This window comes from Natrix helvetica (genome assembly GCF_964273705.1).
Source record: "Natrix helvetica genome assembly, chromosome: 5".
NCBI classification, from domain to species: Eukaryota; Metazoa; Chordata; class Lepidosauria; order Squamata; family Natricidae; genus Natrix; species Natrix helvetica.
The window spans coordinates 65,569,843-65,701,263 of NC_138551.1; the positions used below are offsets into that span (position 1 = coordinate 65,569,843).

At 39.4% G+C, this 131,421-nt stretch overlaps 1 protein-coding gene across 1 annotated transcript; it reads right to left on the minus strand.

Annotated features, from left to right (window-relative positions):
* Nucleotides 1-9,336: 9,336 nt before the first annotated feature.
* On the minus strand, nt 9,337-91,441 carry CHST15 (carbohydrate sulfotransferase 15). The gene is made up of 8 exons (XM_081956181.1): nt 90,010-91,441; nt 32,437-33,464; nt 30,139-30,478; nt 18,393-18,539; nt 14,624-14,780; nt 11,389-11,545; nt 10,587-10,734; nt 9,337-9,994 (listed from the first exon to the last, which is right to left on the minus strand). The coding sequence occupies exons 2-8, from the start codon at nt 32,974-32,976 to the stop codon at nt 9,804-9,806; spliced, it is 1,680 nt and encodes a 559-aa protein (XP_081812307.1). The 5' UTR covers nt 32,977-33,464; nt 90,010-91,441; the 3' UTR covers nt 9,337-9,803.
* Nucleotides 91,442-131,421: the final 39,980 nt, after the last annotated feature.

Consider the following 131,421-nt stretch of genomic DNA (forward strand, 5'->3'; position numbering starts at 1 on the left):
ACTAGATTGCAATGCCCTGGAAGTTCTCACCATCTCCTTAGCCTTGAGAATAACAGGGAGAAAATTCTTAAGGACATAGGGACAAGATAACCTTTGGATTAAATAAGTCCATCACTATCCATAAAGGCTTTGTGGAAATCAAATGATCTTTAAGTCATTTTCTTTATTTTTTTCTCATTTTTTTTATTCACAAAGTTAAAATACAAACCCCCAAAGAGAGAAAAAAAATACAAGAACAAATTAAGCTGAATAAAGAAGACATAAAAGTGTGCATTAAAAACTTTTGTCTCTTGGAAGATTGTCATTTCCTCCCCCAGATAAATACTGATAAATGCAGTATATTTCAAGAATAATAGTTTTCTCCCCTTGCAAAACAGGCTGAGTTCATGAACTTTCACAACTCTGTTTACCCAAACAATTTGACATGGCATCTATCTACAATTTATATAAAAAATTGTTAACGGGTAAAGCCAGAGGCAAAGGTAAACTTCAAAGCCCTGTTAACAATCTATCATTGCATTTAGCTCATAGAAAGTCCATAGTAGCTTTTGATCTACTATAAATCAACTCCATCGGTATCTCTGATCTGGATCAAATATCTTGATAGCTTCCTTAAAAAGTTTTTACTGAGATCTTTACCAACAATTACCTCTTATTCCTCAAAGTCATAAATCTCTGTTATAAATATCTCTACAGCATTGCTTGCTCAATGAATCTTCCTACAAGTCAAATGCAGTTTATCTTTTTCTGATGTGGTTCTAATTATTTTCTAATCTCCATCTTCTTAAGAAAGTCCAGTTCATCACTCATTGGTTCTGTCATCTCTAAGATTTTTGAATTCAGGTTCTTTTCAGCCTTTTCCAATGAGTCTGAATTTCTCGACCCAGGCTCTGCCAGTAACAAATTAGGTTGCAATCCATCCAACTGTAAGGACTGGTTTAGCCACTGTTACTTGTATCTGAATGCCATCTTTGGGCTGAATTAAAATAGTTGTCAATTTGTCAAACTTTTTATTTAGATTTTCAATTTGAACTTGAAAATTTAAAAGTTTAAAACAATTGTTTTTCCCAAAGGGCTTTAATATTAAGTTGATCTGGTTCTTGCCTTTCTTTTGTACCTCTTTTTATGGACATTATAAAGAATATACGATGTATAATGTTTGAAATCCTTAAGTTATTGTTGTTTACATTTTAATATAGTCCAAAACTCTCTTGTAGCTAAACTACAATACATACAGTTCCTCTCAAGGACAGGAAAAGTATAGGAATCATAACAGAATGACTGCAGAAAAAATTGAGATAGTATTTCCCACAATAAAAAGTGAAAAGGGGGAAGTATTCACCAGAGGTTAAAATAACTAAGACCAGAGCTTTTAAAGCTAATAGAATACAGAATCTCTGTAGTAAAAAGTGAATGTAAATGTACATCAAATCAGATAACTTTCACTACCCAGTCCTTTCGTCATTGACTTCCATATGGGAAAAGCTAACATGATTCACAAGTCCAAAATAAAGCAGTAAAAATAGGCAAAATATTTGTATTAATATCCAACAAGGGGTTAGAATAAATCTGCATTCAACCAGCCGATTAAGAGTTAAAGATGAAAGTCAAAAGGAAAATGTAAACTTCACACTATGCATTTACAACCAAGTGCACTTTAAAAAAAACAGTTGAAAAGAAAAGATGGAGATTTAATGGAGAATTGCAATCATTGAGATTCTTCTTCCCAATAAGGTATAGAAAAATTCATCCCTTCCAGAACACCGTTCTTCTATGGAACATGGGCTTTATCATTATTTTTGAGAATAAAATAAGCAGAATGAAGTCATTTATTTAAGTAAAATGCATAAGTTTTTTTTTAAAAAAGCAAATAAAGCAGGGGTGTCAAACTCAAAATGCAGGCCGGATGCGTTTTGTGCTGACCATGCCCATGCCCAGTTTAGCGAAGGGGGGGAGTCACGATACATCATGTAACGACATCATGACGACACAAGTTTGACTCCCAATGTAGAGGATTCTGCTGTGTGTGTGAATTTGCACGCATGCATACATACTGTGTATTTACATGTTCTCAGTTGCCTTGCTGTTGACATAATGGAATTTGTGAATATTTGGCAGTATGAATTGTTGCAAGAAGACTTGGTATAACTGGGCATCCTTTTTTACTTTGATACATTCTCCATTGCACTGAGAACTAAATATGTTTTCTGCAAAAAAAAAAAAAAAACACCACTCAAGAGCTCTTTGCTGTGCGTCATTTAAATGTACTAAAATGCTACATTGTCACCTCCTCATTCAATTAGTAATCAGAGCAATTTTTTAATGAAATAACGTCCCCAAAGAAAATCCCGTTTATTCCAAGCTACAACCAGTAACGTCTCTCTTTGAGGCCTCCTGTGTTTTGTAGCCCAGAAATCATTGAGCAAGTGACATGTGATAAAATTGGTTCAGTTAGAACAGTATGCTTAAGCTGCATCATCATGTGTAATTGGATTTGCTTTTATCAGTCTAAAAATAATGCCCATGTACTCATATTGGAAACAATATGCCTAGCAACCTATATTGCTATATGGAAAGCAGAACAACTACTCTCAAATTGACTAAAGGGGGGGGATCATTTTTCATTACAGGTAGTCCTCAAGTTACGAATGTTTGTTTAGTGACCATTCAAAGTTACAATGGCACTGAAAAAATGACAAATGACCATTTTTCACCCTTATGACTGTTGCAGTATCCCCATGGTCATGTGATCAAAATTCAGATGCTTGGAAACTGACTTGCATTTGTGACAGTTGCAGAGTCCCGGGGTCATGTGATCACCATTTGTAACCTTCTGACAAGCAAAGTCAATGGGACAGCCATATTCACTTAATGATCATGTTATCAACAACTTCAGTGGTTCTCTTAACAACTGTGGCAAGTAAAGTCATAAAATGGAGCAAAGCTCACTTAACAACAGTCTCACTAGCAACATAAATTTTGGGCTCAATTGTGATCATAAGTCAAGGACTACCTGTACTGAAATCAGAAATCAGGCTTTGTTTCAGTCTTTTGATTCCAGCATAGCAACAACTCAAACAAAGAACGTAACGAGAACTCAGAACTACACACCTGATATAGTTAAAATTGTAGAGGATAGATAATTCTTATCAGCAAAACAAAAGGATAAAAGCATATATAAGAGACAGAAATACTGTTTGCTCTCACATGCTGCACCAGAAAAACAAATAGATAGTAAGAAATTTAATACCAGTAGAACAGAAAGAGACAATAATGAAGTGGATGTACGTATGCTACTATTATGGTATGCCACCTTCAGGAGATTCTAATAACAGGTCTCCAGCTCATCATCGTGAGTCTACCTTTTCTTTATAATCTGTTCACTGAAATGGCAGTAAGATATTTCCCCCTGTAACTGCAGCCTTGATCAGGGTATTTGTAGCAGGCAATTAGTAGCAGAGCACAGAGTCTTCTTCAAATCAAAGTTCAAGCTAACATGAAAATACAGAGCCTAACTATAAATCAAATTGACCATTGGCTTACCTGAAGAATTGTTTTCTGTGCGCTGAGAGGAGAGTCCAAGCATGGGTTAAATACAGCCAATCTGCCCAGGACTGAATTGAAACTTTAACCACGCTTCTGGTGCTGATCAGTCTCCAGTTGTTGTTTACAATGAAGGCATGGAACTGTTGCACATTGAGAAGTTGACCAACAAAAGTCCATAAAAAATATCCAAAAAATTCCAAAGGGTCCACAAGGGACAGCGGAGATAGACCCCAGGGTCGGGTTGGACTTTCCTCTCAGCGCACAGAAAATGACCCTTCAGGCAAGCCAATGATCATTTTCCTGTGCGCTGCTCAGAGAGTCCAAGCTAAATGTCACTAGGATGGGAAGCTGACGAATCCAGGGTCTCTCATCTGTTATGAAGAACTTGCCTCCCAAAAGCCTCTTCTGCAGAAGCAAATTTGTCCAATTTATAGTTCCGACCAAATGGAGACAAGGAAGTCCAAGTTACCGCCTTACAGATCTCCTCAATCGGAGCCTGGGTAGTCCAAGGTGCAGTGGTGGCGGCGCTTCACGTAGACTGTGCGGTGAATTGAACATCTGAATGCTGCCGTGCGTTTCATGTATCTATGCAGAGCACTGTGAACATCGAGCATGTGCCATCGCCTATCTCTAGGATGTTTGGGATGTGGGCAAGGAAGGATGACCTCCTTGGCCCAATGAAACCAGGAGTTGATCTGGGGAATGAATGCAGGGTCCAGTCGGAGGACCACTCTGTCCGGGTGAATCAAGCACAAGTCCTCACATACCGACAGGGCTGCCAACTCCAAGATTCTTCACACTGACGTGATGGCAATCAAGAAAGCGGTCTTAAATGTCAGATGTTTCAGGCTGGTGGAGCACAGTGGCTCAAAAGGCGGTCCTACTAGGGCCCGTAACACGACCTCAAGATCCCATGATGGAAACCTATGGACGACTGGGTCTCAAATTGGTCACACCCCTCAGGAAACTACAGATGATGGGGTGGCGCCAGAGGGAAGAATAACTGTCCAGTGCCAAGATTGTGGACAAGGCAGCCACTTGATGCCTGAGTGTGTTCGGCGCCAGGTACTGGCCAAGACCGTCCTGCAAGAAGTCTAGAATCTGTAAAACAGTAGCTGCTGTCTCCTTCATCCCTCGCGGTGAGCACCTTGTCGAAGGCCCTCCAGGTGGCATCATATATCCTGGTGGTGGATGGTCTCCTGGATGCCTGGATGGTCTGAATGACCTTGGCAGTGAGACTGGCCCTATTCAGGAGGTCCCTCTCAAGTGCCAGATGGCCAGCTGTAGCCACTGGGGCTCCAGGTGTTGTAGAGCCCCCTGGCTGAGAGAGACCTCGTTCTGGGGAATCCACCAAGGCGGGGTAACAGAGAGACTCACCAGGTTGGCGAACCAGGTCCGTCTGGGCCAGAAGGAAGCCACGAGCAGGACCTCCGCTTCCTCTGACAGGATCTTCTGTATCACCCTGGAGAGAAGAGGTAACAGAGGAAAAGCATACAGAAGGCTGGGATGCCATGGGCAGTGGAGGGTGTTTATCCCCTCCGCCTGTGGGGTGTCGAACCTGGCGAAGAACCTGGGAAGATGTGTGTTCTCCGGGGTGGCGAACAGATCAGCTATTGGCTGGCCGAACCTCTGAGACAGTTGCTGGAACAGGTCGGGTGCAGGCGCCACTCTGAGTGATCGGCCCTGGCCCTGCTCAACCAATCCACCTTGATGTTGTTTACCCTGGAGATGTGTTCTGCCTGGATCGAGGAGAAGTGACACTCCGCCCAACATCCCAGCGACTCGGCTTCTGCCATCAGAGACCTGGAGCGGATGCCGCCTTGGCAATTTATGTGTACCTTCGTCGCCACATTGTCCGTGAGAATCATCATGTGGTATCCTTGTATGCTGCTCTGGAAGTGAAGGAGGGCGAGTCTAGCCAGTTGATGCTGTGTGTCAACTCGGTCGCCGACCACCTGCCCTGAGTGATTTGGTCTTGGAGGTGCGCCCCCCAGCTGAAGAGGCTGGCGTCCCTTGTGATTATCAGATGGACCAGCTCCTTGAAGACGGTGCCTTTTGCCAGGGCGGGAGACAGCCACCACTGGAGGATCGATGCACCTGAGGAGTAACTGAAATTGGCGCTGGTGAATTGCTTTGGTTGGTCCGTTGATGTGGCAGGAGAAGTCACTGCAGCCGTTGAGAGTGAAGCCTCGCCCAAGGTACAATGGATAGGCAGGATATCTGGGACAACTGTACAACTGAGGCGTGTCGTGAATGCGCACCTGTTGCACCAGGGTCCTGATGCTCGCCCTCCTTTCTGGGGACAGGGAGACTTGACATGCCACGGTGTCTATGATGGCTCCGAGATGCTGAAGCCTTGTGATTGGCATGAGATGACTTTTTTTCAGGTTGATGAGGAACCTGTGAGTCTGGAGGGTACGCATTGTGAGCTGTAAATTCTGCATTGGCGGGACGACTGTATGAGAAAGTCATCCAGGTAGCAATGGAGCCGCGCTAGACGAGATCTGAGGGAGGCTGCTACCACTGCGATGATCTTTGTAAATGTCCTGGGGGCTGATGACAGGCCGAAAGGCAAGGCACAATACTGATAGTGGTGGCCTGCGTAAAAAAAACCTTAGAAATCTTCAGTGAGCTCTGCAAATTGGGACATGGAGGTTTGCCTCTTTGAGGTCTATGGTGGTCAGATCTCCCTGCCTGATGCATCCCAGAATTGACTGGAGGGACTGCATCTTGAATCTCTTGTATGCTAGGTGGTAATTTAGCTTTTTGAGATCTAGGATTCCCCTCCAACCCCCCAAGTTTTTTGGAACAAGGAACAGTATGGAATAGAATCCTGTACCTGATCTGTACCTGATCTGACGGAATCGGTTCTATGGCCCTGATCTCCCTGAGATGGAGGATCTCCTGTTCCATGAGACCCTTCTTGACAAGGCAAGATGGGGTTGGACAACGAATGAAATGACGAGGGGGTGAAATGAACTCGAGTTAAACCTATGCGGATTGTTTGCAGGACCCACTGGTCCTACATGATCCTCTCCCATTGGGCGTAGAACAGCTGAAGATTCCCTCCAATGGGAGCCATCCTCTGATGGTCACTTATAATGTCTGAAGGGTCTGGATCCAGATCCCCCACGAAAGGGACATTTGGAAAAGTTCTGTTGGAAGCCTCTGTTGTGAGAGAACTGATGGGCCTGGGACTTGTCCGTGTTTTGGGGATAGGAACGCTGGAAGAAACCAGAGGTGGAGGGCTGGTCTGCGGCCCAAAAGTGCTCCTTCCTATAAAACCCAGAACCTTTGCACTCAAGACTTCTTGGAAACTGAAGGCATGACTTTCTTTTGTCCTTGTTTTTAATGAGAACTGGGTCTAAGGTCTCCCCAAAGAGCTTGTCCCCTTTAAAAGGGGTGGAAGCGAGCTTCCATTTGGACCTCATGTCCACATTCCAGTGTCTGAGTCATAAAAGGCGACGTGTGGTGACATTGGAAGTTAAGGCCCTAGATGCATTCAAAGTGGTGTCTGCCATATATTCTATTGCTGCAATGATCTTGTTGACATCCTGTCTCAATCTATTATCCCCAGCTGGAAGCGACAACTGCGTCAATCAGAGGAGAGAGACTCTAGAAAGAAAAGACGCAGAGGCGGACATTTTAATCACCCAGGCGGCTGCCAGATGCGTTTTGTGGCAGGCCTTCTGTGCTCTCTTGTCCTCCACCTTGAGGTCCTCCAGGAGGTCAGGCGGGAGCACCGAGGAAGGTGAGTGGCCACGGGCGCGGCCACAGGTGGTAACTGCAATAAATTCACTAGACTAGCATCCACTGTATACAACCTCTTGTCGCCCACTGGGGGTGGCAAGGGTGCCTGGTTGCACCCATTGCTTCTGCACTACGTTGAGGAAAAGTTTGGCAACTGGGACAATTTCCTGCGCCAGGACCGGTTCCTCGAACAGGTCCTCGCTGAAATCCGAGGGATACGGGGCAGCCTGGTCAGGGGTTGCTGCACCCAGGTGGGTACAGGCTTTAGCCTTATTCAAAATAGTATTGAAAGTGGTGTGTTTAAACAAACCGGTAAATGCTGGTTTATCGGGAATCGCCCGCTCATCCCCTGAGAACTCTTGCTCCCTCTCTATTCTAGTAATTTTATGGTCCACATTGTCCTTTAGGTCTATGCTCTTTTTCAGATATTTGTTTTTCCCTCTTACATTTTCTCAAACTGGGCAATCTGTCAAGATTTTCATGTCTCATTTAAGTAACTGTACAGCAAGGCCCAGATCAGCTGCTTTCAGCTGATTTCTCTATGTCCTGAATCAAACAAGGAACTCCCATGAGATTCACCACAAACTGTCTGTATTGTTACATATATATTTGAACTGCTGCACTTGAAAGTGGAAAAGATAACTAAAAAGGGTCAGAAATAGGGGAGTAGAACAAAGGATACCAGAAGGAAAGAAAATCATGTTTATCTGAGTAAAATATACCTTGAGGAAGATATTTTTTGTACTATTCTCCCTTGCTTTAGTAGTTGTGTGAAGATCAAGTAATAGTAAAATATACTAGATGCTTTGTATGAACTGAATAAATAAATAACTGCCACACAGACAGTGTTGTCTTAGACCCCAAGCAAGCTGTGACTCCATTTTCAATCCTGATTTTTCTTTTAAAGTTTCTCCTTTGGTTCAACTTTGGTTCCATTCTGTTCAGGTTTTGGAGAATAACTCTGCTATTGGATAAAATGATGGACAGGCCTAATATCTTTTCTTCTATTTATATTCTACTGGAATAAGAAAAGGTAATAAAACACATTAAAAATACTGTGATTCTTCACAACATAAAGAAAAATATTGTGGGCCTCTTCCACGTTCTATCTAATGGTAGATGATACCCTAATATCAATATAAAGACATACTGAAGAGCTACCTTTCTAAATTGCCAGACTCAGTTATTTTTTCCTTCTTTCTCTATTTTCATTATTATTATTGTGCTTTGCTGTTGCAGGGAAAACAGGTTTTCAAATAATGAAACGGATCAAAGGTAAATCAGGCAAAGCTCTTCTTGGCCCGAAAACAAAAGTAATTTAGTCAATATTTCTTAATCAGTAAATTTTGGCTTGCTACATTTAATTCTGTTTGTATTTTTAATTATTTTAGCTATTTCCTCAGAGACAAAATTGAAGACTTTTCAAAGTAAACTCCCACTCGTTTCCGTAGGCTTTGGATTTGTACCACGTTGAATAGACTGAAATTACACTTAAGTAAAGCAACTGGAAGACATCATTTCATCACCCCACACACACAAACACTCACATATTTTTATTCTATTTTACTGTAAATTAATCTGGAACGTTCTAGCTTTAATGTAGTGATTTTGTACAAACTTGCATCAAAACTATTGGATTTGATTGAAAGTGGATATTCTTCAGAAAATGATTTACTGGAATGCTGCTAATAGTAATATCATTATGCCTGGAGTCCAGTTAAATAAAACATTCCATGAAACAAGTTGCTTCATCATTATACTTCAAGTTAACTACTTCCGGTAAATTTCATGGGCTTATTGTGGGTGCCCAGTCTGTCTACTGAGTAATACTGTATTTACTTGGAGGGGAAACAATGTATTCTTAATATTTTACCAATGAAATGAGATGGTTGTCCTAGATCCCTTGGGGACATTGTAATGAAGCATATTTAATTGTTACTGTATTTGTTGTCTAATATTCTTTGGGAAGGAGTTCTTTAATTTTGGAGTCATTCTCATTTATATAGTGTGTCAAAGTAAAAATCAAATCACTTTAAAATTAATTAACTTTTAATGGTTAAAAAGCCATCTTAAACAGGTTTCAAATATTGCAAGATATACTTAAAAGTGTGAACGAATGTGCATTTTAGGTATCTAGTGCTAATTTCTGTAATATAATACAGTTATTTTAAAACCAGAGGACTTAAGATTGCTTCAACCAAACTTATCTGTGTACGCTTCTTTTGTTGAGAAAAAATGGCAAAAATCATTATATTCCTGTTTGGAAATCCAGTTCATATTCCTTAATACTGAGTTCCATGCTGACTCAAGTTCTGGGGATTATACCATAACACACTTGAAGGGCTCCAGTGTGGAAAAGAATATTGTATAATAGCAAGTGAGAGAAACATGAAAATGCAGATTTACTGACTTCACAATGGTAATTATTTACATTTGAAAAACAAAAGTTTTTTAAAATATATCTTTTTCCCTCCAAGCACTGCAGTGGTGGCTCTGAAATGGTCGAATCAGGACTTTTTCCATAAAAAAGCTTCATCAGAAAGAACTTCAGCAAGTTTTTTGTTGAAAGGCTGATAGAAATCACGCAGAATTTCTTTTGTGACAGGCAACATAGGACCTAGATTCCGATCTTCAGGTCTTCTAGTGTTTGATGCAGGACTTTTAGTAATTAGAGCTTCTTGTTTTTCGCTTAGAGCACCTACGATAAAATATATATAATCATGTCTAATTTTCCTTATTTATGTTCTTAAGCATTTTCCAAGTTATACAACATTCAATAAACAGGTAAGTCAATTTTTTATGAGAAATACTCATATTGCTCCCATCCACAAAGGGTTGATTCACAGAAGTCCATTTCTATTTAGACATTGCTGCTGTTTTATATGTAGTTCTCTTAAATCTACCTACAAATTCTTCTTTCAAAGAAAATACATATGAAAGTTATTGGAAGTGGTTTATATTGAAATAAAAATTAGTGTACATATAAAATTCAAGGAAATTTAAAGACTAAATTAAAGTAAAGCTGATAATGCTGCTCAGTTCAAAATAACAGTCAGAATGCATGAATTGAATAGAGTAGTAGATAGCAAATGAACTAATTAAATATTATATTTAAAGCTTTGAACTGTAGAAATAGGACAGTTTCCAATACCTTCCCAAAATGAATATATTTGGTGCTAACTCTATCTACTGCTGTGCTGAAGACAGATAGCACAGAGGAAAGGAAGCCTTAGAAAATACAAGACAATCATAATAAATCAATGATGGATATGCTTAATTAAAATTCGTACCTAAATCAAGAAACTGGAACACTATGTGCATAGTTAATTTTACATTGGATGCATGATCCTCCAACCGGAGCACTAATATTTGATCTTTATTGAAAACCGCCAGCCAGTCAAGGAGGAAAACAACATACAGACCAACCTGAAGTCTTACCTGAGAGAGAGAGGGAGGGAAAGAGCTGTAGTAAGTTATTCCAGGTACAATTATATTCACATAGTAGGAAGATTCTGAGTGGGAGATGCAAGGGGAAATGAAATGGTTGATTAGGAAGTGATTAGCAGAGGATAAACTGGCAGGTGGATGTGGAAAAGGGTCAGGTTGGAGAATGGGAATAAACAACAGAAAATGAATTCATGTTATATAATTTTCCCCAAAAAATTGTTTAATTAATTGAGCTATACAAAAACAAGGTTAAAATTATTTACAGCAAACTGACATAGAACAGATGAATTTATTTCTATCTTAGATGAGCTCCCAAGAATCTTCCCTCTTACTCTAATTAGTGACATTTTTTTTAATGTCCAATTTCTTGAGGGGACTTAAAACAGGAAAAGAAATGTATAGCACTCAAATTAAATCAACATTTCAGTCTTGCAAAATGTGTATCCTTAGAAACCACTCTCAACAACCAGATGTTGGAGAAAAGATCTCTAGCGTAGCTGCCCGTGTGCAGTTATTTTTATTTAAGAACAATCATATGCAATTTCAGTTACTGGGTTTTATAAAGTACTTGGTTCTTGTATATTCTGAAACTGGTAATACTTGGCTTCAGAGTAGTATATAAAATCTGAAATGAAATATACATACTGGCATGGCATTATTAAGAGTGTTGTTGTACACACAGGCTCTCAAAGACAAATCTGTCAAGCAATTCTCAAAGAGTTGTAATGAGTCAGCCACTTTTTCATGAAAGTCTTCTACAGATTTATTAGCACTTGCAAAGTAGAGATAATCAGAATATAATCTATGAATAGAAAAAATACATAAACAATTGAACTGCAATTATAAACCATGCCATCTAGTTAATAGAAATAATAAATCAACAGCTGGTGTCCAGGAAAGAAACAAATGATATTATTTATATCATAAATTTTGTTTTTCGCAGTAGAACTTTGTTTGGCTCAGATATGTTAAGGAAAGAGCTTCTTTCTGATTTACTTGCGGTTTGAAAGTATCAGGTAATCCTCATTCTAGACAAAACTAACACAAACTGTCAAGCTACTGCAATTCTCCCAACAATAATGGAATTTATTTTCCAAACATCAAATCAAATCCTTATTACCATAATAGTCATTCCAAATATATTCCTACTCCACTTTTTTATGGCAGATGAATAAAATAGTCAAATTAATCATTATATTGCTGCTGTGTAATAATTTCAGTTGTTCTACTTAATCTTTTACTTTATCATTCTTTTCTAAAGATCTACATTCATGGTCCCCAACCTTTGCAGCTTGGCAGCCTGGTTGTGGGGGGAGATACAGCTCAACTTGCACAAGCAGCAGGCGGTACACACCTGCGCGAGTGCCTGGTAGCCAGCTACTTATGCAAGTTGAGTTGCACATACTCCAGCCACGCACTTGAGTGGCCCAATTCCAAACAGGACACGGCCTGATAGTAGACCGCAGCCCAAGGGGCTGGGGACCCCTGATCTACATAATACTGCAAGTGCCCAGTTCTTGATTCTACATTGTTTTGTCTAGAATAAAACTGTACAAGTTTTCTTGGAGTTCCGCCTTGTGCACCAAATAAATTAGCTTAGTGATGATTCATTTAATATTACCTTCATTTATAACTTTCTTTGACTCTCCATAGCTAGATAATTTTGGAAAGAATTTAAAATGCTGTTTCCTTCAGTGACTGAATAGACATGTTCCTATTATATACTTCACTGAGTCATAAAGGAGTTATTTTGCCATATAAACAGGCAAACTAGAAACCTAAACCAGATGAAAGTACTTTTAGTCTGAAACTGCCATAGGTTGAAGTAACTCCAATTATAGAATCTGTCCATTTTAAAAGAGAGATTAAAATCTAGAGCAAACCCATTTAACAGCACACCATCTTTGACTACTTTAATTTTCAAACATATCCCTGGGCCCACAGGACGGTGTGAGGAAGTGAATAATCTAATTCTGCCTGAAATTGCACAAATTCCAATCTTTTCACCTTATTTTCAAATTAGTTTTAATTCATTCAGTTGTCCTAGATCAGATGCTACTTTAAAAACTTATATCAATTAGTATGGGTAAGAATGACTCGTGTGAACATCCTATATTAGATTGCCATAACATTTCTTTTCCGTATACAAAATGTTGGATGCAAACTATTCCACTAAGAGATATATGGGCAGACTATTTGTCTACCCAGGAATCACTAAAATAACATTTGCACAAATGTTATTATTTAAAATAATTAATTTTAAAGCAATGACTATAAACTTTAAAAATGCAATCATTGCATGTTGGAATTTTATTTGTGACAGCTTTCATTAAATGAAGTTTAATATTCTGCATTACTAGTTATATCTAATAGTATTTTTTTCCATATGTTGTAGCAGAGAAGTAAGCAGTACAGGAGTTGAACAAGTTGCTTATTTATTCATGTGCTCCCATATGACAATTTAGAATATCTGGAAGTTTGCACATTATGATTTACAACTGGAACGACAGCTTGTAGCCAGAATGATGGTAAATGAAGAATTATATCAAATATGCCACTTCCAACTTTAAAAGAGATCTAGAAAAAGTAATACAGATGCTTAACACAAGTAACATTATTACAAAGCAATAGCTAATACCATCTTCTTTGTTCAAGTGCAGGGCTGTTTTTAGAGAAGAGTTTGAAAGTCAGATGGCTGCTACAAATACAGCATGAAGTTCGACCACATTTTTTACATGCATTGCACATGTAATGCACGCAAATGGGCAAAATATCAATAGTATCATTGCAGCTGTTACCATATATGTTTATATGTACAAAGCATGAATATTGTGTCATATTAGATGGGATGGAAAACTTCACATATACAGTGAAGGTCAAAATGCTAATGATAAAGCACAATCTCTGTAACTAAATCAATATAACAAGACAAATAATGCATAGGCCTGCTAGACTAATTCCCCATCACCACACACAAACGAACATAGATATTCACTCTCTCATATACAGAGAATATCTGAGAATACTTAAATCATAATATTTCTCTTACCAAATCAGGAGATGTGACATTTATTCAAAAATTGCATCTCTATGACTATGCTAAATTGAAACTTTCTAATCTTAAATAATTATCAACATTAATTACAATGATATGTAAAAATAGAAAACTGTTGTGGCCCAGCAGGAGCCGTTGGAGCTGCCACCAGACTCTGACAGCGAGGGTCCCTATGAGTCGGCTCTGGAGGATGTGGAGGACCCTGGACAGGGTTCTGACTCCGAGCAGAGATCAGAGAGGCTGGTGGGCCACCAGGAGGCGCCTGAGGCATGGAGCAGTGGTGAAAGCCAAAGAGAGTGTGCTCCTGATGTCATGCCTTGGAGCAGTGGGGAGGAGACAAGGGAGTGGTTTCTGGATGCCAGGCAATGGAGAACTGATAGACGGAGAGAACAGCTACGCATTTACAAGAGATAATTGGATGCGGGTGCTTGAAATCAGGCTGCTCTCAAGGCTATTTAAGGAAGTGACTTTCCGACAGTTGTTTTGCAGGAATCAACTGATCATTAGAGTTGGAGACGCTCTCAGATCTGTGTAGTACCTTGGCAGGCTGGATTTCTGCCAAGGTGGAATCTGGACCTCGGCAGGCTGGATTGCTGCCCAAAGTCTTATCTGGATCTTGGCAGACTCGATTGCTGCCAAAGTGTTCGCTGTACCTGGATTGCTGCCAATTTGCTATCTGGACCTCAGCAGGCTGGATTGCTGCCAAGGTTGAAACTGTATGTAATAAAACATCTTGCAGAGACTTTGTTTTGGAGTGACTTGGTATACGAGGGGGGGGGGTCAGAACAGAAAACATTAGCAATATTGGAAATATTGGATGCTCACCTTTCAACAGGATCTCTAAGCATAACAATAAGCTTTGCATTTGGCTGGAAGGCATGAATAAAATCTGGTATTAAGAAAGGAGGTTCCCCCTCTGTACTATTGTCATAAAAGAAAATCCAAGCATTGTTGTCCCACATTGTTGAAGCACTCGCCTCTCCTAGAAATGACAAAATCTATAGATGGTTATCCTTAATTTTAGAGACAAAGCAGAATTTGCTATAAATCATACTTTCCAAATCTGTCATTATCCATGCGTTTGTTGTACATCGATTTCTATCACAGAAACTGAATAGACTTAACTGGTACTAAAATTCAACATGTAGAAAGCAACAGGTTTAGCAAAAAAATGTATGAAAGCTATGAGCAGAAATGTATTTAAAAATATACACAAGATAACATAAATACTTTGTTATCTATGATGTACATTGATGTGAATGAGCCATATATTCCATTTCCTTTTACATAGAAAACATTCTGAAATATTAAGTCTACTTTCTTTTGATATTGTTACATTTATATTTTATAAGTCCCAATGTTTGAATATATTTCAAATATGTTTACACTTTAAAGAACATTTATACAAATAATGAAACTCAATGTATAAAGTGATGTATGGATGCAGAAAAAGGATGATCTGCAAATGCAGAAAGGTTTCAAAAAGTATATTTGTAAACTAGATTTAGTAGTTTTCACATCCTTCTCTCAAGTTTTTAATTTCTATGGATTACTGTTTGTTATTTTCTACATTCTATAACACTGCTCATCCTGAAAAACAATAGTATAATTATTGATATCTATTACTTATATGATTCCTGTAAATTCCAATGAACTCTACTTGCTACGTGCTCAAATTCTTAGTACATACACAATCCCAAAAATATTATTCTGGAACATGTCAGTTTCTCAGACATATTGATGAGGAGTTTTGCTAACTAAGGCTGCATTAATGAATGAAATAAAATTTACCAATCTATTATACATGTCCAATCTTTTTTATTGAATTTGCACTACTATAATATAGATTATAGCAGGTCCGCTATGAGACATATACGTTAGCACATGTGTATTCACTTATTGTGTCCCTTTTATTGCCATAATTGCTGAGATGTAGATTTCTATTGTATATTTTGTCATAATTTATATTTGGCAATCAGCTCTTCAAAACTTATTAACTTAGCAATGGCATTCAAAAGTACATTTCCTACAAGTTTTAGAATACTACTAATTATGAATTTGAATTAATATTGATGAAAAGGAATTCATATTCAACATAATATAAATTAATTGCTGCTGCACTGATCCATCAAGTCACAATTGCACAGTAAAAAATGATACACATTTTTCATAGACGCTAAAAGTATATAACATATGATTAAACTTTTCCCTTTTATTACAGAATAGTTCTAGGCTGTCCATATAAATCCATTATAAACATTCTGGTGAATTCATTGCTATAATGATCTTAAATTAACAAATCCTGTCTAGAATGCTTAGAACTTTGTGTGTTATGTAGCACTGAGGCAATAACCATCATTTTATCTGGCAGTATAATGATAACTCAGTAATCATTTGATTCAGAGGCCATTTTTGAATGGAAAATTACACTGACTGTTAAAGCTAGAGGAATGTTTACAGCTTTAATTATATAAAGTTTAATAACATTGTTCCCTAAGTGACCTTCTGATTTTCATATCCTATGGATATATTATGAAATAAATTACCTTTAACAAGTTAATAAAAAGTTTAATATAGTATGCATGTTGATGAAGAGCTGAAGTAAACAATTTTTAGAAAAGCTCATTTCTATAAAACTGCAGCAGAGGCACAACTGTTTCATAATAATGTTCATAATTAATATGAATCAATATATTCATGTAAGAGATATCTCTAATGCTAATACAGATTGTTTTGCCAGTCCTTGTCCTTCAGATGCAAACCCTAGAAAGAGCATTTAACTTTTGTTTATAAAAGCAAGATTCCAGATCAATGAAGCTAGGTTTAAGAGCTTTTGTGAGGAAGTCAAGACATATTAGATCAGGGTTCCCCAACCTTGGTAATATGTGGATTTCAATTCCCAGAATTTCCCAGCCAACATAGCTAAAATGAAGTCCATGTGTCTTAAAGTTGTCAATGTTGGGAAACCTGTATTAGATCATGTTAAATGCTGTTTTGCATTTGTCTATTTCAGAGTGTCAACTAAACAGCTGTTGTCCTGCACAAATGCTATTTCATTCAAAGATTTATATCTATATGTATTTAATCTATCTATAAATGTAACAAAAAATATATAGAAATACAGGCCTTTGTCTCCAATACCACAGGAAGAAGACGTTCATTAAAGAATGGTTTCCTCCTTCAATGCATTTCTAATTTCCAAATTAGAAAGAGTTCTAATTGCTACTTGTTATTTGTACATAGAGCCTGGTTAAACTTCATTTTTGTCATGCTGACTCCACAGTTGCAACTAATTAGAGCCAGTCTCAAAACAACAATGCTGAAACAGAGGTAAATCCTTTTATATAGATTTAGGTGACTCAATTAAGATAACCAGGAGACAATTTCCTTAGCATTCTGTGCCAGAATATTAGAATAAGGCATAGACTGAAAAAAGCCCATGTAGAATCTACTGGGAAGTGAAGACACACAAACATAAAACCTTATGCAAACTACTTCTAATTATACATGATTTTTATTATCATGTTTATTGATACCTATCTTATGGTGTTATTTGAATATTTTTAAATAGACTACATTTCACCGAGTTTTATCATTGCAAGGACAATCAAGGCAGCAATCGTAACATAATTAGTGAGAATGGTCAATTGAAAGGGAATACATTTACTTCATATATATATATATATATATATATATATATATATATATATATATATATATATATGTGTGTGTGTGTGTGTGTGTGTGTGTGTGTGTGTGTGTGTGTGTGTGTGTGTGTATTTGTGCTGATAAATAGATAAAGGGAGACTTATTTATCACCACAAATACAACACAAATATAAAAAGGCAACATTAAAAATAAAAATATGGTTTTCTGCCTGGATGGTCTTCTCTGATGAGCCGAATGACAGAAAGAGGGAGTAGTGAGCTCCCTCCCATATTTGGGCATACCAGAGGTTGTAACACAAATACATATACATATACATATACATGTGTGTGTGTGTGTGTATACCTGCATACATAGATACATACACACACACACATACACACACACCTAGGTTCAAATACCATTAAGGGTATGGCTAGCTGATGAGAGCTAAATACCTTGAAATAGATCTATACTAGCCTCCCTTTATTTATTTATCACCACAAATACAACACACACACACACACATGCTATATATTTATCAATAATTATTTAAAATAAATGTTGCAAATATTTAATCAGTATCAGTAAAGAATTTAAAGATTTGTAATGGATGAAATATTTTATCTTTTCACTGGCGTTTAAAACTACTTCTTGGTTGTTGTAAAAAAAAACTTTATTCCTTTCTCTGCTAACAGAACTTGTTGAAATAAAATGCATCACATTTTGTTATCTAGTATGTATTTCAGATATATATTGCTAAAATATATTTTAAAAGTCTGACTTCCCATTTTAACACCAGAAACCATAAATCATAGTGATACCAGGACCGGGAATACAATTTCTATAAATCAGCCTTTTTCAAAGTTAAATTCTTCAAATGTGAGATTCTAAAACATCTAGACGACACCAGATTAAGAAAAGTCATCCTAAGTAACAGTTTCTGTACCAATAATAATGTTGCTCCTCTTTTCATGGCTGTTCTCAGAATCTCTCTGCAGCACATTTTGAATCTGATGGGCAGCCAAATCAAACAGATCTAGGTAGTCATTCACAGGATAGCGATCATGAAATCCATCTCTCAAACGAATTATCCCTAAAAATAAAAGGCACACGGAAGTAATTTTTAGAAAATCAGCAATTATATAATACAGACATTTTGGAATAAGAAAAGACATTGTTCAAAGAATGCAATTACTTTTCATTAATAGAAAGACTGCATTAAAATACAATCCCAATTTCTTTGTAGAACAGTGGGGACTGTTTCCAAATAATTTTAAAAATTGGCACCTGAAATTGCCTGTTGTCCTCTCCTCCTTTCCCACCCATTTTTGGTATTTCATATTTTTAATCTGGCATGTTACCCTGAGAGTAACAATAAGACACTATAAAAGCTTTTTTTGGTTACTGAACTGGATAAACATTTTCAATGAATAATATACTATAAGATGCACCGGAGTATAAAAAACACCTTGGTTTTTGGGGAGGAAAATTAAAAAAAAAATTCTGCCTCTGCCTACCAGTATCCATGGTATTCATCTGGCTAGCGTCCTGTAAGTGAGAGAGTTGAGGTCTGTTTGGAAACAAACAGTATTTGCTGTGTGAGCAACAAGGAAGGAGACAGAAAGGAGACAGGGCGTGGCTTGTTCTGTACTAAAGCTGCATGCTGTGCTGATAGCTGAAACTAAAAGTGAAAGTAAAACTTCTCTGCTGAACAACCATGTACTGTAGGAAAACGTGCTTTTGGTGTTATAATATAACACTTACTGTGTTATATTATATATAAAGAGAAGTTATTGTATCCTGCTGAATCACTTACTTGTGTGTGCTTGCTGAATGTGATTGCTGCTGCAAACTCTGACATGTCCTTGCAGTAAATAGCAAAGCAGGTCAGCTTCAGCACATTATTGCAGCCTGATTCAGCATGAACAGTTGATTGGCGGGTGGATCGGCCTTCCAGAATACCCCCGTCAGCTGTTTCAGGCTGCAGGGATTACCACAGACCATCGTCTCCTCTGTGCCTCACGTTTTTGGCTACATTCGGAGTATAAGATGCACCCAAATTTTCACCCTCTTTTAGGGGAGGGAAGTGCGTCTTATACTCCGAAAAATGCAGTACATCATTTCTGAAATGCACATAGTACAAATGTTGTAAATGACCGTTGTCTTACCTGAACGGTCGTTCTCATGGCGCTGCGGAGAGTACAAGGATTGGGTTAACACAGCCTGTTTGCCCATGGACTGAGTAGATTTTTTCCCCTCTGGCCACGCCTCCTTTGCCTCTTCTGGCTCAGTTTTAAAAACGAGGTCTTGTCCGACGAAGACGTTCTCAGCTCACACCTGTGCAAAGATACAATCTCGGTGCTAAACAATCACCCTGGGTGGGTCTTGTACTCTCCGCAGCGCCATGAGAACGACCGTTCAGGTAAGACAACGGTCATTCTCCATAGCGCTGCTTGGAGAGTACAAGGATTGGGACATGCCCAAGCTATTGTGTCCCAGGGCGGGAAGAAGTGACCTTGTCCGGAGCCTCAATAACCTTCTGTAAAACTCTACGGCCAAAGGAGGCTTCGGCAGAGGCAAAGGAATCGATCTTGTAGTTTCTAATGAAAGCCGTGGGAGACGCCCACGTGGCTGCTCTGCAAATGTCCAGAATAGATGCTTGAGTCGCCCAGGCCGCGGTCGTGGCTGCACTTCTGGTGGAATGTGCCGTTACACGAGGTGGAACCGGCTTGCCCTGAAGGTCATATGTCATCTTAATGCAAGCTCGCAGCCACCGACCTATGGTTGAAGACGACACCTTGCGACCCAGGGAACCTGGTTGAAAAGACACAAAGAAGGCCTCGGAGTGCCTGATATCCTTAGTTCGTTTCAGGTAAATACTGACTGCCCTTCGCACGTCTAATTTGTGCCACCTGCGCTCCTTGGCGTGTTGAGGGCTGGGACAGAAGTTCGGGAGGATGACCTCCTGAGACCTGTGAAAATGAGAATTCACCTTCGGCATGAAGGCGGGGTCTAACCGTAGGATGACCCTGTCTGGGTGGATGATGCACAGCTCTTCCTTGGCCGAGAAGGCCGCAATCTCAGATACCCTTCTGGCTGAAGTAATGGCTATGAGGAAGGCAGTCTTAAGAGTCAGATGTCGAAGAGATACCTTCCTCAAAGGTTCGAAGGGAGCCGCTGTCAATGCCTGCAGGACAAAGGGTAGGTTCCAGGTCGGGTACCTGTGCACCACCTGGGGTCGGATGTTGTAGGCCCCCTTCAAGAAGCTCTTGACCTGAGGATGGAGACTCAGGGATTGAGGTTGGTGTCTGGCTAAGATGGTGGATAATGCGGCAACCTGGCGCCTGAGAGTGGCTGGTGCCAGTCCTTTGTCCAAGCCCTCTTGTAGGAAGTCCAATAACTGAGGGATGGACGCTTCCACACTGTCAATGTCCCGTTTGCTGCACCAGGAAGAAAAGGCAGCCCAAGTCGCGTCATAAATGCGAGTAGTGGCCGGACGTCTGGAAGCTTGGATGGTTTTAATGACGTTGTCTGAGAGGCTCTGGTCCTTCAGGAGCTGCCTCTCAAGTGCCAGACGGCTAACTGCAACCATTGGGGCTCTGGATGGTTGATGGCCCCTTGACGCAAGGATACCTGGTCTGGAGGAATTCTCCACGGTTGCTCCACAGACAGATCGACCAGGTCCGCGAACCAGGATCTCCTGGGCCAATGTGGAGCCACCAGAATGAGCTCCGCCCCCTCCTTCAGCAGCTTGTAGATCACCTGCGGGATCAGAGGGAGGGGCGGAAACGCGTATAGAAGCCCTGGAGGCCAGTTGGACCTCAGGGCATCCGTCCCCTCCGCTTGTGCTGACTTGTAGCGGGAGAAGAACCGCTGGAGCTGTGTGTTTGCCGCCGAGGCAAACAGGTCGACCTGTGGGAGACCAAACCTCCTTACCACCTGTGCGAACAGGTCCGGATGAAGTTGCCACTCCGAGTTGTCGATGGTCTGACGGCTCAACCAATCCGCACTCACATTGCTGGTTCCGGAAATGTGATCCGCCCTCAGCGACGCTAAGTGGATCTCTGCCCATCGTCCTATGGCCTCCGCCTCTGACATGAGTCTTTTGGAGCGGGTCCCTCCTTGTCGGTTCACGTGAGCCTTTGTGGCCACATTGTCGGTCAGCAGCAGAACGTGGTGCCCCCTCAGCTGTTCTGCAAATCTCCTCAGCGCAAGCCGGGCTGCCCTGAGTTCTAGCCAATTGATGCTCCGGGCTGCCTCCGCGCTGGACCACCTGCCTTGCGCCAGCTGGCCTTGGCAATGCGCCCCCCAACCGTAGAGACTGGCGTCGGTCGTTACCACGATCCTGTCGGGTTCTCTGAATAGGCAACCCTTCTCCACTGCTCGAGACTGCCACCAACTCAGAGACCGAGTCACTCTTGGTGGGATGCGAACTTGCTTGGTGGAGTTGCTGATCTTTGCTCTTTGCATTGGAAGTAAGAACCATTGCAGTTCCCTTGCATGAAGACGTGCCCAGGGAACTATGTTGAGACAAGAAATCATGATCCCTAACAGTTGGGATAGCTGCACTACCTGCCAGGACCTGTTCCTGCGACACAACCGGATTCTGTTCCTGATGTTGCGGATTCTTTCCGGAGACAGGGACACCTGGCAAGACACCGAGTCTATTATGGCGCCCAGATGTTGTATGCGTGTGGCAGGAGTCAGGTTGCTCTTTTCCATGTTTACGGAAAACCCGTGGTCCTGTAAGGTGTGAACTGTGACGTTTACATCTCTCACCGCTTGCTGCTGAGTTCTTGAATGGATGATGATGTCGTCCAGATAGCACTCCAGGCGGACTGGAAGCTTGCGCAGGTGGGCCGCCACAGCTGCAAGAAGCTTTGTGAACGTTCTGGGTGCAGAAGAAAGTCCGAACGGAAGCGCCCTGTATTGGAAGTGCTTTCCGTTGTAACACAAGCGCAGGAACTTCCTGTGTGCAGGATGGATGGGCACATGTAGGTACGCCTCCTTGAGATCGATGGAGGTGAGCAGATCCCCTTGTCGCATGCAGCTTAGGATCGACTGGAGAGACTGCATTTTGAAGCGCTTGTAGGCCAGATGCCTGTTCAGGCGCTTCAGATCTAAAATGGCCCTCCACCCCCCTGAATTCTTGGGGACCAGGAAGAGAATGGAATAGAACCCCCTCCCTTCCTGTTCTGGAGGAACTGCCTCTATTGCGTTGATCTGCAGAAGATGATCTATCTCTGCCTGCATGAGAGCCCTCTTTACCGGGTTCTTGGATAGTGGGCAGCGAACAAAGGTCCGCGGAGGAGAGGATAGAAACTCCAGGGTTAGACCCCTCCTGATGGTATTTAATACCCACTTGTCCGAGGTTGTTTCCTCCCAACGGTCTGCATAGAATTGCAGGCGGCCCCCGATGGGAGGAGACCCCAGACGGTCACTTCCCACGTCTAAACTGACGGTTGTGGGCTCCCCCACGAAAGGGCTTCCGAAAGGACCCCTGATTGGATTGTCTGCCCCTGGAAGAAAAGTTGTTTCGTTCCTGGGACCTGTCAGAGGACTGGTTAAACTGTCTTTGGGAGGAATAAGAAGAGGAAGAGGCCTGGCCACCTTCCTGTGCCCGAAAGGCCTGTTTCCTGAACGAGCCCTGACCTTTCCTGTCATGCTTCCTGAAGGTGGAAGGAAGAACCTTCCTCTTATCCTTTGTCTCAATTAGGAATTTCTCTAGGGAATCCCCAAAGAGGTTCTCTCCCTTGAAAGGAGCTGAAGCCAGCTTCCACTTAGCCTTCATGTCCGCCTGCCAGTGCCGAAGCCAAAGCAGGCGGCGAGAAGTGATGTTGGACGCTAGTGCCCTGGAGGCGAATTTCGCTGCGTGCAGGGACGCATCAGAGGCGTATTCCACAGCCGTAATGATCTTGTTAAGATCATGTCGCCAACGAGATGCTTCAGATGGGGGCTGAGATCTGAGTTGGCGCAGCCATAATAAGGATGCCCTCGTAAAGAACGAGGCCGAAGTGGAGGTCTTGATCGCCCAGGCAGCCGCCTGGTGCGTTTTGAGACAAGCCTTTTCTGCCCTCTTATCCTCTGCCTTTAACCCTTCTAATAACTCGGCCGGGAGATTAGAATTAGAGGTCAGAGAGACCACAGGGGCATCCACTTCTGGAGGCTTCAAAACATCCTCCAGTCTAGGTTCTAAAGGGTACAGAGATTTGTCTGCGCCACTGGGATTGGCCAGGGTACCAGGCTGAGCCCATTGGCGCTGAATAACCTCCATGAACATGTCAGGGACTGGTATCAGTTCTGGGTCAGGGGTTGTTTCGCTGAACAACCCTGCCATGAGGTCCTGGGAAGTAGAGGGGACTTCCTTGTCCTTAGGTTTGGCACCAAGCTCAGTAGAGGCTCTGGCCTTGTGTAAGATGGACTTGAATAGGGCTGGCTTAAAGAGACCAGTGAAAGAGGGCTTGTCTGGAGGCATGTCCTCATCCTCCGAGAGGGCAAAGTCCTCAGCAGCCTCCTCCTCCCACGTAGACACCTCTGTGGTGATAGAAGTGCCCGGGGAATCGAGTACTCTGGTCCTCTTTTCCCCCAGGGGGCGAGTAGGCCTAGAGGCCTTGCCACCCCTGCCTTCCTGTAGCCTCATGGCTTCTACCACACCCTGGGAAATAGCCTGCGTGATGAGATCCCTCATCTCTGCTGACATAGCTGGGCCCTTGTCCTCTACAGGTCTGGCTTGGGCATAGGCCTGTCCCCTGGCACCCCTAGGAGGATCTCTCTGATCCTCTGCATGAAAACAATATTGAAAGGAGGGGAGATCCTCCCTGACTGAAGAGCTAGGAGAACCTGGGTAACCCAGAGAGGCTGCAGGGGATCCTGACATGGAATCCCTATCACAGAAGGATGGGGATCTATCCCCCATCTCCTCCCCCTGCTCTATCTCCCTCTGGATGGGTGGGGAAGGAACTGGCCCAGCCTCACTTGGTAAGGGTGCAGAGGGAACCTGGGGCCTAACAGACTTATCCTTCAGGGAGTCCTGCCCCTTGTCCCCTTGAATTTTGGGGGCCTTACTCCCAGCTGCAGAGTGGGAAGCTTTCCCCCCAGCGCCCTTGTTTCCCTTTCTCCCCTGGCCTGAGGGATCTGGCCTACTGCGCTTTGCAGATGGCCCTGCCAGCTCCTCCCTTCGCTCCAAACCTTCATCAGCCATCCTTGGTTGATCTTGAGTCGAAGAGGTCGCTGCTGAGGGAAGGGCAGTGGACGCTGGCCCGACGGCTCCAGAAGCGTCTGCAGACTCAGATGGGAGGCTGGATCAGGCACCAGGACACTCCTTGCCGCTTCCCCTTGGGTGGCTGGGGAACTTCAGGCTTGCTGGAGACCCAGACAAGCCCTCGCAATCCTCTGCGGCTGTCTGTAGAGGCGGAGAGGCTCTGCTGCTTGCTGCTGCTTTCCGGAGGCAAAAAGGACTCAAAAAAATGGCCGCCGGTTCTTCTGCGCGCCAAAAGCCTCACTTAAGGGCCAGGCGCTTCTCATTGGCTGCAGCCGAAAAGCGCGCCAAAGCAGCGCTTTTCAAAATGGCCGCCGCTCTCCCGATCGGCAAAAGACGCCGTTTGGAGAAGCAAGGGCTTTTTTAAAAGCCTCTCCTCCAAAGCGACCAGGGAAGCACGGGGATTGCCGTCCTTCCCTGCGCTTGCCAGCAGACGCCGGACAAGCGGCCTCGCTTGTTCCCCCAGCTGCGACTAAGCAGCTGTGGAACCGATCGCTGCCTCAGCCTTAGTTAGGTAAATCCTCTTGATAAAAAATAGAAAAAAGGGAAAATAAAAAATCAAAATAATAAAACCTGGGGAAAAATCCTAATAACAGCTAAATATCACATAAAATTACTATTGGAGAACCCAGCCTATTTGCTCAATGCTGAGTGTTCCCCAAACTCGTCCTATCGGGCGGACTGAGTTTTTAAAACTGAGCCAGAAGAGGCAAAGGAGGCGTGGCCAGAGGGGAAAAAATCTACTCAGTCCATGGGCAAACAGGCTGTGTTAACCCAATCCTTGTACTCTCCAAGCAGCGCTATGGAGAATTTCATGTTTTTGAGAATTTAATTCACAGGAAACGTTTTATGGGTTAATAATTTAGTTATATATTTAATTAGAATCCTACCACTATGTTATAATTTTACTGAGATTTTATCAAAATATTTCTTATTAATAAGAATAGTGGAGAGTATATTACAAAAGCAAACCAATAAGCGCAAGGCACATTACAAAAAAGATTTTTGACAAAATACTGCATTACATTAATATAAAAAATGTCTTTTCTCAGAACAATAGTTTTATTAGACAAGATATGTAAGAAAGTCATGAACAACAACAAAAAGTAATTCCTAGCTGCAGAGGTCCAGATGAGTCACTATAAAATCAATGACTACAGAATTATAAATAGAAAACAAAGAAATGGAAGACTTCTGAGGAAAAAGCAAGGGAATGGATCCAAGACAAATTGTTTACAATGTCCAGAGAGCCCAGTGAATTTTGGCGAAAAGTGAATTATTTATCTGAAGTGGTCAGGCTTTAATCGTGTCCAGGTGCCATACTATACAGACATCTTAAATTCTCGGTGCCTGGAAATCAAATCTGAATAGCTCTGTAGACTATGGACTGTATTATGATAGCCCTCAACAAAATTAACAACAGTTTGAAGTCACAATGGCTTCAGACACAACTTATGTTTGCACATATGATGATTGCAGTATTGAGGCTTGAAGCTAATAGTCCCAAGCATTGAAGCTCGGTCTGGACAAAAAGTCTAATCTCAGAATCATCTTTGATCCCACTGGCTGGTGCCTCTGCTGCAGTGGCAGGTTTCTATTACTTTTACCACTAGTATGCTTGTGCATCTGCGCGGGCGATGCTTCTGCACAGAAGCGTCCGGGTAGGTGGAGCCTTCCACCATCACCACCACTTCCAGTTCTCCCAATTCAAGCTGAACCTGACGCAATCCACCTCTGCATGCTGCTGTTAGACATCCACACCTGCATAGCTGGAATTTTGCAGTCTTGGCCTCTCCCATGACTATTTAGATGAATTGACCTTGTAGAAGTCCAAATCAATAGTAGTAAAAGAAATAATTAGGGATAATGATTGCCAAATGATGTCATCAGTGCCCCTGAATTCTATTGCCAATTGTTAGACTCAGGTAACCCAGATAATTTAATTTTTAGTCTATAAGTGCCATCTCTTTGTCTATAGGAAATAAAGTCAATTATGCATTACCATGATTCTTATGGCAAAATCATAGGAATAAGTAATAAAAAGTCAGAGTGTGTTGTGGAATGTATTTACTTCTTCCCATATGCCATCAATAGGCAAATTCTAGATAATTATTTTGCAGCATCTACAAAGTTACCTATCTAGATACAGAAATTTGGAAATTTTTCAAATCCACATAAGAAATTAATGCAATCTAATCTTTTAACATGATTATAAAGAACATCTGATAATTCCCTTATGCCAATATATAGAGATGCAAATAAAGGTTCTGCATTTTTTAACCTGATATTATAAAACTTATTATACATTAAGTTACTATGCTACTCCATGGGCTTATATTCTAAGATAAAAACTTAAAGGTAAATGTTTCCCATGTCCAGTCATGTCCAACTCTAAAGGGCAATGCTTATCTCTGTTTCTGAACCAAGAAGCCAGTGTTGTCCAAAGACATTTCTGTGGTCATTGGCCAGCATGACTATATGCCGAAGTGCACAAAAGGTGATTACCTTCCCACCATAGTAGTACCTATTTATCTACTCACATGTGCATGCTTTCGAACTGCTGGATGGGCAGGAGCTGGGGCAGGTAAAAGGACTCACCCTGTCACACAGCACTTGGATCTTGAACTCAGGCTGTCAGCTTTCTAGCTGACAAGCTCAGCATCTTTAATTACTGAAACAGTTTCTATTAGTTGTTACCTTTCTTGTTTAAAAAAAGATATAATCAAATTTAAGTTAAATTGCTGTGGGAATATGGATGGCAAGAAGGGGGAAGAAGATAATTTTAACATATAAAAGAGACAGTTAAGTCAATACAAAATTCTCACAGAGGGTATAAATAACCAGGCTGAAATTATCATACTTTGGTCACATTATGCAAATATCCAGCTCCTTAAAAGTCTATAACAGTCGAAAAGGTGAAAGCAAAAAGAAAAGACCAGCCACAAAGCGGTTGGACTTTTAAAATGATAATCAGTTGAAGATCTGAAGAGCAGGTTGGGCAGAGACCATCCTGAAGAAAGTCTATGTCTGTGATGGTGAACCTATGGCATGTGTGCCCAAAGTGGCTGGTCTTCCATTTTCTGGCATGAGCATGCAGGCCGGCCAGCTTGATCATCACATGAGCATGCACAGCAGTAACCGGAAGACTAGCTGGCCGGTGCACATGGCCCCTGGGCAGCTCCTCTTTCAGGTTGCAACCTGGCGAGCGTGCGCACACTCCCCTTTCGGAACTCAATACCAAAAAGGTTTGCCATCAATGGTCTATGTAGTTATTAAAAATCAACACCAACTTGACAGCACATGAACAGTAATTCCAAAATTGAGTTGAGTCTGGAAATTGGGACACATCCAATTATCTATGACTATTTCAAAATATTTTTGTGAGTCATAAACTTTATTCTACATACAAGAATTGGAATTGCTTTCAGTGTATGCACTCTGCCAAATTTGCATTCAAACAAGAAGATATAAAATCATCTTGTAATTGTGTCTCTGAAATAGCTCATCGTCAGATGATAACTAACACCAAGTGTTAGTTGCCGAGATTGGGAAGAGCCAGATTTCATGAATCAATACTCTACAGCTAAACCTCTGAGGTCAGCTATTCTCAACTGGGGTTCCCTGAGAGTCTGCTAGGGTTCTTAAGAAATTTGAATTTTTATGAGATATGATTCAGCTGCTAGCCTGCAAGTTTGCTGTTGCTGTAAATATGGCAGAAGTGTGGATAATGTAAATCAGAAATTAATTGTATCATGAAGTTTTCTTATTTTTTGCAGGTTTTATACAGGGATTTCCTTAGGCTTGAAAATTACTTCAAAGGTTCTTCCAAGGTATAAAGGTTAAAAAGAAAAGGCCGTTGAAGGAAAGTGCTCACATGTGATTGTTCTCATTCCAAAACGCCCCACATCGCCAGAAAAAGCATCTACTATATGACCAATCTATCTGTTTATATTGTTCTGGCAATGTAATTCTGCAGCTGGACAGCAACTAATCATTTCAAGAATGCAGGCCACAGATCACAGCATAAACCATCAATTCAGGCAGCAGTAGAAAAGCACCCACAATGTAAATTCCTCTCTTGTGCTTATAGAACATTAACAAAATATTAAAAGAAGTGATCTATTGGCTTCTCAAATTTCATTTTTCACAGTCAGGCATGTTAATTACATCACTTCCTTTAGGCAAAGATATTGTTATTTCCTAAATTTCCAGATTCTTACTTCAGAAATCTAATACTATTAGAGGAAGTTATTTATTTTCTCCATACATGCAACATTTTTATCTACTCCTATCATGTCTCTCTCACTCTTCCTTTTAAAATTTAAAAGCCTTTTCTTTAGGGATCACCTCAATGCTATAATTATTTTAATTGCTCTTTTGTGATATCCCTTTTTAGAAATATGCGGATTGCAACTGCACACAATATTTCCAAGGCTGACCTTGTGCTAGAGTCGTGGTTATGCAAACTTAAGATGCACTCTGTCTTACTTGCCCTGAACCGCATTTGCCACTGCATTGCCTACTTTCTCTTATTTGGAAAGATTCCCTCAGAGGAGCATTAATCCCATTTATGTTTTTACTACTTTGAATAATTAGGCCATTAGCAAACTTGGCTATCTCATTGTTCAGTGCTACTGCCAAATCATTTATTTCAATAGCTAGAGAGCTAAAAGAGCTGTTTATTCACTTGTGCTGGAAGACAATTGACAAGACCTGAGATAAAATCCCTACTCAGCCATGAAGCTTATTTGGTGAACTTGGAGCAGTCATTATCCTGCAGCTTAATCTACCCTACAGCATTGTTGTGTGTATAAAATAAAAGAGAATCCGAGAGAGAGCTCCTTAGAGGACTGTTAAAATGGAAATATAATTAAAACTCTGGAGTACAAGGCATATTCAACAGAAGTTAGCAAAAGGGTATTGTCTGAAAGAATAACAAGAAGCACATTTTGTTGTCCACCTTACCCTAAACTGAAATAAATGTCTGAAATAATGACCATCAAATAAACATTAAATGCTATCCATTTTAACCTCTTTTAGCTAGATTATGGCAATTTATAGCTGAAAGTTCTGTTTTAAATGTTATTTTAAGATGTTTTATTAAGCTATTCTGCCCACAACTTGCAGAAGTCATTCCAAGCTTTATTAAACTAAGACAAAGACTTTTGCTTACATCAACACATTGTGCCCTAGGCAAATAATTCAAGATAATGATATTGCTGGTGTCATACACTTATCCATGAAAATGCCTGCTGGTAGGATTTTAAGGCAACTTGAAACAGATTTCAGAACATGAAGTTAGATCTCGATTATTTTTCCTGCATCATTTACTACTTGAGAAACTTCAAAATTACTGAATACAGCTTCCTAAGGATTGTTAGGCATTCGTTTAAGTTAATAAAACTCCAAACTGCTGATCACCATATTTACTCACCAAAACGTTTTCTGGTCCACCAGTGAGGCTCCTTAATTGCTGAAAATTTCACTTCAGGATGTAGTCTGAGCCTATCATAAAGATCTGTTGTTCCACATTTCGGTTGGCCAATAATATAAAAATGAGGAAGACAGCGCAGCCGGTAATATTTGTCATCATAGTGATATAAATGATTCCAAAATACCTTTCGAAGATAGTCAAATATTGTACGAAAACGTTTGGAATACAAGGCATAGGAGTTTGTGGCATAAGGGTTTCTAGTATTGTTTCCTTTGTATTCTTCATACCAGCAAGGATTCTTGCTGTTTGGGAGAAATTTGTTGGGAATTACTGAGAACATCTGCAACAGAAACAATACAAGCTTTGTTGAGGTATTATGGCTATATTTCTTGTTATGATAGTCAATTATTTGCATATTCTCCTAGTTTTATGTTTAACTGTCCCTATACTACTGAAACATAGAACCAAGGTGACACAGAGTGATGGATATAAAGAAGAATATATTTCAACAATCTTTTAAAATCAGGAAGGATTAATATAATTATCTAGCACGAATCGGGCAACTATACATTCTTCCATATAAAGACTAGGTTTTTTTTAATTTTTAATACCTGTCACAATTGAATTTTGTTCATCTTTGTAAGTTAAAAAGTCTTGGCAGAAGGAATATCCAGAGACAAAATATATTAATTTTACACAATAGCAATTTTATCATACAAGTCTTCCCAAATTGGTGTTACACAGATGTTTTGTACTTCAACTTCCAGAATTTCTTTCCTTGGTGAAAATTGAGCTACACAACTGCAACTCTAACCAGCTTCTACATACATGGTGCATCGAAGCACTATCCACATTTCCTAGCATTGAAAACTTCCTCTTGACACTTCACTAAATAAGGAACTCTGCGATTGCTTATTTGACTATCTGTCAAAATAGGTAGCAACCATTTCTTTATCTCTTTTATGCCTATTAAATTATAATAAAATGTGTGGAACATAAAGTAAGATGTATTTAAATGTCTGATATGATAAAATTAAATATAACTATATGATCTCTACTCAGATAAATAGTAGCATATTTATTTAAAATAGCATCACCTCTTCCAATAAGGAAATATTCCTTATTAAGAACCATGCTGGTGCAATGATTAGAATACAATATTACAGGCTAAATCTGCCAACTGCCAGCAATTTGATTCTGACCAGCTCAAAGTTGACTCAGCCTTCCATCCTTCCAAAGTGGGTAAAATGAGGACCCAGACTGTGTAGTAAATATGTTGACTTTGTAAAGCGCTTAGAGAGGACTATAAAACTCTATGGATTGGTATATACCGTATTTTTGGAGTATAAGACGAATCAGAGTTTAAGAAGCACCAAGGTTTTAAAGAGGCAATTTTTAAAAAAGTAGGTAGCTAGATAGAGGGATAGACAGGGAGAGAAAGAGAGGAAATACAGTAGGTAGGGAGAGAGTGAGAGAGTGTAGGTAGGTAGGTAGAGGGATAGGGAGAGAGAAATAGAGAGAAATACAGTAGATAGGTAGGGAGAGAGAGAGTAGTTAGGTAGGTAGGTAAAGGGATAGAGAGAGAGAGAGAAATAGAGAGAGAGAGAAATACAGTAGGTATGTAGGGAGTGTGTGTGTGTGTGTGTAGGTAGGTAGGTAGGTAGGGGGATAGAGAGAGAGAAATAGAGATAGAGAGAAATACAGTAAATAGGTAGGTGTTTCTGCTGCAGCACTTCATCAATGTATTTCTCATCAATTAGTTAAAGAGCTTTCCAAAAGGGAAAAAAAGTTTTGCACTCTGCAAACCTCCCCAAAATGGCCTGTTTTTCACGAAAACAGGCCCATTTTTTTCAAGCAAAGACATGAATAATCTTGGGGGAGGGGCTTGCAGTGTGCTCCTGGGAGGGTGGGGGGTACTAAAAACGAGCAAAAAATGACCCAATTTTGTGAAAACGGGCCCATTTTTTTGTCAAAAGAAAATTGCATGCATAACCTTATGGAGGCTTATAGAGTGCTGCTGGGGGCTGGGGGGCAAAAATGTCCTGTTTTTTCTCATTTCTTCCCTCCCCAGCCCCCAGGAGCTCTCTGAAAGCCTCCATAAGGGTATGCACGGCTATTTTGGTGAAGGGACGGGGCTTCAGGAGGCAAAATATGCGGCATTCGATATATAAGACGCATCCAGATTTTTAGCCTCTTTTTTGAGGAAAAAGGTGCGTCTTATACTTCGAAAAATACAGTAAGTCTATTCCAATACAATAAACATTTTTACAACACAAAACAGACCACTTTTATACTTACATGTGTCTCTTGTTTTTTCAGATCTTCCAAGTCAGGAGGATACCTTGATAAGAACTCAATGTGTGAAGCTATAGTGTCAATAATTACTTTAATGCTGGAATAATCCTTTGCATATGAAATATTCATTTTAGATTTTTGGTAATGTTCTTTCTTATCACAGAAATTGCCATTGTCCATTAAGTTTGAATTGCTGGTAAAAACTCCATAATGGAGTGTTGGTTGCATAAGCAAAAGGCCATTTTTAGTTCCGGTCAGAATATAAGATGCCGTCACTAACATCATTATTAATAATCCAAAGAATAAGCTGCATACCTTCCCTTTCTTCAAACAAAACAGTCCAGTCCAGCTATCATTATGATCAGTCCTCACTTCCAAAACTGCAAGTAAGTTCATCTGCTTGCTATCCACAAACAAAACTTGATTTTCTCCTCTGCATAGAGGACACTTTTGGATATTATGACTTGGGCCTCGGCACTTGAAACACAGTTTATGCAAGTCATTTGATAACAATGCTATGCAACAATGAATGCAATGCCTCATATTAGTACCATTAAAGCATTGAAGTTAGGATCCATTTACAGTAGCCAGGGAGGAAAGTCAAGTACATAAAAGTCATCTTCTACAAACAATTAAAAAATACTTGTGTGATAGTTTTTTTTTTTAAAAAAACTGAGGCTAAAGAAAATACTTCACAGATCTTGAAAATCAAGGCATACTACATGGACCTTTGACATGAATAATTTGGATCAATGTTGAGATCACGTTGATTAAGATTGAACAAAAACACAGTAGACTAGTTTAGGTTTTCCCCAAAGAGAATGGGATTTCACTATACCGAAAGAAAACACCCCAAAATGAAAATGAGTTCATTGTCCTTGGATTTCATCAAAAGTTTACACAGTCAGTTCTGTGAGAGAGAATAATATTTTTAAGCTTGGAAAAAAATCTTTAAAATATACACTGAAAGATGACTGAAATTTTAGACAGCTCCATCTTTGTAAGAACGCTTCAAAATGTGGTTACACGACCTAGAAGAAAACAGAGACAATGTAAATATTCAGAAGTAAATTTCCTGAGTAATCTACCAGGCATTAACCAAAGTGTCAGCTAACTTAGTAGGCAGTAAATTTTCATAGATTCAATAGGCAAAAGTTAATGCAAGATTTTAATTCTACTATTAAAGGAGCCATAGGGTCTTCATGATTGTATATCAAGAGCAGTTAAATGCTTAGGTAAAATTTCTATATGCCTTTGTTCAGATTGTATTCTTAACAACTGAAAGATACTTTGGAAAAATAGTTTCAGAAGAATTTTTTTAAAACCTCTCTATTCTGACAAAATATTTAGACCAACTGTGTTTATGACTGAGCAAAAATGCACACAGAAAATCTGGCAAAAATAATAGAAAGCATTGCATGTAAATAAGATTTATAATTGGTTTTCAAAAATACTTTTATACATTTCAATATAAAAGATGACAGATGTAAGTTATGAAACTTGACATATTAACATATGTTTCATTACCAAATGCATCTTCAGTCTTAAAATACATTTTGCTTGGAGAAGGAGGAGGAACCAAAACAGTGGTGAGACAGCAACTGTTAAAAGGAGCTCCTCCAAGTTGCTTATTTATACCTTATCAGTTTTGATAAGTATACATTATCAGTATACACCATCAGTTTTCTTTTATTTTACAACTAATTTCTCCAGCTGGGGATAATTCATTAAAGACATTAAATGACTGGAGATGGTCAGTTATAACTAGTAACAGAGGGACAACAAAATGCTGACATATTAAACAATATGTCATCATCACATCAAGTCCATGAATTAAGCTCTCCATTCTGTAACAGTAACAACACCAAGAATAACAACCAACACCAAGAATGTAGGAAAACAGTCATTCAATCAGACTACATGCAGTTGATGAGCAACATAAGATGTGTTTTACTTATGCATTTAACAACTTAAGTACAAATCACTGATTCTTTTACTCAAAGAAAAAGTTCCGAGCACCCTTTTCAAATAAAGAACTTGCTATTGATTCCAAAAGAGGATCAGCTGGGAGTCCTTTGGGATAGGAAATACACAGCTTAAGAGGGTGATAAAAATCCAGGAGGAACCTTATTCTCCAGGCTAGACATCTCACAACAGAACAGCTTTTTAAAAATGTACTAGAAAGGGCATTGGTACTTACCTGATACGTCTCTTCTCATAGTGGGAGAGGAGTATCCAGATTGGGTTAACCTTGTCCTCTCATTGATTGGACTGAGTCAGATAAGCTCTTTGGGAACGCCCACTGGTCACCAGGTGCTACCTGGTGCTAGTTATCAGCGAAGAACTCTATCCGACTCGTTGCACCATTCACTCCAGACTTCTTATTCCATATATTATCCTTTATTGTTTCCAACAGCAACATAATCTTATAAACCATCAACGTAACACTTTATCAACATAACATTGTCAGGGAGGGGCTGGATACTCCTCCCCCACTATGAGAAGAGGTGTATCAGGTAAGTACCAACACCCTTTCTCCATAGTGAGGGGGAGGAGTATCCAGACTGGGACATACCAAAGCCTACACATCCCTAGGGAGGGAGACCCCAGAGGCACGTGCCCTTCCAACTCATGCCTGGTGAGGCATGGCCCCTGCCCTATGAACCGCTTGCAACATCCTGCGGCCGAAAGAGGCCTCTGCCAAAGCAAAGGAGTCCAATTTATAGTTCCTTACGAAAGGGGAAGGGGAAGCCCACGTGGCTGCCCTGCAGATTTCGGCCAAGGAAGTCTGCGTGGCCCAAGCCGTGGAAGTAGCTGTGCTCCGCGTAGAGTGAGCTGTGATGCGACCTGGCGTGGGCACGCCCTGTGACTGATAGGCAGTGGCAATGCAGGTTCGCAACCACCTGCCTATGGTAGTAGAGGTCACCTTTTTTCCCGGAGTTCCCGGCTGGAAGGAAACGAACAGGGCTTCGGATTTCCTGCTTGGCCTGGTTTTCCTGAGGTAAATCCTCAGAGCCCTTCTTACGTCCAGAGTATGCCACTTCTTCTCTATCGGGTGAGAAGGGTCTGGACAGAAGTTGGGCAAGATCAGTTCCTGTGCTCGATGGAAGCAGGTGCACAACTTGGGGATGAAGGACGGATCCAACTGCAACACCACTCTGTCCTGGTGGAACATACAGAGATTCTCCCTGGTGGACAGCGCTTGCAGTTCAGATATCCTTCTGGCGGAGGTGATAGCCACCAAGAAGGCCACCTTAAGGGTCAGGAACTTAAGGGAAACAGTGCTTAAAGGCTCAAACGGAGCACCTGTCAGAGCGTCCAATACCCTGTATAAGTCCCAGGATGGGTACCTGTGTACTGTGGGCGGTTTGAGATTGGAAGCCCCCTTAAGGAATTGCTTGACCATGGGGTGGTGAGCCAAACTTTGGTTCCTGCCACACAGGAGAACTGATGAAATGGCTGAAACCTACCTCCTGATTGTGTCGGGAGCCAGCCCCTGTCCAAGCCCTCCTGGAGAAATTCCAAGACCTGTGGCACCCTGACCTGGATTGGATCGTGCCTCCAGGAGCTACACCATGAGGAGAACGCACGCATTGTGGTGCCGTAGATGCGCTCTGTGGAGGGTCAGCGGGCGGCTTGGATGGTCTGTATCACCCTGGGGGGGGGGGGAGAGGTCTTTCCTCAGGATGCTCCACTCAAGTGCCAGGCAGTCAACTGGAGCCATTGGGGTTCTGGATGCTCCAGAGACCCCTGGCTGAGGAATATATTCTCCTGGGGAATTCTCCAGGGTCTCTCCACTGACAGAGACTGGAGATCTGCAAACCACGGCCTGCGGCCAATGAGGGGCCAACCGAACCGATTCCGCCCTGTCCTGCAGGACCTTCCGTATGACCTGGGGATCAGGGGTAAGGGCAGGAAGGCATGCAATAGACCCCTGGGCCAGGGGCACTGGAGAGCATCTGCCCCTTCCCGTGTCCGGTACCTAGAGAAGAACCTCGGGAGCTGGGTGTTGAAAGGAGTGGCGAACAGGTCGACCTCCAGGCATCCGAAGCGCTCCACCACCTCTTCGAAGATCACCGGCTGTGGCCTCCATTCCGTGTTGTCCACTGCAGCCCGGCTGAGCCAGTTGGCTCTGGTGTTGTCCACTTCTGCTATGTGCTCTGCCCTCAGAGACCGGAGGTTCCTTTCGGCCCACAGCCCCAGAAGCCTGGCCTCCTTCATGAGAGCCTTCGATCTGGTCCCTCCCTGTCTGTTTATGTGGGCCTTGGTAGTGATATTGTCTGTGAGGATTAATATGTGAAGGCCCATGACTGAGCGATGGAAGTGTAACAGGGCCAGGTGGACCACCCTGAGCTCCAGCCAGTTTATGCTGTGAGTCCCCTCCGCCTGAGTCCAATGTCCTTGCGCCATCTGAGCCTGCAGATGGGCGCCCCACCCGCTCAGGCTGGAGTCCGTTGTTACTGTTATGCAGTCTGGTGTCCAAAAGGTCTCGCCCATTGTGATCTCCAGGGACTTCCACCAAGACAGGGAGCAGGTGACTTCTGCTGGAAGAAGTACCTTGGACTGAGAGCAGCTCATGCACCTCCGCTGGAAAGGCAAAAGGAAGCATTGGAGAAGTCTGGTGTGGAAGCGAGTCCACAGGACGATGCCGATGGCTGAGACCATGGTACCCAGCAGTTTGGAAAGGATGCTAAGGATACCCTATGCTCCCTGGCTACCAAGGTGGATAGCTGCCTGAGGGCTATCTGTCTTTCTGGTGACAGATAGACCGTGCCTGCCTGGGTATCTATTAGGGCCCCTAGGTGGATCAGGCTAGTAGAGGGGTGGAGGTGGCTCTTGGCCATGTTCACCGAAAACCCGTGGTCTCTCAGGACTGTCATGGTGATATCTAGGTCCCTTAGGGCACCCTCAAAGGAAGATGACTGTAATAACAGGTCATCTAGGTAACATTGAATACGTTCCGTTACCTGTCTCAGGTGTGCTGCCAGAGCCACCATGACCTTAGTGAATACCCTAGGGACCGAAGACAGCCCAAAGGGCAGGGCCCGGTACTACTACTAATAATAATAATTTTATTTGATTAGCCGCAACCCTCTCCCGAAGGACTCGGGGCGGCGTACAATCAAAACAGATAAAATACAGATAAAGACAAACATACATACATAAAGAACAAAGACATATACATGTGCATGGAGGAGGTAGACTCATAAGTGAAAGACAATTAAAAAACACAATTTAAAATCCCATTAAATAAAATTACTAAATTAAAAAACCCATCAGGAGCGTTATGAACTTATGATTGAGCCAGGCCGGCTATTTGGAATAGGTGGGTCTTGAGTTTTACACGGAAGGAGCGGAGGTCAGTAGTGGTCCTAATATCCGGGGGGAGGTCATTCCACAGGGCTGGGCCCGCCACAGAGAAGGCTCTGCTCCTAGGCGCCGCCCCATGGCACTGTCTGGTGGACGGCACCTGGAGAAGTCCCTCTCTGTGCGAGCGGATGGGTCGTAGGATGTATGGGGCAGAATACGATCCCGCAGGTAACTAGGTCCTGAGCCATGGAGCGCTTTAAAGATCGTAATCAAGACCTTGAAACGCACCCGATAGACCACAGGAAGCCAGTGCAGCTCACGCAGGAGAGGTGTCACATGGGAGTACTTAGTACTCCCCATAATCACCCACGCGGCTGCATTCTGGACCAACTGCAGTCTCCGAGTGCATTTCAAGGGAAGCCCCATGTAGAGAGCGTTACAGTAGTCCAGGCGAGACGTCACCAGCGCATGGGTGACTGTGCGTAGGGCGTCCCGGTCCAATAGGGGGCGCAATTGGCGAACCAGGCGAACCTGGTGGAACGCCCCCCTGGCCACGGCTGTCACATGGTCATCCATGGACAGCCTGGCATCCAGGAGGACGCCCAAATTGCGCGCCCTCTCCACGGGGGCGAGTTGAATGCCCCCAATGGCCAGAGATGGAATTAACTGGTTGAACCGGGGGGCCGGAACCCACAGCCACTCCGTCTTGGAAGGGTTGAGCTTGAGTCGGTTGAAAGTGGTGCCCCAGGTAGCAGAACCTGAGGTATCTATAGTGCTCCCTGGCAATGGGAATGTACAGGTAGGCCTCCGTGAGGTCTATGGGTGTTAGAAAGTTCCCCTGCCTAATCCCTTCCAATATGGAGTGCAGAGAGTGCATCTTGAACTTCCTATATCGAATAGAGTGGTTCAGGCGCTTCAGATCCAGGATCTCTCTCCAGCCCCCCGAAGCCTTGGGAATGACAGAAAGGATGGAGTAGTGCCCCTGAGCCTGCTGCTCTGGAGACACAGGCTGAATGGCCCTAATCTCCAACAGGTGTTGGATGCATCAGCAATCTCCGGGTCGGGTTGTTAGAGACTGGACATATCCGGAAGAAACTCAGGGGGTTGGAGAGAAACTCTAGCTAAAGGCCATGCCTGATGGTGTTCTGCACCCACTTATCGGAGGAGAGATCTCAGTGGTCAGCAAAGTATGCCAAACGCCCCCCGATGGGCAGAGAGCTGGACCTAGACTTAGTTTTTGTGGAAGGAGCACCCCCCTCCACCTCCTCGAAAGGGCCGCTTTCGCTGCCTGCCTCTCTGTTGCCTGTATGGGTATCTCTGCCTGGCAGAGAATCCCCCCTGGTATTGCCTGTTCCATGAGTACCCCGCCTCTGATCCCCTAAAGGAATCCTGACTCTGAAAGAAGGAACCAGAGTAGGAGTGTCTGGGGTACGGCACCGTCCTGAAGCTGCCCTTCTTTGGGGTGGTGGGAAGGACCTTCCTCTTGTCCTTGTTCTTGATCAGCAATGGCTCCAGTGCTGGTCCGAAGAGGGCATCCCCTGTGAAGGGAGCTGCTGCCAGTCACCACTTGTGACGGAGGTCTGCCTGCCAATGTCCTAGCCACAGCAGTCTGCGAGAAGCCACCGAAGAAGCAATCACCCTGGAGATAAACCTAGCTGCAGCTAAGGTGGCATCCAACGAAAACTGGATGGCCGCCACCAGCTTGTTGATGTCCTGAGGGGATCGGACATCTGTTATAGGGGTGCATTGCTGTAGTTCCTGCAGCCACAGCAAGGATAATCGGTTGATGAAGGAGGCTGTGGTGGCTGCCTTTACCGCCCAAGCGGCCGCCTGATGACCCCTATGCAAGGTGAGGTCCGCCTTCCTGTCCTCCAACTTTAGAGCATCTTCTCGTTCCCCGGGCAGGGTGGTAGTCATGTGCAGAGCCACGACCGGAGAGTCGATGGAGGGTTGTGCCAGCATCTGTGCCATGTCCTGGTCCGTGACCGGAGAGTCAATGGAGGGTTGTGCCAGCATCTGTGCCATCTCCTGGTCCACGTTAAAAAGACCCTGTCCGTGACTAAAGGTGAAGGGCCCGAAGTGGGGATGTCCACTGACGCTTGACCAGGTCGAAGAAGGCCTTGGGTGTAGGTATCATGTCAGCCTCAATGGTCTGCTCATCAAAAATGTTCTCTGCTGAGAAGCACTGGCGTGGAGGTAGAGCCCCTGTAGCTTTGTTGCCCAGCTTGGCTGTTGTCTTGGCCTTGAAGAGCAGAGATTTGAACAGCGAAGACTGGAACAACCCGGTGAATGTAGGCTAGGGAGGCGGCATACCTTCATCATTAGGCAGCTTGTTCTCCTTGATCTCTCCCTCCTCACTTTCCAGGTCGCTGTCCTCCTGGGATGAGGCTGAGGAACTGGGAAGGTCTTCCTCCTGGACATCCAGGCAGTCAGGAGCCCTGGGGGGGGGCAGGGGGGGTCCCTGTACTGTGGCTGTTGGAATGCCGCTGCCATGCATTGCTGAAAGGCCCTCATCATCATCTCTTGGAAATTGGGTGCCCCTATGGGAGGGGGCTGACCCATGCCTCCCTGAGTCGGAGGAATGCCCAGGCCTGGAGGTCTTGTGGGCAGGGCTGCTCCCACTGCAGAGAGGGAGGGGGATTGCCCCCCATGAGCGGAGCCCCAAAGGCCAGAGGGGTCAATAGGGATCCTAGCCTGCATTGCTGGGTTCTCCTCTATGGTTCCAATAGGGGAGGGAGTCCATGGAGTCTTCCCCTCTGTGCCCATGCCTGGGGTGCTCTTGTGGCCACTTGCCTTCTTGAAGAGCTTTTCCAAAGTCTTATGCCTTTGCCTCTCGTACTTGGAAGGAGGCTTGGAAGGCTTCTGCCCCCCGCTTCCTTTGGATCTGCCCTGGGGGAGAGGTGCTTCTGTTTGGATTTAGCCTTTCCTCCCCCCCTCCTATGGGCAGTCTCTGGGAAGGCCACTGACCTAGGTGGATGCTCCTCTGCCCTTCCCTTCCGGAGGGGCTGCTGGCAGGGCTTGCAGCTGCCTGGCTGCCTTCTTCCTCGGAGCTGCTGGGCACTGCCATCTTGGATCACGTGGATCCTCCCGGCTTCAAAATGGCGCCACATGGCATAGAAGGGTGTGACTTTTAAAAGTGCTCACCTATCCACTGGGGCTTTCCGGAGCTGCTGCGCATCCTTGCCGCTGGATTCCTGCCTCCTGCTTCCTTCCGACGCCGCTGTGGCCAGGGATTTCTTCTTCGGCTTCCCTGCAATTTTCTGAACACGTGGAGGTAGCGTGGGTGCTCCGCGGCGCTTGGAAAAGCCGCGGTTCGCCGCTCAACCCAGAGGGGAGCAGCGGAGCGCTCATGCGCTTGTCGTACTTCCACAGCATGGCTTGCCTCCAGGAGGCTTGTGCCCTCTTCCCTGCTTGCCTGGCAAAAGTCCTCACAGAGGGCTTGTGGCAGTCCTTCTTTGCAGATGGGAGGCTAAAGCATGATGCTGGGAGGCAAAATTCGCAGGTCCAAGTCTTTTTTCCTTTAAATTCTATTAAATTGCTGGAGATCCAGTATGGTCAACTGTCCAGTGAGTGGACTGAGTCGATAACTGGGTAGCACCTGGTGACCAGTGGGTGTTCCCAAAGAGCTTATCTGACTCAGTCCAATCAATGAGAGGACAAGGTTAACCCTGTCTGGATACTCTTCCCCCTCACTATGGAGAAACCATCTACAAATCCAGCATTCATATACCTCTCCCTAGTGACTTCAGAGTTCAGGATTTCAGCTACATAAATGTGCAAATCAGAAGGAATTTGATAACAAGCCCTAGTCAATCCTGGATACTGAGTTTCACTTCATAGTATTGATTACACTACAGTCCCAACCTGTACTACCCATTGTTTTTGAGTCCCAAGAATTACCCTGCTAAGCAATGAACCTACAAAGAATCAAGATTTACCCTGTGGCAATAGAAGCCATAGCGCTCTTGCATCTAATTTGATCTCCAGTAAATATGCTCTAATGATTGTTGAAACGGATGGTGTGTCCCAAATAAATCTTCACATCACTACAATAAAAATGTCAGATACCCTCACAATTGCTGTTAAGAAGACTCATTCCTTCTCAGTCTTAGACAAATCTCTGATATTGCTCTCTTGGAATACTAGAGTGGACACCTAGACCTAAGGAAGTTGCATTTATAGAATATATTTCTGAACACAGGATATTCTTAATTCAGGAAGCTTAAAGGGTCCCATTCTGTATTTTTTTTCTTTTTACAACCCTTCAATCCCTTTATTTAGGGTGGAGTTGGGGCAAGGAGTTGGGGCAACTGAATGGAGCTGAGCATTTACTGGCTGGAAACCCTTCCTGACGCCTATGTAAAGTTTGCAGCAGATATTTCTCTTTGTGCCCTGATAGTGAAACATCTGCCGCTGCCTAGGACTGAAATCTCAACCTTCTGAATGGGAGGTGAGCATCTTCACCTCAAGCCCACCAAACCGATCTATATAAATAGGTTCAAAACTCTGCTGCAGTGCCTGGAGTAGGACCTGGTAGACTGAGGGGAGACATACGTTTACACATTTCACTGAATCTTAAGAGCATTTCAAATTAAATGTTTGGAACAATATATACAAGCTATCACCATTAATTTTATCAATGTGACCTCATTATTGATAAATGTCTATATATTGCATTTCTGAATATACTCCTAGGTTAACAGCACTTGAACTAATGAATCTATAATAATTCATCATTCCCATCCAGATGTAAAGACTGTGCCTTTTTTATTTGTTAGAAAGGCTAAAGGTGGAATTGTAGATTTTAAATGGTGACAAATGAAATGTGTCGAGGCTGTCGAAGTGATGTCCCGGTGTTTGGAAGCCGTCGGGGTCTGGATGGGGGACAACAGACTCAAACTCAACCCCTCCAAGACTGAGTGGCTGTGGCTACCGGCACCTCGGTTCAGCCAGCTGATTCTGTCGCTGGCCATAGGGGGCGAACAATTGCCCCCTGTGGAACGGGCGTGCAATTTGGGCGTCCTCCTTGATGCCCGGCTGTCAATGGATGACCATGTGGCAGCCGTGGCAAGGGGGGCGTTCCACCAGGTTCGCCTGGTGCGCCAATTGCGCCCCCTACTGGACCGGGATGCCCTGTGCACGGTCACTCATGCGCTGGTGACGTCCCGCCTGGACTACTGCAACGCTCTCTACATGGGGCTGCCCTTGGGACGCGCCCGGAGACTGCAGTTAGTTCAGAATGCAGCCGCGCGGGCTGTGATGGGGAGTACTAGGTACTCCCACGTAACACCTCTCCTGCGCGAGCTGCACTGGCTACCTGTGGTTTTTCGGGTGCGTTTCAAGGTCCTGATTACCATCTTTAAAGCGCTCCATGGCACAGGACCTAGCTACTTGCGGGATCGCATCCTCCCACACACATCCCTGCGGCCAATTCGCTCACACAGGGAGGGGCTTCTCCTGGTGCCGTCCACTAGGCAATGCCAGCGGGCGACACCAAGGAGTAGGGCCTTCTCTGTGATGGGCCCAACCCTCTGGAATGACCTCCCCCCCGACATCAGAACCACCACTGACTTCCGCTCCTTCCGGCAAAAATTGAAGACTCACCTGTTCCGATTAGCGGGCCTGGCATAATTACAACTGTTACCTCCTGGTAGACGTACTATTAACTGGTTATTTTAGGGGTATTGTTTTTAATTTAATTTGTGTGTTTTTTAGGGGTTTTAAAATTATATTTATATATACTGGCTAACTGTACAGTTCTTTTTAACTCTATTTTTAACCTCCTCCATATTTAACGGTTTAGAAGCACAGTAAATAAATAAATAAATAAATAAATAAATAAATAAATAAATAAATAAATAAATAAATAAATAAATAATAAATAAATAAATAAATAAATAAATAAAGGCTGTATGTGGTCCGGAGAAGGTAGTAAGTGTTGCCAAAAGAATTTTAAAAACAGCTATGTATAAGAGTCTGCACTTTATGATGTTAGGTTTAGCAGTAAAAACACAGAAGCAAGTTGAATATAGTGGGAATAAATTACTTCAGAAGTGTGCATTCTGAAACTAAAAGTTGTAAGTTAAAAATGAATGAGAGCTGATTGAGATTGAAAGCAGATTTGCAATGCTAAAAGTATACAGAAGTGATTTTAAGATTCTCAAAAACGAAGTGGTAAGGAGTTCAGCAAACAAAAGACAATGTAGAAATCACAGAAGAGAGACTGTGAAAGCAAGGATCGTGTGCAAAGAAAGAAAACATGGAAAAGTACAGCAAATTGTGTGGATAAAACTAGATTTATATATGTTACCCTTGACTAATGCTTGCAATTTATTTTGCTTAATGTTTCTTACTCCTTTCATATTCCAGAAATAGGACTTCTATGCTTCATGCTATGAAGAAAAATGATTGAAACAAGACTTGGAATTTTATTTTAAGGCTATTAGTGAAACAATTACTTGAAATGCTGTTGCTCAAGTAGGAAAAGCTTTATAGGACATTAAATCTCATTTATCCAACAAAATGAACTGTCGTAATAACATTATAGAATACAGAATACGGCTTCCAAGTCTAGCCCATTCATATCTTTCCAAAAGCAGATATATTTGAAATTTCAAGTGGGAATAAAATGGGGGGAGGGGAATGTAATAAAACTCACTAGGTGATACTGCACTGTCTAAAAACAATTAAGAATGATTTGCTCCCTGATACAAGCAATACAGTGATAATAAATAGCGTCAACAGTTGGATGTGTGTTTGGATATGGATCCAATTGATGCATGAAATTTTGGACAACTGCTGCAGTAGTATCTGCAGAAAACAATTTAAACAGAGAAAGAATATATCCCCAAATCCATGAAAAAGGTTAAAAGGGTTGATGAAAAAGATCTTGCAACTCCAATAGAAGCTCAAAGTCTGCCAAGTTATTTCCATCTGTGACTTGATTACGAATTTCATTAGCAAGTACTGAATACCTTACTTAATATGCTGGGGAGGGAAAAAAATCAATTATTTTTTTGTGGAAGTACAATATCTATGCATTTTCAAAATTCAGGTGAGAAGCCTAATGATGAAAGGAGGGTGGGAAAAGTCCTGGCATCAAGCCAGGAGGAAATTAAGTCCTAAGAAATACAAAGTATTAAATAAGTTTCTATTCTGTCCTTAAAGAAAAGGTAGTAAATTAAGTTTTAATGATTTTAGTAAGTACTAAAATCAGCACTTTTCTTAGCCCTTGTGTAACACTGTTTTTCATATGTTACTTAATGTTATCCAAGGGAACATTGTGACCTTTTGTAGACAAGAGTTTGGAGGGGGCTGACTTTTGAAAAGTAGGTGGGAACATATCATACACCATTCCAAATTCAAATAAAATATTTTTTATTCCTTCTTCAATGGTTTCATTCAATTAATTGGCTTTAATTTGGTGTATTGTACATACTTACTGATCTTGATTTTATCCCTCTATTAATGCAGCCTAGGGTTGTGTTGGCTTTTTTGGCAGCTGCAGCACACTGCTGGCTCATATTTAAGTGATTGTCCCTAGGACTCCAAGAGCCCTGTCACAGTTACTGGAACTATTGAGCAAAGTACCACCTATTCTATGTATGCATTTGTTTTTTCTTGCCTAAATGTAGAACTTTACTTTTGTCAGTTTCATTTCATACTTTTGTTTCGTTTTGTTACATAAGTCCCAGTGTTGAAATCTATAAAGATCCTCCTGAATCTTGAGCTTTCTAATATGAGAACTGTATCAAAAGCTGGGAATAGAAAGAGAAATATTGTTTTGTGTGTCTGTTTCATGAACAAATATTGAATAAAATAGAGTGTTGACTATAGTCTATTAACTGATTACACCTTGAAATCTCTCTTTCTCTCTCTCTCTTTGTGTGGGTGTGTGTGGGTGTGTGTGTGTATTGTATATACGTGTATACACAGAGAGAGAGAGAGAGACATACATATATATGTTTCATATACAGTACTAGAGTAACGTCTCTGTGTGTGTGTGTGAGTACGTTACTCTAGTACTGTATATGAAGCATATTTTAGCTAATGCTGCACTGACATCCTCATTATTCTAGCAATGCACTTTCCTGATTCTATAAACTAAAAACAATATACCTTACACTGCACAGTTTTCCATCTTTCTTCTTGAGTGTGAATTAGCTCAACGTATTACTATATTCGACATTTAATGATGAACTGACCGCCTCAAGATGAAATGGGTGATTAGTAGCCTAGATGGTTTGTGAAGAAGGACGGAATAATTTATGGAGATTTAACAGCTTCATTAACAGCCTTTGTTCCAGTATCAGCATTATCTGTTCAGGAGAATCTCTATTTTTCTTTCTTCTCAGTAATTCCAAGAAGAACATAACATTCCTAATTTATCTCAACCGAGGTCCTTCTCGAGATTTCAAATATATGGTTTTGCAATAGTTCCACAACTATCTTACGCAAGTCCATTTCTTTATGTTTGGCATGTCAAACCAGAACTATCTGTGCAATTAAAATTTGAGTCTGTATTATTATTGCTACACATTGCTGTACAGAGGGTGCTTAAGTAATATAGTAAGACTACTGGAGTACTAAATGTTCCCAGTGTATTAATATTTTACCCTCAGGAACTACTATAAATTCAGTATAACAATATTAAATAAAAGTTGTTAACTAAATAAACATTTTTCATAGCTATATTTAAATACGAATAATAAACTGTTTAATTAAAAATGATCTGATCAGAATACAGTATGTCAGTTAATGTTAAATAATGTACACTTGTTTGATTAATGCTATTTGATTTCCAAATTAGGTTAAATAATATGAGACTTGTATAGGTGAAATTAGTCCATTTTCCAATCCTTTGTTTTACCTTCAATGTTGTTGTGAAAGTCTATTTGAAACTGGGAGAGTATTCAACAATATAGGGCATTGCTATTTGAGGAAATATCCTGTGCATATTTTCAATAACAGATGGATTATTTTCAAAATGGCTTGGGTATGCAGAATTTGGATAAATTCCGTGGCAGACTACTAGATATGCTAAATGAAACAATAGTAAAGGGTTTGGTACTAGTAGTACATGATTGCAATGCAAAAGTGGGAAAAAGAGAGAACATGGCCATAGGAATTACAGAATAAGTACTGCCTCAAGCTATGCAAATGCAAACTCTACACTTCAACATGATCAGATGTACAACATAAGAAACTGTATGACTATAAAATAAGAAGCAGGAGAAATTCAATTCAGTTGATTAATCACTTCAGGCACGGGATGTGAAATTGTTGCTGTCAAATTTATGGTAACTTGGAAAAATAAAGAAAGTAAGTGTGCCAACACGTTTTGACTTGGAGGACATAGCATCTTAAATTTAAAATATATGTAAGGAACATATTCCATATGCTTATCTTATGTGAAAGAGAGCTTGTGCACTATAGAAAGAGATAAGAGACATGATGAAAAACAGACTAAAAAAATATTCCCAATGTTTCCAAGAGGAAAAAAACCCAAGTGACTTTCAAAATAAACTATTAAGATAACTAAAGAAAGATAGAAAATAAAGATCTTCAGCCACAAGAACAAATAATGACTGAATGCATATTTACAATATCAAGCCACAAAGGACTAGGACAAGCATCTCAATCTAGATATTAGCAAAGGAAGCAAATAACAAGAAAGGAAAATCTTATTTAGACAATCAGAAATGAAGGAAAAGATACCCAAAGAAGAGTAATCACAAAGGTGATTTAACAGAAGATACAAAAGATGTCATATTTAAATTTTACATTTGCAAAAAGATAATGCAGTCATGAATTTACTCCATTAATAAGTTAAACATGTGTTGTGGCCCGCCAGATTCGGACAATGAGGAGGTTGGGGAGGAACATGGGTCATTCCTGGAGTCTGGGGAAGGCGCTGATGAGGGCTCCTTATTGGAGGCAGAGAGGGGGCCAGAACCGTATGCCAATTACTAGCTGCCTTCGGAGTCAGACATCAGTGAGGCAGATGAACAGCTGGAATCTGCTCCCAGTGTGCACATGTGCAGAGTTGCCAGATGAAGGGAACAGCTAAAGAACAGGGGTCGACTTGGGAGTAAGGCCATCGGAAGACGATGAATGGCCCCTCCCAAAAGAAAATAAAAGAGGAGCCAAAGGGGAGTTTGCAAGAGGCAATCAGTTCTCCTTGAAAAGTTTTGAAGATATCAGCCCGTCAGCTCTCCAAGCCAGCTAAGGTGTGTGACTGTAAATCCTCCCTCAAAAGACTTTGCTGTATGTGAATGAACAGAATTCACAGTAAATTAATAAAATAGGTTTTTGTTGGGAAAAGGAATTTGCTTCATGCTCTAGGACAGAACAATATGGCATGCAATAGATTAGGTGTGAAATAAAAAAAAGCACCAGGTGAGATGAAATATGCCTGGTTTAGAGTTACAAGAGACAGTTTGATTGCTAACATTTATATGACAAGTATGGGGTAAAATTTGGCTTAGAGATTGAAATGACCTACGTTTAAGTGTAAACCTAAGGAGGGAGATGCAAGAGAAAGTACAAATAAGTACAGAGAGTCCTTGACTTACAACAGTTCATTTAGTGACCATTCAAAACTTACAACAGCACAGAAAAAAGTAACTTATCACTGTTTTTCACACTTATGACCTTTGTAGCATCCCCATGATCATGTGATCCAAATTCAGATGCTTGGCAACTGATTCATACTTATGACCGTTGCTGTGTCCCAAGGTCATGGGATCACCTTTTCCAACCTTTTGACAAACAAAGTCAAGGGGGAAGAAAAATAACTGAAAGCAGTCCCTGGTTTTTCCAAAGGTGCTTTTTCAAGAGGCAACTGGATTTTCTGGTTTTTCTTTGAAAACGTTTTGCTTCTCATCCAAGAAGCTTCTTCAGCTCTTCAGATGGATGAAAAACAAAACACCTTCAAAGAAAAACCAGAAATTCTAGTTGCCTCTTGAAAAAATACCTTTGGGGCAACCATGACCTGGATGACTGAGAATCTCCAGGCACTCACTTAGCAAATGTTTCACTTAACAACATATATTTTGTGGGCTCAATTGTAGTCGTAAGTAGAGGATTACCTGTAAACTGTTACATAAATACATTTTTGCTTAAGATCATACCCAGAAAAATACAGCTACGTATGGGAACAAAAATGAACAGCAGACTCAAAATAGACAGAATGATATGAGATACCTAATACAATATAAATGAGCAACTGAAAAAGCAACAGAATTATGCTTCAGCTTTCTCTTGTTGACTACCGCAGGCCATTTCGTCTGAAAATTACACCAGAATGTACAATATATTAACATTAAAAACTCACTGTTCCTGTAAAGCCCTGATATCAGAATGGCCCTGTCACTGCACTGCTAACCGCAATCTATCTTTATTGCTGAGCACTTTAGATTTTATGGCAGAAATCACAATGTAGGAGAAAGCCTCACCAGATGTGCAAGATGGCAGAAATCACAATGTAGGAGAAAGCTTCACAAGATGTACTGTTGACTTTAAAAAGTGATCCCCGCTTGTGCATCTTTTCTGTAGAAAGCTACTGTACCGTAGAAGACATCACTCCCTCTGGGCAGTGGGTAAGAAATCTCACTAATAGCAAAATAAAGCATTCTGATTCTGTGGGGTTGAATATTTATAACAGATCTGCCACTTTATATAGGATACTTGCCACAATTTAGGGAAACAAAGTCACGTTATTTCAGTGTCCCAGAATAAGGGCATATTGCATCTGGTCTTCATTTAACAACCACATTTGGAACCGGCTACTTGGTTGTGGAAATGGCTGCTAAGTGAAACCATGATTGTGCTAAATGTCAATGAAGGTTCACATTCCTTCAGGTAGAAATGTTTAAAAGTTGAATCATGGACTTATTTTCTTGTTGTTTTGAGGACAATTTGTTTTTATAACAAAAGCACCATCTTTAACAGGATGCAACTATTTGAAAAAACTGGACTTAGAGATCCTTTTAACGGTTCTCATTGTTGCATTCAGGTGTTAAAACAGCTTGTCAAAAGGCAATAGAATGTAAATTGAAGCTTGGGCAACCACTGTTGTAAATAGCAACATTACATTTAATTGCTAAATGTCATGTGATATGCAGCATCTCATGGCACTACTCAGAAATGTAGTTAATAGCATGTCTGCCAGCAGAGTCTGCTGTTAATTAAGCTATACTGCAATTCAAAATTTGACTATTCCCATCAAGAGGTTTTGTTGCTCATTTAGAAGCAGCACATATAAATACACAGAACGCTAACCCCAGAATGGTGTTTAAAAAGAACCCAAAGTTATTATAGGCATATTGTAAAACCACTTCAAGGAACCATTATGCAAGGGAAGATAGAAGAATGGGGGAGACAATGAATAAAATGTATGGATTGGATCAACAGAGTATAGGAATGTCTTGCTGGAGCAACAAGATATTAATAGTTAGAGTCTGAGTTGTAAACATTTGTTCATGGAATTCTACTAGACTTTTGTCTTTAAAACTGAGTAGGATTTTAATAATAATAGTAATAGAACAGCTATAAGAAATGAAACTGAGTCAGTTTATTTCATATTCATTATCATATTCTTCCTCTGAAGAAACATCACTTGGAAACTATGGATTCAAGAAATAGCTTCTGATACTCAGTTAAAGAATGGATTGGGTGTGTGTATGTGTGTTAGAAACTATAAAAAGAAAATGAAAACATCAAGAAAAGAGTTGATTAATGCACTCACCTGAAGGATAAGTAGAGCAAGAAATCAGAATAAGCTTTCTGAAATTCAAGCTATATCTCTACACTGTCTTGGCAAATGTCTTTAAGTAATTTCAGATAGGTAAGAAATTAGATAAGGTTTCAGAGCATAGACAGAGATTTTCTCACAAACCAATGATTTTGGGGAGGAGAAAAATACTTCACAGCAGTCATCTACTTGATACTTGCAAATAAAGCCTTGTTTTTCTACCATGAGGTGTGGCTGCGCACTCATTTCCAAAAATGGAAAGCTCCTCAAAAGATTATTGTATTTACAGGGAATTCTTTTTTTTATGCTGAAGTAGGAGGCGGGGAATCAGAAGACCTCTGGACTGATTTCTGCATTAAACAAAGGTCTCATTTTTCGTATCCTGCTTGGAGTGAAAGATAAAGAAAAACAAAGTAGCATGAAAGAACCAAAGAACAAAACTATAATTTACAAGAAGAAAACTAAATATTTCTTTTCTAAACAAGGATTCTACTTTCAGGTGTCCTAACAACAGTTTCCCTGAATAGTCCACCATCTCTTCCTGGGAAGCCTTTGGGAACAATTCCGGTTGAGGAAAATATAAAAGGCAATTTAATACAAAAAGAAAGATATATTCAGAATTCCCTCCATTCTTTTCAACATATGGCAAATACCAATCAAAAGAAAATTGACTGAAATTAATTATTTGAAAAATAATTAAAGAACTAATAATTTTGCCTTGTCCCTTTGCAAATTGGGAAAGCAGAATTTTAATTGCCCAGTATGCATGATATAGAAGTGCCAATGAAAAGTGTTCAAAATTTCACAACACAAGAATGCTATGGCCAAATTAGATTTGAGGTGCAGTGACCAAGATGACAACTAGATCTTAATAAAGAGGAAAGCTTCTTTTCTTTATCATTTTAATCAAACAAATTTTCATATAAAATTCAACCAAGATATGTGAATTTTTACTAGAAAACTGATATCAACTATCTTATTATATTTCAGATTTGTGAGCTAACCACTCATAATTTGGACTCTATCCTTGAATTTCTTGTTTTTCTCTCTGTGTGCGCATATTTTATTTCTTACATTATTTTAAAATATATAATAAAGAATTAGAAAAATTTCCAATATAAAATATCTAAATATCTTCAATAATCTACATATCAAACCTCAATATAAAGAAATTGTTCTTACTCTTCTTCAAGGGTAACTTATTTAGTTTAGCCAAAAGAAATGTTGATACATCCAAAATCAATAATTTTTCTTTGAAATGTAGCCTTGGTGATAAATCTTTCATTGGTCCAAATTAGAATGTGACTACAGTCCCATAATTTGCCAAAAAATTAAATCTTCTCCAGTAAAACTTTCAAGTATGGGTTATAGTTCAACTGTCATATTTATCCTTAAACAATAAATTAAAACATATTGAAATTATTTACCATAAAAATATAGAAAAAAAAGAGAAAGCATCTTTGTAAGTCAGAATAGATTCACTAATGGTAAAAGAAATATAATTATTAAATTTGTTGCTCCTTGTTATTTTTATCTACTCTCATACAACATAGAAAAATAGAGCTGGCTTATCCTATACTGTAATAGAAAAATGAGGAATTCAATCTATTTATCAGAATAAAGCTGGAAGGGACCTCGGAGGTCTTCTAGTTCAATTCCATGCACAAGCAGAAGATTCTATACCATTTGAGACTTTTTAAAAGCCTCCAGTGATGAAGCACCTTCTGAAGGCAAGCTATTCCATTGATTGATTGCTTTTACTGTTAGGAAATTTTCCTTAGTTCTCAGTTGCTTCTCTTCTTGGTTAGTTTCCAACCACTGTTTCTTGTCTTGCCTTTTGGTGTTTTGGAAAATAGTTTCACCCCCTTCATCTTTGTAGGAGCCTTTCAAATATTGGAACATAGCATTCCTAGTCCTTCTTTTCATTAGACTAGACATACCCAATTACTGTAACCCTTCTTCATATGTTTTAGCCTCCAGCCCCCTAATCATTGTTGTTGCTCTTCTTTGCACTCTTTCTAGAGTCTCAACATTTTTTTAATATTGTGGTAACCAGAGCTGGATGCAGTATTCCAAGTATGGTCTTACTGTTTCTGGGAAAAAATTGAAACATTCTCATTTCCATTATTAAACTTGTTTGCTTGAATATTTCTACAGTTCATAAAAAACTGTTTTACTTTCAAAGTAAAACTATACTTCTTACCTGGACTTTTAAAGGAAGGCAATTTGGATGTTTTAGAAAGTCAGTTTAATTGGAACTGTGACTCATTTTTGCCAAATCACCTTGAGATAATGAACCAAAACTGATGTTATCCTTCATATTCAAGTGTTAAAGAACTAGCTAAATCATCTACTCTATTATCAAAGGTACTGGGTTTTTGTTTTTTGGGGAAAAAAAGCTATCTACATCGTGCAGTAGCTATATATAAAGTACACACAAATAGCACAGATGAATAAAAATACATTCTGTGTGTTTGAAAATGTATATATAATTTTACCACTATTGTAACCACAATGAGCAATTTTCCTGAACATCCCACACTACTCTTGAGACTGTACACCATGTTCAGAAAAAAAGAGCTGAGGCTAAAAATACATTCCATCTCTATATCAAAAAGACCATTCAAAATCATTGCTACAATAAGTTTATACGGACTATCTGAAACACACAAATTTTGAATAAATAATTCCAACAGTATGTAATTCCCCCAATTCTAATTAATATGAACTAAGATATGAAGATAATTTGAAAATATGCTATACTATTTACAACAATCCATCTTCATTGTTTTTTTTAAGTTTTCAGTCAATTCATAATGGCAGCTAAAAACACACACACAAAAAAACAGGAAACAATTACGGCACAGATTATCCCAAATTAAGTTGAATATATTACTTTCGAAGAGTTTCTTTTTTAAAAGATAAGCTTATCTTTTGGGGCATTTTTGGACTGTAACATGAATCTATCAAGTCCAATTAAAATACATGGAAATGAAGAAATAATTGATTGTATCAATAAATGAAATTAAAGCTTTTTAAAAAGTCATTAAAATTTTCCTTAATACAGAGTATCTTCTCTGAGAATTCTATGCATCCTGGCTTGTAGGTTAAGAGATATAAACAGGAAAATACTGCTTTCTTTTCATAGTAAACCCATCACAGATATTAGTCTTATAAACATCAAGTAGTCCAACACAACCAGCAAGATTTATGGCTGGAATCCAGATTTCATAATCCAAAACCAGTTACCGGTACCTGCTTACCTTGCTTTATTCCTTATATGGGAGTTAGATTCCACTGAATCATATGCAACGCCATATGATTATACATAGAGAATATGTTACAAGGCTCGATAATATACAGTATATATGAGCACACATCCATCCTGGTATGTGTTTCTATAGGAAACAATAATATTCACATATAATTTAGCTTATTGAATCTTCCCATGTGCCCATGAAGATATTACTGAAACTAACTCGTAATAAATTGTGTTATTCCCAAATGTAATTTTAAGCTGTTTACACATGAAACAGTAATATACTGCAAGTTCCTGTATCTATGTCTTTGGCCAATTATAATCATATATAATATCTTCTTGCATCACATAATAAGAATTCCCACATGGCATGGTAAAAAAAGAACTGTTCCATAAGCTGTAGATACAACCTCTCAAAAACTGAGAACAATTAATATTTCAGTCAGGAAACATTCATTGGATCAGTCAATTCTACTTCTTAATCTTATAGGTGTCTAGGAACCAAGCTACATAGTGTCCAACAACCTACTAGCAGAAAAAGCAGGGTCTACAACACAGTTGTTACATGACTACTGTGATTGTTATCTGCAGGAAATGGGCACCAACTCCTACTGTCCAGTATTTTTTAAGGCAGCCTATTGTAAAGTATAATGCAATAGTTCAGTTGTGTGGTGTCAAGAGCATAAGCTCCTGCTCTAAAACTGACTCATCAGCTAAAGCTGAGAAAAGATTCTCCCTGGTCACACCTTATATCTGCTACTCCAGTGGTGTCAAACTCACGTTGTCATAGCGGTGTCATGTGATGTATTGGGACTTTTTCCCCCTTCGCTAAACCGGGAGTTTGACAGCCCTGTGCCACTCAGTAGGAACCATACATCCGGGGGAATGGCTAAGATGCAGACTTTATTCTTGAAGGAACACAATCCCATTTAGACCTAATTCCAGAACCACTGTTTTCCAAGGGCTAGAGGTTTTATCGGCAAATTGTCTCTTGTCAGGGGTTAATCTAACTTCATTCATTTACCAGATCGTAAATAAACATGGTCTTACTATAAATGGATTTGGCATTTAGCAGTTTAAGGCTAATCACCAGTGACGCATCATGCTGGAACCAGGATCAAGGCTTTGGAGCCACACATACAAGCCAAGAGTAAATTCTGGTTTCCCTACCTTTGGAATAGTTCATCTAATGGATATATTCCTCTGTTCATCATCATCTTTTCTTACATATTCCCTGTCATACCAATCTCACTTCCACCTCCATAATCTCATATTCTGGCACAGCTACATTTCTGCATAAATTTCAAAAACTACTTAACAAAGCTATTTGATAGAAACTGGGAGTGAAAGAACGTTAGTCCTTACCTGAATGTTTCTTTTCTGCAGAGAAAGCGGGAGGGGCTACAGCTGGGTTTAGCCATAGCCTGATTGGTCCAGAGACTGAGGAAATTTTCTTAAAGACACCATCCTTCCCTACTGGCTCCCAGTTTCCTTGAGGTCGAATGGACAAGCTGTAAATCTTATGTAAGGCAAAACAACCTGAGACACATATATATACCATGACCGCCCCTTGCTGGACCTAACTAATCTTACTAGGGTGGAATATTCCAACGTTCTTTTTCCTGCAGATCAGTGGGAGGGGCTACAGCTGGGACATACCCAAGCTAAGTCCCAGGATGGGATGAAGAGCCCCAGGGGAGGGGAGGTCGCCACCTGTTGTAGAACTCGATGCCCGAAAGACGTGTCCGCCGAGATGAAATGGTCCAAACGATAGTGTCGGATAAAGGGCATGGGGGGGCAGGTGGCCACCCTACAAATGTCCTTCAGGGGAGCCCTTGTGGCCCATGCAGCCATGGTAGTGGCACTTCGGGTGGAATGGGCCGTGATCCCCTGGGGAGGAGTCTTCCCTGAGGCTAAATACGCCTCACTAATGGCTTGTCTCAACCATCTACCAATGGTGGTAGACAAAACTCTTGCACCCATTGTGCTGGGCTGAAAGAGTGCCTCTGACCGGTGGAAGGAGGATGTGCGTCTAAGGTAGATGCACAAAGTGCGGCGTACATCCATCCGGTGCCAAAGGTGTTCCCTCTCGTGTGAAGGAGAGGGACAGAAGTTAGGGAGTATGATTTCCTGCGACCTATGAAAGAGGGAGTTGATGTTTGGGATAAAGGTTGGATCCAATTTAAGGATGACTCTGTCTTAGTGGAATTGGCAAAGGTCGTCCTTTGACGACAATGCTCCCAACTCCGATATGTGTTGAGCCAAGGTAACGGTGACGAGAAAGGCTACCTTCAAAGTGAGGAATCTGAGGTGAACTGTCCTCAACGGTTCAAAGGGGGCGCCCATGAGGTTCCTTAGCACGATAGAGAGATCCCATGTCGGAAAACGATGGATAGGAGGGGGACACAAGTTCACTGCTCCTCTGACGAACCGTTTTACTAAAGGAACCTGGGACAAAGAGAAACGACCACCCCCTGCCAGAACGGAGGAGAGGGCAGCCACCTGCCTGTGTAGGGTGTTATGGGAAAGGCCGTGGTCTAGGCCATGTTGAAGGAACTCAAGGACTTGGGCCACTGAAGCATTAGCCAGAGATAGATTGACTCTCCTGCACCAGGAGGTGAACGCCGACCACGTAGAATTATATATCCATGTGGTCGACGGTTGCCTGGCCACTTCCATTTTGGAGATGACCTTGGCCGATAGATGTGCCTCCCTCAGGAGGCACCGCTCAAGTGCCAGATGGTCAGTTGGAGCCACTGGGGCTCCGGATGGAAGAGAACCTCCTGGCACAGGGCGATCTCCTCTTGAGGAATCCTCCACTGGGGAGAAATGGACAGTTGAAGGAGATCTGCAAACCAAAGCCATCTCGGTCAATATGGGGCTACTAGGATGATGTGTGCCCTCTCTATCATTACCTTCCTCAGGGTCCCCTGGATCAGAGGGAGAGGGGGAAAGCATAAAGGAGGCCTGGGGGCCATGGACTTCTGAGCGCATCTGACCATTCCGCATTGCGCGCTGGGAAGCGGGAGAAGAACCGAGGCAGTTGGGCATTGGATGGACTCGCGAACAAGTCCACCAATGGGTTGCCGAAGCAGTGGCAAATCTTGCGGAAGAGCTCTGGAAGCAGCTGCCACTCTCCGTGGTCGACTGTTGCCTGACTCAGCCAGTCAGTGATGATTGGCAATCCCAAAGATTTGTTCTGATGTTATTGAGGCCAGGTTCTTCTCCGCCCAGAGCCCAAGCTTCAGAGCTTCCAGCCAGAGACATTTGGAGTGAGTCCCCCCTTGGCAGTTTATGTGTGTCTTTGTGGCGACATTGTCCATCAAGAGGAGCACATGTTGGTTGGTAATCGAATCTTGAAATTGCAAGAGTGCAAAGCGAGCTGCCTTCAGCTCCAGTCTGGATTCCATCAAGGCTCCCCAGCCGTAAAGTCTTGCGTCCGTGGTGATAGTAATGCGATCCAGTTCCCAAATGTTAGCGGAGATCCAGAGGCAGGCTGACTAGACGTAGGGAATTGCTCATGCAATGACATTGGTAAGGGATGAGCATCCATTGAAGCATCCAAGAGTAGCCCAGGGAACTATTCCTATGCACAACACCATCTTGCCCAAGGGCCAAGATCAGGATGGAAACTATTCCTATGACATTGGTAAGGGATGAGCATCCATTGAAGCATCTGAGAGTAGCCCAGGAAATTATTTCTATGCACAACACCATCTTGCCCAAGGGCCAAGGTCAGGATGGAAACTGACCGACTTGCATGGACATGACGTGCCAAGGATTGAAAACTTTTGAGATGATATGGAGAGAGCCAAACAACTCCCGCCACAGAGTCTATCACAGTTCCTAGGTGTTGGATTCTCATCGAGGGAGAGAGATGACTTTTGGGGAAGTTGATGGAAAATCCCAGGGAATGTAACGTCTGAATGGTCAGGTTCAGGTCGTGGACAGCCTGCGTGTGGGATTGGGCCAGGAGGAGCACGTCGTCCAGGTAACAATGAAGTCTCACCAGATAGGAACGCAGGTGAGCCGACAGAGCTGTTAGGACCTTTGTGAACGTGCATGGGGCAGAGGCTAAACCAAATGGGAGTGCCCTGTATTGAAAGTGACATCCCTTGAGGGAGAAGCGGAGGAACCTGTGATGGGCTGGCAGTATTGGGATGTGTAGATATGCTTTGGTTAAATCTATTGAGGCCATGAAGTCGCCCCGCTGAATTCCCAGGAGGATAGACATGAGGGAGGCCATCTTGAAGTGCCTATAGACCAGGTAAGAGTTTAGGTGCTTCAGGTCCAGCATTGCCATTCCCCAAGATCTTCAGGACCACGAATAGGTTGGAGTACAGACCCAACCCGTACTCTTCCTTTGGAACCGGTTCCACCGCCCGAATATCCACCAGATGTTGGTTGGCTAGGCTCATGAGACTGCAGCTTTCCATCCTGAGATGGAGAGAAGGTCCTGAAGAGCGTCGGGGGGAGAGAAGGTCCTGAAGAGCGTCGGGGGGAGAGAAATTCCAAACGGAGACCATACCTGATCATGGATCTGACCCAAGCATCTGACTTTATCTGATCCCACTGATCCGTGAAGGATTAGTGTTGACTCAGGTTGGAGTCATTTCCTTCTGCGGAAAGGACGGCTGCCCCCCCCCCTCAAAAGAGATGCTTGACCTGTCCCTGAAACCTACTCCTATCCTGATAGAAAGATCGGTGACTCTGCCTGACATATCTATAGGGGGCGTACCACTGCTGATGGAAGTCAGGTTTGGGAGGCCGGTACGAAAAAGGTCTCCTGTAAGAAGAGGGACAAGAGTCTGGCTTCTTGGAATTAAAAGGGAGAACCTTTTTTTATCCTTGTTCTCCACAAGGATCGGGTCAAGAGATTCCCCGAAAAGATTAGGGCGCTGAAAGGAGCTGCAGCCAACCCCCCATTTGGACTTGTCGTCCATTTGCCAGTTGCGAAGCCACAAGAGATGTCTGGACGTGACTGAAGTGGACAGCGCCCTGGATGCAAACTTGATGGAATCTAGAATAGCACCTGCAGAAAATTGTGTGGCCACGATAATTTTAGCTAGGTCTTGATGAACACGTTCATCCTGAATCAAGATGCGATCCTGTAACTGGTGAAGCCACATGACAGTTGTTCGGTTAAAATAGGAAGCTGTGGCCGCTGATTTGATCGCCCAGGCGGAAGCAGTGAAATTTTTGCGTAAAGTGAGCTCCGCTCATTTATCCTCGGGCTTCAATTTATCCGCCACATCACCGGAAACTATGGTGGAGGCATTGGCCAGGAGCACAATGGGGGGATCTACAGTTGACAATTGAAGGACCTTGGAAAGAGCCTGCTCCATATTGTAGAAGCGGCAGTCATTACTCTCAGGGTTGGGCAAGGAGGATGGTCGGGTCCATTGGTTCTGAATCACCTCCAAGAAGAGAGGAGGGGATGGGACCTCCTCCTTATCTATATTGGGATTGATAAACATAGCTTGATTGGGGTCCCTGTGTTACTGGAGGAGCCCCAGTGCCAATCTGAGTAGTCTTATGTAAGAGGGGCTTGAAGGCTGGTGGTGTAAGGAGGCCTGGAAAGGCCTTGGAGTCTGGAGGAATAGTATCCTCGTCATCTGAGAAACCTAATTCTGGATGAGTACCTTCCCCCAGTGCTGAGACCTCACTGACCACCAATGGAGAGGGGGTCCTAGGCTGACCCTGGCCCTGGGACGAAGAAGGAGATCTGTGATGTCTACTGTCAGAATGAGATTTAGATGCCTCCTCCAGATCATCCTCTGAGGGTCGCATGGGATCCAGGCTCTGGGGAGTTAGGTGAGAGGAGGGTAGATAATCCCCGGATCCCCTTTCCAAAGGTTTGCCAGCCTCATCCCTAAATGATCTAGGGAAGATAGGGTGGAAGGTGATGTCACCTGCCTGCAATGTCTAGCCATGGAAATGGAGGGAGAGGAGGACTGAAGCCCCTAGGTGGGGAGGGAGAGTGCAGAGGGATGGGCCTCACAGGAGTCCTGGATCTGTCTGGAGATGCGGGCCTAACAGGTTGAGATTGTTTCTCAGCTACTGGCCACTCGCTTCTCTAAGGCCTTTTGTCTTCGAAGTTCATCCCTCATTGTAGTTCTAGAAAGGCGCTGATCCGCAGACAGCCTAGAAGCCGCTGCCCTGGTTCACAGCCTGCCCTGGCCTTCCTCTCTCCCATCCTCAATGCTCCCTTCAGGGCTTGCACTGACCTGGTACTTGTGGAGGCCATCTCATTCACGTATCTGGATTCTCATGGGGAATCAAATCGGAGCCTTCCGGCCTCGATATCTGGCCACAATGTGAGGTGTATAGTGCCCTGCCGGCCTCAATGTGTGGCCGCGATTCAGGCTTCAGCCGTAGATATTTGTCACCACCACGAGGTCACTCCAAAATGGCCGCCGCGCCTCATGGTGAACAGAAATGGCAGACACCCAGTGAAACAGCTCTGAAGCAATGGCTTCTCGGCGAGCTGAGGCTATTCGCTCTGCTCTCTTCGTTGCTTGCCTTCTTTAAACCGCTGTGAAGGCTTCCAAGCCTCAGGGAATGTTGGCAACGGTTGCTTTAAAACCATGGTGAGGCTAGGGCGGCGCAATGAACTTTTCTCAGCCGCGGCAAGGCTGTTAAAAAACTGTGGCGAGGCTTTAAGTCGCAGTGAGGCTATTACAGTGGCGCAGTTCGCAACTACAGTTGCAGCCTCTGCAATCGTACCTGATGCTAAATAACTCGCCCTGAAGCCTCTAGGAATATCGGCTGCAATGGGAGCCCCTCACCCCCGAATACCCAGGAGTTGGGCAAAGCCCCCTCAGGCCCAGAGGCAAGGACTGGGCAGCCCTGCCTCCTTATGAGACTGACTAGCAGACTCGATGGCCGGCAGTCCGATAATTTAAGAATTTTAGAATATCCAATTAACCGAATTAAATATAATAACTATCAGTACCTCAAGGAGCCAAAACTAGTGTTTGGACCAGAGACTGGGAGGAAACTGGGAGCCAGGAGGGAAGGATGCTGTCTTTAAGAAAATTCCCTCAGTCACTGGACCAATCAGGCTGTGACTAAACCCAGCTGTAGCCCCTCCTGCTGATCTGCAGGAAAACGGGAACTTTCTTACCCTCTTACTGCAGAAAAATCAGGAGCTGAGTTTAATTAAACTTCATCTGTACATTTATGGAGAATTTATTGTCATAAAACAATGAAACACATTTTTAAAGTAATAAAATCAGATAACACCACAAAACAAAAATCAAACCCATTTGGGTAAAGAATTTACTAGAATGTGACGAATTAGGTGCACTTAAGAAAAGATCTTCCTCCAATCCAACCTTTTAAAAACATATTTATTTTATTAAAAACTGAAATATGACTGGGATAGTTATAGACTGAGCAGATAACTACAAACATGCTGTCATGTCAACTTTTTTTTCTTTAAGAGGCCAAACAAAGCAGTTTGAGAAGTATTAGGAAAATCATGTATGTAAGGATTCACAATAGCAAACACTTCAAGAATCTATAGTAAATCAGCCCCAAATCCAGATTTAAAACTATCATCAATTAGTTGCCTTTTGGTAGACAGAATTATGTAAATCATAAGCTTGAGAAAAAGTTCATAGACTTGAAAGAAAGAAAAAAACAGAACATCTATTAAAAAATTAATGAGAAGGTCTGTAATTCGATTCTAAGTCAAGTTTTCTTTCTGTCCGGTGGTTATTTGGAAGAAGCTTTGTTTCCAGTTCTGTAATTACATTAGGTGGCAAATACTATTCGGCATTGATTGTGTATTACAGTCTACAAATCTACATAGATTTTAATCTTTTAGAATGAAATACACTTAGACAATTAAATATTTGCCATTAATTCATCATGTAACTATACAAACTTAAGGAAAGTTTAAATTTAAATAGATTAATTTAATAGCGTACAGATTTTTCTTAAAATATATAGTAAATAAAAAATGTTGATAAGTTTTCATTTAGTTGTTTTATTTCCTAATTCCTTGTATGATATTACTTAAATCAAGACACCTTTTAGAGAATTTAATTCTCCTTCATCACATATTTCACATACAGTAATGACACAAAATAGTTCTGGATTGAAACACAGAAATCTCTGGGTGTTCTGTTGCATATTTCCGATTTCCAACTGTTTTACAGTAGCAGTAACAAAATGTATCCCACACAAGGAAGGCTAAATTATAATGCAGACATAAACAAAGCTTGGGGTAGCCAGAAGTTGATTTTTGTGTGGGTGGATTTGTTCAGTTCTAGTATTTAAAACAAATACCACAACTTAGAATTCTTAAATCCTAAATATAGTTTTTTGTGTACCAAGCTTTCTCTGAATTCTCTGAAATCAGAATAAAGCTTCCGGGTCTTAAAACTCTCTACTTGTTTTATTTGTTCTTCTTTTGTTTTAAGAAGCTAAAAAAAAATATTATATAGGTAGTTATCCAATTATGACCACAACCGGGACCAGAATTTTCATTGCTAAGCAAGGCAGTTGTTAAGTGACTCACATTTTAAAACCTTTTTTGCTATTCTTGTTAAGCGAATCACCACACTTGTTGAGGGAATCATGCAGTTGTTAAGTGAATGTGGCTTCCCCCATTGACTTTGCTTTTCAAAAGCCAGCTATGGAGGACACAAATGGTAATCACCTGACCTCAGGACACTGAAAGCATCATATGCTAGTTGCCAAGCACCCGAATTTTGATCATGAGACACATAAGTCTTAAATACATTAAGAGGTCTTAAGAAGACCAATAGTCACTTTTTTCAATGCCATTTGAACAGATTCTAAATCAGTGGTTCTCAACCTGTGAGTCAGGACCCCTTTGGGGGTCGAGCGACCCTTTCACAGGGGTCGCCTAAGACCATCGGAAAACACACGTTTTTGAAAAAATATGGAAAACATAAAATAATTTTATGGTTGGGGGTCACCACAACATGAGGAACTGTATTAAAGGGTCACGGCATTAGGAAGGTTGAGACCCACTGTTCTAAATGAATGATTGTAAGTTGAGAATAGATACCTGTAAAATATAATATAGATGAAAATGCAGGGTATTTCATCAAGAGTTTATGTTTACTGCCAATTACTATTCTTTTAACAGGGTGTTTCAGAAATTTTCTTTCAAAAGTCCCACCAAATTTCTGTCGCCTGTGACATTTTGTAAGACAACAGATGTTAAAAATAGCATTATTCTTTAAAGATTCCTGTATTGCTTTTCTGTCACTTCAAGCTTTCTTTGATCTTAGCAGCAGTGCTCAAGAACATTTTAGACCAAAAACTAATGCTTTCTGTCAACTTGAAACTGCTCTAGAATACTAACTACATAAATGTGTAAGAGGTATCATCAGTCTTATATTGCTTTTAAAAAAATTATTTTAGCACAAACTTCTTAAAGCATCCGTTATTATTACCACTACTATTACACTTGATAGAGCATACCTAAATAATATTCTCAGGAATTATTATATAAAAAGCTTATGTTAACAAAAAAGAAAGAAAAATGAATGGATGCAGTTTTCTGGATTAGAAATCAGCAACATTTTGGGTCCTGAGTACCATCTCTAGTGACAGTTCAAGCATCTCTCTTACAATTTGTTAAAACGTCATTATGTTCTCACAACTCACTGATATCTAGCATAAGATTGTTAAACCTTGCAATATTTCTATAGATTTGCCTAATTAGGATGCTGAACTGAAACAGTGTTATCCATTCACTTTTATAAATTACAGATCATATAGAACCCTCATATGGCAATTTATAGTTCACTGTTAAGACAGGATACTTTCAAAAAAAAATTAGTTCTATATATTTCATACTGATAAACTTAAAACAAGTACAATTACAGATATCACTAATAAAAAGTAGCATTGTAATTAATATCTATCTTTATTGTCATTGTACTTAAATACAACAAAATTGGTTATTAATTAATTACTCTATTAACTTCCGTTATTAGTTCAAACGAATGATATTAGAATGTTATTATCATCCAGGGTATTTTCTCTCACCATTGATGTTACCTTACTGTTGGGCGTTGCATCCAAGAAGGTCTAATACTGAACATCCACACAAAATGCTGCCACATTTCCTACCAAAATGGTACCTATTTATCTACTCACATATAGCTTGCTTTTGAACTGCTAGGTGGACAGAAGCTGAGGCAAGGGATGGTAGCTCAATCTATCACATGGGGCTGGGACTTGAACTGCCGGATCAGAGACCATGTCCAATATATTTAAGATAATCAGCCACAGCACCTCTGGTATTTGCTACCTTATCTAAAAACACTGGATATACTGCAGGTGAAAAAGTGGCAATGAACTTTAAAACATTTTGCCATTTGCCTATGTAACACATTTCAGTGACACAGGGTCAACAGAATTATCCTAAATCAATGATACTTGCTATCAGACCATTAGTGATTGCACATCTCTTTAGATTCTATAGTCCCTTTTTGCTGCAATTGCTATCCAATCTCTTCTCTTGAATACTTTTATATATGACAGACTTCTCCCTTGTATACCTTATGATTTTTCTCTCCTTCATTGTTGTTATATTTAGTCTATTCTCACTTGATTATCCTTCATTTAACTTTCCACTGCATTTATATTCCTTTCTTCCTTTCTCTTACAAACATAGGTATTTCAGACTTTAATTTTCTTAAAAACAGTACGTTTTCAGTTGTGTCTTTATTTAATCTTCCTTCACTCATTTAGCCATCTCCCAGATTATCTTTCTGTAATGTTTAAAAGTTTGTTTACATGTAGGTGTGTAATTAGTATATTTTAGGCAGTGATACAACCCCCCCCCCATTCCTTTTAATTCTACAGTAATTTACTGAGTTAGTTTAAGATGGGGGTGTTAAACCCCTGGTTTAGCAAAGTGGGGAGAAAATCATGATACGTCACATCATGACATAACGCCGTGAGTTTAACAGCCCTGGTTTAGGCCAATTACCTATCCCTCAATCCAACCTACTCCCAGTATTGTTTTTGTAAAAAACAAACAAACAAACAAACAATTAAGGCATATAGTGTAATATATTTTAAACTCACAGAGGAAAAGCAGATATAGATCTAACAAAACAAAAAGAGACATGAGTATTGTTCTGAAAAATCAATGTATCAAAACCAATGTAATTGTAATGAGCAGGGAAATAGAGTAATGATTGCAAGCTATACATAAATGTCAAAAAAACAAGGCAAAGACTGTTCCACTGAAAAAAGTTACATACAACTGATCCTTGCACTTACAACCATTGCAACACCTCCATGGTCAATAGTCACTTGGCAAATGGCATTTATTTATGATGGTTATAGCATCCCAGGGACATATGATCATCGTTTGTGACTTCCGAGTTGGTTTCCAAGAAGCAAAGTCAATGGGGAAGTGCAAATTAACATGTCATTATTTCATGTTGATATAGACAGTTGTAAATTATGATACATAGTTGCCATAGCAGGATACAAAAAGTAAATATGGACAAGAGAATTATTAAAGGAAGAAAACAAGAAGAACACTTAAATATTTTGAGATCTGATTTATTAAGGAAAAATGTCTCTGAAGGAATAATCATTGAGGAGAACTGCAGGAACTACTTGAAGCAAATAATTAATTTATTACCAGAATTAGTTGTGTCTATATGAAATTTCATGTTTAATGCAGTGTTTTACTATGCATAAAAAGCAACATCTTTTTTCAGTTTCACACTCCTATTTCATAAACCTGCTCTGCTTGCATAACAGTTCAATGAACTATATTAAACACAAAAAATCACAGTTATGGGATAGTAACATGGGATAATCTAAAACTGGATTTACAAAATTTTGAACTACAGTATTCAACCAAAAGTTTAATGCTAATGCAGTTCACCACACATGACAGTTCATCAAGCTTTAATTCAATTACCATTTTCAAGCATCAAACAGTATGAAAATGTATATTAGATTTACTCTCTGCATGATAAAGACATAATTAAAGATGAACCACTGTGGCTAGACCAGTTATTTCTGCTAGTGCAGTGATGGCGAACCTATGGCACGTGTGCCACAAGTGGCATGCGGAGCCATTTGTCAGGGCACACGAGGCGCTGCCCTGTCAGCTGGCCAGCGCGCGCAGCTGAGTTCACTTTTTTAAAAGGTATTTTTCACCTTCCCCAGGCTCCAGAGGCTTTATAGGAGCCTGGGGAGGGCGAAAAGAGCTTCCCCTGCCCCCCCCCGGAGGCTTCAGGGACGGTCCGGAGGCTTCAGGGACAATCCGGAGGCTTCCCTGAACCTTCGGAACGCTTAAAACCACCCTCCAAGCAAACCGGAAGTGACTTCTGGGTTACTCGGAGGGTGGTTTTAAGCGTTCCGAAGGCTTCAGGGACCGTCCGGAGGCTTCCCTGAAGCCTTCAGAACGCTTAAAACCACCCTCCGAGCAAACCGGAAGTGACTTCCAGGTTGCTCGGAGAGTCGTTTTAAGCGTTTTGAAGGGTTCAGGGACCATCCGGAGGCTTCGCTGACGCCTTCGGAGCGCTTAAACCCACCCTCCGAGCAAACCGGAAGGGACTTCCGGGTTGCTCGGAGGGTCACTTTGAGCGCTCCGAAGGCTTCAGGGACCATCCGGAGGCTTCTCTGATGCCTTCGGAGCACTTAAAACGACCCTTCCGGTTTGCTCGGAGGGTGGTTTTAAGTGCTCCGAAGGCATCAGGGAAGCCTCCGGACGGTCCCTGAAGCCTTCGGAACGCTTAAAACAACCCTCCGAGCAACCCAGAAGTCACTTCCGGTTTGCTCGGAGGGTGGTTTCAAGGGTTCCGAAGGCTTCAGGGAAGCCTCGGGACGGTCCCTGAAGCCTCCGGAGGGCCTCGGGAGGGGCGGGGGAGGCTCTTTTCGCCCTCCCCAGGCTCCTATAAAGCCTCTGGAGCCTGGGGAGGGAGAAAAAAGCATGTAAAAATTTGGGGGGCATTGTGCGCGCATGTGCACTGGGGGATTGCGCGTTGTATTATGGGTGCGGCACGACCGCACACGACCCCCCCATGCTCCCCCCACTTGTGGCACGCGAGCCAAAAAAGGTTCGCCATCGCTGTGCTAGTGCATTATATCAAGCCACATCATATACCAGATAAAGATTCCAAGCAAGAATGCTACCCAATGATTTTCAAAGAGTACCAAGAACAGGTGCTCTCCAGCTGAGGATCTGATCTTAGGAGAAAATAAGTTGCCTTCTGATTAATGAAAGATTTGTCTTTCCTGAATTGAGGCTCAGTTGTTAGGCAGCAGGGCTAATGATAAAATTAGATTTTAAAATATAATAGAAAATAATGATTTAAAATCAGACATTTTTAAAAGTTTGAAAACAATTGTACCATAAAATCCCAATTATGGCCTTCCAAGATCTGATACAGGTGTTTCACATTTTTGGATTGACTGAGAACAATGGGCAACATGTACTCCATGTACAGTTTAGATTTAATAACATTAATGAAAATATTATTTAAATACTTTCAAGAAAAACTAATAGAGCAGGAAATATGGCAATTCTAGATTGGACAGTGAATTTTGTAAGCATTAGAACAATGTCTAATAATCAAGGATTACAAACAATCCGAACATCTGGAGAATACCAGGTTTCTTAACTCTTAAGTAATAGGGCAGAAAAAACCCCTGAAAACTTACGAGAGTCAAATGGTAACAGTACTAAGGTATGGGCAAGATATTTATTATTTCAAACCTTATCAGATTTATGAAATAGTCAGTCACTACAGTAATGTGCTATCTATCTGTCCAACCTGTTAGGATACTTACTTACTTTGTTAACTTACTTTGTACAGCGACTGCAAAAACTATCCTAGACTACTGTAAAAATAACTGCCAATCCAAAAAAACAAAACCCTTTTCCTGTCCTGAACAATTCATGATTGCAGTTAAAAGTTTTATATCTAAATGTCTCCACAACAAAAGAACACTTTGGCACAAAATGAAATGTAGCACGCAATGGAAACTGGGCTTAGTCTTTTCCTACAACTTCCATGAGAGTACGCAACACACCCTAAAAGAAAATAAATACTTTGTTCTTTAGATTCTGAAAAATATAAAGCAATAAACTGATTAAGAAATATTGGTACAGCTAAAGAGTTTAATTTTCCAAAGGGACAGCCTGTGGATTTCAGACTTGATTTATGATTTTTTTACACAAGAGATCATATTCTCAGTAGCTATCAATGAAAGAAAACTGTGACTCAAAGTCAAAACTTCATGTTTCCCACTTTTTGATACTTTTTATATTTGAAATATTACTGCATATGCAGTTCCTGTGGGCGTAGTAGTTATTTTTGATTCTGGATAAAATTGAGGAAAGGAACTCTAATTTAATGGAGTAACACTTTTTTTAAAATCAAGTGTAAATGATCAAGACATATATGATGGCTTTATTTCTGTCTAAGACTTTGTAGACCTATTGATAAATTGACAAAGACTATAACTTGGTACGAAACAATGTATACTTCAAATACAAGAAGTTGTTGTTTTTTTCAGAAAAAACCCTGCACAATTTTTCTCTCGTCATTCTAGATATTATGTAAATATTAATATGGTACTTCTGAACATGTATGAAAATCTCTCATTTTAAAGTATGTTGTTTTAATTTCAACTGCTGAAGCAAAATATGGAGATATATAAATAACACTTCTCACCTCTTATATGATGCATACAAATTCCTATTAGTTTCCATAAAGTGCTTAGAAATGAACCCAATATAAGCCAAAAATGATTAAATTACTGATTAGAGAGACAGTTAGATCTATGGTTAAGGGAAGGCTAGAACTTGGAGACCATGAGTTCCAAGTCCCACCTGACTCAACTAGCGTTACTGGGCCAGTCATTCTCTCACAGCCCAACACAACTTACAGGGTTGTTTTTGTGGGAAAATAGGAGGAAAAGAAATATATATTAAATGTTCACTGCCTTGAGTTATTTGTAAAAATAATAACAAAGATGGGATATAAATAAATAAATGTAACAGCAGACATCATTAAAAATTTCATAGAATGATGGATTCTGGTCTCAGCTCTCTGTTCTCTTTTTTACTGATTGCTCTACAATGGTCCCAAGGACTGAGATATAGTTCCCACTAATAAAACAAATGAAAAGGAACTTACTAGTTAATTACTACCCAATTACTTCACTATGTATTATCAGCAAATTGTATGGAAAACGTTTAAATGCAAAATTGTTAAGAGTGGCTTAGAAACAAAATAAATCCTCACAGAAACAATCTGGAAACAGATCACTTTCCCTTAATCATGCTTTTATCTTACAGCATATGGCAGAAAAATACATGGATAACTATATGGCAAAGCACAATTCACTGTATGTGCTGCTTTTATTGATTTTAGTTTTTTCTTTGTTCAACATCAAGAGCTAGGCTATAGGATAAACGTATCAATTCTATGACAGATAGTTATTACTGTTGTATATAAGCTTCATGAAAGCTCCCACTTAAACATTCAATTTACCCCACAAGGTCACTTAAATAATGCAATTGCTTCAGTGAGAGGAGTTAGGCAGAATTGTTTATTTATTTATTTATTGAATTTATATTGCCGCTTATTCACCCATGGCAACTTATTGTGTATGCAGCACTATGGCCCAAGGAGCTACTGACACAGTTCTACAGAGGAATTATTGAGTCTGCACCTCTATAACTGTCTGGTTTGCTTCTGCAACCCAACAAGACAGACACAGACTTCAATAGATAATTAGAACTGCAGAAAAAACAATTACTGCCAACCTGCCTTCCATTGAGGACCTGCATGAGTCAAAAAGAGAGCTATGAAAATATTTACGAACCCCTTGCATCCTGGACATAAATAGTTTCAACTCCTACCCTCAAAACAATGCTATGAAGCACTGAAAACCAGAACAACTAGACACAAGAACAGTTTTTTCCCAAATGCCATCACTCTGCTAAATAAATAATTCCCTCACCACAGTGAAACTATTTACTAAGACTGCATTACTATTACTATTAGTCTTCTCATCGTTCCTATTACCTATCTCCTCCCACTTATGACTGCAGGACTGTAACTTTGTTGTTTGTATCCTTACGATTTATATTGTTTCCTGATTGCTTATTTGTACCCTATGACTATCATTAAGTGTTGTACCTTATGATTCTTGATAAATGTATCTTGTCTTTTTATGTACACTGGGAGCATAAGCACCAAAGACAAATTCCTTGTGTGCCCAATCATATTTGGCCAATAAAGAATTCTATTCTAATCTAGTCTATTCTATTCTATTCTACTGTTTGATTCTTACATAGCACATTAGAACACATCCTCAATTTTCTTCCACCTCTCAAATTTTGAGGGGACTATGGATGAAGAAGTAGCAATTAATTATAGGGAAGAAATTTCATCTAGACTATATAGCTCAGAATGCTATACAAACCAACTTTGGCAATTTGAACTTTCTATCAATCAACAGCTACCTTACTTATCCCAGCTACATTAAACTATCTGTGCAGAAATGTGTTCCAAGATGCAAAGCTAGGGTCCTTTAACAATCTGAAACTATGTAGTTTAAATCCTGTCACTAGCAGACAGATTCCGTGCCAGATGGAAGCTTGTCTACACTGTATTTTTATGGATTATACTAGGAAGACGTTCTATCTCCAGGATATGAGCAGTCCAAAATAATATTTTGGATAGGATAGGATAGGATAGGATAGGATAGGATAGGATAGGATAGGATAGGATAGGATTGGATAGAAGCCATGGTGGTGCAGTGGTTAGAGTGCTGTACTTCAGGCTACTTATGCTGCCTGCCAACTGCCTACAATTTGGCAGTTCAAAACTGCCAATGCTCAAGGCTGACTCGGCCTTCCATTCTTATGAGGTGGGTAAAATGAGGATATATTGGGGGCAATATATGCTAACTCTGTAAACCGCTTAGAGGGGGCTGTAAAGTGGTATATAAGTCTAAGTTCTTTTAATTTTTTAACCTCCTCCATATGTATATTTATATCTATATTTATATTTGTATTTATTATTTGTTATTTGTTGTGTGGACTGTACACTGCCCCGAGTCCTTTTTTGGGAGAGCGGGCAGTCTAGAAATGCGAAGAAAAAATAAATAAAATAAATAAGTGCTATTGCTATATTGATAGAGTATGTTTTGGAAAGAGTATGTATGTTTTTTATATGTATGTACAACTATACCAATTTCATCTGTTCAAACATATATATATTTAAATATTTAATGGACCTGAAAGATATTTAAATTCTATCCCTGTTTCCAAACTGAGGTTTCTAAAACTAGTTTGGATGAATGTCCTGTTGGCGATACTAGACAGCAGATGAAAGAAAACACTATAATATCCATGTCCATAGACACTACAATCGATTGTCCATATATTACTATACTGAGGGCTTTATAGAGAATCTAGAGCTTGATTTATCTAACCCTCATGCAGGCATCATAATTCCTTCAACATGCAAATTCTTCCAGTTGGATCTCTGTGGATCTGGGAGCTGAAACCCCTTTGACTGTTGTCACATGCTGACTAAAAGAGATAGAATAAAGCATTGTTGTATAATGTACTGTCAATGGGATTTATGCTTCTCTCTTCCTCATATGCAGCACTTTTAAATTCAAAATACAATACAATAGAATAGAATAGCAGAGTAGGAAGGGACCTTGGAGGTCTTCTTGTCCAACTCCCTGCCTTGGCAGGACACCCTATACCATTTCAGACAGATGGCTATCTAACATCTTCATAAAGACTTCCAGTGTTGGGGTTTTCACAACTTCTGGAGGCAACTTCTGTTCCACTGATTAATTGTTCTAACTGTCAGGAAATTTCTCTTCAGTTCTAAGTTGCTTCTCTCCTTGATTAGTTTCCACCCATTGCTTCTTGTTCTGCCCTCAGGTGCCTTGGAGAATAGTTTGACTCCCCCTTCTTTGTGGCAACCCCTGATATACTGGAACACTGCTATCAAACCGACTCAAACTCAACCCCTCCAAGAGGGAGTGGCTGTGGGTACCGGCTCCCCGGTTCAGCCAATTAATTCCATCATTGGCCATCGGGGGCATCCAACTCGCCCCTGTGGAGCGGGCGCGCAATTTGGGCATCCTCCTCGATGCCCGGCTGTCCATGGATGACCATGTGACAGCCGTGGCAAGGGGGGCGTTCCACCAGGTTCGCCTGGTGCGCCAATTGCGCCCCCTACTGGACCGGGACGCCTTACGCACGGTCACTCATGCGCTGGTGACGTCTCGCTTGGACTACTGTAACGCTCTCTACATGGGGCTTCCCTTGAGATGCACCCGGAGGCTACAGTTGGTCCAGAACGCAGCCGCGCGGGTAATTATGGGGAGTACTAAGTACTCCCATGTGACACCGTTCCTGCGCGAGCTGCACTGGCTTCCTGTGGTCTATCGGGTGCGTTTCAAGGTTTTGATAACGATCTTCAAAGCGCTCCATGGCTCAGGACCTAGTTACTTGCAAGATTGTATTCTGCCCCATACATCCCTGCGACCAATCCGCTCACACAGAGAGGGTAACCTCCAGGTGCCGTCCACCAGGCAGTGCCGGGGGGCAGCGCCTAGGAGTAGAGCCTTCTCTGTGGCGGGCCCAGCCCTGTGGAATAACCTCCCCCCGGATATTAGGAATACCTCTGACCTCCGCTCCTTTCGTGTAAAGCTCAAGACCCACCTATTTCAAGTAGCTGGCCTGGCTCAACTTTGATCCAACTATATCGCTCCTGACGGGTTTTTATTTGGGGTATTTTAATTGCATTCAATTATGTAGGGGTTTTTAAACATTGTGTTTTTAATTGTTTTTATTCATTAGCTCACCTCCTCCTTGTATATGTCTTGGTATACGTTTTTGTTATATGTATGTTTGTCTATATATTTATTTCCTATGTTTTATTGTACGCCGCCCCGAGTCCTTCGGGAGAGGGTGCGGCTAAGAAATAAATATTTATTATTATTATTATTATTATTATTATTATTATTATTATTATTATTATTATTATTATTATTATTATTATTATTATCATCATCATGTTTCCCTAATCCTTCTTTTCATTAAACTAGACATGCTCAGTTCCTACAACCGTTCTTCATATGTTTTAGCCTCCAGTCCCCTAATCATATTTGTTGCTCTTCTTTGCACTCTTTCTAGAGTCTCCACATCTTTTTACATCTTGGCGACCAAGTATCATTAATGTAATGTATTTTAGTATCATTAATGTAATGTATTTTCAATGTTTAGGTTTTTGTTAGAGTCATAGTCCAATTTTTCAATGACATTTCACTTAGCAATAATTTTGTATTATTCTTTTATTATGTTTTATATTTGTATCCAGGTTGTCATCTGAGGTGATGTTTTCTCACAATTTTCTCTTCTTCTTTTTGCTGTTAGATTTCTCTTTTATGCTGGTCAGTGACTGAAATATAATTCAACTAACTGACTACAAAGGAGTATCTTAAAATTTAAGTCCCCTTTCCCAATAACTTAAAAGTAATAAAATTAATGTAGCAAAATTGCTTCAAATAGGAGAATGCAAAATTTAAACATATTATCTAAGAACATATTTTATCGTTCCTTATATAATGAATGGATCACTGCTAAAAGATAAAACCCAGAAGAATGGGGATATTATATTCACTTGAATTCTATTGTTAAATTCCTTCTGAAGTTTTTTATACATTTAATTATATAGACCAACATGAGCTATCCCCAAATTGTAGATTGTGTCAGTCAAAAATTGTACATTATTTAGTGAGAGTTCTTTGAACTGTTAAAATTGTGTGGAGTAATAGTTAGTGAATGGTTACAGAAAATACATTTATAGAAAATACTTTCATCATAAAATCATTCAAATTTTATTTAACAAAACTGAATTGCAGGAGCACTAAGCTAAAAGCTGTTCATAAAACTTCAAGAATCCTAAAAATGTTGTCAGTTAGAACAGACATGTCTTCCCCCTGTAATGACCTGCCTCAGCTATCTTCTCAGGAAAGCATGACTCTTGAAACAAATGGTATTTCAAAAGGAACTGTTAGCGAAAGAAGTGATTGCATAGAAGTCAGGCGGAGTCTGAACATTACTGCCCGAAGCATTAAGCTAATTTCCCCTGTTCAACTCCCACCCAGTGCTGATGTCCACCAGTAGCCAACACGACGCAGCAAAAGTATTATGAGAACTGTGATGGTGGTAGCAGGTCATCCTCAGGACACTTCAACCTTGGGTAACTGGCTGGAACCAGCTGAGAGGAAGTCCATCCTGCCGACCCAGTCCCCCTCCCTATTTCCCATGCGGTTACATTAAAAGTGAAAGCATTCAACCTCAAGAAGCATCCCCACTTCCCTTTGGAATTGTAGCGTTCTGGCAGAGACCTGACATCCCCTTTTACTTCCTCATTGAAAAATATATCTTAGCATTAGCAGTGAGATTAAGTAAAGTCATTGAGAAAGAGAAGCCATACAACTGTATTCTATATACTACCAAGACAGAATACTAAAATAATGAAATAGAGATGGCTGGTTCAATTTGCTTCTAATCCATATAAATTTTGCATATGTCTTGTTTCTCTCATTTCACAACCTCTCTATCCCATTTCTGCCTCAAACCTTTTTTAATGCAACAAAAAAATCTATTTAATTTTTGTCAACTATATTAATTTTTATTCTAAGATGCGTAATTTAGAAAACAACAGAACTTTAAACTGTTTATATATAATTATATAAAAATGGAAGTTAAAATAATTTCTTTCTAGCTTGGTATCTTAAACACTAGGCCAAACTGACACTCTATACTAATATGCAAATATTATTTCAAAAAAGACACCAAAGTCTACTCTGATTCGTTATCTGGTTTGAGGACTGTTGAAAATCTGCATGAAAAATAAATGTGTATAAAAATAACTTAAGTAGTGTTTTTAACTTGTTTCAAAATGTTTTTTAATCCTAACTATATGTGCTATATAGAGTTATGTGCTCTACAAAACTAGTCAGACAGTCCAAAAGTCATTCTTTTGATTGGAAGCTGGTATTGGGCACGATTCTGAGTCATCTTCCTCTTGAAAAATTAATGTCACCCATGTGCCTGGCATTTGTCCACAGAGATAGCCAAGGAAGTTTGACCAACTTGAGGTATTGCAAGTATGAATACTTCAAGTTGGTCAACCTCCTTGGCTACCTCTGTGGACAAATGCCAGGCACCTGGGTTACATTAATTTTTCAAGAGGAAAATGACTCAGAATTGTGCCCAGTACCAGCCTCCAATCAAAAGAATGTCTGAAGGCTCCCACACCACATAGACCTCAAACAGTCTTTGAAGAATGGCAATTGCCTTCAACTGAAAGCTTATTTTTGGAAGTAAATCAACAAGGTAAATTGTGGTAGTATGATGCTAGAAGCTAAAAAAGATAAACAATAATGCATTACAAAATCCTAACCATAACCTAATTTGAAAGGAAAAAGAAGGGTTATGCCCTCATTAGATCTGCCCCCAAAATGAACCTGATGTTTCAATTTAGAGAGCTTCTTTATTCCTAGTGGACCACTCGGCTTTCCATTCAGTTTCCCTAAAAATCCTAAACAAATTGCATAGGAAAACTCTACTTGAAATGAAAAAGTCATCTAGGATTAGGGTTAAGATTTAGAACCCCTTGACCCAAAAATGAATCTTACATTCTTAAGTCTTCCCTTGAATCTTTGATGTTATTTCCATTTATCTGTTATCCGCAGGAATCAATAAACCAGGATTCAATTGAAGCTGATTAACCAGCAAGAGAAATAGGATTAGAGGCACAACCTTTCAAGCCTCAAGTGTAGGCACATTTTATAAAATAGTATTAGCAATAGCACTTATATACCACTTCACACTAAGCAATTTATAGAGTCAGCATATTGCCCCCAACAATCTGGGTCTTCATTTTACCAGCCTTGGGAGTATGGAAGGTTGAGTTAGCCTCGAGTCAGTCAGGATCGAACTGCCAAATGTAGGCAGTCGGAAGTCAGCAGAATTAGCCTGCAATGCTGCATTCTAACCACTGTGTCACCACAGCTCTTTCTTCAATGAGGCTTCTTGATAAGTTAAGGCTGACCCATAAGTAACTGCAGATAGGTTTAGATATTTCCTTTGCTTTCCTTTTTGATGAAGATGACTTTTTGAATTCTTGTGAGTTTTGTTCAAAATTCTTGCTTGTGATTCTTTACTTTTGGACTGGCTGACTAGCTGATTTGGCATCATGTGACTTTTGAAACTGTATTTGAACTACACTATTGTTCCTTGGCTCACTTCAGGAAAGCATTCTTCCTAGGCCTGATCACATTCTTCTATGCTTTATTTGCCAAAGTTGTAGTAAATATTTCTTCTTTGTGTACTTTTGCATGTCCATGTCAGCAACCTTGAAACAGAATATCAACCAGCCCAAGTTGTCTACAGTTAGTATAAACAGAACCTGGGGAAAAATCACACATTAAGCCTTCATGATGGCTACAAGCAAAGATAAATTGTTTTGCATGCACCTCATATCAAAATAATTTACATAAATAGACATAGATCTACAGTGATGACTGGGAACAACAGCTGGAAAATCTCTTTGGAAAACTCATTAATAGAAAGATAAAATATATAAAGACATGTAGAAGTGAATAAGGATCAAATGGATTGTGAGTTTCGGGGAAACTATAAAAAATGTGTAATTTCTCAAGTAAAAAGTTAAGCTGCATCTACAATGTGCAAGATTGTGAATTATATTTCTAATTTGAATAAACTATTTGTCTAAATCCATTAAAATTACCAATTTTTCCAATTCTGTTTTATTTCTTCTCAAGAGAAAGGAATTTCATGTCAAGAAGTGCAGGTAACTTCCTTTAGCAACCGTTCGAAGTTGGAATAGCACTGAAAAGAGTGACTTATGACAATTTTTCATAAACCTTTTTACAACTTTTGTTGCCAGCAGTTTAGACATTAATGGCTGTGTGTTGCGTTATTTTGAGGGGACCTCCATTTACACTGTTATACAAGCTACTTTACATTGTAGCCAAGAGTCATTTCTTCAGTATTGTCACATGAAAAGATATACTTAAATATTTACAAAATGTGAGGGGATGTACTCACTTTTGTGATATACTGTATATCTTCAAAAGCTGTTGAGACATCAAGCAGAAGCAGGAAAATTATACTATCTTTAATTTTGTCTTATCAGATATGATTTATGTATGTGTTCAGTGATGTCTCTGTGCTAAACCTGGGCCTGATCAGATAATCCATATCATCCATTGCAGCTGCACTTCAACCGCTTGAAAACAGGAAGTTGAGACATATCAATAAAGACAATCAAGTGATAGGGTTCTTTGAGGAGAGGCCACATGAATGCCTTTTTTAGAGAGAGCAGTAATTTCACATCTCCAAAGGATACTGCTGGGACCCAGCTCCCAACCATCCTCTTTTCACCAACTAAGAAGGGCAGGGAGTAACTGAACTGATGGACATAGGAAGTGGCAGCCTAGAATTCAAAGGATTTCAGTGCATTATTTTTAGACCTGTGCAGTCTCATACAGAGGTTTCAGAAAAATATATGCTGTCATTATGATGCTTTTTGAAGACAAATGTCATTGTTTCTGAAGATTTATAACAGACACAAAGAATTAATATAGAACCAGGTGATGCCAAAATGTTTATTGTTGCTACTCAAAATAAAGAATGAAATTTTCCCTGGAGACTTCCATTGACACATACATAAAATAGCCTAACAAACTGCACTTGAGTTTTACCTTTACTATAAATCTCTAAAACCCATGAACCTTGTGTTAGATTTTAGATCTCATATTATATACCTATTTCACTAAGAAATACAGTTTTGCAAAACAAATGAAATAAATGTCTAGTATAACTATGACTTCATTAATCTTAACTTGTATATTATGCTGACTTATTCAGCCATCTCACATTTTCAACCCAGTATTTGTATACTGCATTCTCATTAAAATGTTATGCAAAACTAATTCATAACCAATTCAAAGAAACTCACTCTTAGGTGAGCATATATTGAATTCCAGTCATCTAAATTTATTTAATGGGATTTGTTTTGAGCAGATTGATTATTTGTGAATTGAAACGTAATGGATTCCTGCCGAGTAACCATTACAAAAGTGAGTTTTTGAAGACAATTACATACTACCATTCAATTAAATAGTACTATAATGGTACATTGATTTTTAACCTGCTGAACTTTTTTTCCTGAGGAGGGAGGGAGGGAGGGAGGGAGGGAAGGAAGGAAGGAAATATGGGCTTCATACAGTTCTCTATACATATGTATGTGTGTACATATATATAGTATAATATAAACCGATACTGTGTATGATAGAGAAAGAGAAAGACAATGGTTTCAATGAAAGAAAAAGCAGCAAATTTGATGTAGTAAACATGTCAGGCTAGAAACCAGTAGACTGTGAATTCTTGTTTTCCATTAGTCATGAAAGCCAGGAGGATGACTTTGGGCTCATTAAGTTTCCCTTATCTTAACCCACTTCACAAGGTTGATATTGGAAAAATAGGCAAGATAATAAGTCAAATAAAGCACATATATTTCATGGTAAACTATATTCATAAACAATTTGTTTATATGTTGCAAGTAACATTAGATCTTCAAACCATTGAGTAAATGGTACTCAGAATGTATCCTTCCAATGTTAAAGGAGTAGTCCTTTAGAAAATTAATTTCTAATAGCTGGATGTCATTTCTATGTATTATATAATTCAACAGGATGAATGAATGAATGAATGAATGAATGAATGAATGAATGCTTACATGTAAATATACATATATTACAAGTTATAACACAAAGACATGTTTAATTAAAGCATTATTTATGACAGGAAACAATATCTAAACTATTACATTTTGCATCCAAAACATCCCAATTAATTAATGCTTATTAATATCAATAAAGGATTAAGGAAAGATAATTTTTAATACCTGAAGCTATCCAAAATTTAGTACTTGTCAAAACATTTAAGCATAACAGCACAAATTCAAAATCTAGCAAACCAAGGCCCACAACTATAACTGACAACTGCTGCTTTATAAAGAATATTTCCAGAATTAAAGAACCCCATAGAAATATGCAGGTGTATACTTAATTAAATTATCAATCTTAAACCAAAACCTACTGGATAGGATTGTGCTTCTTATCAATGCTTAAGTTTGATATTTACTTGTACATTAGCCAATTACAATAAAATAATACAACCTTTAGCCCCAATTTTCTTGAATGAAGTATTCTCAGTCATTGGGTAAGACTTGAGTAATGTTGACACAAGTACTGAATCTTGTCTGCATTTCTCAATAACAAGACATACTAATCAAGTCATGAGCCAGCAGTGTGCAGCAGCTGCCAAAAAAGCCAACACAGTTCTAGGCTGCATCAACAGAGGGATAGAATCAAGATCACATGAAGTGTTAATACCACTTTATAATGCCTTGGTAAGGCCACACTTGGAATACTGCATTCAGTTCTGGTCGCCACGATGTAAAAAAGATGTGGAGACTCTGGAAGGAGTGCAGAGAAGAGCAACAAAGATGATTAGGGGACTGGAGACTAAAACATATGAAGAACGGTTGCAGGAACTAGGTATGTCTAGCTTAAGAGAAAGAAGGACTAGGGGAGACATGATAGCAGTGTTCCAATATCTCAGGGGTTGCCACAAAGAAGAGGGAGTCAAGCTATTCTCCAAGGCACCTGTGGACAGAACAAGAAGCAATGGGTGGAAACTAATCAAGGAGAGAAGCAACTTAGAACTGAGGAGAAACTTCCTGACAGTTAGAACAATTAATCAGTGGAACAGCTTGCCTCCAGAAGTTGTGAATGCCCCAACACTGGAAGTCTTTAAGAAGATGTTGGATAGCCATTTGTCTGGAACGGTATAGGGTTTCCTGCCTAGGCAGGGAGTTAGACTAGAAGACCTCCAAGGTCCCTTCCAACTCTACTATTGTATTATTGTATTGTATAAGTCTGTTGGTAAATTTTTTCCATGCACAAAGGGTGCTAGGAAACTGGATGGTTCAAATTGCTAAGGGAGACAATCAGTATAAAAGGGCTGGTCACTTCCAGGCCCACTTGTCCCCCATGTATGCATCAAGTAGGCTCTAGAAAGTCTGACACATATAGTGCCAATACTCATCCCTTATCCGGTTTCCTGGCTTCAAAGACTAGAAGACCAAAAAAAGTAAATATTGGTCTTCTTCTCACATGATTTATCAAGGACCCATGTTCTGCATTTTCTAGTAATAAAATATATCGGCTGGTGTTAGTTAACATGACAGTATAACTCTAGAGTAGTAAAAACTCTATAGTTTTGTAGAGCACATAACTCTATATAGCACATATAGTTAGGATTAAAAACATTTTGAAACAAGTTAAAAGACACTACTTAAGTTATTTTTTAATACACATTTCTTTTTCATGCAGATTTTCAACAGTCCTCAAACCAGATGACAAATCAGAGTAGACTTTGGTGTCTTTTTTGAAAAAATATTTTCATATTAGTATAGAGTGTCAGTTTGGCCTAGTGTTTTAAGGTACCAAGCTAGAAAGCAGGAGAGCATCAGTTTGTACCATCTTAGTAATGAAAGTCAGCTAGAACTAGACTTTGAACCAACCATTCTCTCTCAAGCCAACCCACTTCACAAGGTTGTTGTGGAGAAACTAGGAAGAAGAAGGTATGTTAAGTATATTCACTTTGAGTTATTTGTAAAAGTAATACAAACAAACAAATAAATTATATATCTTCCAAGCCTGCTGTTCTTCTGGTATGCTGAGATTAAAATGGTTGACTACAAATTGTGGTTGTAATCATCCCATCATATTTGAAAGGAATCAAGCTGGTAAAGGTGATTTACCAGGTTATCTTTTAGCCAGTCTTAAGTGTTTCTCAAGTGTAAATCATAATCCCCAGGGATTAAAAGACAAATGAAAGGTTACCAAAGAATGCCATCTTCATATTGTTTTCAAACTAGCTTCCTCATTTCATGTCAAATTACACTGAATATAGAAGAATATGACTGTTCCAGAGTACAGTATGGGGCCAGAGTGTTTGTTTTCATATTTTAACACAATCTGGTTGTCTTTCAAAAAAGTAGTCATGCCTGGAAAGCATGAGATTTCTATGAGAAACTCTGACCATCTGACAGGATAGTAACTTTGCAGAAGGAATAATAAATGTATGGAAAGGTTAAGGGGATGCAGAAAGGAGGAAATTATAAGAGTGAAGGGAGGAAAAGAGAAGATAGGAGTTATTGTTATCTCAATTTGACAATAATAATAATAATAATAATAATAATAATAATAATAATAATAATAATAATAATAATAATAATAATAATAATAATAATGTTTAATTTATAAACCGCACCCTTTCCTAAACAGGACTCGGGGCGGTGTACAGTCATATTAAAACAGTATAAATACAAAATATGGGTATACTTAAATATACAAATAGGTAAAAGGAGGAGGTAGGATGTGGACTGTACAATATTTAAATTAAAATACAAATAAACATTAAAATACATTAAAATACCCTTAAAAACTACCCAATAAGATGTTTGCCAGGAGGTTAAAATGGGACTATAAATCAGTTAAGCCAGCTAATTGGAACAGGTGGGTCTTAAGCTTCTGTCGGAAGGAGCGGAGGTCGGTGATAGTTCTAATACCGGGGGGGGGGAGGTCATTCCAGAGGGTTGGGCCCATCACAGAGAAGGCTCTACTCCTGGGCGCCGCCCGTTGACACTGCTTAGTGGACGGCACCTGGAGGAGTCCCTCCCTGTGAGAGTGGATTGGTCGCAGGGATGTATGAGGTGAGATGCGATCCCGCAGGTAACTAGGTCCCGTGCCATGGACTGTGATAGGAACGAGGGCATCACAAACAGTTTATAGTTTGCCAGTGTTTTGCAAGGTGCATAGCACTTAAAGAAGTAGAGTTAAGGCAATGAAACAGGCATGAAATTGCTTAAGATCCTATCTCCAATTTCATCTGCTGTAGCTGAGCTGAAGCTTGTTAGAACACAGTCAGAAGTTGTTCTTATTGTTTAGGAACTCGGGTCAGCCAAAAAAAACACCCCATGCATGATATCAGCAGCCTCAGCAACAAGAGCCTCCAGTGAATTTCAGAGAAATTTTTTATAATGCGCAGATAATTAAATAGAAGGAAAGTGATAATTTAAGTGCATGTGAAAATGGCATTCTGCACTTTAGCAAAATGAAATTAAAGAGTTAACTGGCCACTGCAGGCAGAACGGGGGTTAGGAGAGGTAGCTGATGGTTGGACAGAAGATGTAGGTGTACATGTAAGAGAAAATTAATAACCTTAATGACATTTCCTTGAAATTGCAGAAGATGGATGCAGTCTTTATCAGCAGGTTGAATATATCTTACAACATCAGTGGAGACAGGACAATTCTGTTTCTCTAAAACTCTTAGCATTTTGCAATCTAGTTAATACAATAATACAATAATACAATAGTAGAGTTGGAAGGGACCTTGGAGGTCTTCTAGTCCAACCCCCTGCCTAGGCAGGAAACCCTATACCGTTCCAGACAAATGGCTATCCAACATCTTCTTAAAGACTTCCAGTGTTGGGGCATTCACAACTTCTGGAGGCAAGCTGTTCCACTGATTAATTGTTCTAACTGTCAGGAAGTTTCTCCTCAGTTCTAAGTTGATTCTCTCCTTGATTAGTTTCCACCCATTGCTTCTTGTTCTGTCCACAGGTGCCTTGGAGAATAGCTTGACTCCCTCTTCTTTGTGGCAACCCCTGAGATATTGGAACACTGCTATCATGTCTCCCCTAGTCCTTCTTTCTCTTAAGCTAGACATACCTAGTTCCTGCAACCGTTCTTCATATGTTTTAGTCTCCAGTCCCCTAATCATCTTTATTGCTCTTCTCTGCACTCTTTCTAGAGTCTCCACATCTTTTTTACATCGTGGCGACCAGAACTGAATGCAGTATTCCAAGTGTGGCCTTACCAAGGCATTATAAAGTGGTATTAACACTTCACGTGATCTTGATTCTATCCCTCTGTTGATGCAGCCTAGAACTGTGTTGGCTTTTTTGGCAGCTGCTGCACACTGCTGGCTCATATTTAAATGGTTGTCCACTAGAACTCCAAGATCCCTCTCACAGTTACTACTATTGAGCACGGTACCACCTATACTGTACCTGTGCATTCCGTTTTTGTTGCCTAAATGTAGAACCTTACTCTTTTCACCATTGAATTTCATTTTATTAGATACTGCCCAATGTTCAAGTTTGTCAAGATCCTTCTGTATCTTAAGCCTATCTTCTGGAGTGTTGGCTATTCCTGCCAGCTTGGTGTCATCTGCAAATTTGATGAGTTCCCCATTTATTCCCTCATCCAAATCATTGATGAAGATGTTGAAGAGTACTGGGCCTAAAACAGAGCCTTGGGGTACTCCACTGCATACTTCCCTCCATGTAGATGCAGTTCCATTGAGGACTACACGTTGAGTGCGGTTGGTCAGCCAGTTACGAATCCATCTGGTGGTGATGCTGTCTAACCCACATTCTTCTACTTTATCTAGTAGTAGGTTATGGTCTACCTTATCAAAAGCCTTACTGAAGTCCAAGTAAACTATATCAACGGCATTCTTCTGGTCCACTAATTTTGTCACATTATCAAAGAATGCAATAAGATTAGTCTGGCATGATCTGTTTTTGACAAATCCATGTTGACTTTTGGCTATTACTTTGTTTGCTTCGAGGTGTTCGCAAATTCGTTGCTTGATTATTTTTTCCAGAATCTTTCCTGGTATTGAGGTCAGGCTGATAGGTCTGTAGTTTCCTGGATCTATTTTTTTCCCTTTTTTGAAGATGGGAACCACATCAGCTCTTTTCCAGTCCTCTGGTAGTTCCCCGGTGTTCCAGGATCTCTGAAAGATATAATTCAGTGGTTCTGAGATCTCGTCTGCTAGTTCCTTCAGAACCCTGGGGTGTAATCCATCCGGTCCTGGTGATTTGAACTCATCTAGGGTAGACAGGTGCTCACTTACCATTTTCTTCTCTATTTCAATTTGTGTTCCTAATCTGATTTTTGTGGTGCTGCTTTTGACAGGTTGGACTGTTTTATCCCTTTGTGTAAAGAAAGATGCAAAACATGAGTTAAATAGTTCTGCTTTCTCCCTGTTGCTTGTCACCTTCTTGCCACTTTCTCCTAGCAATGGACCAATTGTTTCCTTAACTTTTTTCTTGTTTTTAACATGTTGGAAGAAGCTTTTTTTGTTAATTTTTACTTTTGTGGCAAGCCTTTCTTCATTGTGAGCCTTAGCTTTCCTCACTTCATCTTTACATGCTCGGGCTGTTTGTTGATATTCTGCCTTAGTTATGTCCCCCTCCTTCCACTTTTTATACTTACCTTTTTTGTCTTTCAGTTTGTCAGATAGTTCTTTATGCAGCCATGCTGGTTTCTTTTGGGAGCTGATATTTTTCTTCTTCATTGGTATTGTGCTAGACTGGGCTTTTGTAATCTCATTTTTCAAAATTTCCCAAGCTTCTTGAGTTGTTTTCCCCTTGAGGATTCTCATCCATGGAATTTTTCCCAAGCTCTCTCTAAGTTTATTGAAATTAGCTTTCTTAAAGTCCAAGACTCTAGTTTGATGCAATACTGCATGGGATATTAACAAATTATTTTTACTGGGCTTCAAAAAGCTAACACCTCTGCTATACCACAACTTCGTCTAAACATGGATTGTTAAAACTTTTAATAGCTAATGGCATCCCTGACATAAATAAGTTTTAGCCAGCAAGACTTTTCAGAACTGCATTAACAATACACTATTTATCAATAATTTAGCATTTCTCATACATAAATTACTTGAAAATCATATATTACTTTTATAATCTTTAATCTTCTAAATTGGACCAATATGTTTTCCTTTTTAGAAGGGAGATTGAACCTCAGATAGCAACTTTCTAAGACTATCTGTCAAACCCAAATCCAGAGACGACACAGAGAACTCCAAATTCAATCCTTTATTATGCTTATAACTAATAGACAGAATCTTGTCAAACTAAATCTATAACCTTCTAACCTACTTCATATATCCTGAGAGATCTTAGGGTGTGGTTACCCTGAATTTCTTCCCCCTTCTACCCTCCACCTCAGAACTGCACTGTCTCTTAATCCGGTCTCTGAGAAAGCTGTCTTGCCAAAACTTGGCCTCACTGCTTCTCCAGGTGCACATTCCATCACAATATGTAGCTCTACTCCTCATCTGATTCAGCTAAAAAGTAATTTCCATTGCATCATACTCAGCTACAGTCTCTTGGCAACAATATGGAAGCAGCTTACTATACCCCCATAGCACCTTGTACAAGCACCATTTTTTCTTGCAGCAATTAGCCCACTTAAAACCATGAGAGAAGTTTCCACAGTATAATCTCTTGTCATGAAAGGGCCAATTTTTAAAGAAACTGGATAAATGTTTCTTTAGGTTGGCCCTACCAAATGCTGAGTCCTACCAAGGTATGCATATCAGGATCTTATTCGGTGGTGATCGCCTTAGTTCTCTTGCCACTGGAATGCAGCAGCATTTGGATATAATTAAACTGTCAACTTAAAAATCAACCCTTATATTTTGCTTCAGAAACTTCATTCTTGTTTCAGTCTCTTAGAATTTGATTAACTGTTCCAACTGCTCAGCATATTATTTTGTCAAGTTAAGATTCTCCAAATAATAGATAATCTGTAACACAAGAACAAAACTACCCCTTATATTTCTTCAACAATACAGGTAGTCTTTGTTTAATGACAAGTCAATTTCAATGACCATTTAAAGTTACAATGGACTTCAAAACTACTTACAACCAATCCTCAAAAGTTATGACTGCCATACACTTAACTTAACTTTATTGGATTTCTAGACCGCCCCTCTCTCAAAAGAGACTCGGGGCGGTGTACAGTCATATTAAAATAGTTGAACAGTAAATATACATGTTATAAGTATACAATAAATAAATTAAACATAGGACTGGAGGAGGTAGTAGAAGTTCCCTGTACAATTTAGTTAAGTTAGATTAAAATTTGTTAAAAAATGTAAAAAATTTAAAAACATTAACCTTAAGAGCTATCCCAAATAAAATATCCGCCAGGAGGTAAGAGTAGAACTATAAGTGGGCCAGGCCGGCTAGTCGGAACAGGTGAGTCTTAAGTTTTTGTCGGAAGGAGCGGAAGTCGGTAGTAGTTCTAATATCGGGGGGGAGGTCATTCCAGAGGGTTGGGCCCATCACAGAGAAGGCTCTACTCCTAGGCGCCGCCCGTTGGCATTGCTTGGTGGACGGCACCCGGAGGAGTCCCTCCCTGTGTGAGTGAATTGGTCGCAGGGATGTATGTGGTAGAATGCGATCCCGCAGGTAACTAGGCCCTGTGCCATGGAGCGCTTTGAAGATGGTGATCAACACCTTGAAACACACCCGAAAAACCACAGGTAGCCAGTGCAGCTCACGCAGGAAAGGTGTTATGTGGGAGTACCTAGTACTCCCCATGTTGGCCCGCGCGGCCGCATTCTGAATTAGCTGTAGTCTTGGGGTACATCTCAAGGGGAGCCCCATGTAGAGAGCATTGCAGTAGTCCAGACGAGACGTCACCAGCGCATGAGTGACTGTGCGTAAGGCATCCCAGTCCAATAGGGGGCACAATTGGCATACAGAGACATTCTGGGATCATGTGATCACATTTCAGGCTGTTGGCAACCAGCTTGCATTTATAACTGATTCTAGCATCCCACAGTCATGTGACTGTGGTTTGCAACTATTTTTGTCATTATGGCAAAAAAAAACACCCATTAGATACGCTTATTATTCACTTAACCATGTGGTTTGCCCAACAGCCATGGTGACTCACTTAATGACACCTAATTGTACCAAGGGTCATAAAAAGAGTTAGATCAACAACTTATTATCATAATTCCAGGGTCAATTGTGGTCCATAAATCAAGGACTGCCTGTAACCATCAACACAATTTCCCCCCCACATATATCTGTGAATATTCTACTGCAATCATTTAGTGTCAATGATATGTATAACCCTTATATGCAGAAAGTGTTCTTTTCGGCATGTAAATTAATTTACATCACTTGGCTTGTGATAAATCAAATGACTCTTCTGATTCAATGCCTTCTAAATGTACAAATAAGATAGTGATAAGACAGAAGTAATAAAGATAGCATGCAGAATTATTGTTCACTACCATGAAAAGGCTGATTTTTAATAATGATATTCAGTTTGCATTATGAAGCCTATGAATTTTTTAGGGTTTTGATTTTAAAATCAGCAATTAGTACACAGATGAATGTCATTTATGGAAACATTTCTCCATCCTACAGCAATAAATGAAGAAACATTTCTGATTTTGTCATATAAAGATAAAGGTTCCCCTCACACATATGTGCTAATCATTCCCGATCCTAGGGGGCGGTGCTCATCTCCGTTTCAAAGCCAAAGAGCCAGCGCTGTTCAAAGAGGTCTCCGTGGTCATGTTGCCGGCATGACTAAATGCCAAAGTCACATGTGATGCTGTTACCTTACCACCAAAGGAAAGTAACATATATTTGTCATATATATGATCTATTAAGAATTATAGAAAAACAGTGTGTGCAACATTAAAACTATAATTTTAATTATGGAATGTTATATTTTTCTAGCCACTTTCCAGTTACTAAACAAAATAATTATTTTGATACATGTTTATTTAAATAATGGAGATATGCTATTTCTTCACAAATCCAAAATAAGATTTCACTTGCATCAAATCAGATGGTCTTGAAATCATCGTTTATATACCATAATAATAAAGAACTCGGTATTTAAAAATGTAAAAACAAATTTGTAATGAACAGAGTAAATATATTAATGTTGGTCTTTCATGTTTATCAGTGATCTTATATTCTAAAAAAACATTTCTGCAAATCAAATAACCATAATGAAAGATAATATTTAGCTACTTAAAGTTTGGGCCTTATAATAACTTAACAAACTTTAAAGCAGTTGCAGCAAGTAAAATTAATTTTCATTCATTTCATTCATCTAAAGAATTACTGACAAATATTCATACTTATACCTGTTAACCACAAAGATCTAAGTATAGATTTTTCTAATACTTATCTAAGTATTAAACAGAAAGTCATCCTGCCAAAGTTATACCTTGTTTCAATATTTATCCCCAGAAAATTGCCATACAAATGTTTCAATTAATCAATCAGTGATTCCCAACTGGCCGACCAGCAAAATTGCATTACCTCAGTTATTACACAATTCCTCCAAGGACTCACTTCACACTGACAATGTTTTGAAAGGACACATGAGGTTTCTTTTTTAATATAAACTAAGTGTCCTTATCTGTTTATAACATGCAAACACCATGTCTCTACTGAATTCTTTGATGTTTAATGATAGCCTTTATCTATTAAGGAACAGACACAACAATCTACATTTTTCATTATTACTACCTAACACATTAAATTATGCAAGGGGTAATCTTAAAACCCTATTAGGACATTAAAGATCATACCATGCAAAATATTATTTCTCCTTTTTTATCCAGAAGTCATTTTCAGTTTTTATTTCACCAACATTCGGAAATGAGAAAAGATTTTTAAAACATGCAGGGAGTTGTCATTGAACAGTGAACATCACTAATTAATCAATATCCAATATGACACTAATGCTACAAAATACCTTCTCTACAGAATGGTTTAAAAAGAAATGAAACATTAAAGTTTGTTGTTGTGGCAAGCCGTTTAATCAATCCACCATCTAAAACTACCTAAGAAATATCATTTTCCACAGAAAAGATTAACTGATATTGCCAGAAACCAATCCATCATCTTCTGAATAGTCAAATGAAAAATTGAAAAATGCACACACCCATTTCCACATAAGCTTACCTGGCACCTTCATACGCATCTTACAGCTGCATAAGTACCTTGGAAGCTCTTACTGTCAAGCCACAGAATATATTATTCTTATCACAAATCCTATTGATTCTACAGCTATGAAGATCTAGAAAAAACCTTGTTTCTAAATGTACATAGCACCGTATGTTTCTAAATGATGTACATAGCACAAATGTATATGCTGTGGATCACTTAGACATTAAAAGGCATCTTCTTTGGATCAGGATTAAATCAGTTTGACAACAACAAGAAGGAACGTCCCATCTATATTATGAATGCACCATTTCAGTGGCACGATGTGCTTATGATGGTGCTAAACAGTTAGTGATGACATTGTCATTTCAGTTATGACAGCAAAGAAGGAAAAGTAAAGATAGAAATAACAAAGACATTACTGCAGAGTTCTGGAAATAAAACTCGCTCACGTTCAGTGCCTTGTATAATATTGCCAATCCTACAAATGCTTGCAACCCCTTAAGCATCAGCACATTTCTCACAGCATAAGATTCCATGGACTATTACAGTTACTGTATCATGAAACGTTTTGATTAGAAGTGATGTCCATGGACACCTCCGCCAAGTCAAGCTTGTGAGTCCTAAAGATGCCACAAGATGTTTTTGTTGACTTTCATTTAACAAGCAAGCATAGCTCCCCCTGTGGAAACTCTTAAAATATGGTTAACATTTAAAAAAAAAATCCTCGGGAGACAAATTCAGGCACAGCAGCATGGTAGTTAGACGGTGTGGCAAAGCAATTACAATCTAAAAAAATAAAAATCCCCATGGCTGGATAGTCGGCAAGGCACTGCCGCTGCCTAATCCTATTGACTGGGAGGGACAACCCCATCAATGGGACAACCAGCAGAATACACGCAACTGACTCAGTCCGAAGTTCTGCTTCTTTTTCCAGCCAAGCCGCATTAGAAGGGAAGAGGGGAAGCCTGGACTGTTTAAGCATCTGCCCGCTCTAAAATTCCTTTCCCCTGGTCACCCGGAGGAAAGAAACCCTTTCCTCAGCATCCCCTTCCCTCTCTAGACAGAGCGGCGCTTGGGCCACCTTCCCCTCAGTCAGGGTGGTTTTTTCCCCCTATTCCTTCCTCCGCCAACCAAAGAGGAACGTGCCGGGTGTGAAGGACCCCCGCCGCGGGCTTAAGGCGCGCGCCCCTCCTCGCGCCACACAACTTTCCCCCAAAGTCAGGCAGAGAGAGTCCTGGGGAGTCTGGGCGCGAGCCCTCCCCGCCCTCCCCTCCGCACACTGACCTTGCTAAGGCGATGCAGGTCCGGCACAATCCACCGCCCGGGCGCGTGCCGCGGCCTCCTCTCCCTTCCTCCAGGCAACTTCTTCCCTCGGGCGGACCGGCGAGCCTCCCAGCATCTCTCGTCGCCAGACCTCAAACGGAGCTCTTCCTCTCCTCTCCTCTCCCCACCACTCCGGGCTCCCGCCTGCTTGGCTCACGGAGCCCCTCCCTGCACCTTGCCCCCCCCACCACCACCTCAGACAGACTCCCCTTGAGCTGGGGAAGAGCCGGGCGAGCGGTCGGAGGGGGCTCGCTCGAGTCGGCGCCGTGTCTCCAAAGCGCTCGCTTGCGCCTCCGCCGCGCGCTGCACCACACACCGGGCGGAGGAAGGCGGGCCGGGCCGCGGGAGAGCGGGAGGGAGGCGGGGGCGTGGTGCCCCTGACCTGCCGCCTTCCCTTGCACAAGCCGCCGGGTTGATATTCAGGGTGGCAGAGCGGCGGCGTCTGGATCCGTTTCCTCGCTTTGCTTCGGAGCTTTGCTGCTTAACAGGAGGAGGAAGCTCGATTTCCGCCGCCAGATCGTCCCTCGCAGGGTGGCACGGGACGAGCATCACCCGAGAGCCGAGACAGAGCTGCGGGCTGGTAGCGTTTCCGGCGCGCGCTGCAGCCGAGCGCAGAAAATCCGTAGATGAGAATGAAATGGTGAGGCCTCGGTCTTAAAAACACCAAACAAACGAAGAAGTTTGGTTCAACTTTCTTTGGAGTCTCCCGAACACGCGTTACAACGGCTTAAACCCAGGGGTGGAAGCTTCGCCGTTGCCCCGCCAAGAAAAGCCCTGTTGTCTCTCGGCAGTTTGGGATTGTTGTTTTTCTTCCTGCCCTTGCGTTGCTTCAACTTTTGGACAAAGATGGGCGTGAACTCCGAAAAGCTCGGACGAGTCTTTCACAACAAGAAAATATGTTGCCCATTTCCGTTCGGCTGTGGCATTCTAAAGTTGGCTTTTGGAGACTACCGTTAGGACGAGGGCGCGGTTTGAGAAAGAGCTGAGGGACTTTTTGGATGAGAAGCGAAAAGTCTTCAAAGAAAAACCGGAAAGTCCAGTTGCCTCATGAAAAAATATCTTTGGGACAACCATGGCCTGGATGATTGAGAAACTCCATAGAGTCTTTTGAGAAAATTAATTAATGTGCTATTAATTAATTTAAAATATTAAAATAAATATTTTAAAATTAAAATGACCCAATCGTGCATACCCTCGTGATACTGTTTTGAAACAACATTAGATTGGAGCGCTGGGATCACATGTAACCATGTTAAATAAGCAGGCACTTTGCTAACTTTCAATCAGTTGGGCAGAACTGGCATCAAGTACTGTGTACCGAATATCTAGCACTTCGGTTGAAGCTTGGCCCTGGAAGGACTTATAAATTATAGCAGTTTAATTAAATTCATGGCAAACCCTATCCCAAAGGCATATTGTACTGCTTATTCGCCTGTGTTCATCCTTGTTCTTGCAACTTCTGAAAAATGTGCAGCTCAAACAAAATCTCTGGAACGGCAAACTTTTAAAATTAAGCAGCAGCTTCCAGCAATACTTGTTTCAAAGTCTGTCAAAGAAAAGGAATGCCCTTCAGTTTTGCCTTGAGTTCACTATTAAGTAATCGTGTACAAAGTAAATACTTCCACCTTACACACAAATGGACCATCACATCAGTAATACTGCAGAATGGCCCTTAATAATTACTGTACAACTACCTTCTTTGCCATTTTCAACACCAGTCTTTCCCTCTCTAGATTTCCATTCAGAAAAAAAAGGAAGGCATTGATAAGAGGCTTATGTATACAATCAAGTCCATTCTATTTACCAAAATTTTATACAATAATACAATACAACAGCAGAGTTGGAAGGGGCCTTGGAGGTCTTCTAGTCCAACCCCCTGCCTAAGAATTTTCTTACAAATTCATGTCTTATTCAGGTTGCCGTAATGCATATTTGAAGGTCAGGAGAAAGAATGAGCCCCATAGTATATCTTACCTATCCTAGCTGAGAAAATTTGCATATAATAAACCAAGCATTACAACGTCTTGATACTTCCAGGGCTGAACAAACTATTGGAAAATTTCCATGTTGAAATTCACAAATGCATTCACAATGGTATATTTTGCCTATAATCAATGCCATCAAATTATTTCTATTGGCCAAAATAAATACAAGTAATTAAAATATTATTTATGTTCATTTCACATATTATACATTGCTTTTCCTACACGAACGTAATAACAGTGTAAAATAGGTGGGCAATTGTAGCATTTTAGATTTTCAAGGCTCCTCAGTTGTATCTAATATAACCCTGCAGATTATGGCTGATGAGATTACATCCCACAACACCTAGAAGGCCGAACACTGCTTAATTATGATGTAAAAGATTGGTTTCTAATCTAATTACTTCAGAATTCTCCATTTTCTTCTTGGAATTCACAAAACTAGGCACTTGAAACCATTATAATTCACCTCAGTGTGCTCAGATATATTGACTGTTGTATTGCACAGCATCTATTTTCAACAGTTTCTTTATAGCATTTGTTCATTTAATTTTAACTGTAAGAAACTTAAATTTCTTGTTGAATGTCATTCATTTTCTTTAATAACAGGAACTGTATTTGCATGTCTATCCACTGAACTGGCAAATAAAACTCATTTAAAACCGTTGAATATATTTCTAAGTAGATCTGAATAGGAATGAGTTAGAAAGAGAGGTATACCTGTGGTGATTTTATCCCTTTTATTTATATACAGTTAACGCCTGGTCTTAAGGGCCCAATTTTATCTATTATCTTTGGGTCACTTTAGAAGTTCTTTATCTGACTTTTAAAGGATCTTGTTGATCTTGAAGCAGCAATATAACACCAGTCACTGAGAAACATGACTGTAAAACACCTGAAGTAATCACCTTGTAACAGCTTGGCATTGGTTAATTTCATCTAGTATATATATTTTATCTCCTTTTAAAAATAGGTTTACATATTGGATCTCTACAAGCAAATAGGAAAAAAATGTTCCTGTTTTTATCATTGTTTTCTTGCTTGCTTATTATTTGTGATTCCATTAACATGGAAACCGAAATATCCAAATTATTATACATGCATCTCAAATTTCACATATTTAAGAATCTTGGCTTCAACATTCTTCTCATTTATTAATTTTTATAAAATAAAGTTACCTATCCAATTTTCCAATCCCAGATTATTTAAACAAAAAAATAAAAATAAATAAATTCATCACTTAAATTATTAAAATAGCAAGGTTTTAATGTACATTAACGGCACAGTAGCCTTTGGTAGCTTTTTATCGCTTCCATCCTAACAGAAAAGGAACCTAATGAATTTTCATGAGGTTGCTCTACAATGATTATGTCACCAAAAGAACCTTACTCAAATGTGTTTCCAAAATGCAGTATAAAAGATGATGGGACATAGAGCAGAATGTTGTATGTGGAATAAACAACTATATTCAAACCTTGTACATAATAATAAGTAGTACATAGAAATGTGCCTAGAAATAAGCTGGGAGTCAGAACAAATGAACAGAAATACTGACATTGTGAAAAACAAACCAAAAATAGACTTTATTATTATTATTTTTAAACAGCAGAAATCAACATTCTCTTCAAGGTTTGACTACAAATTTCAACAATCCAATTTGTATACATTAAATGGATGAATACAACATTCAGTAATGCTCATTAAAAGAAAGGCTGCACGATATTCACTAACTGAAACCAAGCAAAGGTAATCTTGCTTCCAGGACCGTTCCCAGACTATGGGTGGGATGCTTCAAGTAAAATAAAACCATACCATACGTCTAAGGTCAGATCACGCTTGTACAAATTAGCAATTTGTCTTGTGTGTCTAGTTCATCCTTTAGTTTATTTTTTCTTGGTGGTGGTTGTGATTATGGTAACCCAGGCTGTCATTCTATAAGGCACTAAGTTGGAGAAAAAAACTGTTCCAGAAAAAAAAACTACACTCCCAAAGGCTTAGGCTTTATCTTTCTCTAATTATGTATAGGTTTGGGAAGGTCAAGATTTTTTCTTGGAATTGAGACTGCTACCTTCTCCCATGGTTAAAAAAAGATTAATGTTAGGTCTTTCTCTCTCTCTTTCTCTCTGTCTCTCTCTCTCCCTCTCCCTCTCTCTTTCCCTTACTCCCTCCCCCTCCCTTTCTCTCTTTCTGTTTCTCTGTCTCATCTGTTCCTGCATTGGTTTAGTTGTAATGTCTCTTCCAAATAAGGTAATATCTCACTGAACAGAGATTCTTCTAGGAAACAGCTTTCCAATCTACCAAATTACTTCCACTAACCTATTTTTCAGATTTTTTTTTCCTAATACATTACCTTGGTCCCTGTGTGAAGAATCCCATGAATGATTCATGTCTCTTTTATATGCCAAAGCATATAAATGTCGAATATGCTGAAAAAAAATTCCCAGAATTTTGGCTGAGAGTTCTGGAATTGGTAAATCCCAAATAAGTGAGTGTTAGATAAGGAACAATTGGTCTAGATTCTTCCAAATTCAGCATTATGATATTATTAATTTATTAGCATAAATTATGTAATGTGATTTTAATTAGCTACTTCAAGTAGCAGTTCTTGGATAGGTTTTAGTGCCACTATTTAGAACCAACTTTTTTGGATTGAGTACTTAGACTCAATCTAGACTCAGGATTTAAGTATAGTGTTATTTCTTGTCGAAGAAATTACTTTTTTGTAATCTCTCCTGAGCCAGATGTATGATTTAGGTAAAGCTAAAGGTTCCCCTCGCACATATGTATATAGGCAATATGATGGCTGTTTCCAACTCTAGGGGCGGTGTTCATCTCCATTCAAAGCTGTAGAGCCAGTGCTATCTGAAGACGTCTCCGTGGTCATGTGGCCAGCTTGACTAAATGCCAAAGGCACACAGAGCACTGTTATCTTCCCATTAAAGGTGGTTCCTATTTTTCTACTTGCATTTTCACATGCTTTGGAACTGTTAGGTTGGCAGAAGCTGGGACAAGTAACAAGAACTCACTCTGTTATGCAGCGCTGGGGATTCAAACCGCCAAACTGCCAACCTTTCTGATCAACAAATTCAGCGTCTTAACCACTGAGCCGCCGCATCCCTTATTTATTGATTTAACTCATCTTAATTGTTTATTGAAAATCACAATCTTTCTATTATCAATTATTTGTATTATTGGTCCATAAATTCTCTGCGATAGATAGATAGATAGATAGATAGATAGATAGATAGATAGATAGATAGATAGATAGATAGATGGATGATAGATAGATAGATAGATAGATAGATAGATAGATAGATAGATAGAGATAGATAGATAGATAGATAGATAGATAGATAGATGATAGATGATAGATAGATAGATAGATAGATAGATAGATAGATAGATGATAGATAGATAGATAGATAGATAGATAGATAGATAGATAGATAGATAGATAGAATGAGAATATAGTCTTTTGGCAATAAAGTTCCTAGAGAAAAAAGGAATTGGTGGTATGATCTCACCACATCTCCACAGACAAGAGCATTACTTCAGAGGCTTATGTCATTAGTTCCACCTATTTAATCAGCGGTTTTCAAGTTATAGAGTAATGGGAATTGATCCAAGACTTCAAAACTTCGGAATGACATACTGCATAAATACTACAGAGATTTACATGCTCATGTAAATTCAATGTTTTCAGTGTGATAATTGTCCATTAAAAGCCATATTTTGATGTACAAGTGGATATAGGAGACTTAACTGATTCATTCTCAGACAAAATCTGTCTATTAAAACCTTAGTTTTAAAGCAATGGCAAGTAAGTTGTAAGTATTCTATTATATAGGAAATACACAACATTATTCAGGCGATGGCTGTGATCCAGAAAAATCACAATTGCTATTTTAGTCTATTTTAGGAAAAATTATCTCCTCAAAGTTCCTTAAAATACCACATTATGATTAAGTATTAAGTATAATCTTTATTGTCATTGTACTTAAATACAACGAAATTTGTTGTATAACTGTATAAATGATAATTGACTACATAATACAAGTGTGATGTAATACAACAACTCTTCCTCATTGATGCTATCTTTATTTCAATTATGTAGATTTGTATAAAGAAGAGAATCGCTTGCTTAAAATCAGCTAGTAACCATTACGTCTTTAATGTTTGTAAACTAGAGTCACCTCTAGGTGACATGGGCGGCATATAAATTTTTTAAAACGTCTGAGTGGATACATGTATACAATTTTCCAAGTTGAACATTTTAACTAAGTCTTCCCAAACCAACAACAAGCTAGATATTATTGAGTCCAACTTCCTTCAGGAATCCAAACACATTATTATTAGGGAAAATGGAAGCTGCTTCAATCATCAGGATAGCAGGATTTCTTGCTATCACTACTTTTAAATTAGCTAAGTTTAAAACTTTGGTGATCTATATACATTGGAGGGGGTGTTAAAACATATTCTGGGACAAAGTCATGGACATCATCTAGGATAGCTATGGATGCCCTGGCATGCACAAGGCTTTTATCACAATGGAACAGATGTGCCTGAAAAAATATTTTCTAAGATCTTCCTTTTCCTTTCCTTTCCTTTCCAAAACTACAAATTGAAATTTTGGAATTAGATTACAAAGCAGTACAGGAGGTAAGAATAACCACATTCCTTTCCAAACAACTTTGTTAACTTTAAAATACCTATATGGTTGTCTAGGGATCTCTGTGTTTTTGTTTATATACATACAATTATCTGTTTATATGGAAACTTAAACAGTACATCTATTATGTTGTAAGGCTGTGATAAAATCATAAAGTTCAGGCACTGTCCCAAATATTTAAAGCAGTAATTTGTTGTAAAGAAATAGTTCAGTCCTCTCTCCCCACTAAAATATGGGGATAATATTAACAAGTTGTAATACCTATTAGCCAATGGACAACCACAAAATGGGCATCAGTAGAAAATAAGAGCCACAGGGCATGAGGTAATAATTCCACTGCCCCTGGGTGAACTGTTAGTTCAAGAACCAGAAGTTATGATTATAAAGGGTTTCCTGAGTGTGAAATGTAATGCTTCCTAACAGCAGGCATGTTTGCTTCCAGAAATCTGGCTCTATGCCAGAAAAGAAGGGAAAAGTCCCATCTGGTTTATTTTCCTTAGATGCTTTTTGGGGGATCGGGGGGAGGGGGAAGGCACATAGTTTTCAGATGATACCATGATAGCAACAAATCATGCCTTCCAGGCCCTTGAAGAGTCTACAACTTGCTCCCTATTTATTGGTCCTGGAAGTGGTTTTTTGAGAGAAAGGTATCCTTCAAACCCCTCATTGTAGTATACTCTTATTCTCAATAATATAAAACAATTCAGTTGCAGGTTGTGAAGACTGCCTTACATTTCCCTAAGGTTCTGCCTCCCAGATATACTAAAACTGCATCTCCTGGAGTGGTCATTGGACAGGATTGCTGAAAATTACAGGCTTAAAACATCTGGAAGCCATCTGATTTAGGAATTATGCACAAAATTCCATTCAGTATGAGCCCAAAAGCCTTCCTTAGAAAGTCCCAGTTGTTTTAGTAAATAGGTTATAATAAGATATTATTCAGAATTAGTTCTACTATGGTATTTTTTCTCACAACCTCTGCTATTTTTTTTCATTGTTGAATTGAAGTGCTACCCACCTCTATTTAAACTGGCTTAAAACATAGTGGTTTGAGATTTACCATTCCTTTGGCCTATCTTTAACCTGCTTCCATTTCTCTGTTTACCATATTTACTATTGATAAACTCAGATTATTAAACCTGATAAGTACTGCAGCCTTCCAAAATAAATTAGCTTAAAAGTTACCTCCAACATCTGAAAGGAAAACCAAGGATGCTCATTTGCCAAAGTCTGTTTCAGAAAATCAGTCCCATCAAGATGGCTTCATTGGAGCATACACGATCTTAAAGAAAGGCAAGGCAGTATATCAACATGTCCCTTGGTATCTGCAGTACTATCTTTACATTCTTTTAATATAACTAAAATAGGTAAAGTGTCAGCTGCCAGCATATTTATTTGCATTAACGCTGTTGCATTCATTTGGATAGTAAAGAAAAACTGGCAGACATTTTCTCAACAGGAAATTCAGACCAAAGGCTTTTTATGACTATGCTTGTGTACCATGAGCTCTCAAAATTTTAAATCACTTGAAAACTTGCTTAGCCCTAAGCATTCATCACACATTATTGTTTGCTTAGAGCCCAGAAATGTTGTGCGTTATATGTGTACAGAGACTCAGGAATAGGTTGGAAAGACAAATATGACTCAGTGCTTTTGAAGTGAATTATTGAGCAAAATGTAGCATGGGAAAAACAGAATGCAGGGCATACGCCTAGTTATTTACCAGTAAAAAGTAGCCATTCTCCTCCATTGGATGCTGCTGTACTTTTTTCAACAAAATTCTTGTGGGTCATTTGTGGATTCTGGCCAGCAATGTGCATATCGGAAACCATTTTTCTCAAGGAAAAAAGAAAGGGGCTAGATTGGACATTTTTAGCTGCTACTCTGAATCTCTGGATGAACTAAGAGAATTTAAAAAAAAATCTACTTTGTATAATTAATTCCTACACGCCTCAAGGTGATTTCTGAAACAAATTCAGTTTTAGAAACAGTTGGTGGTCAGAGAAGAACAATCTGAATAAAAGTTGGGAGTTATCTTCTTTGTAGACTGACCACAAAGGAACTTTGTTGACTCCAAGAATGTGGTTTTTAAAAATAGCCACAAAAAAATTAAGCTGCCAGTTTTTCAGTACATGTTGACAGAATGATCCCTTGTAAATACTGCATGCCTAACAACATAGTCCATAGCTTTCACATATTATTTGTGATGTGGGTTTTTTTTTGAATGATTTCCTAAGCAGGTGTTTCCTTCATCTTTAAAGCAGGAAGACATGTGATGGATTTAAACGTATGAAGCTTATTTCTATGCCTTTGTTAAGTTGCTGGCTTTTAGAAACCCTGCTGGGAATGAAATTTAGCAAAACAGTTCCTTGCATCAGTAATTCCTTTGTGTTTGTATCACTGACCTTCAGTGCTTTATCACACCAAACTCAAAACTTTCAGATGTGATGGGTACAGCTGGCTAGGAGAGTGGGAGTTGCAGTACTACATCTTTTAAAGATGACAGATTGGTTAAGGCTATTTTATTTTGGTGCGTTATTGTAAAACGTATTTGTGATGTTTACTCACACCTACTCTTTTCCTCAGGCAGCAGCAATGGCAATAGTTTACCACTGTTCCTTTTCTCAGACATGATCACTTTCTTCTAATAGGTACATTTTGTTTCTTACGGGATTCCAATTCTTCTTTCAAAGGACTATTTTTAGCAGCACATAGCAGCTGTTAGTTAAGCAGAAAAATAACAAGAATAAGAAATATTATTTAATACTTTCCTTCCTAGAAATTTATATTTTCTAAATGTCACTCATTCCCATCCTTAATAAACCCATTTTTTTTCTTTCAACATGCAAAAGACACAATTCCTTAGCAGTCAGAAATACATATATTGGAAATTCCCTATATTGGTTACCCAAAGTTGGTTAAGCTACTTTTTTATAATGACCAAGCAAAGTTTTGATGTCATCATACCCCTTATGGAAGATGGAAGGATGTTCTGCATTTGGAAATATTGACAGATTATCATTCTTTCAGCACAAAAACACAACTGGATGCAGCTGTACAGACCTACTACCTAAGATTACTTCAATTCTCAGCTGCCATGTATGGGAATATAGGCAGTTGATTTGTTCTACTGGATAAGGCATTAGGCTAGAAACCAGGAGACTGGGAATTCTAGTTCTGCTTTAGGCAGGAAAACTGGCTGGGTGACTTTGGCCAATCAGTTCAACTTATCTCACAGGGTTGTTGTGAGAAAATAGGAGAAGAAAGGAGCCTTAGGTATGTTTACCTCCTTGAGTTATTCCCAAAAATAATATCGACTTATGACAATTCATTTAATAACCATTCATATTTACAATGGCACTGAAAAAAGTGACCTTTGACCAGTTCTCACACTTATGACCATTGTAGAATCCTCACAATTACATGATCAAACTTTGAGTGTTTGGCAACCAGCAGATATTTATGATGGCTGCAACATCCCAGGTTTCTGGGATTGTCATTTGCAACCTTCCTAAGAAACTTCTGACGAATAAAGTCCATCGGTGAAGCCAGATCGCTTAATGACTACGTGATTTACCTAACAACTGCAGTGATTTGCTTAACAACCCTGGCAAAAAGATTATAAAATGGAGCAGGACTCATTTAATGACTGATTTGCTTAATTACAGAAATTTTGGGCTCAATTATGGTCATACATCAAGGATTATCTGTAAGGTGGGTTAAAACAATCTAAAAAAACATGTAATCTTGGACTGGCATCCCCTTTTCTTCTTCGCTTCATAGTAATAATGAGGGATAACTATAAGGATGTGATGAGTTGTAACACGTGTATCCAATTTTCATGATTAAAAGAATGTAAGAAATCGCTTAAATATCAAGAGAAATAGCATCCTTTTCAGTCCCTGATAATGGCATAACATAACAAATAAATTGCAAATTTTCTGAAGATCATATTACTTAATTATATATGATACATATTCATTTTTTAAGAGAAACAAAAAGTTACAGAGGAATATTTCTCAGATGCCATCAGAAAGTTTGTTATTTTTACTTTACAAAACACAGATCAAATACACGATCCCTCATTTATGGACCATTTGTGGCAAAGAACATAACTATTTCTTTCACCAGATCTTTGTCCAGATCTCCCTGACCAATTCTGAAAGATGATTAAAAGGACATCCAAAATTCATAGTGACTCTGATTAAGATTTATACTTCTATCTGAAGACCATACAGTACATGATTCAAAATATCCACATATTTAGCTCAACTTCAAAGATAATATTTTGGATCTCACTTTAATATCATTCCAGCTACATTGTCAGATCACACTTGAAGTTTTATTAAACGCAAAGCAAACTCCTCCATACTCAGCCTTGCCCTCCTCTCACACAGAACAGCAGGGTCACCAAATCAGCTTTGATTATAGGTTTCCAACAGTTCCCTGAATACAATTTGAAAGATACATGTACTGAATATGAATTTGATTTTTAAGTCACAGTTTCAGCCTTACAAGTCATGCTGAACCTGATCTCGGTTTATTGCAATAAAATGTATCATTGAAGAATATTAACAGAATAATTGGAAAATGCCATAAAATTCACTTCTTTCACTGAATACTGCAAAATTGGTTTAAAAGGGTTTTAGGAATGTCTGGTTAATTGTGTGAAAATGAATTAAAACCATAAATGCCTGTTTCTCTGTTAGATAGGAGTGTTATTATCTTTTTATTAATATACTGAAAATAATGGCATCACCACAATCTCCTTTGGATTATATTTTACAACAGGAAATCATTATCACCTAAGCTGAGAAGCTTTTGACTCAAGTCAAATATTTTATTGAAACCAATGATTCCTTAGCTCAGAATATGAATCCCTAATGTCCTGAAAAACAAAATTACTATTATGATCATGGATTTTAAACCAGAAAGATGTCTTTCTTTCTCTACTTCCATCCACACTGTGAAGAATTTATCTCACACAAGGTCATTTCAGAGTGGAAAATAAAAAGAAAGAGGAATTTTTTTCAGTTGTTCCAGAATTTTGAATGTTATCATGCCACAAATAATAATAGTAAGTCAAGAGAAATGTATTTTTCCAAGAGTATTGAATTTCCTAGGCACAAATTAGCATCCTGAGTACGTGTCAAGAAACAACGTATAGCTTCTCATTGATGTAATGCATTAAAAAGTCTGAACATATTTGCATAAAAGGAGCTTATGGTTGCCTATGGCAGGATTATGACAAAATGGGGTAGCTTTCTTTGTACATTCTCTATTTTAAAAATGTCATGTGAAGTCAACCAAAATCCACAGCAAGCAATATAGGTCAATAGCTATTTCCTCAACTGGTGATGACCATAGAAGATGGAAGATTGTAACCTTGAATGTGAGAGGAATAAAAGATGTGAAGAATTTATCTCACACAAGTTCATTCCAGAGTGGAAAATAAAAAGAAAGAGGAATTTTTTTTCAGTTGTTCCAGAATTTTGAATGTTATCATGCCACAAATAATAATAGTAAGTAAGACAATGAAATGTACAAATGAAATGAAATAAAAATAGATATGTTGAAAAGCTGAAACAAAAAAAGGACAAAGATTGTAATGGATCTGGATAAGGTAATCTGATCCTATAGTAATGGACACATAAAGGAAAATTAAAATGAAAGTTTAATTTTGAATAGTTTTCAATAGGAAAAAGCTAAAATACATGTAAATTCTGAAATAATGTTATTAAGATTGTTGTAACTGCATATGAAAGTAAACATCCATTAAGTGGGTGTTAATTGCATGTTAGCTCCTGTGATAGTATAGAAGAAACAGATACAAGTTTGGGGGCTAATTGTGCAACATTTTGAATGAATTTAATTGATAGAAGAATATATCTTTGTCAGTGGATAAATAGATTGATGGCAACAAGATGCAGGGTTTTTTTTCGGGAGAATTGTTGCTATTTGGTGAATATCTATTTAGATTAAAGTCTGTTTCCTTTGCATTTATGGTTTAAGCATAAATAGGTTCATATGTAAACATGGCAAAGAAATATAAACCTAAAAGTGTAATTGGTTTAGTAGTTTATTATGAAAAATTGGAAAGAATTAATGAAGGTAGAAAGCTAATTAGAAAGGTGATTCTGAATGTAGATCATTTTTTGGTATGTGTTGAGTAGATCTTTGAGAAAAACGAAAAAGGTAAGAAGAGAAAGAAATTAGACTAAAAGTAGAATGACTTCAGGAAGAAAAGGTACAATTCTGTGTGATTCTATTAGAAGATATTTGATCTTCCAACAAAATGAACAGATAATAGACTTAAGGGGGGGTAAGAAAAAGGTAGTATGGAAGAGAGTGAAAGGAAGTATGTTTCAAAGTGCTTCAGAAGTCACACTAATGGGAAGTAAGAAAAAAAGATGCATGATGAAATTGTGAACTGAAAGTGGCTATGTGTGAGAAAAATTCATATAAGATAAGTGTAATTGTGAAAAATGAGGAACAAAATTACAAATTATACAGCATCTACAGAGAGAATGTGGTATCCTTGAAATAAAGTATGCATGAGAATAAATGGAATGCCCAATAGGTCTTTCAGTATTGAACAGGGAGAAAGGCAAAACCAGCTGATCTCTCCTTGGTATTTAGGGGTAAATAAGTAATAATACTGTAGTGATATTAGAGGTGTGCTGAGATGGAACGCAAATGTATATGTACTTTTGTATATAGGCAATATCATGTCGTTTGTTTGAAATTTGAATGATTGGCATTGGGGTTACAAAAAGTGTATGATGTAATAAGAAATGTGAATCAGAAATCAATATATCAATTATTGAAGAAGCAGTATTTGACAGAGAAAACAAACCATAATAAATTATAAATAAATTACAAAAACTAGATCAGTAGATTAATTTATGTACCTTTGTAGGATAATTTCTGAAAATGGGGAAAAGAATGGAGAAATTTTAAGACATATAAATATCAGTAGCAAAGTAGCAAGGAAAGGTCGCTGTCAGAGAACAATGTCAAATAAGTGGAAATACTGTACTAGTAGTATTGGACTGTAGTACTGTAAATTAATTTACAGTTATTGAGCATAGAGTTAGATATAGCATGTACAAATATAACAGAAACAACTTAGACACATAATAGTAAATAAAATCAAACAAGTACTAGAACCACTAAGAGGGAAGACAAAGATTATATTAATCAAATAATGTAGTGTAAGTAAATTAATTCAGGCTTTATAAGGTTTTGCCTCAAAAAGGTCTTGGAGTCTAGGGACTGAATGAAAATATACTATTTGAAGATAACCCCGAAGTTGAGCTGGTGTAAAATGCATCTTCTAGCCTGCCAGTAAGTCTTGACTAGTTCACTAGTTCAGCACAATAATATATATATGTAGTGCTGGTTATCATCTATCAAATCATTTAATGTTACACGTGAAACCAATGGTCTGAGTTCAAACAGACAATCCTCAGTCATTGATCCTGGTAACACACCTCAAAGGAAAGCAAGATTCTTATTGAAAGGTGTAGATAATGATTACAGTAATGTCAGTAACTGGGTTGCTTTCACTTAGAATCCATTTTCTTTCCCAGGATAACAAGGGAAAGACTATTCAGTCTTTTACTCAAAAGTTCTTATGAACTCATGACTGATAAGAGGAATGTCCAGTCATTCAGAATGTGAATCTCTCTCAAGCTCTGAACTCAGCCGTGAATTTGCTATTACAAATCAGAAACACAGAGCAGTCATGCATTTATTCAAGCAAGGATAGTTCTTTTTCCTAAGATCAGATGTTCCTTTTGAAAAAGGATCCATTGTTTCATGGTTTAGAGTTGCAAGAGGCTCAATTATCTCAACCACTTATTTCCATGTTATTTTCCTGGAAAAGCTAGAGTTGTTCCTCAGAATTTTGCCACCAAACATTTGCAGTTCTTCTCTGGAGAATAGGGGATGAAGGGGATCAAAACTATTGATTTGGAAATCAATGTTAGTAATAATTTCAACATATGTTTAAACTTTTTGTATTCTTCTTTTTAATATTTTACTTCTTTACTTTTTGTTAATTGCCTTCGGTACTCAGTGGAATCGAAAGGTAAAGGGAGACATAAAATAAATAAATAGAAGTTTTAGGAAATGTGTCTGTGGATCCCTTGTTACCCATCCAAGACTGGGAGATATTCTCCTGCAGACAGTGACGTGCGGTGAGGTTTATGACTGGTGAGGTTGGTGACGTCATCAAACCACGTGGTTGCTCCAATCACACGGACGCAGCCCAAATGGAGAAGTTTCTCTTCTCAGAAATGTCAGAAAGGGACAGACAGGCTGCTGCAGCTCCACTGAGAAGACATTTCTGAGAAGAGAAACTTCTCCTTTTTCCTCCTCCCCCCCCCACTGAGAAGACATTTCTGAGAAGAGAAACTTCTCCTTTCTCCTCCTCCCCCCCCCTTCTAGCACCAATGATGTTACCTAGGCATTTTTTGCATCGGGCGAGCCCGGGATCCTTGCAAGGGGAATGGGACCACGTGTGCAGGCAGCTCCTCAGCAGCGCACAGCCTCAGAGTAGCACAGCCGTGAACCCCTTCCCCTGCACACGTGGTCCCATTTCCCTCCTTCCTAAGCCAACATGAAGGGGACCGCGGCTGCGCTGATCTGAGGCTGGCATTGAGGAGCCACCTGCACACGTGATCCCATTCCCCTTGCAAGGATCCCGGGCTCACCCAATGCAAAAAATGGCGCGTGCCTCTCCCAGCCACTTTCACAGCTTCCCGGAGTAATTTTTTTAATTTTCATGATGAGAGCAGTGAGGCTCTGCCTCCCCTGCCTCCCCTGACTGCACGTCACTGCCTGCAGAATACCAAAGCCCCTGCTTCACATTCGATAGACTTACTGAAAGAGATAGATAGATCCATATCCATATAGAAGACATAATTTCATTCTCTAGCATCTAGAGAAGGAATGGATAAGAAAGATTCCTGCGTCAAGACCTAACAATGGCTTGCGACGATTTTCTACTCCCTTTGAAAAATAGATAGGGCACTGGTCTGTTTCGGGACAATATAGCACCTTGTGCTAATGCCACTTTAGTGACAAAAAGAACAAAGAGAAATTGAAGGACTACCACACGTTATTCCTTTCATGCTGAGTCAGGTAGTTTACCAGAATTAGTCCAATTTCTATAAACTCTCAACCTTGCATGAGAAATAGCCATTTTTAAAGAGGAGTTGAATGCAGACATACACTGCCAAAGAGATAGGCGGGTATTTATTGTAGATATTAAGCTACCAGATTGTCCTGCTATCTTTCAGGAAAGTAGTACTGCATTTTGGTTATCCTTGGGAGTTAAAAATCAAGCCATAGTTGCTAGGAAACTACAGAATGGGCTTCCAAATTATACTCAAAGCATAATACCATTTTCTGCTAGTCTGAATTTGGGAAATGGTCATATCATATTAAATCCTGCAAACAGAAAAAGGATATATGTACAGTATGGAACTAAAAGCCCAATTATTTTAGGAATGGATGACATTTTTTCTTTCCTGTTTTTTGTGGCTGTCTTGTCCTGGAAAGGACACACCAGTGGTGGGTTTCTACTGGTTCAGACTGGTTAAGCCAAACCTGTATGGTTTGGTGGCCTGAGTCACTGGAACTGGCAGCGACTCAGGCCTGCCACACCCCCGAACCCCCGAGCGAACTGGTAGTAGTGCCTGCTGGAACTCATCCCTGGGACACACACACACACATACAGGTACACACATAGAGGAGGCTGGGATCCTGCTTTACACATAGGATACTTAATATGCCTCCTCCATGCTCAAAAAGGTATCTAGATTTCAGATTTCCAGAATTTGTTTTATGTTTGACTAGCTAAGAAATACCCTTACAATTAAAAGTTGTGACTCCAGGAATGTATTCTGAATACAAGATATGACATTAATTCATAGTTCATTATTTGACTCAAAAATATTCCTATCTACCATAAGCTTTCCTCTACAAAGAAATTACAGGGTGTTTATTTTCCATTAGAGATCAGTTATGACTATCCTGTTGTTGTTATTCTTGTTGTTGTAATTTAGTGTTACACTGAATCTGACTTCCAAACTGATTTGATTCATTTTCCAAGTTCGAATGTCTGTACCACAAGGGTTTGTTTAAAAAAAAATTTTTTTTATTTATGCTTGAGCAATAAACTCTTTCTCCTAACCACAAGTGCTGTGAAGAGCTACAGCATGCTAAATAAAAATGGATGAAGCCCTATTTAGCATTTGAAGAACTGTAGTCAACTGGATTTCTAAGCAACAGAGCCCATAGCAACCACATCTCCACCAAGTACTACAATATGTGAAATGCTACTATTCATATAGCAGACACATTGGGCATCTCAGGTAGATAAAGGAGCTTTCAAACACACAAAACTATTTTCCTAACCTTGGATGAGACATTACTTCTGCAAGAAGTAATTTGTTTTGCAATTGTTAAACTAAAGCCTTTTCCAAAGCCTGAAAAGACTGTTCCAAAGATATATAGTTTCAATAATTTTCTTGCAGAAACAGGGAATTTCTGTGGTATTTTCTGGTGCTTTTCTGTGTTTTAAAAAAGTTGTTTTCTGCTTTTCTGCTAAAAAAAATAAATCCAGGTCTTTTTTATTTACTAACCAGGCACAATGTTTATAGTTTTCTAGTGTCAACTTGGTAGATGACAGCAATGGCTGCTTTTCTCACGGTTTTGATATTAAGTGTTCTCAGTCAATTAGTACTTGGGTAGAAGACCATAAAGAATTTCCAGAACTATAAGTATATTTGAGGAGTCAAAATAAACTCTAGAGAAAAAATATTGTAAACCATGCCCATATCAAGAAAAATATGTGGAACTATCCATGTATATTATTATTATTATTACATTCAATTGTATCTGATTTTCAGAAACTGTCTGGACACATCCCTGCAGTTTTCTTGGCAAGGTTTTTCAGAAAGTGGTTTGCATTGCCTCTTTTTCTTGGATTGAGAGTATGTGGCTAGTTTTCTTGTGCCTAAAGTTGGGACTAGAACTCAAGGTCTCCCAGTTTCTAGGCTGATGCCTGAACCATTATACAAAACTCTATCTGTAATTACAAGGAGTGAAATTCAATTTGAAGATGTCTTTAGCTTTAGAAGGAATGTTATTAAGTGTGGCTTTTCATCTCCCAGTACAAATATATACATTTATATACACATAGACACACACACACACACACACACATAGACGCGCACGCGCACACAAACACACACACAAACTGGTAAACAACACTGAATCCTGCAAGAATGGATGGCCAACCCATAAAGGTCTTATGAAACCTGATGAATTTGTGAATGTTCTTAAGTAGTTTCCAGGCAGTGTGTCTAGTAATCTTGTCAAAACGCCAGTCTTACTTTAAAGCAGTGCTTCTCAAATAGTGGGGCGCCCCCCCCAGGGGGGGAGCGAGGCTCCGTAAAGGGGGGCTCAGCTCAAATTATTTTATATATTTTTGTTTTGCAGGTTAAAGTTTTTTTTAATATTGCTTTAAATCCTGTGCTCCTTTAAATCTTTTCTGCTACAGTTAATAAAGCTATTCTTTGTTGTAAATTGATTCACATTTCTTTCTTTTTTTATTCTCTTATACGTTAATAAGGATACAGTGTTATGCAGAGGTGTACTTATAACAATTTTATAGACAAATGATACTATTTACAGTCGCGCGCGGGGGCGCAAAATGTTTTCTTCTTCCTGGGGGGGGGGCATGACAGAAAATAATTAAAGAGAAGTGAAAAAGAAAAAAACAAACAACAGTAATGATTCAGTCTGTTCTCCCGTATTGCAAAACCTGCCAGGCTCCCTGGTTTAACAATACATTGAGGGAAACTTCTCCATTACTGGTAGAAAAGCATTCAGCTGATCTATTTCAAAACATATCGGTTATTTTTATATTCCTGATGGCAGAAATACAAAACTTAAAAAAATAAGGCTATAGTGTACCTTTGGAGAACAAATGTTCTGTCATGTATTCTAAATTAAAAGATGCTTTTGTTGCAATCTTCGTGTTCCAAGAACTGTATTGGTGGATATGTCAATTAATGCAATGTATGATATTGATAGGATACCCAAAAGGACTGAATCAAGTTTCTTTTACTTGACACTTTCCGCAAATAAATGTACAAGTAGCTCAGTATCTAATCAATGTGAATAACACATACAGTATATATTTAATCATTACTTGAAATGTTGCAATATTCTATTTAGTGGTGGCAGGGGAGCTTATATCTTGTATGCATCTTATTTGCAATTTCCCCAAAATATTAGGAGTGCAGGAACCCACCAGTACATTTCAAGAACCTGAAATGGAACTTCAGGTCATTCAATCTGAAAATTAGATATTTAGCTGTTTCCTCTTGGACAGTTAGAATTAAATCTGTGGTCTGGCTACAGAGATTCCTTAAAATGGACTCATTTGTCCATTGACTGAATGAGGAGGGGAGCAGAAATACAGAAAGGTAATTGATAGAATTTGCTGACTTTTATAGAGGAACTAGAGTATAATGACAAAGCATGCTAAATGTGACTGAAATTGGTCTCAGGCTTTTTGAGTCATATCCATTCAGGGTTGTTGTTCCATTGATTAATTCATTCATTTCAGCAGAATATATAGGAAATCTAGAGTATTAAGAAGAGGCAATGCATGTCTCCTTCAATGAAAGCAATGTAGGAGATTGGGGGAGAGGGATTTCCATTCATGAAATGCACCAGTTCATTCAATTGATTTTATTTGGCTGCTGTACAATTCTATCCATGCCTGCACAGAAAAAAATACTGTAAGCCTTATTGAAAGCTATGGGGCTTGTCCGATATAAGCATGTATAACAGAGATGAGCAATCTGCATTCTGTCATTTCAAGCCATGTTTTGAGGTTCTCAAATTTCACTAGATCTCCAATCATTCATTGCCAATCATCCTTCCCCAATCATATTGCAAAAATTGCTAGCAAAATGCTGAATAATAGTGGTATAATTTTCTGCCATTTCAAGATTATCTCAATATTGTAACCCTTAAAATATGAGGAAGAACAGATCGCAGTTCCACCCATTTTTATGATGCAACATTATCTATTTCTGTGATGCGTCTACTATTGCTGCAGTTCTTGAAGATAAAAAGTATACCAAAAACTTGATCTTAGTTGGAGAAAGATGGCATGGATTTCAGGCTTATTTATTTAGATGCTACTATCATGTTTGTGTCAGAAGTACCTCAAGGAGCTGCTGGGTTCAAATTTTTAGCTGGAGACATCACCATTGCCCAGGAGATGCCCGAGGGGGCTTCTTTCATGTCCTTGGTATTTCCCACCGAAGTGGTACTTATTTATCTACTTGCATTTGAATGTTGGACAGTCAAAACCAAGGCAAATTGAAGGGAGCTCATTCCCTCATGCAGCTCGCGCTCTCAGGTTTTAAACTACCAAGCGGTCAACCTCTCAATGGTATTCTAATTGAGCATTCTAACTACATGAGCAACAGCAGCCCCTACATTTATCTAAATTAGATTAGATTATTAAGTAATGCTTATTTCTAAGGAGGTATGGAAGACTAGGGTTTCTGCTTTCTCACATAACACCCATCCCCCACAGATATGCATAAGCAGTAAACACGATTCCATAAAACCAGGTTTGTTTTTATTTTTTACTTATAGTCAGGATCATAATTGTTCCAAAATGCTTTGAAAACTGGAAGCTTAAATACTGAAATGCAAATGGATATTTACATGCAGCAGAATTGGAATAACAGGCTCTGCTGTTCTTGACTGAATTACTTAATTGTAGATTTTTTTTCCTGCAGTATTGCATGAATTCTGTTTAGATCAGAGCAATGCGGCACATCTATGCCAGCATTAGTATACGATTACCTTAAAATATCATATTAGTCTTCATTCTCCCCTATTGTGAAACATTCATAGATATTATAATAATTCCTGCTCTTTGTAAATACATTGTTAGAATTTCCACATGCAGTATCTTTTGAAAATATATTTCCATAATATAATAGGCAAGACCTGCTCATATTCTTTAGTAATTTCTTGTTGAATGTACTCTTGCCAGAAATAAAACCCTTTTTTAAGTGGATAAAGGGGTAAAATGTAAGTAGAAAGAAATTTTGGAGTTCTGTCTTAGGCACAAAGCCAACTGGGTAATCTTGGGCCAGTTATTCTCTCAGCTCTAGGAAGCAGGCAATGGGGGCTTGTCCAGGTAGTTGCTAGGAATCAGCAATGGCTCAAAGGTACACAAATAACAAAATACTTTGTAAAACTCTGATACATCACTACTATTCATTATTATTTTAAGGATAAATACATAATCATAGAGAAAAGGTGGAAATAAAATAAAATTAAACGTAAGTTTAAAAAAAAACATTTAATTTCATGTTCCTTCCCATTGTACCCCAACTGATAATTGCAACCAACATTTTTATAGGCACTGAAATTACTTCTGATTATCATTCTTACAACAATTGTTTTCCCCTTAAAACGTGATAATTTAAGTATCTAAATTTTACCGGGTGTGTGATGTATGATATATATAAAGGAGCTTTAGTCAAGCTTTCTTTCTGAATGTGTATTGTTAATTTTGCCATAGCTGCTTATTTCCCAAATTTGATTTCCCAGTCTGATATTGTTGGCAAAATGTTTCTTTTGCAGTATTGAGGTAGAATTGTTCTTGCTACCATAGCATATATCATGATAGATTAGAATAGTTTTTATTTATGCTTTCTGGAACAACTCCTAGTTTTTTTTTTAAAAAAACCTGAGGTTTCATCTCAAATATTGAATTCAAAATGCTTTGAACACTGTACATTTTTTTCAATACTTTTGAGTGTTTTTTTACATGCCTACCACATGCTTTTTATTCTGTAAATAATTACTGAAAAAGAAGTGTAATTACAGATATGAATACATGCATAGCCAGAAGTGCATACAAGGTGCACCCAGATTCCAGAAGCACAATAAAGACACAGTGGGAATTATCCAGTGAAGGCTGAAATTTGCCAAAACTGATGTATTTATAAAGAGCTAGAACAATAAGCTTAAGAAAAGCTTATTTTGTATAGGACTATACAGTATCTACTCAGATCAATGACATTTATTCCTGAGTAAGCATGTTCGGGTTTTCAATATTCTAAACCAGATTTACTGTCTATCTAATCATATTTTATTAACTGATTGGTAGAAGCCTACAGTATATCCACGTCATAACATTATGGATGTTTCTAAACTATCTTAAACTGAGACATTTTTTAATTCATTCAAACGTTTACATGATACTTCATCATCCATTGCAAGGAAAAGAGTATTCTAATTTTAACCAAAGGCAATTGCTAAATGAACAGTAAGCAATATAAAGGTAAGCACGTGCTTGCCATATCCAGTGGAATGTGGTGCTTTATCCTCTTACCATGGTCTTAATACATATTTTTAATACAAAATTCTAAAAGTCTTTCAACAGGAGATGCCAGAACTGAATTCTATTGTTTGTTTATTTTCTACCACTGATCTACACACATGCTTTCTTCAGAAAAGATAAATGAAGCCGTTATATGTGACAACTAGTAATCCTATTAAGCAAGTCTTATTGTTATGCATCTTTCATTAAAAATTTGTTAATTCTTCAGCACACCAAACAACCTGATTTGTCACAGACATCTTGCTGAGTTTGTTTTCTTCTAGAGTAGTGTTTCTCAAACTTGGCGACTTTAAGTCCTGTGGACTTCAACTCCCAGAATCCCCCAGCCAGCACAGCTGGCTGGGGGATTCTGGAAGTTGAAGTCCACAGGACTTAAAGTCGCCAAGTTTGAGAAACACTGTTCTAGAGAAAAGATGCTATCGACCAGCAGTCCCCAACCTTTCCAGATTTGTGGACTGATGGGGGGGGGAGGAAGAAGGGAAATGTGAGAGGCAAACACATGCACCCACCACTCGCATAAATGCAGCTTCATGTGTGAACTTGCGCTCCCCCACTGCTCATGTGCACTTGCACTCATCCACCATTTTATGGCCTGGTTCCGATCAAGCCACAGACAGTTGGGTCAAATTCAAGTCACAAAGTTTGCTCATATAGCTCCAGAAATGGCTGTTGCATACATGTCAGGAGTGAAGCTCAGCAGGTTCTGGAGAACCAGTAGTGGAGATTTTGAGTAGTTTGGAGAACCGGCAAATACCACCTCTGGCTGGCCCCAGAGTGGGGTGGGAATGGAGATTTTTGCAATATATTTCCTCCAGGAGTGGTGAGGGAATGTGGATTTTGCAGTATCCTTCCCCTGCCACACCCACCAAGCCACGCCCACAGAACCGGTAGTAAAAAAAATTGAATTTCACCACTGATACATGTTATAAGTTGTTTGGCAATGCAATCACAAAACTTCTTTTACTTTCTAATTAGAGAAATCCTGACAATACTAGAGCAGTGGTAACATTAATAAATTGCTGCCAGGTAATAATTTAAAAACTAACTTTTTTCCCCTTTACGAATCAGAAATGCCACCATGTCCAAAGACTGAATATTTTAATAGACCTATATATTGTTTTTATAAATTCAAAGAGTTCACGTTCAGATTTAATATTAATGTATTACAAGACGCTTTAACAGATAATGGAATTAATTCACAGGAGAATTGCTTAAAATAGTTCTTATATTATATACCTGAAATTATTACAGATAAGTGATGCACTATATTCTTTGAAATTACATTCTTCAGAATGTTTATGTGCTACTCAAACACTAAAATCAAGGGTAGAGCCACAATGTCATCAATGCTATTTAAATATGAGCAATCCATCCAACATTAAACTATCTTCTGTATCAAGTTTTTTTTTTACTTTATTAGTATTCATCTCACTTACACAATTGGCAAGCCATTAATGTGATAAAAGCTTTCCTATTTCTGCCAATAATGCATATTAATGAAGAACCTGCACGCTGCAAATTTGTTAGATGTTGGACTATTGTGAAGCCCAATGTAAAAGAAAAATCTGGGGGAAATGTAATATAGATTTCTCATGATTTCAAGAGTTCAAAGGAGCTAAGCAAAATACTGTGAAGTGCTAAAAAAAACCCCAGCATTTGCAAGAGCTCTGAATAGCCATGGAAAATTCTGGGTTGTATAGAATTCTTTTCTAGGAACAAACTGAACCTACAAGAGTCTTTTTTTTCCTGGACCACTATTCAATTATAAAGTAAACCCAAAGCAGTGATGTAACAAATTACACTATAAATTTTACAGTTAAAAAAAGTAACCCCAAATGAAATAGTAGTTCAGAACAAAGAGCTGTGAAGAATTTTGATGTGCGGTTTCTTAATTATTGAAATTGTTTCATAACAATAAGTCAAAATTTCTGATTTATCCTGGATGACTCCAAAAGAGCAAGATGCCAATTCACAGAACCTGTCTGTTCCAGCTTCACAGCTCATGCCATGTCTAAGTACATAAACCAGAGATGGAAAATGGGTACATCTGCGTTTAAGCCTAAGTCCTACTTTCTGGCTATTCTGTTTATTTTTAAATATGCAAAGGGAATTGGTGAAATTTTTAGGCTTCTTGAATTTTGAAGCATAATTCTTCGTTGTAGATTGCTCATTCTGAGTAGTACACTGGAAAGGCTTCTAGTTCAACCCTCTGCCCAAGCACGGATCCCTACACCATCCCACACAAATGTTTGTCCAACCTTTTCTTGAAAACCTCCAACAATGAAACACTAACATTTCTGGTGGGTAAACATAGAATTAATTGTTTCCACTGTCAGGAAATTCCTCCTTAATTCCAGGTTAAGTCTGCCTCTGATGCTCCTTCTACTCATCGCTTCTTCTCCTGCCTTCAAGTGTTATGAAGACTAAATCAACCTCCATCTTCCCTGTGACAGCCTTTCAAATATTGGAAAATGGTTATTAGGTCTCCCCTAAGCCTTCCATCATTAGGATAAACATATCTAGTTCCTTAGCTGTTCATCTTATGATTTAATCTCCAGACCCCTTATTATCTTTATTGCTCCTCTTTGCACTCTTTCTAAGGCCTCAACATCTTTTTTGTAAGTTGGGGTTGCTCTTGAAAAACCCACTGTTAAAACTAAATTTTCCTTGTTTGCCTTCTGATATTATTTAAAATGCCAATATTGCTCGTTATAACAAATAGCAGGTGTTATAAGTAGCCTCGCTGCTATTTGATTAGACTTGAACATTACTGTCAGTTTAGGATACTTTTATTTAAGAAAATCTATATGGCCACCCAACTCACTCTCAGTGACTCCAGGCTACAGAGATAAAAACCCAATATAAAAACAATAAAAAGCAATAAGCACCTACTCCCCTGGTGACAATAATCAGTAAATTGAATAAGTCACTTGCTGAGCTACATCCCACTCAGGCCAATTGGCAAAACAGTGCCAAAATGAGGGTCCAGCTTATCTCTGTAGGGATAATGTTCCAAAGTCAAAAAACTTTGCAGTCTTTACAATCTTACTTAAGAATGTCCAAGCTAGAAAATATCGCATCATCTCAAATTACTAGCATTTAATAGAGAAAATATGTTTCAGTAAACTTTCACTTTATTATAATTTCCTAGCATTTGTCTGGAAGGCAGAATTCAAGGATTGTAAGGAGAATCTAGTAACAACTCAAAAGATGAATTAAATGTAGAAAGATGCAATCACTTCAGAATTTGAAAGAAATGCTTCGGGCTTAGTGGTATTAATATTCAGCACTTATTCATACCTTTTGCAATTGTTTCAGGCAGCAATTGTTTACTTAAAAATGCAATATCTTTAACAAAAAAAACCAATTGGCAGCACTTGACCTGTTTGCTATAAACCTAAGTGAAAGATTTCCATACTCCATAAAACCCATGTGTGGGGTTAAGTGGTGGTGATGTGAAACAAATCACAGCTTAATCACTTCTGGCACATGAGTCAGACATACTAGTATATAAACGGAATTGGTGGGGGAAGTAGCCACAATGAGTCAGCTCTTCTGAAACCTTTCCTTTTAAAAATTACAGTGAACAGTTCCATAAAAGAATTATCATACAACGTAGGATAAGAAGTTTGTCTTGTACTGCTCAGAGAAGCACAGATTAATCAAATCAAAGTTTTATTACAGTCATAGACCAGGAACACAGAATTTTATGGGTAAAATTTGGAACAAAATACTGTCTATATGCCATAACGGTAACGGGGATATCAGATGAAAGGACATGAAATAATGAGATCAATATACTTCAAAAGATAAAATCTCCATCCAGCTTGGCTTTTAATGATTTCATGGACGCACAATCATGTAGTTCTTCTCAGTTTGGTAGTTGGCATTCTTCTAAGATGAGTTTTGGTTTTCTAATTTCTAGTCCAGTCTACAGTAATGGAATATCTTGGTGATCTTTCTCTGAAGCATGATCCTGTTAAGTCTTTTTTAGTTTTGGCTCGGTAAAGATAACAATGTCTTTGTTTTTCAGTTAGTTTGTTTTAGTAAGAATTTATTTATAGTCATTTATTTATTTTTACTTATCTATCATATTTATATGGCCACCCATCTCACAAAATTGACTCTGAGTGGCATGCAACAATTCTCTACAGTACATGACGATGTACATCTGTGGTGTATATCTGAGTTGCCTTCTTTTACAAGAACCAAATAATAATCCAACAAGATCATATTTTTACTAAAACAACTCAACATAAACATAGTCTGAACACTTACATGCAAGGAAGTTTAAATGTGTTGACTGCTGGGGAAATTAGACTGTAAAAAGTACCTTTGTATCAAAGGTGGGTTCCTACTGGTTCGGAATGGTTCAGCCGAGTATGTAGTAACTTGGCCTGCCACGCCCCCAAACCGGTTCTCTCGGCAGCGCCTACAGCTGCATCATCTTGTCTTTTTGCTTCTGTGCATGCTGCGCATCAAGCATGAATGCATGCAGCGCATCCTGAGCAAACCAGTAGTAGCAGCAGCCAGAACCCACTCCTGCTTTGCATAGTGTAATTTAACATCAGTATGGGAGTTTATAACTCCTGGTTGCTTTGATTTCGATCTTTTTGATCCTTATTATCATGATATTATTTTGTTGTTCAAAGAACAATGCTAAATCTTCTCTTTGCAATCATTGTTCAGGGTGAATTGGGGTTTGTAGTAGTTGGTATTTACAAATAATAAGAAACTTCTAGGATGAAATTAAAATAGCATCTACAATACTATTTTCAGTAATGTAAAATAATTCTGGCTTTTGGATTAAATGATTCAGTGTCTTGTATGAACGCTGCTAAAATTCCCTTATTCTTTCCTATATTGCTAAGATATATCTACAAATAAACAAATATAAATCATATTTGTCAAAAGCCAAGTAAGCATTTTCTCATTATAACAGGGGTGTCAAACAGAGGTACCGTCATGTGACATATCGTGACTTTTTTCACTTTTGCTGAAAGGGGGTTGGGTGTGGCCAGTGTGTGATGCATTTGGCCTGTGGGCCGCGAGTTTGACACCCCTGCATTATAGTGTTTCAAATCAGTAACAAATGTAACTTTTGGCAACAGATGTAACTTGATATCTAGTATCTACAGGTAGTCTTGACTTATAACCATCTGTTTAGTGACAAAGTTACACAGCACTGAAAAAAGTGATATACAATCTCTTTTCACACTTATGACCGTGGCGTCATCACCATGATCATAAGATATCACCTTTTGTGATATCTGGCAAGCAAATTCAATGGGAAAGCCAGATTCATTTAAAGAATGGTAGTAAAATAGGGCAAAACTCAACAAGTGTTTTGCTTAGCAATAGAAAATTTTCGGCTCCATTGTGGTTGCAAATCAAGGACTACCCATCAGTGGTGGATTCCAGATTCCATTCCAACCGGTACAGTTGGAACAGCCCCTGCGTCACCCACAGGGATGTGCACGGCACGTGCGCACATGTGCGCCATGCATGCATGCATTGTACTTGCCTGCGATGCCTCCGCAAGCCTCTGTGATGCTCCAGCTGATCAGCAGAGCATTGCGCAGGCACCATGTGCGTGCACGGAAGCACCAAAGGCTTAAAGAACAGTTAAGGAGCTCAGGCGGGCAGGTGGGCCTTCCAGAGCACCGTACTGGAACAGTACCCGGTGCTCCGGGGAGGCTCCAGTACGCCCGTACCAGGGCGTACCACCTGCAACCCACCACTGCTACCCATACTCATTTATACTGCATTCTCCAAATAGCCAACTGTCCTATCGTATATTGCCTATTTTCCTAATTCACGGCTTTTAGCCCTTACCTAAGAAGCTTGTTGTTGTTTTTTAATTTGCCAACTATTTTTTTTTCTGCATGTCAAAGATACTACACTTTCTCTAAATTCATTTTAAATAATACTTCGGGGAATGCTACTTAAAACTATTTAAATGCACCATCTTTTTTTAATTGCTGATTCACATTTAGATGAATTAGTTAGGGGTGGGAAACGCAGGTGAAGAACTTAAAAAAAAAAGACCTGTACTATATTTTGTGTTCCAGATGGTGTTAATTTATCTGCCAGAATTTCATTCTGCTTTTATATAGTTTCACATATGTCGTCTCTAATATAAATATTTTCTAGACTTTGTTTCAGCCTACATTTATTTGATGTGTGAACTAAAATGTGAAATCTTAGGCACAAAGTAGAAGTGGTTAATGGACATGTTACTCTTAAAATGCAAATTACATATGACAAATTATATATCAGGGAATGATAATTAAAGGGAACTGTGCAGGCACTGAATGTAATCTTTGCTTCCCCTACTACAGTCCTTTTTCCTCCCAAAAGCAAAACCTCATATATATTTTTCTTAGGACTCACAGCAAGGCAGAAAAAATTACATTTCTTTTTCTTATTTGTTTTTATACTGTTCATTATTACTGCCCACACAGAAACACACATATAGATAATACAATTTGTCTTTTCAAAATAATTCTAACTTTGTTTCCTAAATTAACTAAAATTTGGAAATATCTATAATCAAGTAGGGTTTTTTAAAAATTTCCCAATGGGAAGTAAGTTGGCTTCTCATTGGTAGAAAAATATTGAGCGCCTTCAGTACTGAACTCACCAATCTATGGAACTTTCAAAATCTTATTGTGCATTGTGAACTAGAGAGGGGAAAATATTTTGTGGTAAATGATGCATAATTTATCATGAAATTGAATTTCGCAAGCTGATAAAAAATTGTGTTCCGAACTACTTAATCATGAAAGGTTGTGGGGAAAATAGGATGTGGAAGGAGTATTAGGTATGTTTACCATCTTGACTTACTTATAAAAATAAAGACAGGAGAGAGAGAAAAAATATCCTTTGCTGCCCTCCCATCTACAAGTCCTGCTTCATCCTGATAACAAGGGCCATTTCTGGCAGGAATGAGGAAACAATGCCAAGAGTGTATGACAAGAGTATATAATCCCAGAGTCACTCACAATCTGAATTTATTGACACCATTAGCCGAATTATAGGGCTTTACACACAAGATTAGAGGCATCCTCACATGTTCTTCCTCTAAGACAGAGGTGGGAAAGATGACCCTTTTATAACTTCTGGACTTCAGTTTCCAGAATCCCTGAGCCAGCACTGAATTGTAAATGTAGAATTAGAAAACAGTGAAAGGACTGAAACCAGGTCTACAAGAATAGTTAAAAGACCTAGGAATGTTATTCATTTATTTGATTGTTATCAGAGGTAGTATTCAGCCAGTTCAGACCAGTTCGTGTGAACTGTTAGTAATGATCTGCAGTGGGCCCTCCCACTTACCCTGGCACTATGCTGTCCTATTTAGCCACATTTTCTAAGCCGCGTGCAAGCCACATGTGTGAACAAAGTGCACGCATGGAAGGCCGTGAACATGTGCAGAAGGCACACGCTCACATTTTCTGTGTGTGGTTAACCATGGTAAAATTATATGAAATCAGAGGTGGATCTGCTCATGTGCGTGGCTTGCATGCATGCATGTGGCTTAGAAAATGTGGCTAAACAGGACGGCCTAGCACTGAGGTGGGTGGGCGGGCCAGGTCACCACCACCAGTCCAATCCAGCTGAATACCACCACTGTGTGAAACCCACCTCTGATTGTTTCCCACATTTGTTTCCATATTTCAAATATTCATTTTTAAGTCCCTTTTTAGTTGTATGAAATGGGTAATATGTTTCCACTAATTTCCACTTTTGTCCCTTTTTTTGAAGCATCTGTTCACTTGAATTATAGTTCCACACCTTGCAGTCTAGCAGAAAAGATTGATCCTTGTAATTTAGTTGCCATCAAATTCCCAGGAGCCAAAGCATCTGGCACAGTTCTTACTGATCCAGATAATAAGAGGTTCAATATAGAAGTCTAATTTTTGGAATTCACTAGTATCCATTATTTTTTTGGGGGTATTTTGCCTAATTTTTCAACTGAGGTCTGTCATGCTTGCTTGCAGCTTCTAGTAACAAATTTATGGCTTGTATAGCTGTCGGGATCACTGCGGCATGCAATACTCTCACCACAAAAGGCCAAACTCCTTGTTATTATAACTTGTTATTTTTATTTCTTCATTAAACATGCCTGAGATTTTAGTTTTTTCTCAGTTACTTTACCTCGGCCTGTTTTTTTAATATTATATTTTAATTCTTGCAGAATCAATAGAGTTTGTTCCTCTGGAAGTTTCAGCAAAGCAAAATCTTCCTGACTCCATTGTCTTTTGTTTGATTAGTTGAAAAGATACCACGTTCTCCAACTGTAATGTACCAATATATTTGTTTAATAATGCAAACGTGAATGCCAAATAGGAACAAAACTCATTCCTGCTGCAGGTATTTCTAAATGGCATTAACATGTTATACAGAGACATCTGAACTTGTGTATTTCAATTTTTCCAGAATCTTTGGAATTAGTTCTGGGAATTTCAGCAAAGCAAAATCTTCCTGATCCTATTGTCTTTTGTTTGATCAGTTGAAAAGGTACAATGAAGAGTGGGAAATTATGGAAAGCATTTGCTTTTATTCCACTCAACATTTTTAATTACTGGAGTTTGTGTCATCATTTCTTCCTCTACCAAAGAATCTAAGCAGGAAGACTTTATTTTTATTCAATATAAGAATCTGATTTCACGTGGTTAAATATTGACCCTACTCTGATCTAATTTCACACAGCGTGAATTCTCCAAAGATTCAAAATGCAACAAATTTTGTCTCAGCAACAAAATATGCATTAGAAGACATATGTTCAGGAAATCCCATTCCCACCACAAGATGTTGCCATTCTATGTGCATAATCTGGACAGGGACATGATGAAGTGGTGATGATGCCACAATGTTTTCCTTAAGAAAACAACATAAACACCATTTCAGAGACATTTTCTTCCTGTTCATAAGCAAACATGCATGGCCTCAGGCAATAAAAACAGTGGGACAGACTCTACTTTGGCAGAAAAATTAAAGTTGTTTTATTTTTGGTGTTGGATGAGGAGACAAGTTGTGACTCAAGTACCAAAATAGCCAGCCAAGAGTGATATACACCTTGATTTATGAGGAAGCATTATTGAATATTGTAACTCAGGCTGCACACCTCTACATTAGAATGCTGGCACTGTTCCTTTCGATTCTTTTGGAAGAAGCCGATAAAACCAGGCAATTATAGAAGGTTTGAAACTGATAAAACTATTTGGAAATGCTAGCTCACCTCTATGTGAATTGTTCACACGATGGAGTCAGTTAACTTAGAGAGGGGGGTAGATTCTTGAGATGACAGCTCATTTTCTTCTTGAAAGAGGCAGAAAACCCCCGTCTTACAGTGTTTTTTATCTAAAGCCAAGGGAAGCTAGAAACACCTGTATTTAAACTTTTAAATCTTTCTTTTCCATTTAAGTTATCTAATATGTTGTATGAACATCTGCTGACAGTTTCCTGTTTATTCACTCTCTTAAATGAGGTGCAAGAATGAATCAACATTTTGCCCTTCTCTTATGCAACCCCACCCATTTCTCAATGTGAGAAAAGTTCTCCTTATTTCTAGGTTGAATCTCTCCTTGATCAGTTTCCATTCATTGTTCCCTGCCAGGCCTTCAGGTGCTTTGGAAGAATAGGTTGACCCCCTCCTCTCTGTGACAGCCACTCAAATATTGGAACACTGCTATCATGTCACCCCTGGTCCTTCTCTTCTGGAGATGAATGGCCCATATTTTCAGAAAGCTATGGTAACTATATCATATGTGACTAATGTGCAACATTCCATACAATCTATCAAATTATCTGTAAAATTGGGAGGGGGAGCCCTGTGTGCTTTCCAGCTTTATCTCCCACTTGTCCATAAGTATAGACCCAATTTGAATGCCTTTAATAGTGATTACTACAGTTAGGAGGTTCCATTAAAAAGGCCCTGTCTCATGTCCATACATCAATCAACTTTAATGGATAAGAGACCAAAATGTAAAAGAATTTTGAGCATTTCTTCCTAACTGATCAGAAACCGCACCTCATAAGCAAGACTGGATAATTTAAAAACAGCAGACTAGTGCTATTAAAATATTAAAATTAGGTGGTTCTTTTTTTAAAACCCTGAACTTCCCAATGAATAACAATGATATATTAAGACCACACTCACATTTAAACATCTGCCTATGTGGTGAAATCACCCACTAAAATGAGAACCCAGATTGTTGGGGGCAACATACTGACTCTATAAACTGCTTCGAGTGGGCTATAAAGCAGTGTGAAGCAGTATATAAGTCTACATGCTATTACTGAACAAGAGGGGAAAGTAAAAAGGCATTTCAGCATGGAGTTCTTCATGGAAGGAAACCCATAGAATATTGAAACCTTTATCTGCCATTTCCTAAGGGAATGCCAGATTCTTGTAAATAGATTATCAACAATAAAGACACTGCTTTCGCTTTATTGGGTTGTTGTGGTTCTTCTTTCCTGACAGCTTTATGTGAAAAACAGTAAAGTTAGACCACGTATTTATTTCTATGTATATTTAAATTGGTTATTGCCCACCTCCAAAGGTCTTTACAAAGTATACAAAACCAAAAATCCACAAAACAAATAAAACACAAAAGACACACAGACACAATTTGGACCTACAGTAGATTTAGATCAGGCTAAATCATGGCACTTAACCTTGGTGGCATGATGAGAAATATAGTTCACTAGCTTGTATATCCCATTAAACAGCCCACCCTTCTACATAAAATTGCTTAATTCGACTGTTTTGGGCCCACAGTGTTATCATTCATTATTTCCACATTAAGCTCCAAAAGGAGTGCAAGCGCATATATGCCAGTAAAACTAATGTAGTTTAGTTTTAATTCTGTAACCCATATAGTATGACTGAATTTATTGTGACTTGCCTCATTGGTGTCATTCTCTGTTCAGATCTTAAAAATAGAAAGAAACTGTAATCTCATGATCAACATGTCACTTGTTCCATTTGACTGGAGAGGGAGCAGGAATCTTTGTTAGATTGTTCAGTATTTTATTCTCCTTTCAGTGTGCAATGTATCTCTTTTGCAGATGCTCTTTTGTTTTTGCCAATACACATGTAGACCCTTTATGCATTTCAAAAACTTTGGTGTTGTGAAATTATCCAGAAGAGGATGGGATCTAACTTTTGGATGGATTACAGGTTAGTTTTCTGTGCTTGTTTTTTTTTTTACCCACTGCATGGTTTGGAGTTCAGCAAAGCTTCTTAGGAACTGTTTTATATCTGAGGTATTGTTCCCATATGGAGGAATTTCCAGAATGGAAAAAAAAGCACTAAATCAAGGATGCTGAAAGACTTGAATTGTTTTATAAGACTGTTTGGACATTAGGAGTGCAGCAAAAATATTCCAATGCGTCCCATCCATTTATTAAAATATAGCTTTTATCATGATCCAGCATGACAATTGGCTTCTGATTAACCAGGATGGGCAGTATAGTCCAAGTTATCTGTGAGCTGAAGATGCAGGTTTATACTGAAGTAATTAAGAGCCAGCACAGAATTTAAACCATGCCATGTTAATTATACAAGAAAATATGCTACATATGTATTTATTTACCAAATTCCAGATCAATTTCACTTAGCACCTTCCTTAGACTGAAGGAAACTTAAAGTCATTTAGAATAGCCTCTGATTGTGTTATCCTTGGCCTTTGAATGGCAACATGTGAGCTATGCTCCCAAAAGTGGGTTGGGCCAAGACAAAGAAATGAATGCAGCTGAAATAAGAATTGTATTTATTTTATTTATTGGTATTTTATGTTGCTTCAAACATTCCAGCTATGCAGATAAAACACACTGTCAACTACTTGATTGTGCCATTCAGGATATGTTGTTCCCACCTGCATCTTACATCCTGCCATGATGTGTTGGATGATTTCTGAGGCATCTCTGCATAGTCTACACTTTGAGGTATTCACCTTATGCCTCTTTCTGATCTTTTCTTAAGTTATGTAGATAAAGAGACATATAATTTTTGTTTTACTTCTACACATGAAAAGAGAAACAGCATGGGTGGTAAATAGTTAGGGAACGATGCTTTAACAAGTTATATTCATTTTTTTCTTAAATACTCTGTGATTGATAAAAGATGATCTGATAAAAAAATAGCTCTCTTTTCAGGATAGACTGTCACTGAATCTTGTATTTTTTTTCCTTGTTAAGGAGCTTAGAGTTGCCTTGATTTGGAAGAGCCTTGATATGGAAGAGCCATATCATAATATTACATAGACTAAAGAGAGAAAGAAACATGAGAACGAAGATTAAAATAACCCTGCCTTGATTTTGCCTACTATGAAAGGATAGACTTTCAGTGATTTCTGTGATTATATTATGCAATAATGAAGTAGATTTCTGAATCCTTATAGTATCCGGTTCTGACTTAATCAAAGGGCTGATTCTCCTGTCCTTTCCACCAAAAACATAAATGAATGAAACAAAGAGAATATATTTGTATTAAAATCACAAGAGAAAAATTCAAAGGTATTGCTGCCCTAGAAGTTTTCTGAATTTCCATTTGAACACTTTCAAGGATAATACAAAAGCTTTTACAAAACCATTCATTAGCAGCTTGCAAATTTTATATTATAAAAGAAACACATTCTTCAAGAAACATTTGGGTCACCATTGTTACCCATGTGTTACTTTAGCATCTCTTAATTATTCAATTGGCCCTCTTATTAAATATAAACAAGATCTGGTCATAGTATCTTTAATATTTTTTATTAAAATCAATCAATTTTTCAAACATTCTGAACAAAGCAGATGGTTGCAAATGTAATCTGAATAGATCTTTAAAATCCTGTAAGAGTATAAGTACTATTACTATTAATTTGGTTTTATTGGTATATTCCTTGCAATTTTTACTTCTATATTTTTAAAAGTACCTTCCGTATGTTAGAACTCAGAACACTGCATTTATCTGCTAGTTTCTGAGTATTGGCAACATAATATTGCTTTGCCAAGCAATATCTAGTTTAGAAACAAAATGGAGTATCTACGCATGGAAAAATTGTTTGCACTTTTGATATAATATGACCAAAATGTACAAAGATGGACTGATTCTGTTCTTTATGTGAAGGAAATGCTATAGGTGACATACGTATAATTGAAGCTGTTGATCTAGCCTGTTTTCCCCCTTTTTTTTCTTACAGAGAAATGTTGATGATGGCATCTGAGGCTCATCTGTTAATGACCTTAGTGAATGGAAGACAGTACTTCAGCTATAAGAGAATTTTAAAAATAGCATGAAATAATGAATGAAAAGAAAGGAAGAAAAATAAATATGTTGTATATCTAGAATGAGTGTCATTTAGATTGTTGTGGATGTATATGAAAGCAGAAATCTATAGGCTGGGAATCCACAGGCTGGAAATGGCTTGTAACTCTCCAGCTAATGATAAACATGGAATAAACAGCAATGGGTTTTGAAGAAATTACTCAATTTTCTCATTAGTGCAGTACTAAAGAATATGTGATTCTGTTTCAGTAAATGACATAAATGGAAGACTGAGTACTAGACAAAATAGTACAGAAAAACAGACTGGAACATTTGATGATTGGAGAATTTTAATAGTTGTTCTGCAAATATCTGCTTAAATCCACCGAGATGAATTTTTTTTACAAAAAAAGGATATGGCTGTATGTAAGAGTGTGTTTCTGTTGACTTTATTGTACAGTAGGAGACTGGGTTACTTTAGAAGTGTGTATGGCAAAATAAAGCAAAAAATGAGTGGTGTAAATAAACGCAGATTAGATTAAAAAGTGGGTGACATATGAAAGAAGCTGAGAGAGTGGTGGGTTTCAATTTTGTTTACTACTGGTTCACTTGTGTGCGCATGATGCTTCTGCGTATGCACAGAAGTATCCAGGTGGGTGGGTGAAGCTTCCTGCCACCGCCACTACCAGTTCGCCTGGTCTGGGCCGAACTGGGAGCAACCCACCATTGAGCTGAGAAGATAAATGAGGACTGAATTACTAAATAACTATATGAAAGATTGGTAAATGGGTTGAGAAGTAGAGGACTAAGAAAGTTGTGTTTGTATGGAATTGATAACATCCTGATAAAGAAGGAGTGAGAAATGAACAAATGATATAAATCAGTTATAGACAATGTAGAGGCAAGAATAGACAGGCACTGCAAGATATAGTGAATTATTAAGCTGCTATAAGCTGGATGTATTTGTATTTTCTATCCTTTTCTCTTATACCCGCTCCATAATTTCCTTTTCTCACCACTTCTCACTTTTCCATGCTGTGTATTCATAATGTTGTCTACCCTGAAGTAGAATGAAATGATGTGCCAGCGGGAATTATGTTCATAGACTAAAATTATCTACTTTAAGAACAGTAATATAAATCAGCAAAGTATATGTACATTTTGTTCAAAAGATTATTATTAACCATTAAGTTAAATAAAGACTCAAAGTTGCCATGGAGAAGCCCCACCTACAAGTTTGGTAAGAGTTTGTATATTGCTTATTTGTTTTATATGGTTTTCTTTTTTAATTTATTGTGTGTTTATGTTGTATGCTGCCCAGAGTCACGTTGTCTTAGTTGAGCAGCCTTATAAATCTTGAAATAAATAAACAAAAACAAAACTAATTAGGCTAGAAGGTTGCATCCAGCAAGTACTTCTTATGTTCTGATGTTGCTTCAAAGTTCAGTCTCAAATACAGACACCCTTTTTAGCTAGTGCAAAATAAGAAGATGGGAAAAAATAACGAAGAAAGATAAATTAGTCAAATTACTAAAGTCAAATAGAAGGGAATTGAAGTTTGGCTTCCTGCATTGAATGATAATTTGAATGATCATTAGAAGGTATCTGTGGGAGCCTGCTTTGTAAGAGGGACATCTGTAGCAACCTTCTTCCAACAATTTTTGCATTTTTCTGGGAATTTGGGTATTTGTAATCTCAATTATATACACTATATTAGTAAAGGCTATTTTCAGTTTTCATTGTGGTCTCCCCCCACCCAAGCACAGCAATACAGAGGGAAAATATACAAATGGCAGAACTAACAACCCTGCATGTGACAGCAGGGTTTTATGTGAGTTCTTTTTAAATATAATCTCCAGTGATTGTTGAGAATGGATTTCTTTGAAAATAATTATATCTGGTCTGACATTATTCTGTATGGAGGCCAACATTCAGCCTGAACAGTATGTGAAGTGTTTGGAATAACAGTGTCTGTTTAAAATAACTAACATAAATTCTTCCACTGATTTATTTTATTTTATTTTAAATAAAAAAGAAGGTAATTTGAAAGTGAACCAACATGTAGAAATAACAATTAATCTTATTATAGACTTGCCTCATGGTCCAAATGTGAACTGAGGCTTCAAACACTTTGCTCTAGAGCAAAAGAAGAGAAGATGGATAATGCAATGCTTCATTCCGGAATATATAATTTCATTCTCAAACGTCTTTCTAAACATTCCTCACTTAAATTAAATGAAGTATGTGTTGATAAAACCATAGAAACATGAGTCTTTAGGCTTAAACAGAAGACAAGTTTGAGTCAAATGCTGTTTTAAAGGGCTGACCAAAGAGGAAAATCAGTTGCAGATGGCTGCCATTCCAATCCACCGAACATTAAAAGATTTATTCTCTGCTCCTCAAAAAAGTAAGCGGTTTCCCTTGATGTGGTTCCTTCCATTTACAGAAAAAGACATAAAACCATCAATCAATGTGTATCTAATATCTCTAATCTGTGCAGTGCTGCAAGCTATTGGGCTGGGCCGTTGGCTTTCCAGATGTAGCTGGACCAAGACGTGTAATGCAAATAGTGCTCTACTTTGCTTTGCTCTTTCTTGTTGTACAGAAGATTAAAACGTGAAGAAAAAAGAAATACCTGAGAAAGGACTTCAAAGCTGCAGAGCTAATTTAGCTTCATACCTTGAGCCAATTCACAAACTGAATAGCTTAAAAGAGTACCACAATATTTTAGCTCGCAGGAATATAATTACAGGCCAACAGCCTCAAATACTTTGTCACTCCCAAATTCTTCACATGCCATTTGTTCTTCCCAGGAGCTGACTGCAAGAAAGTGCTCTATTTTCATTCCTCCAAGTTTTCATATTCACAAGCCACTATTGCAAGTTGAGACCTGAAGGGAAATCAGTGAACATTTGGGGGAATTTAAGAAGGAATTGGAAATGAGTGTCACTGTCCCGGACTTTTTAGCTTCTTGTTAAAATGACACTTAGGCTTTATCAAGCTAGCTTTCAACCCATGTTATAATTTTGGAAGATGTAGCAGTGGGATGAATAAAGCAAATGAAACAATGTTCGTACAAAATGCTTTCAGGAAGTCAATATATAATGCTTGAGCCAAATGTACGTACCAAATGTTGATAATGTATGTAAATGATTAAGGCCACTTATAGTTTATATTTTATTAAATGATTAAAGCCACTTATAGACTTATAGTTTAAATTAATTCTGTCCTGTGCTCATGCCAGTTTGACCTTAGTAAACGTAAGAAAATTCTGCCTCGAATGAGACATTTTGGCAACAGCTTGTAAATTATTCAGTGCAAATTCACATGTCCACACACTGGGCAATTCTCCTGTTGGTTGCCCTCCCATCTTTATGTACTGGAAACCATTGCCAGTTGCTTTTCTTCCTGAGGAGAAGACGTGTGTGTGTGTGTGTGTGTGTGTGTGTGTGTGTGTGTCTACACATATACCCAGTGACGTGCGGTCAGGGGAGGCAGGGGAGGCAGAGCCTCACCACTGTCAATCATGAAAAGGAAAAAAATGTAAACGGGAAAAGGCGAGTGCTGAAGTGAGGTTAGCTAGCTGTTGCCTCACCGTGAATGACTGCCTGTTTAAAAAAGCCTCTAAAGCTCTGAGCTCTGCCGTGGGTGAAAGAAAGCGCTTTAGTCAGCGGGGTGTGGGGGAGAGGAGGAGAGAATGCCTGAGCATTCTCTCCTCTCCCCCGACACCCCACTGACTAAAGCGCTTCCTTTCGCCCGCCTGAGCTCTTCCGTGGGTGAAAGAAAGCGCTTTAGTCAGTGGGGTGTCGGGGGAGAGGAGGAGAGATTCTATCCTCTCCCCTGACACCCCACTGACTAAAGCGCTTTCTTTCGCCCGCGGCACAGCTCAGGCAGGTGGACACTCAGAGCCCCTGGAGCCCTTCCGCCGAGCAGGGTGCTCCCTCACAGCTCCTGTCGTCCCGTCTGGCAGGTGCCACCCGCCCGGGAAGCAGCTGAGCTGGGAAGTCCCGGCTGGCAGTTTGGCTTCCAGAGCGGGCGGTGCGAGTGTCGGTGGGCTCCTCTGGGCTCCCGCCTTCCCAAAGCGCGTCCCTGTTTTTGCGGAAAGCAAAAGAATGGAGAAGAAACAGGGAAGCTTCGGGTGGGAAATGAGGCCATGGAAGAGAGTTTTGCCCTTTGCTGGTGAACATGGATCCGTCTTGCGCCCATCCTGGAGAGATCCCACCCTGGGCTGGCTTTCAGAGATGTGAAAGGCTCTTTCCTCAGGCAGGCATCTTTTCCAATGAAATAGATCGAGACAGGAAGATCATTTTTGTACATTTGAACGTTTTGACTAAAATGGATTCTCTCATTCAAGGAGGGAACCCAAAGACCATCTTTCTGTCTCTTTTATCAAAGAAAATGCCATTGGACAGGGCAAAAATAACTCCTCCTTTGCCATGGAAATCAGCTACATGGAATTAAACACTATAATCCAACTTCTCTGTGTGTGTGTGTTTGTGTGTTTGAGAGGGGGGAGGGGGGAGAGAGGGAGGAAGGAGGGGAAGGTAAAAGAAAAAGAAAAAGAAGGAAGAAAACTTATTTAAATAAGTTTAAAGCTGTTGCTTTAAATCGGAACTGAGCATGCCTGGCTGTGGAATTCTGGGAGTTGAAGTCCACAAGTCTAAAAAAATTGCTGCCTCACTAGCCATAAACATATACCCATACCTGTGTGTAGTATTGGTGTTTTTGTTGTTATCATCCTGAATCAGTGCATTGCAGAATAAACACCTCTTCACGGAAGGCTCTCCATCATAATTTATCAAGCTAGTCCAGTGTACGTTTGTAGATACTTTTTGGTTTCTCAGTCAATGATTGTTAGTATGTTGGTATGTTAGTATGGTTGGTTGTCTTAGCTTTTCCACATTTGTTATTTTTAAAAAGGATAGTTTGCTGTTGAAGTCGTTGTTGGCAATATCCACTAACTAATTAGAGCCCTGATATTTAACCTGACAATAATTCTGAATCAGTAAACCTACTGAGAACAGAATGATATTCTTACTGATACTATAGGATCAGAACAGATCTGTGACGCCGAGAACAGATTGTGACATTTTAAAGCAAATGGGTTTTTTTTTAACTTTTGTGTCTGAATGTTCTAATATCATACATTCTGTGGGGAAAAGCAATGATAAGTTTACCAAAATAAGAGCTTAATATTACTTTACTTTACTTTATTTAGATTTCTAGACCGCCCCCTCTCCCGAAAGGGACTCGGGGCGGTGTACAGTCAAATTAAAACACAAATACATAGGAATAAATATAAATACACAAATCTTAAATTAAATGAGGAGGTTAGAAGACTGTATCTTAAAGTAAAGCAGTTAAAACCTTAAAAACATCCCCAATTAAAACCCAAACCCAATTAAAATAAATCCCCGGGAGGTAAAACTAAGAGAGTGCCAGGCCAGCTGATTGAAACAGGTGAGTCTTTAACTTTTGACGGAAGGAACGGAGGTCGGTGGTGGTTCGAATGTCGGGGGGGAGGTCATTCCAGAGGGTTGGGCCCATCACAGAGAAGGACCTACTCCTAGGTGTCGCCCGCTGACACTGCCTAGCGGACGGCACCAGGAGGAGTCCCTCCCTGTGTGAGCGGATAGGTCGCAGGGACGTGTGTGGTAGGATGCGATCCTGCAGATAACTAGGTCCTATGCCATGGAGCGCTTTAAAGATGGTAATCAATACCTTGAAACGCACCCGAAAGGCCACAGGTAGCCAGTGCAGCTCGCGCAGGAGCGGTGTTACGTGGGAGTAACGTGTACTCCCCATGATAACCCGCGCGGCTGCATTCTGTACTAGCTGCAGTCTTCGGATGCGTCCCAAGGGAAGCCCCATGTAGAGGGCATTGCAGTAGTCCAGGCGAGACGTCACCAGCGCATGAGTGACTGTGCGCAGGGCACTCCGGTCCAGTAGGGGGCGCAATTGGCGCACCAGGCGAACCTGGTGGAACGCCCCCCTTGCCACGGCTGCC

Coding starts and splice junctions, on each gene's coding strand:
- CHST15 (XM_081956181.1), bottom strand. CDS start 32,976: ATGAGGCATTGCATTCATTGTTGCATAGCATTGTTATCAAATGACTTG. Junction 30,479..32,436: donor TGAAAAAACAAGAGACACAT/GTAAGTATAAAA, acceptor TTTCTGTTGCAG/ATGTTCTCAGTAATTCCCAA. Junction 11,546..14,623: donor CTTAGAGATCCTGTTGAAAG/GTGAGCATCCAA, acceptor TTCTATTCATAG/ATTATATTCTGATTATCTCT.